Here is a 144,179-nt window from a genome sequence, read left to right on the forward strand (position 1 = left end):
TATAAATCAGTGCTGAAGTGGTTGTGTAGCATGCATGAGGCCCTGGGTTTAATCCCCAGCAGCATTGAAAAAACAAAAAAGTAAGGAGTGCTTATTATATAATGCAAAAATTCAATGCTTTTTAATTATTTTTTCTTCATTGTCTTTAATGTGTTGCTGAGTCCACCCCAGGGGCAGATTTTTTTTTTCATGTGGTGCTAGGGATTGAACCCAGGGCCTTATGCATGTAAGGAAACACTCTACCAACTGAGCTATGTCTCCAGCCCCTACATTCTTGGTCACTTAACCCAGAGAACTGAAAACTCATGAGCACATAAAAATATGTACCAAAAGATTTTCAGCGTATTTATTTGTAACAGTCAAAAACTAGAAACAACAGCCAGATGTTCTTAACTAGATGGATGATTTAAATGATGTGGTAGATCCATACTAGGAAATACTACTAAGTCACAAAAAAGTCATACACTATTGACACACTCATCAACTTAGGCCTCAAAAACAAACTAAGTGCAAAGAGCCATTCTCAAAAAGTTCACATAATATATGGTGCCATTTCCACACAATTCTTGAAATTACAGAACAATAGAGACAGAAAAGACATCAGTGGTTGACAGGAGTTAGTGATGGAGTAGAAGGGTATGAATGTGAATATAAATGTTGAACACAAGGGAAATATTTATGGTGATGGAACAGCTGTACATGTTGATGGTGGTGGATATTAATATGGATCTACACCTCTGACATAATTGCATAAAATCACACACACACACACACACACACACGAATGTATATAAAACTGGTGAAAACTAAATAAGTTCTTTGGGTGGCATCAATGTGAATATCTTGCTTTTGATATTGTACCAAAATTAGATGTTAACATTGGGAGAGTCTAGGGGTAAGGTATATAAGACACTGATGTATCAATTTTTCAATTTCCTGAGAATTTGTAATCATTTCAAAATTAGAATGAAAAATAAGTGCATGGGACCTTTATATGCTTCTCAAGCGGAGGTGCTTCCAAGATGAAACATCTAGAGAACAAAAAGCATACAATAGCATGCCACGGTGGGTAGAAGGACTGAACCAAGAATAACTCTGAATCATTATTTCACCTGTAGTTTAGCATCTTTCCTTCTTCAGTTGCAGACCATGCTCCCCTGAACATATAGGTGCCTATTTGGCATAGGCCAAGCCAATGACAGTGCTGGATCCCCTTTGGCACATCATCCAAGCCATGCCACTAAGAATCCAGTGTTCCAAGCTAGTTTCAGAAAGACGGGGAGGATTTTCTTCCCCTCACTGAGTTTCAAAAGAGAAAGGATGTTGACCCTTATGCCTCCAGCGACCCTGTCCTCAACTCTATGGAGGACTATGAGAGAAAAAAGGCCAACATGAAAAAAGAAGCTGTGTTAGGAACTAGGGGAAAAGGAAGAAAGAGATCAAGGAGCAAAGAAAGTTTAATTATTGCATGAGCCCTAGATCCACTAAATCCTACTCTTTCCATCCTTCCCAGATACGTAAGCCAATAAATTCCTTTTCAGAATACATGAGGTTTTGTTGGATTTGCAACTAAAAGTTTTCTGAACAGTGTTATTTCTCTGAGTCTTGACTTTCTTATCTAAAACAGAATTAGAATATCTACTGCAGTTGTCTTTTGCCTTAAATTTTTGCAGTAATAATCAAGGGACATGGTGCACATTAATTTTTTTATAGCACTATACAAATGTAAGGGACTGGTATCTATTATTTCAAACAAAAGGAAATAAAAAATATCAGCTCATTCCTTGGGTATTTTTCATAACAACTGTATTCCAATGATTCCAAAAGCAACATTGAGAGTAAGAAACAAACATAAAATGCCACCATAAATAGAAAAGAAACAGATTATTATGATTCATGTTCAATGAGTCATTAACAACTCAGAAAACAACCATCTTCAAAGATATACAAAAATATTCTCTAAAATTTAAAAATTGAAGAAAAGTTTAGAAATGTGTATGGGAAAAAGTTTCTCTGTCTGAATTTTTTAAATTGAGCTATACTCCCACTTTGATCAAAAACATCTTGATCTTTATATGATGTCACTTTTACATAATACACATCATTACCAGACAGATTCTAGAACTAAGTGGACTGAAAACCTCAATAAATCACCTGATTCTTTTTTTTTTTTCATTTTCAATCTGTCAAACTTCAACTGAATTTAAGACAACTCCATTTTTTCTAAGTTATAAAAAGCCCAATTAGAATTATGTGCTAATATTAATTACATCTTATTTAAAGCTGAACATTACTTGTAATCAGTAAGCCCATGTCACATGCAGGAACTAGGAGGGCTGCACCCAGCAGTGACAACGTGAAACCCTCTGCAAGATGCAGCAGGTGAGTAAATCATCACGTCAGCAATCAAGAGTCTAACTGCATCCCAGAAGCTAAAGGCAGCACAGACAAGTAGCTGGTTGCTCCTTTGGATCATATCTCATTTCTGCTAAGGGATATTTGTAGTGGGGAAGATGAGAAATCAAGAGCAGCAAAGCCAAGAAAGGAAAAGAAAGAAAATGGCTGCCAACCACCCTGCAAGCCTCTGATGTATCTGCAATCATAAAACTTTTAGCACCCACGAAGAGGCTAAGAAGTATTTCAAAGTGTAAAAGGAAAAGGACCCAGCGAAAAGGGTGGCTGCTCTATATAAAAGCTCATGGTAGATTTATTCTTACCAAATAGTTGATTTCCCTTCTAGCAATTACCACTCTGCAACATATAAAGTCTTTGCTACCAAGGTACATTTTGACACTTCCTGGAATAGAAAAGAGTGGGCCTATGTTTTCTCTACTATCAAGCATTCACACTGAGCCAAGGCAATTCCCTTGTTTCACTGAAAAGCCGAAGCAATGGTCATAATGCTGACCACAATACTGCATTCTCATTCTATCACAAGGAAGTATAAATTGTGGAAAAACACACCTACTGAGACTGAAGTGGAAAATACTTTTGTTCTAGCCCTAATTCTATCATCTTCTAGCTGGGTAACCCATTGACATACCACTTACCTTCTGTGTCCACCTACTTGCAGCAAGGCACAGGAACTCTGCCTGTTTTCCCTTCCAATTCAGAGTTGCTATCACCTACCTGGCCCAGTGATTTTTCTCTTCCCTAGGACAGGATGACAAGCAGAGCCAGCTCTTCCCACAGTTTCTTTAAATTTCCTGCAAGTGAATCCTTGTGTCTTTTCATTCTGAAAGGTATACTTACTCTTACAGTAGATCTTCTGGAATAACAGAGCATAAGTGTACAAGAAACACTGAGAAAAGGTAATTATAAATAAGACACAGTAGACTCGATTTTCTGGTACCAGACATCTGAAGGAGTTATGGTTACAAAACAACATGAAACTGATAAAATCTTCAGCAACATAAAACTATTAAAAGCTTTGACAACATAAATATAAAGTCACCGGGGGCTATCTTAAAGGTCACATACCAAAAGATGTAGTTGAAGAAATAAGAATTCCATTCTCTAATGGTTTTTTGGTAACATTTATCTTAAAATAGCTATTGCCAGATATAATATTTCTTTTGGATAAACAAATTTTATTTGACGTTTAAGGATTACTTCTTTTACACTGTTTCTCTTTTTTTGTTAAATAAAGTAGAATTTAAAGTAATACCCATTAGTAAAAATGGCCATTGTAGTATGATCTCAATTTATGCAATTATATCTCATCTATTTAACCTGGCTATACAAATACACAGATCAATATATGCAATAGGTATTAATAAGTGTGTCAAAATAAATGAGATAATTGCTTTTCTCAAGAATGCAAGACAAAGACACCTGAAAAAAATATTCAGGAAAGGAAAATCTTCACCAAGGAGGCATTTCAACCTTGAGAGAAATTTCATTTACTAATGTTTAAAAAGACAGTCGTTGGCACTGTGTTAGTTTTACAGATTAAGTTTACTGGGTGGGGGCTGTACCTCAGTGGCAGAGCACTTACTTAGCATGTGCTAGGTACTGGACTGGATCTTTAGCACCACATATAAATAAAATAAAGGCATTCTGTCCATCTACAACTACGAAATTTTTTTTTAAGTTTACTAATATACAACCTTTTCCTCTTTGCTGAAATAAAGAGGAACTAATTGATAGCTAGGCATTTCCAATAAACAGTCAAACCAAGGATCCAGAGCCTTTAAGATAGTAATAAATACTGGACTATGAATGGAAGGTATCTGAGTTCTACTTATATTTCTACCACTAAACTTCAGTGATCTTGGGAAATTCTAGATTCCTCTGTACAGAATGAGGATCTTAGAAAACAATCATGCACAGAACTCTGGATGCTCAATGTAATCCAGAAAAGTATAGTACCACAGTCAAGGGATTTGGGGGAAATACTGAATACTATATTACTCTTTTGAAGTGGTTCCAGAGAAAATTATTGTATTATTACATATCATATTGGATTTTTTCATTATTTTTATTGGTTTAGTTACACATAACATTAGGATTCATTTTCACATAATTATAAATGCACTGAATATAATTTGCTCCAATTCAGTCCCCAGCACTTAACCCTAACCTTCTCCCTTCTTCTTTCCTCTCCTCCCTCCCTATCTTCCCTTTCTTCTACTATACTGACTGATCTAATTATTTACATTTTTAAAATTAGTGTCTTGTGGATATATGATGGTGAAATTCACTGTGATTTATATATATACTCACACACACACACACACACACACACACTGAAAAGTTAGTTCATGTTCATTCCAAGGTTTTTCCCTTATCCTGTCCCTCCTCCCTCCTTTCCAATCCTCTTCTTATATTAAGTATATAAGTATTCCTGAAGTAAAGAAGTATGTAACATTAATCATGTTACAAAGCTTTTAATGTCATATATGCTGTCTTTAATATGTCTATAATGCTATGAAGAAAGCATTGGTACTTTACAGATGAGAAAAATTTTACTATCAACAAGATTGCTTTAAGTAAACTGGTGCAATTATCATACCAAATTCAGATTGTTTTTGATTTTCGAAAAGATGTAACTCACATTTAAGTTCTAACTCTACCAACACAAACATGCAGTAATCATATATCAAAATATATGACTGAAAAGTAGAACATCACTGTTTACCAATAATAAACTGACCACATTCTGCAAAACAGAGTATGAACCAACTCTTACATGAAACCATGGTAAGAAATCAAATCATGCTTTGTTCAAGTGCTTTGTTTCTTGTTCTTCCGCTGAATCCTTCCACTGCTCATAAAGTCATTTCCAGAAGCAATTCTATTTTAAATCATTTAATTTTCAACAGAATGCTTTATTCAAAAAGTGATAACATTTTTTCATCTGTTGCTTCATGAATTCTGTTATTTTTTATGTTGCAAATAAAGGTGAAAGAATTAAAGTTTGAAACTGCCCATAGACTTAACAAAGATAACTTATCAAATAATTGCAAAATGCAATCACAAAGGGAGCTTTATTATGCTATGAGCAAAGAGTAAAATGTCGACATTATTTTAAGAGAGGGAACATTTTTGGTTTAACCTCCAATAATCTGAGAAACAAGTAATAACAACAATATATGTAAATATGGTTACAAGAGTAACCATTTACTGAATGCTTTTGTGTCAGCCACTGAACTGAATATTTTATATATTTTATATCATCTTCACTACTACCAATATTTTAGTACTGTTATGATTCAAATTTAACAACGAAAAAAATAACTAATGTTCAGAGAAGCAAAGTGGCTTGGCCAAGATCACACAACTAGCAACTAATGGAGGGATAAAACCAAACATTCTTCTCTTAACTACTATAATGTGCTTATATTCAAGCTATCTGCTTGTGTGTGTGTGTGTGTGTGTGTGTGTGTGTGTTGCTGGAGATTAAAGCCAGGGACACTTTACTACTGAGGGAAGTCCCCAGTTGTGTGTATGTGTGTGTGTGAGAGAGAGAGAGAGATACACTTAATTTTGAGAGTGGGTCTCACTAAGATGCTTAGGGCCTCACTAAGTTCCTGAGGCTGGCCTCCAACTTGCAATTTTCCCATGGGAATATTTTTAAAACATAACTCTATACTAAAAAATTCAGATATAACATGAGGAAATATAAATGCTTCTTGTTAAAAAAAAAGCTGAAAATCCAAAGTGATGTGAATATTTGTGTTTGCATGGACAATATCTCAAAATATAGTGAGGCATTCTGACACTAGGTCAGTTCTTACCATCTTTAACTGAAACCTTAAAGCCAAATGGTCTTGTCACAGAGCTGGGGCCTTCGGAGAACCTGGTTCAGTGAGAAAACCCCTCTTCAAAGCCCAATTCTTGCAATCAAATCAGGAAGATTTCAGACATGTTGTTCATAGTAACAGGCAAGAGTTTATTGAAAGAATACGAAAACAGAAAGGGGACACTCTCAAAAGAGAGTGTGGGTCCTTTCAGAGACAGCATGCCTCCCCTCACTCCAGTTTTACTGGGATCCCAGAGAGTTTCCAGAGAGTCTCACTTAGGTTCATCTGTTAACTTTTGACAGACAACACAGACTTTCAAGACCCAACTGCCATGACCACTGTAGGTTACTGTGGTCTATGCAGTCTGGTTCTAATTAGATTTGTGTGTGTGTGTGTGTGTGTGTATGGTGCTGGGAATTGAACCTTAGTACATGCAACGCAAGCACTCTACCAACTGAGCTATATTCCCAGGCCCTCTAATTACATTCTTAACCATACATTCTTACAGACTTTATGGTTAGGAAGAACTCTCCTTATCTACAAGAGTTTTAGGACATGGTCACAAAAGTCTCCCTCTTCGGGGTAACTTGAGTTACTCTCACCAACATTATCTTGGGCCTGCATTTCTCCTACAAATCAGTAGTTTGCTGAGTAATGTGAAATAACCTGTGCACTTAGGCCAGGCAGGGCTGCAGATAAATTGTTTCTTGACAAAGAAAGCATGTGGAAGTGAGCACACTGGGCCCATTTTATGAAATTATTCTCTTAACCTCAGGTTCCCACCATCCTCATCTGTCTGTCCCCTAACAGTCTTAACTTCCTATCAGATATTTTCAATTGCCTTTTAAAATATCATAAGACCATATGTCACCTGCCCATAATGACATGAAATTCATTGTTCACAAGGCAATTTTTTTTTTTTTACTTTTGGAAGTCTTCACATATATTAGACTATAAAGTATTATTTTGAGCTAAAATGTTCCTTTTTAAAATCTTGTATCCATTGATGTTGCCAATTGATTTAGCCTAAGATTTGGCCATTCTTCTAAGGTGATAAACCCATCTGATAGTCACCTCTCATCCAGTTTAATATGTATGCTATTTCAACCTTTCCTACCTGAAACTGTCTTCCTTACTCAGGTTACTCTCCTTTGGAGACATCCTAAGTTGGCATTGCTACCTTTCAGTTTGAATACAATATTCCTGACATGTTTGCATCAATACAATGTAATTTTGGCTTTTTATTCTGTGATCTGAACATTATAGTTCTGGAAGTATAAAAATTACATCCCCTTTTTAATAGCCACATTAAATTCTTGGCTTACAAAATATTTTCACATACACCACTTCTAAGCCAGCTCTCCTCTATCTTGTTATATATTTAAAATTGAATTCACAAAGATATTCTTCAGCTAGGTGGATGAACAAACATTGTGGCTAAGATCCTCCAGTAAGCATCTTCCCAGACATCAAGTTGAACAGATATTCACACAACAGATTCTCTTCACAAAAGATGAGGAATCCAGAAGAGAGACCATAGTGCCTGGTTCTAGCATAAAATTAGGAAAGGATTCATTAAAGAAGAAAAGAAGGATAGAATTGCTTGGGTCAGCTCTAACTTTAAGCAATGCAGTATGAAGAGAGAAACATCCTGTAATGGTAGTCTACTTCACCCTTTCAATATAGCTCTGATGCTTATTTTTAAAAAGGACCTGTTTACCTTTTCCTCTTCTCCCTCTCCCCCTCCCTAACCTGGGGGCAGGGGAACAAGATTACATTGAGTTATCTGTGCTCCCACAAAGGAGGAATCTGTGCAAGAGGATCTAGGAAGTGAATATCTCCCAAATTAACAAGTGAATGCTAACACACCCTCAGGAACTCTGGGACCCCCTATCAGGGCAAACCTGGAATGTAAATTTGAAGAGCTCCTTTAAAATCCCCCAGTTCCTCCTGTTGGAAGAATCACAGCCTCTGGGGCAGGAGTCCCTGTGTTTCTTTTTCCTTTTCTCAAAACAGTGTTCTCATTATTAAATTGGCATTAATTTTCATTGGAGACAAGGGCCAAGCTTTTGGTTATACTCCCACTTGGTAGAGGACATTAAGTCCAGGTGTGAAACCCTCTAGCAAGGCCACCAGAGTGAAACCCAGTGCTAGACAGAGCCCCACAACCACTACTTCCAGGACAATACCATGTCCTGAGATATTGGATCTGCATTAGTCAAGAAAAAGAGAGACTGTCTTAATTCATCGCCAAACTTGAGCAACAAAGCAGAAAACAAGTCTCCAGACACTGGGTAGCAAGACATGAAAACTAGAATAGAATTTGCTTTGCAGGCCAGAGCCAAGCCTATCATGGTGAGCCTCAACACCAGGAAAAACCCAGAGGCCCCTATTTAGCCAGATCTCAAAGATGGAGCTTCTAGATCTGCTCCAGCATCACATAGAGACCTGTGTGCCTGTGGAACAGATTAGAATTTGGACCAGCCATGCAGTAGGTATCCTTCTCCCAAGACTGTAGATCCCAGTGGTTTTGACATTCAGGTATGACAAAGCTTAGCATCACTCTTTGTGGCCAGCTGTCTCTACAACCCATCCCAGAACCTTGGGCAATACAGCTATCTCCAGACCAGTGTATGTATGTGGAGTCTCTAGTGTTGCCCAACTATCAAGTGGAAATGTGTACCCCAGTGGGACATAATCGTGTTTTGGCCTGCATCACTACCAGCCTTGGAATGGGCTAGGAGTACCACCTCCAAGATTGTTCAGGTCCTTATATCTGTGAGACTCAAGTATAATCTAATTTAGCATTAACCTTTGTGGTCAAGAAGCTACCTGAATCAACATTACCCCAACCATGGGCAGCACAGTGTAGAGAAAAACACCATTAAATTAAAGTTGGATAGAATAGCTAACTCAGGACTTTGCCCTGGAACTAAATGACAAGCTGGAAAAAAATCTAAAACTAAGTAGGTCCTAATGAACCCATTCCCAGTCCTGCCTATGTATACTGACTCTAGAAGAGGCAAAGACAAATAAAACCAGTCTATTGGACATTAAGTCCAGCCAGCATGGCCTGTAGATGGTCTTAGGCCATAAGTCCACCTCAGTAATAGGCAGCCCACAGAAGTTTAGGCCTTGGTTCTACCAAAGTACTTGTCCTTCCAGGCACTGGATTCAGGGTGTGATTTGTATTGGTGGATGCAGGTGGGACATAATTACCTGAGGCTGCTCCCTTTGGTGATTCTGCCCAGAGCCACGAAGCATCCCCTAGTAACTGACCATAAGCCAGTGACTATGAATGAAGTCTCTGGGCTTAACTTATCTACAAGGAGAGGATTGTGGGGATGCACTACATTTTGAAGTACACCTCCAGTTTATATTAAACAATATACCAATTGTGGGTTAAAGACAAACTTTGGCTTGAATCATCCTTTACTGCTGGAACAGTGACAACAGAGATCTCAAGGCAAATCAGGCCTTAGGTCACCATCTAGTGCTCAAATGGTGGAAGTGACTATGGGCTAGAGAAAACAAACACCCTGCTTTAAAATTTCTTAAAAGACACACACAAACTAAGGCCATTAGTGGAATGAACACCTAACCATTCACTGTCCAGATAATGCAGTACATTAAGCATTAAGAGTTTTCAGGAAACCATGACCTCACTTAATGGTCAAAATAAGGTGCCAGAAACCAAGTAAATATTAACCAGAATGAGTGAACTCTGAGATGAAGAATTAAAAACAACTGTTTAACTCAACTAAGTCTATCCCAAGTCATCTTGTAATCAAAGTTTCACAGCAGAAAGATAGAGAATATTCTTGAGACAAAAATAGAAAATAAATAAATAATATATGAGGGTGTCCCAATTTATCTAATATCACACTTCTCAGCAGAAACTTTGTAAGTTAGGAGAGTGGCTGAGATTTTTCACAGTACAGAGGTAAAGAAAAGACTGTCAACCAAAAATGCTGTACCCAGAAAAGCTATCTTTTAGAAATAAATAACTGGTAAAGATATTTAAAGCTGAACCCTTTATTAAAGATAAAGAAAAACAAAGGATGAGAGGATATATCTCCACTAGACCTACAAGAAATTTAAAAGGAAATTCTTGAAATGAAAAGAAAAAAATGATAATGAGTATAAAGAAAACATAGGAAGGTATAAAACTCACTGGTTAGCATATGTAGACAAACTCAGAATACTAAAATATTGTAAACAAAGTGTATAAAACCATTCATATCTTTAATAAGAAAAATAAAAGCAAAACAATTAAAAATAGTGATATTAATATTCTAAGAAACAGGCAATAAAAATATAAAATGGGATGTCAAAAATTCAAAATGAGGTGGAAATAGAGGTAAGTGTACAATTTTCTTATATTTTCTATCTTTTTTGTTTCTGTTCTTCAGATCATGTTAATTTGATATCAATTCAAAATAGCTTGGTAATAATCAAACAGTATTTTTTAAGCTTTACAGTCACCACAAAGCAAAGATCTACAATAAACAAACCAGAATAATATGTGAGGAATTGATACACACTACTATCCATGGTTACCTTGAAAATAAATGGATTAATGAGATTTTCACAATACTACAGGAAACGGAAAATACTGTCAACTAGCCTTTAAAATGTAGTCTAATTAAAAGACTTGGAGGGGGTGGAGTTGTAGCTTAGCGTAGAGCGCTTGGTTTGCACCTGTGAGGCACTGGGTTCAATTCTCAGCACCATATATAAATAGGTAAATAAAATAAAGGTCCATCAACAACTAAAATTTTTTTTAGAAAGACATGGATTGATTAAATGGGTAAATGTTACTTATAAGAAACTTCATCTCTAAGGACACATGGACTGAAAGTGAAGAGCTAGACTAAGATATTGTATGCAAATGACATCCAAAAGAAAGCAGGACTAGCCATACTTATTTCAGATAAAATATGTATATTTTTATGCTGTTTTTTGCATCAGTAAAAAATAAATTTAAAGAAAAATTAAATTTAAGTTTAAAGATTTATTTTTGTAAGTTTAGTCTTGTTTACTTCAGCCCAGAATTCCCTTTTGTGTCCATAGTAGAGGATTTTTTATAATATTTTTCTTAATGGACATAATACCTTTTATTTTATTTGTTTATTTTTATGTGGTCCCGAGGATTGAACCCAGTGCCTCACATGTGCTGGGCAAGTGTGCTACCACTGAGCCACAACCCCAGCCCCCATAATAGAAGATTTTGACCTTTGTCATTTATTTACCAGGTTGAAACCTCTAAATTCTACTCAAGTTGTTCCTGTAATTCCACAAAATTATTAAACGTGTGCTACATTTGATCTCTTAACTCATGCTAAATCCAGCACTGAGGAGTATGGCTTAAGTCTGGCATTTGCCTTCCCTGAGAAAAATATGAATACCCATGCTCCTTATAAGTAAAATAAAGTTTAACACCTCATTAAACTACCTGTTCAATTTTTTTTTTCTCCACAGCAATGCTAAAAATCCAAAACCATATTCTATACAGAAAGACACTTTAATCTTAGTGTTTCATATGGGACACACTGGAGACACAAGGAACTATACTGGGGCAGGCACTACAATTTGTACTAAAGAGCAAGCATAAAAGCTTACACTCCCTACCTCCATGAAGCTCATGATACTCAGAAAAAATGACAAATCATGAGGCATGAAATGGGGAAGGGAAGATCATTTTCAAGACTATAAAGGATGTGAGAGAATATTTATGTTTAGAAACTAATATGGCTAGAGACAAGAGTATATATGAAGAGAATATCAGTGGAAGAAAACAGGAAAGAGAAAGGTTGTATAAATGGCTTTAAAAGCAACCTATAAAGTATTGCCATATTTTTTTAAGCAAGGGAATGGGAAAAGGATATCAATGTTTTTAAATCATAGGACAATAGTATCATATCTGTTTTAGGAAGAATCTATGGTAGTCATATGAAGAAAAACAGAAAAGAAATGAGTGGACCTGATGACATAGAATCCTGGGAGGAGGCTACTATAGTATAGTATAGATTGGATGATCATGGCTGATTAGGGAAATACCAGTGAGAACTAGATAGAAGGAAGCTTTCAATGATTAGGCTGATGGAGATGACTGCAAGATTTTTAGTGCAGGAAACTGAGTTGATAGAGTAAGAAGAGCAGATTGGGTAGGAGGAATATGGTGGAAATAGTGAATACATTTCATTTGTGGCTATATTGAATTTGAGTTGCCTATGAGCACTGAGGCAGAAATAGCCACTAAAGAGTTTAAAGTAGGCTCTGGATCCCAGAAAAGAATCATATCTGAAAATTAGAATAACTATGTCACTTGACCACAGATGCAGGATAAGTAAATTTGCTACTCAGATTGTAATAATATATGAGTAAAAATTGGGTTTCTTGTGACGAAAACTCTGAGACAGAAGTTAGCAAGCAGGAGGTTTGTTAGGGAGGGATCTTAGGATCAATACTTGGATTAAAAAAAGAGAGAGAGAGAGAGAGAGAGAGAGAAAGCAAGCAATCAGGGGTAAGCAGCAGGAGAGATTAAAATGTGATACAATCCCAAAAAAGATCCAGTTTATCCCCCATAGGGAGTATAGGACCCAAGATAGCCCTGAAAAGTGGTTCCAAATTGGGGTTAGGGGTGGGGCAAAGGGTGGACTTTATGTCTCAGAGTTGACCATTCAGTAGATGGAGCCTGCCATTTAAAGTAAATATGACCTTACCAAGATAGTTTTCTTTACCTGAAACAATCCCCAAAGATTGCTCACTTTAGAGGATTACCAGCAGCATTCTCAGTAGCAGGAAAATAACAAGTTCAGTTTAGAAAAGGCATTTGGTGATACACCACAGTATCTACAACATGCCCCAAGGATATCAACATGAAATTTAACATGGGTTGCCATGAAGTCCCGCACCTGGTCACACAAATAAATATAACTATACCAATGCAGGAGAAACATTACTTAACACTTGTAAAAAAAAGACAATAGGCTTTTACTGAACTTGCAAGATCAATGTGGGTATTGGTGTGTTTCTGCGTTTAAAAAAAACTGAAGTAATCTTAGGTTCTATCAATAAAGTTGTAGAATCCAAAATCCAAGAAGAATCCTGATCCAGTCTATTTGTAATCAGATCGAACTTGGATTGTTTCAGTTTGGGCTACTTATTACCTCCAGTGGACTATTGACAAACAAGTGTATGTCCAGATGAAGATGACCAAGGTAGGACCGTGAGGAGACTTGAAAATCTGCCATAGATAAATTAACTGGATATCAACACAGAAGACTCTAGTAAAAAAGGAACTATATTTTCAAAATTTGGAGGAGTGCTACATGGAAAAAGAATTGCACGTGCTTTGTTATAACAGAAGTAAAAACTAGAGCCCAAAACAGATTTTGTCACACCATAAGTAGTGAGGATTTTCTAAGGATGTAAGTCACCCAAGAGTGAAATTAGTAGCCTGGGGAAATGTAGAGGAGTTCCTGTCACTGAAACTCCTGCAAGAAGCTGGGTAGCCAATTGTGGAAAAAGAAATGAGGAAGACAGGTAGCAAGAAAAAAGCAGCATTTTATTGGAGTTGTTAATGATGTTTCCATAAACCATTGAAAGTCTCTGATTTGCTGATTCATCTCATGTGCTGATTTTTTTCCAGTGCTGGGGATTAAACCCAGGGCTTTGTATATGCTAGGCAAGAGCTCTACCACCAAATATTCCCTCAACATGGCAAGTGATTTCTTAAAGAAAGTAATAATTGAGATACTGATAGTCAGAACTTGGAAAATTAAAAATATCTTTCTACCTCCTCCCCTCTGTTTACATCTCTTCCCCAAGTCTGCATTCTCAGTGATATGAAAATTACTTGTTCACACCAAATGAGTTGCTTAGTAGGAGGAAATTAAATTTGTTTAATCAAATCTATGTAAATGTCATTCTGAATAAAAGTTGCATATCTTCAGAAATAGCACATGTCACAGTACCCTATGTATTAGAACAGATTTGTTGAACAAATATGGTAACTAGGCATAGACAAGAAATAAAGGGAATAGATTAATAAACCCAGAAGCTTTAGCAGTGGGGGAGGCTGGTTATGCCAAAGATCCCCAGCCTCATGAAGTATGTGCATGCAGAGTATGGGAAGCTTAACATTGCAATGAAAGAGTCACTCATTCTGGAATCCAATCTTCAAATACTTAGCTATCAATATCACAGCCACTAGCCACATGTGGCCATTTAAACTGAAATGAATTAAAATCAGAGTTGAGTTCCTCTGCCACAGTAACCACATTTTAATTGAGTAGTAGCAAATGCAGCTATTGACTTTCATGTTTCACAGCAGAGATATAAAATATTTGTTTGCATCATTACAGAAATTTCCATTGGATACCATTGTCCCCAAGCCTTTCCTCTGGAGTTAGCATAATCACATAAATACTACATATGAGGTTTCACCTCTCCTTCCTTTTTCTTCTTATTTGTGGGGTGGGGAGGGAATGAAATCATCATGGTTCAGGAATAAACTGAATGTATTGGCAAAATATTCCTACAGACCAATTTTTCTGATAAAGACACCTCCCTTTCTTTAGGTGCCATCTAAGGATCACTCTCAAGTATTCTTGTGGATCTGAGCAAAATCAGGCTCAGTGTATAGTAGATGGCTCAATTCAACATTCAATTGTGACTCTCCAGCCTATGTATTACTTACATACAACTGATTTATACATTTATTTAAAATAGCATAAATAGTATCAGAAAGGGCTTAAGAATATTGTTAGCCAGCAGCAGATTTCCTCCTTCCCCAGCTACTCATTCTTGCTGTGAGTTTATAAAGAAAAAATAGCTTTAGCAAGAAAGGGATAAAAATAAAATAGTCATAACATTGCATGTTTTCCTTATATAACCACCTAAAAGCCAAAGGCAATTTTGGTATTTTGATAAAATATAAATGCACATAAAAACATATATTACAACCTATAGGTCTTATGAGGAAAACACAGCTTAAAAATGAAAGTCACATGGAACAAGGGAAAAGAATAACTGAGGAGAATTTTATATCTTTTCATGCATAATATCAGCACTTCCAAAATCAAAACCCAGGAAAACAGACTGATTTGGTCATGATTGGTAGTGGTCAAGAGCAAAACAAGTTACATTTTATCTGTAAAGTACTAGTCTAACATTTTATTTTCCAGGCTTATAGGTACTACAAGTAATGAGAAATTGAGATGAGAGCCTTTCTTGGAACTTAAAATTTATTCAAAGTTCTAATCCAAACAGCAAATCAAAGTTCTACTAGGAATTAGACCAGAAATACTGCAACTGCTAGAAGAAAACATAGGGCCAACACTCCAATATATTGGCACAGGCACCAACTTCTTTAATAAAATTCCTAAAGTTCAAGAAATAAAACCAAGAATCAATAAGTAGGACAGTTTCAAATTAAAAAGTTTCTCTATAGCAAAGGAAATAATTAAGAGCATGAAGAGAGATCTAGAGAATGTAGAAAATCTGTGCCAGTTACACTTTTGACAGGGGATTCATATTCATAATATATAAAGAACTCAAAATACTTAACACCAATAACATGAATAATCCACTCAATAAATGGGTCTTATGGTTTATATGTAAGATATTCCCCAAACGCTCATGTGTGAGAAAATGCATGAGAGTTTATAGGTGAAATGATTGAGTTATGAAAGCCGTAAACCCATCAGTGCATTAATCCTGTGAAAAGAATGATCTGAATGGTAACTGAAGGCTGGTAGGGTGTGGCTAGAGGATATAGGTCATTAGGGACTTGCCTTTGGGTTTATATTTTGTTCATGATGAGAGTAGTCTCTTTCTCTTCTTCCTGGTGTCATGTCCTGAGCTGCTTTCCTCCATCACACTCTTCTGCCATGATGTCATGTCTAACACCAAGTCTCAAGGAATGGAGCCAACCATGTATGTATTGAGACCTCTGAAACTGTGTTCCCCATGTAAACTTTTTCTGCTACAATTTTCTTGTTAGGTCTTTTGATTGAAGCAATGAAAAAGCTAACTAAAACAATGGGCAAATGAAATATATAGATTTTTCTCAAAAGAAGAAATACAGATGGCCAATAAATATATGAAAAAACATTTGACATCATTAGCAATCAGGAAAATGCAAATCAAAACTATACTGAGATTCTATCTCACTCCAGTCAGAATGGCAGACATCAAGAATATGAGTAACAATGAATACTACAGATGATGTAGGGGAAAATGTCAACTTATATGTTGTTGGTGCAACTACAAATTTGTACAACCATTTTGGAAAGCAGTATGGAGATTCCTGAAAAGTCTAGGCATGCAACCACCATATGGCTCAGCTCTCCCATTCCTTGGTATTTATCCAAAAGAACTAAAGTCAGCCTACTGTAGTGATACATGCATACCAATGTTTACTGTGGCACAATTTCCAATAGCCACGTTATGTGATCAGCCATGCACACTGGAGTTTTACTCTGCCACAAAGAAGAATGTCATTTGCTGATCAATGAATAGAACTTTAGAATATCATACTAAGTGAAATAAGTCAGACTTAGAAAGTCAAGAGAAAGACAATTTTTTTTCTCAAGTGTGGAAGGTAGAGAAAAAAAGAAAGGAATAAATAAATAAAGGAATAAAGGGCATCTCACAAAAACAGAAGGGAGATCCACAGAGTAGAAGGAGGGGATTAAGTGGGAAGGAAGGAGGGGCATAGGGAAGTGCTGGGGAATGAAATAAAAATCTACCAAATTAGGCTATATAACAATGAATATAGACTTATATGTATATAATTATACTAATTGAAATAATCAGAATAATAATAGGAGGTAAATCAGTAGAATAGAACAAGCAGATTGGAGTTAAGGATAGAAAGGGGAAAGTACTAGGAAATGAGTTTAATCAAATTATTTTATGCTTGTGGGCAAATACGGCATAATTATAATGTACCAATAAAATATTTGTAAGAAAAAAAAAACAAAGGTCTAAAATGTTCAAACTTGCTAATATAGCTTTCCAGGAATCCAAATTAGTATAAGAAATTCAAGGTGTATGCTTGAGCTTCTGGATAACGTAAGTTATCCCAAGTAAGCTAGTGCTTCCCCAGGATCATGCACATAGCTTAGAAAAGCTAAATAGCACCAACACAGCTAATGAAATGAGGAAAGTCAGGCAACAGATTAAGATAACGTGAGTGAAGAGTCAGTGTGCATGTCTTGCAGCAGGCTCTGTCATAATGCTGAAATTAGCCAATTCTACACTTTCCATTCTTATGAAGAATAGAGACTAAAGTAGGAAATTCATGGAATAGTCTATGCTCACACATCCCCCAGTAAGAGATCTGACTTATAACAACATGCAGTTTCCCAGCCAGAAGGCCTGGATGAGAAAGGTGGATAAGTTCCCCAGGAAAGGGATTGCCAAAAAAACCTTAAGCATGACCAAGACATGGAAGGTAAGGTGTTTGATTCAGAGCTTTCATAACCCAATTGTGCTTAGCAGTAAAGACAAACAGGGGAGTTAGAGGAAGACCTGAAAATAGACTTTTTACTGCATCTCTAAGGCTACTTTTTTAAGGAAAACTACCTTTATCAGAAGGCTTCAGAAATGGACAAGATAGGAGGTAAAAGATACTGAAGTGTAGAATCTCCTTTCTTGTCAGGACTTATTGGGAATTCTGATGGGTCTAATGGTAGTGGGGAAGCCACAGAACATATATGTGTATATGTGTGTGTTGTGTCAATGGTAATGAAGGAGCTCATGAATACAAAGGAAACAAGCCCAGGTGGACACCTCACAACTGCAAAAACATATCCTGATTAAAAAGTCTGTTTGGTTTATTCTGCTGTTTATAGCACATGGCCATAACCTATCATCTCTTTTTCTTGAGTACTCAAAATTTCTAATTAAAAGAAAGTTTGATTGGTATTCCTATTAGACATTTCCTGGACACAAAATAGTGAAGACCGAGCAAAAGAACACAGACTAGGTTTTCATGACCTTTCCTGGGCCTCACTGTCCTCATGGATTAAGATAGAAAACAGCTAGACATGTGGCGTCAGCCTGTCATCCCAGCGGCTCAGAAGGCTGAGGCAGGAGGATTGAGAGTTCAAAGCCAGCTTCAGCCAAAATAAGGTACTAAGTAGCTACCCTCTCTTGAAATAAAATACAAAACAGGGCTGGGGATGTGACTCATGGTCAAGTGCCTCTGGGTTTATCCCCAGGTACTCCCCCCACCCCCAACAAAAAAAGATAGAAGACAAAGCCAATCCTTGGCTAAATAGTTTTTAAGAAAATATTTGAACAAGAAGGTACAATACTATGATAGACTAAGGTTTTATCATAATGCCTTCAGACATCTGCAGGTAGTTTCATTCTCAAACTCAAGTCATCCAAGCAACAGCAGGCCACCATGTTCAATTTCACAACTCCTTTTTTATTTCCCTGAGTTTTTTTTTCCATGCAATCCTTACCTGATAATTTCTTATGTATTTGGAATATAAAGCCATAAAAATGAAGAGGCTCAGCTAGGACTCATTAAGATCACAGCTGAGTTTAGGCAGACATTAATGGAACTACAGTAACTTCAGGGAATTTCCCTGTTGAGACCTGCATCCTGTTCTTGTTACCCAATCATGTAACCCACGGAAACTAGTCCACTGATGTAGCCCATTGAAAATTCAGACTGCTCAGTCTAGCCCACAGGATCTCCATCCTACCTACAAACAAGAATTATCTGTAATAATTTATTAGAATGATTTCTTTTTCCCTATCCTCCAAACAATTAAATCAGAACTTCAGGCAGTGAAGTCCAGCCATCAGTACAAAAGGAGAAATAATGGAAGGAAATAAGGGAAGGATGGAGGAAGGGAAGAAAAGAAGCTGAGAAGACAACAAAAGAAAAAGGAAGGGCCGAACCATGGACAAAGACTCTATTCTGTTTTTCATTTGCCCTAATCATAGATGAGTTTCTTGATCTTTGATGAATTTCCTGACTTTAATATGACAGGAACTCATGCTGTGTGCTACTCTTTTTAAGATCTATTGTAATTATCTGAAAGTATCTCATGTGGAATAAAGGAAGAATGCTAACTGTAAGTGAACATTTTTTTATAGCTCAAATAGATGCTTATATTTTTTCAGATCTTAAATCCATTCTTCTGTTATTGCTATGCTTGGGAGATAAGAAAAGATTAGAATTCATTGGTTAATCCCTAATTTATACTTAAGAACTTTGCTCAAGTAAGTTAAGAGATTTACATAAGATCACAAAACTGGCCTTTAATATTAAACTTTGGCATAGCACCATCCTGCCCTGCAACATTAAGATAAATAATTTTTCTTAGTGTTCTTTATTTGGGATTTTTTTCATCCATCAGTGACAATCTCGTCAGGTACTCCTTCACAGTATAGGTAGCAAGTCCATCCTTATTGAAGACCACATTTTTTTCTTGTACATATATGGATAGTCATAATCACATTACAATGCAATTGTTTGACACAAAAACCATCTTTTAACTCCACAGCAAATTCTAAATTATTGGGGTCTTAAAAATCTTTTAAACTTTTGTATAGGGTCATACGGAACTATAATAAGAATCCTACTTCTTCCCTTCTAATCCTACTTCTCTTCTGTACATAGTTCCCCTTACTGTGATAATGAATAATAAACCATTATTGATACTGAAAATGAAATACTTAGATATTTTCCTAATAAAATATGTATAACATCTAGATGAGGAAAACTGGAAAATTCTGATGAAAGAAATTTAAAAGCTAAATATATGGAGATATAATCTACATTCATGGAAATTTATAGAGTATTAAATGCATATTGCTAAGTGGAAAAATTTAGTATGAAAAGGGAATAATAAATCTATAGATGGTTACTATGTGTATGTAGTCTCCTTAAGACACTGTGCCTGTGCCTGCTTGTTGTATTCCCCACAATGAGCCTAACAGTGTGTTGCCATTTACCATCACCATTGTCCTCCTTTTTGTAGAGATAATGATCCATAGACAAATCTATAAAATAAAACCAAAAGCATGATAACTAAATTTTGCAGGTTTAAATAGTCTATGGTACCATATATTATTAATTTACATATCTATGCTTTTAATCAGCAAAATTTTTTTAAAGTTTGATTTAGCTTTCTGGAACTGTTTTTGTTTCCTTTGTTTTAAAGAAAAAAAGTTTACTTCACTCACTTATCTGCCTGGCCTGGACAAGCAGGTGAGTTTGCAACACTTAATATAAGCCAAAGGAAAATGGGGGGAAAGTCTGGAATGATTTTCAAACAACACTGGCTGTTAAGTGGAGGGTGAATAATAGTGAAGCAATAGTGGCAGCAGGGAAAGCAGAGACTAGGCTAAAAGGAGTTGGGATAGAAAGAAGTAGATAGATACATGTTTTCAATATATAGGATTGTAATCAATTTGGTGATGAAATAATATTTCAAGAGTAAAGACTAGGTAAATAGCAACTATGAAACCAGGGATCAGAGTTCCATTTTGAACATATTAAGATTGACATAAAATTGAAACATGCAAGTACATATATAAAGTGTTTCATTATATGCAGTATTCATCACATTTGCTGACACAAATATTGGTCGTGACAAGAGTATACATTTTCACAAAAATCAAATAATGGTAAGATGAGTAAATTGGAGATGAGAAAATAGTATCTCATAAATTATCCTACTTTTTTAAAGCATTTTTTGCCACATAAAACATTTTAAATCATTTTATTGAAGTATGATTGACATAAAAACCTCTACATAATGTATACACTTTGATGAGTTTGGAAATAAATATACACAGTAATCTATGTCACTAACATATCCATCACTTCTAAAAGTTTTCTCTCTTCTTTGTTGTTGTTATTGTTTTGTGTGTGTGTGTGTGTCAAGAACACTTAAGATCTACACACTTAGCAACTTTTTGGTATGCAGTAGTACAATATTGTTAACTGAAGACACGATGTTTTAAATTTATAGGACTTCTTTGTCCTAAATAACTGAAACTTTGTGCCCTTTGATTAATACCTCCTCACCTCCTCTTGCCCCTGACAGATTGCACTCTTTGTTTCTATGAAGCATGACTACATTAGAAGTGAAGTCAAGTCATATAGTGTTAGTCTTCCTATGACTCGCTTATTTCATTTATCATAATGTCCTCCAGGTTCATCCAAGTTGCTTCTAGTAGCAGGATTTCCATCCTTTTAAAAAATTCCATTGCAGATATATACCACATTTTCTTAAACTATTTGTTTGTGGGAGGAGATAAGGTTGCTTACATGTCTTGGTTATTGTCAATACTGTTGCAATAAACATGAGAATGTGGATATTTCTTCAAGATGCCTATTTCAATCTCTTTAGATATATATACTTGAATGTAGAGATACTGAATCACATGGGTGTTGTATTCTTAATTTTTTGAAGAACATCCATACTGGTTAACTTAGAAGCCAGACATTTTCTTTTCCAAGTAACAGTGACAAAGAGGCCAATTTCTCCAAAATCCCATCAACGGATTCTAATCTCTTGTCTTTGATAATAGTCATTCTAACAGACATGTGATGATATATCATTGTGTATTTGTTTGTTCCTGAAAATTAGTGATATTGAGATTCTTTTTTGTTTTACCTATTATCCATTTGTATATCTTATTTTGAGAAATGCCTATTCAAGTCCTTCACCTGTTTTTAATTGGGTTATTTGGTATTGCTATTTGTTTTTTGCTTAATATGTTATTGAGTTGGAGAAGTCCCTTATGTATTTTGGATATTAACCCATTACCAGATATATGGTATGTCAAATATTTTCTCCTATTCTAGAGGTTATCTTTGCATTTTGATGGTTATTTCCTTGGGAGTGCAAAAGCTTTTTAGTTTGATATTGGGAAGACTACATCAAGACATCTTGAGGTGAAGTAGAGTCTAAAAATCAGGCAGCAACTGTAAGAGTATATGTAACCATGGTAGGTTTTTGTTGTTTACTTATTTTAAAACAGAAAATACTACAACATATTTGTACGCTCATGGGATGATGCAGTAGAAAGTGGTGATACAAGAAACGAGAAACAATTGATGAAGTCCTTACTAGGCAAAATAATAGTAGATCCAGGGCATAAGAAAAGTGTTTCATCTTTGATAAGAACAAGGACACTCCTTTCATTCAAATGGGTGGAAAAGCAGAGAATATAGGTACAGATGTAGGAAGGTTTTAAAACATGGTAGAAGAAAGATGGGCACTTTCAAGCTAGACTTCTATCTCTCTTTAATGAAGATGAAGTAAGGTCATCAGCTAAGTGTTAGTGAAAAGAAGAGGTTTGATGAGCAAAGAGATATAAATGAAGAAAAAAGTAGTGATAGTTAACTTAATGAATAGGATATCTCAATTATAGAAGGGATTTGAAATTGAAATTTCAGAGGTACTATAAAAATTAAGGGCAATTATATAGCAGCGAGTACATTTTAACTGAAGTGCAAGTAGTTTTATGGAGACAAAATCCACATTTTTCTCACTGTTGTATCTCTGACTGATTAATTTCTCAATTAAAATTTATTAAATGAATAAAGTATATACATATGGATATAAAATATAATGGATAAACAGAAAAAAGATCAGAACTGAATAAAGAAGGTAAAGGGTATATTGAAGGTATTAGATCAAGTATTGCAGTAAGGAAGCAAAATAGGAAAAGAGGAAGTGACTAAAGGGATGAATTGACAGTAGAATTTCAGAATTATGACAAGGTATTGTGTGGCTGCTTGGGCTTAAGAAAAATGAGTATTGAAAAGAAACAGTTTACCCAACAGGAAGGCCAGTGTGTTAGACAGGCCATGTCATTAAAAATAATAGTAGAGAGGAACAAAGTGAACCAGGTAGTATAATCTTAAGGAGTGATGATAATCAGGATGTGGGTAGATAATATCAACAAGGATATATAGTGGATAGTATGAGCTTATGACATACGTTTCAAAGAAGTAGGTCATTTGGAAATAAAAATGACAAGTCAGAGCAAATATTTGGAAGTCCTTGCCAGTGGTTTTGCTTCAGTTGGTTGGTGAGCTGAAGCAAGATTGGCATAGCATCATATTCTCTTTGTGCTGTTTCTGTATGTATCTACTTGTCTCACTGCCCTCGTCCCTGTGGTAGACAGAATAATGGTCCCCCAAAGATGCCCACATTACGACCTATGGAATCTGGATATAACCTTATAAGGCAAAGGGGATTTTGCAGATACAATTAAATTAAGGACCTTGAGATGAAGATATTTGCCTGGATTTCCAGGTGAACCCAGTATAGTCAATAAGGTTTCTCATCAGTGGGAGGCAAGAAAATCACAGTAGTAGGAGATGCGATGACAGAATCAGGAGGTCGGAGCGATGTAAAGAATGGGTTACTAGCCAAGGAATGTAGGCAGTCTCCAGAAGCTGAAAAGGGCAAGAAAATAAATTCTTCCCTGAAGTGTTTAGAAAGAACATAGCAGTACTGATTCCTTGATTTTAGATTTCTGACTTCTAGAACTCCAAGGTGATAAAGGTGTGCTCTTTCAAACCACCGTTTGTGGTAATCAGTTACTATAGCTATAGGTAACTAACACAGTCCCTGAACACCATGATGAAGTATAGGAAATAGCAATCAATTTAAGGTGACATGACAGGCTTCAGACAACTGCTGTTTCTTTCAGTTCAGGACAACATGGTGCCCTACCTCTCACTGGTCACTACCATGATTTATTATAGCACATGTATACATTATGGAAGGAAATCCATAGGGGAAGTAGCTCCTTCCTGTACCCTTCCTTCTTTGAATCTTTTAAGTACATGAAATGTTATGCTAGTCACAATAGTTTAAAGGAATTATTTAATGGTCTATCCAGATTTCATATTAGCTGTTAACTTTGCTGTTATTTTCTTATAAATTGCAAACCTTGTTCATCTCAGTGCTTAGGAAAAGACTTGTCATTGTGCTCAACAAATATCAGTTAAACAAAATTGCATTAATAGAACACCCTAATGGGGTCTAACAGAGTAAAATATACACCACAATGTACCCACCTTTAGATGCCAGGAGGAAATCTTAGCAAGTAAGGCATGGCATGGTTCCGGAAATGAATAAAACAGATAACCAGAGCCATAGATCAGGGCTAGATAGGAGTAAACAAGCTTTATTGCTGACGTCAGGTGTGCTGATAGGGCCAGATGTTACTTTTTGTGAAAAAATTGCAACCCAAAGCATGAGATAATTTAGTGACATGGATACTATTTCAACCTTTCCTTGGCTTTTTCACAAATTAAGTCAACAAGTCTGAGTTGTATAGTGGCTTCAAAAATAGGCAAAATAAATGTCCATGACTTTCATTAAAGATGTTACTTTTGAAATTGCTTCCTGAGTCAGTTTATGAGTCACACAGAAAATTGACCCTATTATTTACTAGTTACACCTTATTTCAGAGAAGAAATGGAATTTGTTGAATCAATGAATGAATTCAATTCAATGTTCCTAAATAACTTTCAACAATTTCCAAAACAGAAAACTTTCACTCAGGGGCAAAATTTGTCCCAGTATCTAAAGATTTTCTCAAAGAGACAATTTGAAGAAAACATCAGGTATTTGTATGGGTACATTTTGACCGGTGATAAAAATTAGTGGCATTCTTTATGCTATTTCAGGAGGCACTCAGTATCACCCTGCAAGCTCCAGAGGAGGGCTTGTCTCAAAAAAGGCTTTTGGGCCTAAATAAACAAACAAACAAAAACAACTTGATTTTATATTGGCAAAGCTGCCTGTAATTCATTCACTCACTAATGTAGCAAAAATTTAAGTAATCACGCTGAGCTAGACACTATAAATGCGTGGTAAACAAAACATATTCCTGCCATCATTGAACATATAGTGTAACCTAAGAGACACAGAATAAGCAATCTCAATTATCATAAATTTCATGTGGTGAGCCCAAAGGATGCTATGAAATTTTCATGTAGTCTGGAATTTAGGGAAAATGTCTTTGAGGAAGTGATCTTCATCTCGAATACAATGATAAATAGGAATTAGTTGTCAACACAGAGGGAGACAATCTTTCCCTGGATTTCAGGTGAAGGAGTCACCATATTTCAAGACCCCTAAACAAACAAAAAAAGAGCATGACTGAGGAATTAAAATAATTTCAGCATAGCTAGAGAAGAGAAAGATGGAAAAGGTGGGTGAGTTCTATGAATTTAATTATATCACCCTCAAAATTCATCTGTTGAATCTGTGATAACCAATGATTTAGTATCTGGAGGTAGGGCCTTTGGAAGTGATTAGATTTTGAGGCAGTCTTAAGAGTGCAGCCTTCATGATGTGACTACTGTCTGGTTTCTATTACCTTCTTTCTATTCCCTTCTTCTTTTGTGGTAATCATGCCAGACAGGGCACTGGTAAACTGGTTCTGTATCTAAACACCACCTAGGGGCAGCTATACTGAACTGTACACACTGCTCCTCACAAGAGTGGTTGCTCCCCCCAAACCATGTCCCAGCAGGACAATGTATATTAATAACAAAAGATTATCCTTTCTCAGATGCTAAACCAGAGATAAAGCAATTGGCCTAGAAGAGTTTTTTGCCATAAACTTATTGTTTCATTTTCTGATGCATATTTATATTAGAATATGAAACATGATATCTTGGTGTTGTTCCATAGGTTCTCAGTGTACAAATACATGTGGTTGTCACACAACCAACCACTTCTACACGTTTCCAGCAGCATCAGTATCTAGACTGGCATTACCTACAAATGTTTCTCCCATGCTGATCGGGCCTAACAGGTGAGTGATTCTGTATAAAGATTAAAAAACGCAAAAACCAAAATCCCTAATTCTTTTCATCATGAACACCTTAATTATTGGTATAGTCAAGTGCTGCATTCATTCTAAATATGGACCACCTTGACACTCAGTTTTGTGGTTTTTTTTAAGATTAAATAGCTTCAGAGTGAGAAATTATTGCTATAGTAACATATTATCCACGCTTCTTTTAAAAATAAACTTCCATGTCAAAGCAAGAATCCATTCAAACTGTATTATTAATAAGCAAGCAAACTGAGAAAGAGAAGGGTGGTATTTAAAAGCTCTGAATGTTTTCCATTTTTATTCCCTAAAAATAACATGCAACAATACCTAGAATAGAAAGTTTGAACTGAATCAAAGGATTCCCATTTGCTCAACATGAAGGAGGAGCTTTGTCTTTTCAGCATTAACATTTCTTTGTATACCTAGGATTTTAATAAATGACACAACATTTAGAAATATATTTTATCCTTTTTAGAAGAACAAAATTTCCACATTTTAAGGGATTGGCTATTAACTAAACAGGAGGTTTTGATACCAATATGGACAGAAGTGAGTGTGCCTTCATTCTTTCCTCAATTTTCTGTTTATGCAGTTCTTTGTGACCTTAGATAATTAGTTTTTCCTTTCTCTGTCATATAGGTCAAATGCTTGAAAATATGTAAATGTTGCAAGACACTGTATACAGTTAACCCCAATAGATATCATTAGTCAGGTAAGTCCCCAGTGTCATGGCATTTCCTGATACCGGAGCTTGTGTCCCTGCTCCCCCACCAATAAACTTCCTGACCTTGAGCTAGGCCCTTTAGCTTTACAAAGCTCACAAACTTCATCTGTCAAACCTGAATTGTAATGGCTGTATGCCTTATTTCATGCCAGATTTAGGGAGGATAAAATGAGTTAGGAATAAGGAACACACTTTGGAAACTCTTCAAAGCTAAGACGTTATAATTGCATAGATCTCTTCTTTTTACAAAGAAGAGTGTGTGGAGGGGGGGAATATGAATGTGGGAGAGAATTTTATACACATTGTATACTTTAGAATGTTGTTTTTTCTCAAAACAAAGACTAGACTCTGTTTCTCAAACATAGAAGATGAGGTCCCTGTAGAGTTACTTCAGGTTTACAGTTGGGTCTTAAAGAAAATAAAACAAAAACATAAAATAAAAACTGAAAGATATTAACAGCTTAAGTTCTGTTTGGATGGGAATGAGCAGAGTACACTTGCTAATATTTTATAAGTATTCTCTCACTTTATGGGTGAGGAAAGTTAGACTCAAATAAATATTGTTTCAAGTCCAAAGACACACAATTTGTGCATATAATGAATCATCACATTGTGTGACTTGAAAATATATATATATATAATTTTTGTTAATTAAATATAAACAAAATAACCCCTTCGCAAATCTGGATGAGGCAAAATGACGAGGAAGTTATCCCTCCAGATTGGGTAAGAAATTTTGTGGTTAAACTTTGAAATACAAACAGTGAAAAGAAAATGCATTTCTACAGCAAGAATCACTTGCAATTGTCTATTTTAACTAGAGAAGGCTAATACAGGTAGAATTAAATATGAAGGAGAAAGAATGCCCGAGGCTTATAATTTATTAAGAAAGGAATGACCATCCCTGAAAACCAAAAAGATGAATGTTAGCTAAAGCAATGGAATCATGGTTTGGTTTCCTAGCTTTAAAAGATATTTAATCAAGCATATGTTTAACTATGTGAAAGCAGGTAGCTAGCTACCTTAAGGTCACAGAGCTGACCTAAGTGGGGGGATAATAAAAGATACTTGCATTGCAGACAAGGCATGGATCTCCCATCTCATTGTCAAAAGGGAGAGTGAGGATGGTTTCTGCTTCACCCTCCTGCTGGGAGGCATCAGTAGAATATAAACTATAGCTCCTTTTGGCCTAAACTGCATTAAGAATTTGCCTCCGAATCACTACACTGGGCATGTATGATTTGACACTGCACACAAAAGTAGTCATAATAGAATTGATTGTTTGGCCAGAACTGGGTATTGATGGATTTCTCAGAGATCTTTGTGCTCAAGAATTAACTAGTGCTTGGTAGCAACAAATCCTGGGAGCAAGCCAGCTTCAGGGGGAAATGGCTTGAGCGCCATCTAGTGTAAATACTTTTGGAGTAACTGTTCTTCAAATGAGAGGTATTCACAAATGCCATCTAGTGGCAAAGGGGAAAAGTGCTCAGGGCCAGGGGATTCAATTAAAGTCCCTGGTAAACGAAAGCTTACCTGAGGATGATAAAACGAAATCACATTCCAAATTGTGAGTATATTATAATGTATTCCCTTTGGGTTTAGTTGTGAGAAAACTGGGTCTTCTGTGGCCCTCCCTCCAATCCCCATCCCCTGAACTATAGCATTCTCCTCTGAGCTTCCCTAGCACTTTCCCCACACCTCCCACTCTATAATTTCAACATAGACAAAACCAGACTCCTTTTACTGTTTTTAAAAATAAGCCAGGACATGTTATTTTTCTTCTCTAAAACTTCACATATTTACTACTTTCGCTACTATGTAAGTCAATGTCCTTGGAAATCCCTATATGATCTGGTCCTCAATCACCTCACCACACATATCTTCTGTATTGCCCACTCAGTTCTAGCCACAATGAATTTATTAGAGTATCTCAATTTTTTAGTTGTAGATGGACACAATATCTTTATTTATTTTTATGTGGTGCTGAGGATCAAACCCAGTACTTCATGCATGTGAGGCAAGCATTCTACCACTGAGCTACAATCCCAGCCCCACTATCTCAAATTTTGATTAACCATGATACAGCAAAGATTAAATTATCTTTTCACGATTTGACTATTTTTAGAGAAGTTTTGTGTTTACATAAAATTTGAACATAAATCACAGAAAACACCCATATTCTCTCTAGCCCCCTCTTTGTCCTTAATTTTCCTTATTCATAACACCTTATATTGATGTGGTATATCTGTTCCAATTGCTAAACCAACAGTAGCACATTAACTAAAGCCCACAGTTTATACTTGAATTCCCTTTCTTTTATATATCCTATAGATTTTTAAAAATGCATAATGTCATGAATCTACCACTATAGTAACATAAAAATAGTTTCACTGCTATAAAAATCCCCTGTGCTTAACTCAAATCTAAGTGGATCAAGGACTTAGGCATTAGACCAGAGATGCTGCACCTACTAGAAGAAAATGTAGGCACAACTCTCCATCATGTCAGCTTAGAAATTAAATTCCTTATTGAGACCCCTAAAGCATAAGAAGTAAAATCAAGAATCAATAAATGGGATGGTATCAAACTGAAAAGCTTCTTCATAGCAAAGGAAATGATCAAGAATGGGTACAGAGATCCTACAGATTGGGACAAAATCTTCACAACCAGTAACTTAGATAAGATAATAATTTCCAGAAAAATAAATAACCCAATCAATAAATGGGCAAACAAACTGAACAGGCACTTCACAGAAGAAATACCAATTGCCAACAAATATATGAAAAAATGTTTAACTTCCCTAGCAATTAGAGTAATGCAGATTAAAACTACACTGACATTCCATCTCACTCCATTCAGAATGGCAGTTATAAAGAATATAAGTAACAATAAATATTGGCAAGAATGGGGGGGGAAACACTCATACATTGCTGGTGGGATTGCAAATTGGTGCAGCCAATCTGGAAAGCAATATGGAGATTCCTTACAAAACTTGGAATGGAATCACCATTTAACCCAGCTATCCCATGCCTTGATTTGTACCCAAGGGACTTAAAGTCAACATACTACAGTGACACAGCAACATCAATGTTTATGGCAGCTCAATTCACAACAGCTAAACTATGAAACCAACCTAAGTGTTCTTCAATGGATGAATGGATAAAGAAAATGTGGTATATATACATAATGGAATATTACTCAGCCATATAGAAGAATGAAATTATGACATTTGCTGGTAAGTGGATGGAACTAAAGAATATCACACTAAGTGAAATAAACAAATTCCAAAAAATCAAAGGCCAAATGTTCTTTCTGATTTATGGATGCTAACCCAGGTTGGGGAGGTGAATAACAGAAATCGATTTGACTAAACAAAGGGTAATGAAGGGAAGGGAATGGGGAGGGGAATAGGGAAGACAATAGAATTAATTGTTTATAACTTTTCTAGCCTTGCATTTGTATACACAACCAGGGTAATTCCACATCATGTATGACCACAGAGTGGGAACCTAATAGAATAAGTTATACTTTATGTATGTATATTCTGCCAAAATACTTTCTACTGTCATGTATAACTAAAAAAAATCCCCTATGCTTCACCTGTTCTCCCCTCTCTTCCCCTTTGTCCCAACCCTTTGGAACCAGTGATCTTTTTACTATCTGAACAGTTTGGCCTTTTCCATATTTTGGAATCATATGGTATGTAATCTCTTCAGTCCAGCTTCTTTCACTATGAATTCAATCTTCCTTCATGTCTTTTTGAGGCTTTATGAATCACTTTTTTATCATGAACAATATTACATTATCTAGATATAAGATATAATGCTTATCCATATATAAACATTTATCCATTTATAAACATTTATATAATGTTTATACATTCACATATGAAAGGTTGTTTCCAAGCTTTGGCAATTACAAATAATGCTCCCATAACCATTCATGGGAAAATTTTGTATGGACATAAGTTTGCCACACATTTGAGTAAATACTAAAGGAAATAATTGCTGGATGATATGATAAGAGTATGCAAGTTTTGTAAGAAACTGTCAACCTATCTTCCAAAGTAACTGTGCCATTTTGCATTTCCACCAGCAGTGAACAAGAATTCCTGTTGTATCACATCCTTACCAACATTTGGTATTATCAGTGCTTTGGATATTAATCATTTTAATAGGTACAGTGGTGTCAGATGGTTGTTTTAATTTGTAATTCCCTAAAGATATGTAACACTGAACACCTGTTTGTATGTTTATTTGTCATCTGTGTTTATTTCCTCATGAGATTTCTATCCAGATCTTTTGCCCACTTTTTATATAAGTTTTCTGATGTTGAAATGTTAAGGGTTCTTTAACTATTTTAGATATAAGCCTTTTATCAAATATTTATTTCATAATATTTCCTTCATGTGTCTTTTAAAATAAGTCTTTATGGTAATAAAATTCCTCTTTATTTTTTTCTTCTTACTTTCATGGCTAGTGTTCTTGGTATCATATGTAAAATCTCACTGCTAAACCTGCAGTCATCCTGATATCATCTTTCCATGGATGATGATATTATAAAATCAAAGTATATTCAGTGAAAAAGTAGGGAAATATTTTGCAAAAGATAATTCACTAAAATTAATAATTAAGCAATTCTGTAATAAATGGTTTTATTTGTATGGACTTGTCTGTACTTTTTAAAAATAATTTTTAGTTGTAGATGGATACAATACCTTTATTTTATTTATTTATTTTTATGTGGTGCTGAGGATTGAACCCAGTGCCTCACACATGCAAGGCAGGTGCTCTACCACTGAGCCACAACCCCAGCCCCTGTCTGCACTTTTAAATATGTAATTTGGTGTGATTTATCTTTTAATTGTAAATCAGCATATATAGTCATTTATAATTTTGCAAGCTTACCATTAAGGAGAGTCCCCCAAATTATATAAACTTTAGGTTCCACAGAAAGCTAGCTCTGGCCTTGAATCCAGCCTTGGGGTAGCCAAGGGGCATGGGCTCCAGAGATCATCTGCAGCCATTGAACAGAGAGTAGAGAGCAGAGTAGATTTTCTGACTGGCCCACATAGGTATCCATATAGTTACAAAGTCAAGCCTAAGGGTGATAGTATTATCAAAGGCCAGGTCTCAGACCAAGCACATCACCCTCTAGAAATCCAGCCATTATCTGAATTTCCTCCCTACAAGCTTGGTCCACAACTGAACAATTTATCCTAAAATCAGTTTCTTTGTTCATCTTATCCTACTGTTCAGGACAAATAAGCATCCTCATGGAACTCCATTTTTTCCTTTATTCTCTCATGTCTAATCCATCAACAAGTTCTGTCAATTATGTACTACTATAAATGTCTCTTGATTTCAAGCTCTGTCTCCCTCAGCCTCCATACATGCTGTTTCATGAGCCATAGAACACCCTGTACCTCACCCCTCTAGCTAACTCCCACTCAACCTTCAGGAGTAACTCAGATGTCATATCCCCCAGAAAATCTCTCTCAATGAAGTATAACCAGGTTAGGTGCCTCCTCCTGTGAGTCCCCAAGGTACCCAATGGCCGCTAGCATACCATGTCATATGTTGTGCTACAATTGCTGAGCTTTACAATTACTGCTTTTTTACTTCATTTTTTTAATTGCAAAGATATTTGCTCATTATAACAAGTCAAACAGTACAGAGATGTATAAGGAAAAATTAATAAGCTTCCCCTAGTCCCCCAGCTCTATATAGACTTAATGCCTTGCTATTAATAGCTCCATTATATCATAACAAAGATCTCCTATAATTTATTCAGTCATCCACCCTATTGATGGACATTTAGGGTACTTATGTAGTTTTGTTTGTTTAATTTTGCTTTAATGTGCATCCTTCTATGTGCTATTCTGGGACTTTGATTTGTGTGGATTATCTTCCCATAAAACCAAATGTTATTTGGCTATTAACTTGTTACAGACATCGGCAGATTATTTTCCTACAAAAGGTAGCAATTCATCCTCTACCAACAATGCATGAGAAATGCCTGTGCCCCACAGTCTTATCAGGATTAATGCTGTGACTGCTTTTACATGGTAGGAAAACATAGCCTTTTATTGTTTTAATAGGCATTTTCCTCCGTAGTTGAAAATATTTTTATGTTTGTTGATGATATATATCCTCTTCTCTGTGAATTCACAGTCCTTATACTGGGTCCATTTTTTTCTACTATGATCTTTATCTTTCTTAGTAATTGGCATAAATTCTTAACCCATTTGAGTTATTAACCATTTATTATGTCAGAAATATTTTTCTATAGGGTTTTTTATTTTATTTATGGTGTGTTAGACTTTGCAAGTCATTTAAAATATTATCAAATATGTGTATGGTTTTCCTTCATGGTTTGAGGAAGTCACAGATTTGTGAGGGAAGTAAACATGTGAGATGGGCTCACATTTAGAATAGGAAATGTTAGTATTAAACCAAATTTTGCATACAGTAGCAGTGCCTAAAGCATATGTTATTGAAATTGTGACTAATCTGTGTGGCTTAAAAAGTAGCAAATGTCTCCTATTGTGACTTCCCATGATGGTAGAGGTTTGCAGATCATGGTTTAAAATTTGGCAAGTGTCTAACCTTGTTCATTGATATGCTGGCAAGGCCCACTTTTTATCCAGGAGACGCTGGAAGGTCAAAACATTATGGGCTCTGAAATTATTAATTGATCTTATGAGCTAAATATTATTTTTAATATTTAACCATTTAGCATTGTGTGGCTTGCCGGGTGTATTGGTGTATGCCTTTAATAATAGTGGCTTGGGAGGCTGAGGAAGGAGGATCACAAGTTCTAAGCCAGACTTAGCAACTTAGTGAGGTCCTAAGTAACTTATCAAAACCTGGTCTTAATCACAAAAATAAATAAACAAACAAACAAACATACAAAACAGAAAACAGCTGGAGATTTGGCTCAGTGGATAAGTGCCCTGTCTCTGTCTCTGCATTCAATCCTCAACACAAAAAAGGGGGGGGGGGGTTGTATAGCTTATTTCCTTTGTTAGATCTGATTAACATCCATACATTTTCTCAAGAAGTATTAGATAACAATGTTGTACTTCTTAATGTTATATGTTAAATAAGACTAGAGATAGAATTTCATTATTTTCACTTAGCCTCATTAAATAAAGTCATGTGACAGGGAGATATACAAATGTGAACTTCGACATGCATTAGGACTCAGTCATCACTTTCCAGTGAGACTTTCCAGTCCCAGAGCATCCATCAGACAAGTGTTGTTTGAGCTCTGCATATAGCCAAGCAGCCAGCTCAGGCACTCTTCCTCTATTGGACCTATTTTCCTCGGTCTCATCAAACCACCAACTCCTTTTTTATTTCTGATCAGTGTGGGTGAGAACACCCCAGGCACAAAGCTAAGTGCTTGAGACACATGGGAATGCTGCCCTACTTTGAAAAAAATAAGTATCATATGAATGAAACCAAGCTACCCACTCAAAATACATAAATTTGTTTTTAAAGACTTCATTAATTTTTTAAAAATATTCAAAACAAGGTGTTTGTATCTAAATTTTGGCCCTTTCTATAAATATTTGCCAATTGTACGCAAATAAATTTATTCCATAAAAGGAGGTACACCTGCAGAGAGCTATTAAACAGTTGCAGCAGAAAAGAAAATGGGAGTACCCATTCTTGTTAGCTCTGTTTTCAAAGTGGATCCACTTGCAAATGAAAAGCCACTAGATCACAGAGCATCATGGACAGAATTTTGGATACATAATACAAGTTTATAAATCATCTTCTATATGACATTTTGAATAATGAGCAAGAAAAATTGTATTTACATATGCACATGAACATTTCACTAGGTGCCTCATGTTGTTCTTCAGAAAGTTAACAAATCTCAGACATTGAATTGTTAAGCTCTCATCTCATTTCAAATTCAACACTCTTTGCTATAAGACACTGTTAAGTGTTATGTGGGATAAAGAGATAAGACGACAAAATCATGGCTACTGTAGCACTCACAACATTGAAAAAATATGAATATCAACAACATTTATTACATAAATCAGAATGGAATCACACTGAAAAATAACCAGGATATGTTGTGGTATACATTATATTACTGAGTCTTCTCAATAAACATTGGTAGATATCACTATCCTCACTATTACAGATGGGAACAGAGAAGTTCAGGGATGATGTCCCCGAATTTACCAAAAGCCACATGGTTGATAAATAACAATAATAGCCTAGGTCCAAAATCATGCAAGATTTATGACTCCTAATTTTTTGTGCCACCCACTGTACTTAGCCACCTCACCTACTGCTGGAGTACAGAGCATGGGGGAAGAAAATAAGGAATTACAACCCCAAGGGTGGGTCAGAGCCAGACTGTAGATGTTTGGAATGTTTTACACAATAGGGAAGTATTGGAATCCTTTAAGCAGAGAGGCAGTGATATCCAATTTTCAGTTTAGAAAGAATACTCTGTATAACAGGCTGTAGGAATAGCTCAAAACTGGGAACAAGGAAACATCAGAAAGCTGTGGTGGTAGTCCAAAGAAATGATAATGGTGGTCTGAGCCAGTACAGTGACAGTGAAGGTGGAAAGTAAGGAACAATACTAACATCGTGCATACATAAAATCAACATGACCTCGAAGACAATGCAGAAGGCAAGTGTGCGTGAGACGTGAAAAAGCTCTCTCAGCTTAGCATTAGAGCTCGTGAGCGAATGAGTCGACTGTCAACAGACATCTAAACAGAGAAAGCAGCACAAGTTTAGGATCTAGCAGAAGGTGATGAAAAGCTCTTGAATTTTCCTATGCACTTTTTCTGTATGGGACATATATTTATTACAATCTGAATTGTTCTGGTATTAAGCAATCTGTTTTTTCAATCAACTGGTTAGTTTGGTAGAAATGGGTCAGCAGGGAAAGTTACTTGAAATATGCAGAGCAGCTCATGAATGAGTCTTAAAGATGATTATCTCTGATAAAGTGGATATTCTTTTGGTCAATGTCCTCTGACATTTATAAGTCCAAGAATTGGGCCCTAGATAAAGAGATCAGTAAATGAAAAGATTGGGTCAATAGTCACTTTTCAGAGCCACAAGAGAAAATACTAATAGAAGAATCTGAGACTTTCAATGCACAAATGCAAATGATGTCTTTTGACAGCAGCTGAAGTACTTTACCTTTTCACACAGAAAATTAGGAGAGTAAATGAGGGCAGAATCTCTAAAAACTTGGCATTTCCCAAACAGCATAGGAAAAGGAAAAGCTTTTGAATATTGGATCATCAAAAATGCTCCTCCTCAACGTTTTAGGTCTCTATTTCCTCAGAAAGGCCACTAAAGGCCACAAAATATTTGAATGAAGACTGCATTCTGAAGTAATTTGCCTGAAAAATTCTGATTGTTCAGTTGTTTTATGCTGATATCAGTTCAGAGATTTGAATTTATGGGTAAAGTTTTCAGGAAGTGAAAACTAGGAAGTTTAGAAACAGCAGAGTGATCTATCTAATAGGAACCTTTAAATTCATTCCTGCATTCATCTGGGAAAGCAATATACCCCAGTGATTATCGACTGTGGAGTCAAGCACACACCACAGGTTTGAGCCTCATCTATATCCTAACTTTGTGGCATCAGAAAAGTCACTTAATCCTACCTCAATTTTCTCATCTGTCAAACGGGAGTGCTACAATTCCATTGATTACATGAGATAATATAAGTGAAATGTTTAGCACAGCACCTGGCGTAGACAGCTGAAGGATAATGGGTTTAATCCTCATTCAACGAGTATCTATGGAGCACCTAGCATATGCAGAGCAATTCACCACAAGCTGCAGAGAAACAGAATACTCTGCTTTCCAAAAGCCTAATTCTGGAAACTTGATTTAGGATAAGGAATTCCTATGAAATGTTTTCATTAGTAATTTCATTAATAATTTGTGCTAACTCTGCTTTTGTCTCCTTGTCCCCCATCAACACTGCTAAACATATTATCATTTTTCAGGACAGAAATTCTTGAATTTTCCACCCTCACCCCTACAATGTGATTTGGGGGAGGATAGGTCTTAGAGGAAAATAGTATTCATCTTTTATTCTGCCCCCAAGAAATAGCATGCTACATTGCTATGCTCGCAAAGGTAAGACTCATCAATATCAAGTGCATTTTGAGAAACACTGTTTCATGAGCAATTACTGCAACACTTGTAGAATGACTTTAATGCCTAATTTGTTAAAATAATTATGCATGTTTCTAAATGAGCCAACTGGGTACAAGCAATCTCCAAATGCAGTTACAAAACTGAGGTTTAATTCTTCAAGAAAATATTTTAAAGTGCAAGTTTAAATTTTGTCTTTCAGCCTCCATACCAAATATTCCAAAAAGGCCTTCTCACACTTACAAAATACAGATACATCCAGAGGAGTGAGAACTCTCCATTTCCAGACACTCCAGTCCTGTGCAAAAAAAAGTCATTTGCTGAAACCTAATGTTTTCCAATAAATGGTTTTTTTCAGTATTTCAAAATTTTGGAATAAAATAAATTTGATGCAAATACCATAATAACCCACAATCTCCAAATCTAATGTCCAGGTAGTATTTCTCCAAAACATTAGACAAGAACAGTAACTTAGCACTAAGAAGCATTCTACTATATGTTATCTTGTATTCTTACAGATGAAAGGGTTTGCTGGTGATGGTGGTCAGGGTTTAGTTTTTTTTATTATTATTATGTAGTGAAATATTATTTGTATTTTCCAATTGAGCTATATTGCAGTCAGATGCTTCTGGGGCAACTCCCCTAGGACCCCTCATAAAATAAATTATCTCCCTTCTAAGACTATCCCAGCATATGTAATATTAAATACAATTTATAATTAATAGTTTTTTAGTTACTGGCTAATGCTAGCTCCCATCAGAGGGTATATCCAAATTGATATGACAGAATCATTTGCAAAACAGAGTAGACTTGTAATGATAGAAACTGATTCCTCACAACAGATGATGAAAACCAGCAGAAATGTTCACAGCCTCCAGAGCAACTCCTCAACTTCTAAGGGATTGAAAATAATAACACTGAACCTGAACCTTTCCACTCCACTAGATTAACAAAAAAAAAGGCTTATTTCATACATTAAACCATTTTTTCCTCAATTGTATAATATATTTTAAGCCAGGCTCCAATTAGCCCATTTTAGAACTCATTACTAGAATTATACATTCCACAGTGAGATTGACCATAGATTAATTTCTCTATGCTGTTTTCAGAACACCATTTCCGTTTGCACTTTCAAACATGTTTTAGCCATAAATGTAACAGTAATCTCTAATGACTCATTCACTGATTTCTGCTCTCTTTTCCAAAACCGTATTTTTTTCTAAGATGCTGGTTTTAATTCACTCTACAAAATTAAAAGAGCAGCAAGATCCCCTTTAAGGCAGCACTTGAAGAGTTTACTTTACTCCTAATCTTTACTATTTTCTTTTACCACATATGCTATGACAAGAGGTCATGAGGGCTCTGGTCTAAAATGTGTTCCACTGAAATTTGAATTTAGGTAATGAATTCTTACTATTGAATCAATCTCTTTCCTCCAACACACTCTTCTGCTCATCATTTCATGCAAGTTAAATAGAAGGCATACAGCCAGGTATGGTGGCTCAGGAGGCTGAGGCAGGAGGATCATGAGTTCAAAGCCAGCCTCCACAAAAGTGAGGCGCTAAGCAACTCAGTGAGACCCTGTCTATAAATAAAATACAAAATAGGGCTGGGGATGTGGCTCGGTGGTCAAGTGCCCATGAGTTCAATCCCCAGTACAAATAAATAAATAAATAAATAAATAAATAAATAAATAAATAAAAATAAATAAATAGAAGGCATACAAATAAGGATCATGTTCAGCACTTAGATGAGGGCAAGGTCTCAAACCCACGGCTTCTTCCAGCTTGGTTTGAACTGGTTACCCTCACCTTGTCTTCAGACGGCCTCTTAAGAAATAGAACTTTGGGATATTAAAAGCAGTTTACAAAAACTGAACACAAATTTGTTATCATCTGTCCCTATGACTATCTACACTCTCTTAATCTTCAGTACTCCTGCTTATTAGCATCACCACCCATAGGAGACTAACTCTAATCCCCAAATGTGTGTCTAAGGTCATAATTTTACAAACACTCACACACATACACACATGAATATTTAGAGAGAAAATGATTGAAAGTTGAAAAGTTTCATATCTGTGTTTCCTGATAACTCATACTAGAGTAAGCAAAAAAAAAAAGTGACTTACCTTTCATTGCTAGTAAAGTATTTCGTGATGCCATTTAAATTGCTCTAGTTTAGTTATTTGAACACCATATTATACTGAGTTTTGAGGAGTTGTAAAAGACATAATTGGTTCTTCACTAAAGAAAAGTACGATAAAATCCATGATGAAGATGCATGAAAAAGTTCCAAAAACACAATTTATATGCATTTACCTAACTAAATAAATGTAAGCATATATATTCAAAAGGGGTAAAGTTTCCTGGAAGGGTTAGTATCAAAATGAAACATGGAATTGTGAAACCATCAAAGGATAGTTTAGTACAAGGAGGCAGCATAGCATTTAAACTTGGTTTAATTACACATGATCATTATTATCCAAAGTACAGGTATGAAGACATGAATTGGTGTGAATATACTATGTATACAACCAGAGATATGAAAAATTGTGCTCTATATATGTAATAAAAATTGTAATGCATTCTGCTGTCATATATAAATAAAAATTAAAAATACAAAGAGGGGCTTGGGCTATAGTTTAGTGGTAGAGTGCTGATCTTGCACATGTGAGGCACTGGGCTCAATTCTTAGCACGACATAAAAATAATAAGTAGAGATATTTTAAAGATACAAAGTAAGAAACAACCCTAGAGAAGAGTAAGCACCCCAGTTTGCTCTTAACTAGAGGGTATAAGCCGAGATGTCATACACACACACACACACACACACACACACAACATAAATGATGAGTTTCTGTAGTTTACAAAGAATTTTACAAATATTGCTTCATTTCAACCTCACAATGACTCTACTTGGTAGGAGAAGTAATAGGTTGTCATATAGGTCCCAGAGTAAAGATCTATGCAAACTACTCAGTCTGAATTTAGGTGTATCCAAGAAGTCCTGAAAGATATGCAAACCAGAAACTGTTTACCTGATTAACTCATGGGCACATTGAAGAGATCTTGATTGACCACGTTAGGGGAAAAGGGTTGCCTTCCAAGCAGTCAAAAAAAGACAACTTTCTCAAACTCCCAAGTAGTAAAAAAATATGTGTGTGAGAGAGAAGGTCCAGTGCAAAACAAGCACACTGTTGGCAGGTCAGCAGGTATCAGAGGAAAGAAATCATTTTTAGTATACCATGGTGTTGGATCATTCAGAGAAACTGAGCCAAGCTTTTGGGATAGGGAACTGTAATAATGAATAAATACAAAGAGTCAGTCAGGATGACATGGAGTTATAAGACTATGAGAGCCTGAGGAAGAAGTATCTATGGACAGACTAAGGAGACAGACAACAGCAACACATGGGACCCACCATCCTATTCTCCTACCTTTCACTTCAAAGAGATAGTGATTGTAAATGAAAACAGAAGAGAGTGATACTCAGGGAATAATGTATCATGTATCCAGATCCTTGATTCTCTCTTACTGGGGACTCTGTGGGGACTACCTAAACAGCTAAAGTTAACCCTGATGATGTGTTGGAACCCAGACAAGATCCATGATGACATATGAAATATAGACTCCCTTGAGAATAAATTTCAGAAAATCTTCATTGTTTTTGTTTATTTATTGCTGAGAAGTTGTTTGATTAGAAGCTAGAACTTTGTAAGCAGGCTTGTCTCTCCAGTGGAAAATGGAACAAAGGCTCCTCCACAGTTGCCTCAGAGGTGGGAAAATGAGGGTAGTAGGGGGAGATTAGTTCACATATTGGATTCATTCACTGTTGAGAGCCACAGCCGAAGGGGCCCCAGCAAACTTCCAGCTGCCAGCAATGTAATGTTACATAATTTTTTCTTTAGCCATTATTGCCAGAATTCCTATCTTCATCCCAGTGCCGGTGAAGACAATGTAAATTGTTAAGAAAATTGTTTTCTTTTAGTGCCTTCTGGAATGTTACATAATTTTTTCTTTAGCCATTATTGCCAGAATTCCTATCTTCATCCCAGTGCTGGTGAAGTCAAAGATAAAACCAATCTACAGCTTCTACAATAGCCATCACTGAACTGCTTGCAGAACTTGCCTGGACACATTGTGAGCTCACCTGTATGCATTGTGAACTATCTGTTGGTGCAGCGACTTGTGGTAGTGTTGGGGTATTTTTGCTGATGATGTCACCGGTGGTACAATTTTTCAAAGGAGCCCTCAATTGGCTTAATGTCATGGCATTTTGCATCCTCCTCTACTAGTGATGGTCTAAAATTTGGGGGCCAACAGAGGTGAGGCAAAGAACCTCACCCCCCCACTGGTGCAAAGGCCTATCCACAAGTATAGCTGTATGCTGGACCGGTAGTCAGTGACGGGTATGATCCAATTGCAGTGGTACCAACCTAAGACAGGAGGCTGACGCCTAGAGGTCAGTTCATCCGATGACGGGTAAGGACCATATGTTGAACTGGACTGCCTAACAGACACGGTCCCTAAGCCACATGCTTGTTGTTTAAACAGAGAGGGGGAGATGTTGAGAGCCACAGCCAAAGGGGCCCCAGCAAACTTCCAGCTGCCAGCAAACTTCCAGCTGCCGGCTGATGATTGGCTCACAGCGGCCCCAGCAACATCTAGCTGATTGGCTCCTCTGCGGTGATGCTCATTGGGCTGTTTCCCTGCCCTTTCAGACCACGGAGCTGCTCATTGGGGGACTTTTTTGGCTCCACCCACGTGACCCAGCCAATCGGCCTCAAGAGCAGGAGGATTGTGGGAGGTGGAGAGAAGCTGGTGGGGGAGAGAGAGGCTTGTGGAAAGCCGGTGGTGGCAGTTGAGGCTCTGAGGGTTTTTCCTGAGAGGCTGTTTTGTTTGGCGTGTGTGGTTCTAAAAATAAAGTTAGTTTCTTTTGACAAGTGGCTCCTGATTGTGCCCAGCCAGACTGCGGCAATTCACTACAGGAAGAAGATAGTTATATGCAGCAGCTCTTAGGGAGTCTGGTTATTCCTTCAATGACAACAGACTGAATATGATCTTCCCTTACTAATGGCTATATTTTTCAGAAATTGAAAAATAATTTTAAAGTTTCTATAGAGCCACAAAAGTCCCCCAATAGCCAAATCAATTTTGAGCAAGAAGGAAAAAAGCTGAAGGCATCACAATTCGTGATTTCAAAGTATATAACAAGGTAATAATAATTAAAGGAGTATGATACTTGCATAAAGACAGACTTATAAATCAATACAACAGAATAGTGTATACAGAAATACAACCATACAAAAAGGCTAAATGGTCTTCAACAAGGATCCCAAAAACAAACATGGGGTAAACATAGTGTCTTCAAGAGAAGGTGCTGGGAAAACTGGATATTCACATGCAGAAAAATGAAATTAGATTCTTATTTTTCTACCATACACAAAAGTTAATTCAAAATAAATTAAATATTAAAATGTAAGTCCTAGCACTGTAAAACTCCTGGAAGAATCAAAAGTAAAAAATTCATGCAATTGACCTAATAAATTATTTCTTGGGTATGACAGAAAAAGTACAAATCACAAAAGCAAACACAAGTAGGACTATATCAACCTCAAGAGTTTCTGCACAGCAAAGGAAACAACAAAATGAAAACACAACCTACAGAATGGAAGGATATATTTGCAAACCATGCATTTGATAAGTAATTCCTACTATTCAATGGCAGAAAAAGCAAATAAGCTGATTAAAAATGGACAAAATACTTGAATAGATATTTTTCCAAAGAGGACAACCAAATGGCCAATTGTACATGAAAAGATGTTTAACATCTGAAAAACGCAAAGCAAAATCACAGTGAACTATCACCTCACAATTGTCAGGATGGCTATAATAACAAGAAAAGACAAGTGTTGATGAAGATGTACAGAAAGAGGAACTCTTGGATACTGTTCAGAGGAGAATAAAATGTCATAGCTGCTATGGTAAACAGTATGGAGATCCTCAAACAGTTAAAAATAGGACAGCCATATGATTCAGCATTTCTACATCTGGGTATATATCTAAAGGGATTGAAAACAGGATCTCAAAGAGACATCTATACTCCCATGCTTGATGCAACACTATTCACAATAGCCAAGATATGGAAGAAGCAAAATGTTAATCAATGGATGAACTGATAAATAAAATGTGGTATAAACATATATTGAAAATATATTCCATCTTAAAAAACTAGACTCTTGTCATCTGGTACATCATGAATGAAGCTGAGAGATGGGCTAAGTGAAAGAAGTCTATTGTAGAAAAAGATATGCTGTAGGATACTACTTACATGAGGTATCTAGAGTGGCTAAATTCATAGGAGGAGAGAATACAAGGTTTTGTCAGGGGCTAGAGAAGGGGGAAAGGGGATTTGCTTTAACTGACAAAGTTTTACCTATGCAACATGAATTAAGTTCTGCATATCTGTACAACATAATGCATATATTTAACAGTATTGTATTGCACACTTAGAAATTTGTTGAGAGTACATCCATGTCAACTCTTGTGAACACAGAAGAAAAAAAAGGGAGGGCATAAGAAAATTTTGAAAGGCAATACATGTTTAGTACCTTAATTGTAGTGAAGGTTTCACAGATGTATTCATATGTCCAAACTTGCCAGATTGTATATATTCAATATGTACAAATTTTTGAGCATCAACTGTACCTCAATAAAGCTGTTTAAATTAAAAAATAAAAGCATATTTTGAAAAATAGATCATATTGGTTTACCCAAAGATAAAAAGAGTACAAAGTAAAAATACAAAGAAATTAATTTAATGAATAAAAATATAAGACACTGAGGAACAATCCAGGAAACCTAGGACATGATTACTAGGAGCTTTGAGAATAAAATGAGGAATAGCTAGAAAAAAAATGAAACAACAGCAATATAATAGCAACAACTTTCTTGAGCTAAAGAATGACTTGAATATTGAGACCCTAAGAGCTTGCTGAGGCCCAGGAATGTCTAATGAAATAAAGAAAAGTCGATCTATCCTGATTAAATTTCTGAACTCCAAGGATTGTAAAAACACTCTTAAAAGCTTCAATGAAGAAGGAGCAGGTTTCTTGGTAAGGGAAGATAAACATACTAGCATCAAGCATCTCAGGAGCAACAATAGAGGCTAGACTACAATGCAGCAATATCAAAAGTGTATCAACAGAAAAGAATTGTAATCTAAGAAGCCTATATTACCCAAGGTCTCTTATAAAAAGAACAAAGAAAAGATATTTTAAAACTTTCAAGTGTTAAGAAGGAATTTTCTTCATTCAAAAAAGTTTTTTTTTCATTCAAATGAAAATTAAATTAGAGCAAAAATCTCCTGAAGAAAGTATAAGAATCTATACTGAACAATGAATCATATAATATTTATAATTATACCAAAATGAATGAGGACAATGACTCTGGAAACTAATAAAAGACTCTTGTAAAAGATTCTTGAAACAGAAGAGGCATTTTCTAATCGAAAATATGTAGAACCTGGGACTACAATTCCAAAGTATTTCAGAAAAACAAGGAAATAGAGGGTGAGAGTGGTGGTAGGGGAGTTGGAGTGTGTTCATTAGCGGGAAAGTGGAAGGCTTCTAAAGGTATTGATGGAAATTGAAGTGTGGACAAGTAGAACACTTGGGAGAAGGAGGGAGCATAGATCTATTTAGATTCAATACATCAATAGTTAAACAGACATAAATGTGCATTTTATTACACAAAATCATGATTTCATTTTTAAGAAAGACTGCTAAAATTCAACTCCATATAAATCAAAACATTACACATGGAAGAAAATCACTTAAAGAAAAATTTTTAAAAACTGTTCCTTATATCACCAAAACTTAATTTTCTTCATATATTTTTTTAATCCATAGGAAAATATTGATTAAATTTAATAACAAAACAGATAAGGGAATATGAACAATTTCTTAAAATATAAACAAGAAAACTTTGACTGTGGCTATCCAGAAGAAGGGAAATCATTGCCCAGGAGACTACAGGGGAAAGATAAATTGTATTTCATTGTATATACTATATATCTTTTGAACTGGGAGCATTTTATATGTATTTCTATATTAAAGTAGATTAACAATTGTAACGAATACTTAAGTCCAATCCAATTGGATGTTCTGCTTGATGCTTTCAACACAAGTGTCAGACTCTCCATCTTTATCTCTGCCTTCCACTAGGGCCTCAAAGTCTTCAGTAGGATCCTGTGTGTTTTGTCAGCCCATGAGCAAAACAAGAGAGTGAGAACATAGAAGACCATGGAGGAACATTTAGGAATAGGGCTTTTAATAAATATTACTTCTATTCACATTTTATTGACAAGATCTGTCTAATGGCCCCATCTTGATGCAAAAGTCCTGGAAAAATGACAATTGGCCACTGACCTGGACAGATAAACCAGATTGGGTAAGAATCTAGGGGATTCTGTTCCAGTTGCCTATTTCCAAACAATGTGTTCAAAGAAGAAATAAAATAAAGGATATGTTAAATTATGTCAGGCAAATGCAAATAAAAGACTAACATGTCAGTAAAAAGATACACCAAAACCTAAAGTATTATTTGGTAAGAAAGAAATTTTGTGATGGTGAAAGCTGTAATCTAGAAAGACTGATGAAACCAGTCTAAACCATTATTCAATAAACAAAAAGCATAGCACTGAAATACATTAAGCAAAACATTCTAGTAAGATAGCAAAAATTTAAGAAAAATCTTGTATTTCTGGTAAGGGTAGGGGTAGAAAGAGGCCATACCAAAAAATGTATGTAGTATTTGAAGAATATAACTGATATGCTCAATTTGACAGAAACAAAACCAAACACATACATACATACACACACAGACACACACACACACATATCTTTGTACCTTACCAACAACAATAACACATTTTACTGAAACATTAATAAAAATTGATCTTTTCCCTGGCTGCAGTAAAACCTAATTTGAAGATGATTTAATTAACATACTCTGACAACAATCAATATAAATAAAAATAGAAATTAATAATTCAAAGATGACTCCAGAATTTTACAACTCAGAAATTAAGAAACACTCTAATACAGGCCAAGTTGAAGAAAAAAATTAAAGTTATAAATTTTCTAAAACCAAAAAGTAAAAATATCTCATATAGAAATCTATAATATAAAGTTAAAGCTCTATACAGGATAATTTAAAGAGTTAAAACGTTTTATTTAAACAAATCTTGAATAAAAAGTAAATTATTCAACTAAGAAATTAGAAAAATAACCACAAACAACAAAGTAGACCCAAAAGTAGGTTAAGATTAAAGCTAATTTATGTTCAAATTATACTAGACAATACACGGAAGAAAGTTATGGATGCCAGTTACACCTAGGTATTTATTGAATGAGAGGAAAATTAGAGGGGTGAGGGGAAGAGGAGTCCATGTTTACTGAGATTTTTCTGTGGACACAGAGTTTAAAAAAACACTGTTTTATAGTATTTCTTATGTTTAATCATGAATTTGGGGTATAGGATTTATCAAAATAATACTTCAGTTCTCAAAGGTCATATTTTCACTAGATGAGCTACAATCATCAGTCACCATGTCATTCAAAAATTTCACATAATATGTTATAATGAACATGAGCCAAACCCTCTCATCCGCTGTAGGGACTGTTGGCAATTTGAGGGATGATTCCCTTTGTGCTACTACAGCTATTTGTACATATCTGTGTTGCACTATCATATCATCTCTTGAGTTATCTGCTTGTGTGTGGCTTTTCTTTGAATCCCTTAAACACAGGGACTATGCCTTTTTTTTTATTTGCTACCAATAAGCCCAGGGCTCTTTTGCTCTATTAGAGACATGAATCACAAAGAGGAAGCACTGAAAAAATAAAGTTTATTGGGGCTTACAATAGGGAGACAACACACTAGATACAGTTCCCAGACTAGATCGACAAGGAAAACTTTAGGCATTTTTCTTTATGGTGGACTGGGTACTGAACACAGGGAGAAAATATTTTATAGTCCTGCCACTGCCTTGCACAGGCACACCTGGTTGTTGTACACAACTTGGGATTCCTTCACATGTTCTGTGTATCTTCTGCTAGTGGCACCAATGTTACCACCACCACCCCAGGAACATTATATAGAAGTCAAACAGAGTCCAACATTCTATACTTTTTAGGGGAGCTACTCAGGGATTTGCAGAGAAAGTCTCTCAGAAGCTTTGGAAGAAATCAGTAGCTCCTGAACCTGGTCATTGGGGGAAACATTGACAAGTTTGTCTAGGGGCAGAGAGAGGAATCAGGGCTTCCATGTTCTATCTCAGATCCCCCTAGCTTCTCTCAAGGGCCTTATTAAGATGCATTTGTTGAACAACCGAATAGACAATAAATGCAAATTTTAAGAGCCAGAGTAGGCAGAGACTCAGAAATCTCTTTTTGTGCAAAAAAGTGACCTATATAATGAAGACACCACAGGCCCATTAAACTACAGATGACTAGTACTCAACTGACAGAACAGAAGGGAAAAGAACACATAGATCACATACGAAATCTAACTACCAGTTTGTCGCATTCCCAGTGACAAAAACACTCAGGGTCACTCCAGGGGAACTGGGCCATGTGAAATAACCACACAAGATACAGAGATATCTTTTTCTTTGGGGGTGCTGTGATGGCTCCTCTTACCTTAAGGGTCCACAGAAAGAGAGAGCGAGCAAGCACATGCTTGTCCTTTTATTGAGGAGAAGCCATTCAAATGAGGCAAGGGGTCACGTTTCAAGGGGCTGAGTCTAGCTTCATGATGTCTGCTTTCAGCAGGTTGACTGACATCTAGGATGACCACACCCAAATGCAGAGAAAGAGAAGGGGACACAAATGGCATTTCCATGGAACATTGTATCACAAACAGGGCAAAGGGATAATATCACAAATGAACAGGTGAGCGTAGCTCCATCCCTGGGGCTGCAGGAAGGCACACCTATGCATGAAGACACATTTTGTGACATTTTGCGACTTCCAAGATTGGGGTAGCCACCTCGGGCCACATTGATGTGGGCAGATCACTTGGAAGTGACTGACAGAGCCTCAACCAATCAGGGAAAGAAAATGCTGGTCACGTGATGAGACGTCCTCCCACACCAGTTTAACCAACAAAGACATTTTTTCAAGAGTACTGAAAGATTTCATAAATAATGTGTTATTTTAAAAATCATTGTCACCCCCAACACCATATAGTAAGTGTTATTTTAAGCTTCTGGAAAATCACCAACAAGTCAGAAGTTTGTTGACTAGGATACCCTTAACTAGTAATCATTAGTTTTATTTTTAATTTTTCATTATTATTATTATTATTATTATTATTATTATTTGCTCTTGGCACATAAAATCTGAAGAAGGAAGGAAGGCAGGCAAGCAAAGAAACAGAGAAGCAAAAAGGAAGTGTGAATATCAGGGTAAATGAATGCTAGATTGCAGAAGACAGGTTAAAAAAAAATCTATTCAGTCATCACCCACAGTGCACATTCACACAGATTGAGAACTTCAGGAGAAAAGTTGCAATGTTTAGTAAAAGTTCTACTGTTACCCCACCTCTTCCATCCTATCCACAGTTCCCACTGAATTTGTTGCAGTCTTTAAACATCCAAAAGGGATGTTGATGGCTTTAACATTACAGGAGAACCAAATAAACATTACAAGTTTTGGAACATTACAAGTTTTGAAATGGATGTAGCCAAAGGTGAAATATTTCTCAATAAATTAGGAAAGGACCTTCTTCCTGCAGGGCCACTGATCCTTACTCCTGCTTTCCTATGGTCAGATACACCACCAGGAATTTATAGGATTGGATGATGATGTGAGGCTTCATGCCTGGAAAGAAAGTTTGACTATTGTAACTTGCTAAAGTTGGGATTAGATAAGTGGGGAAGAAAGAGTTGAGGACAGCAGTTTTTTGTGACCATTCATAATTCTGCACAAATATCCAGTACCATGTTCAACCCACCCCTATATGCTACTCTTTTTGTCTAATAATATCCATTCTCCTTTAGTTCACAGCTAACTTACATATTACTTCTCCTAGGGTGTGATCTTTCTGGGTTCCATACATTAGTCCTATAGCATCATCTATTTCCTATCATAACCACTGACATATCTCACTATAATTATTTCATTCATACTTATCCTTTAAAGACTACAAATCTACAAGTCTATAAGGGCTGGTGTTGTGTCTCATTCACAGCTGAATCCCTCATACCAAGCACATTGTCTGACATAATGTAATGCTTAGTAAATGTGACTGAAAGAATCAATCAGTATACAAACAACTCAGTACGTAGCCTAAATTTAGGTAAGGCCAATGATCAACTCATGACATATAAAGAAACTGGAAGACTGAATACTCATAGTACTCATGTGACATGTGTGATTTTGCCAAACCTATTATAGAAATAAGAATAAAAGCAAGCATAGAGATATTAAGTAACTCATTCCAAGATAACAAATCTAAGTAGATTAGCTATAGTATTCTGTAGATCCAGAGTCTCAGGTCTGATTTGCAGGACTAGATTATTGGGCTACTTTGTATTAAGACAAGAATGGTTCAGGAATACTGAAGCTATAGCCTGGTCAATGTTTGTGGAGACTTCCCAGTTCTGGGAGTAGTTGAACAGCCAGAAGGAAGAGTTTTTTTTTTTTTTTTTAAGTTTCATTGATTTTATTTTTTTAAATACATGACAGTGGAATGCATTACAATTTTTATTACACATATATACCACAATTTTTCATATCTGTTTATATATAAAGTATGTTTACACCAATTCTTGTCTTCATACATGTACTTTGGATAATGATGTCCATCACATTCCACCAGCCTTTCTTACCCCCCACCCCCTCCCTTTCCCTCCCACCCCTCTTTCCTATCTAGAACTCATCTATTCCTCCCATGCTCCCCCTCCCTTCCCTACTATGAGTCAGCCTCCTTATATCAGAGAAAACATTTGGCATTTGGTTTTTTGGGATTGGCTAACTTCACTTGGCATTGTCTTCTCCAATGCCATCCATTTACCTGCAAATGCCATGATTTTATTCTCTTTTATTGTGTATATATGCCACTTTTTTTTTTACCCATTCATCTACTGAAGGGCATCTAGGTTGGTTCCACAGTCTTGCTATTGTGAATTGTGCTGCTATGAACATCTATGTAGCAGTGTCCCTGTAGCATGCTCTTTTTAGGTCTTTAGGGAATAGACCGAGAAGGGGAATAGCTGGGTCAAATGGTGGTTCCATTCCCAGTTTTCCAAGGAATCTCCATACTGCTTTCCATATTGGCTGTACCAATTTGCAGTCCCACCAGCAATGTATGAGTGTACCTTTTTCTCCACATCCTCACCGACACTTATTGTTGTTTGTCTTCATAATAGCTGCCATTCTGACTAGAGTGAGGTGAAATCTTAGAATAGTTTTGATTTGCATTTCTCTGATTGCTAGAGATGAGAAAAGAGCTTCTTTTTAATTGCATCCAAGCAATAGTGCTTTGTTACAGAGCATTGTGTTGTGGTAGAGAAAATATGGAGTTTGGAGACAAATGACTTATATTTTATCCATGTCCTACAAGTTACTATTTGTAGGATCACCTTGGTTAAACTTATAAGCTTTGACAATCCACAAAATTAATCAATAAAACAGGTAAATAAAACATCATTGTTTAATGTTATTTTGAAGAGTAATCAACATTCAGTGCTGAGCTCAATATACATTCAATAAATTTCTATTCATTGTAATAGAATAAAATAGAATTGAAATAAAATATTCCTCTCACAATTTCACGAACTCCTTCATCATTCCTAATACAGAGTAGAAGCCCTGTAGTCAATGCCTTGAAACTGAATGGTGGGGCTTAAACAAAGAGGTTAGGATTCAATCCTGACCTTGATAGCAATGCTCCTTTTTAACTTATTTACTGACTGTTGGTCAAACTGAGGAGACATTCCTCTGAAGAAAGAAGGTCTACCTTAATAGAAGTCAAGTAAACAAATCTTCAATTAGCACCTACTATGCGCAAGGCCTTGTTGCAGGCTTGTTGCAACATCATGGAGGAATGGTGAGCAGAGATGGAAAAACACTGATATAATAATATCTGCGATCTCCCTAAGCACCTGGTACTCTTCTATGCAACCACCAGAAAATCCAGCTCATTGACAAATTGCTTTCTTTTTAAAAAATACATTCACTTTCTTAGTGTAGCCCTCCGTCAGTATCACTGAAAGTGTAATCTGAATTGACACTCATTTTCTGTACATTTGCTGGAACTCAGAAATGAAAGTCAATTGATCTATATAACTGAACACATTAGGATTTTCTTTATAATGTCTCAAAAATCTAAGAGCAAAGAGCATAGAAACCTAATTACACTCTATCTTCCTATTTGTTGAATTTTTTCATTTTTATGTATTATAGAAATACTTTTCATTGGTCCCTTTGACAAAGTATTGCATAGTCTATTTAAATCGTTCTGTCTCCAAGCTATTAAACAGGTAGATTGGCCAAGAAGTCTGTATCTTTACAGATGAATTCTCATCAAGACTACTCACTCTTTCCTGGGTTTTATTCAGCTCTTCCAATGAACTACAGGCTTTATGTTCTTGTTTCTAAAATTAATCTATAAATCTAGGACCAAATCTAAACCTATTAAAATAAATTTTTATACTTCAATTGACAATCTATGGGGAAAAATCAGCACCATAGGATTTATAAACACCTAAAAATCGTATTGCTATAATAGATTACTTGACAAACCTTCAATATATAATGCAACCAACACTTTTAGAATATTATTACTGATTCTGGATAGATTTTGTAATTCTTTTCTGAAGACAGTGCAGTTACTAACTATTCTTGGGAGTTCATCTGTGAAGTTAACAAAGAAAACTGGCTTTTTACAAACTACAGTATTGAAAACTAAAACACTGATTGATATATGAATCTACTAACCTAGAAAATTTACATAGAAATAATAATTCAAGACAGCATTCATATATAACAACTTGAGCTACTCTCTTTATATGGCGGGGAGGGGAGTGAGTCCATGTCTAAAACTGAATAATAGCAAGACATTTGAGATAACAGACTATTTGAGTTATAATAGCATTTAAAATCACTTGGTACAACTCTCATTGCATAAAGGAAGAAAGTTAAGCATGAAAAAGGGATAACAGAATCTGGTTTCCCTAATACCCATTTCAGTGTCCATCTTACCATAAGGGCACATGCCAGAAATCATGACAATATAAAGGTCCTATGACAGCAGACTAAACTAAAACATAAAAGAAACGAAGGAAGCACGTAGAAAGAGAAAAGGCCTTAGAAGTATTTCTATAATTTATTGAATACTGGCATGTTGATTTCTGTGGCAGGGGATGCTTTTTTCACATATTCTTTACAAAACAGATCACAATTATAAAGTGTATATAAAATATACTCGTGTGCAATTTGGAGGGGTTAGTCAATTACAAGTCATACATTAAATCTAGCCTGATGCTTGCTCTTTTACTTTTTAATTAATTAATTAATTTTTGGTACTTGGGATTGAACCCAGGGGTGTTTAACTAGTGAGTTACATCCCCAGTCTTTCATTTATTTTCAGACCCTTGCTGAGTTACTGAGGCTGGCCTTGATCCTCCTGCCACAGCCTCCCAAGTTGCTAGGATTACAGGCATGTGCCACCATGCCAAAATTCTTCTTTTAAACAAAGTAACTTTTGAATAAAACCACATCCAATTGTTTATTTGGTATAGTTGCTTTTGTGTCACAGTGATAGAAGTGAGTAGTTTCATTGGAGATTGTATGGACTACAAAGCCAGAAATATTAGCTACCTGGCAACTTCACACTTGTTGACCCTTAATATAAATACCAATAAATAAGTTAAATAAATACTAATAAAATATAATCCTTTTAAGAATACTAGTAAGATGAACTCCCAATACCCAGCACCCAGATAAAAACATAGCCCCTTACCAATACTTTGAAAGATCTGTGAACCCTTCCCCTGCTCCATTCTTCTCTTTCCACCTATATATTGCTTCGCTTTAAAATAAAATCGTATTTCAAGCACAACCCTAGCTCTAAAAAAATAAGCAGTGTGGTCATTGTCAAATGAAGAAATTTAAGAAATAAGTCTGGTGAAAGCAGTGTAACTTTTATTTTAGTGATAGTTTATAAGTGTTAAGAAAGTTTACGTCGAGAAAAATTGAGAATGGGTATGTGGGAACTGGGAGGTAAAAGTTTTAGAGACCTAGAATTTCTGAAATATTTATAATCTGCCCCATATTTGATCAATGATTTGGTTGATATAAAATTTTGGTTGGAATCTAGGCTGGAATCTACTGAAACCACACACACACACACACACACACACGTTATTAATTTGCCCCATTTATTTGGCCAGAGATACAAACTTAATGGAAGCAAATATTTCACATTGAACAAAAACAGATATAGCATATCTTGGCACAGCATCTCTCCCTAGTCCACTCAGGACAGAAACTGATGACACTCTCCACACAAGTAAAATTGGTGTAATACTCCACGGTAGCAGTATAACTTATAAAATAAGAGATCTACTCTTAGAGTAATTGCAAACCAAGTTCTCTTGCTTCTTGAACAAAATTTTAGCAGTCCGAATGTCATTTGCTAGTAATGGGATTTTATGAAGTTAAGTGACAAACTATTTGTATATATGATTGTAAAGTAAAAATTTGCTAAGACTGCTATAACAAAGTACTACAGGTTGAGTGGCTCAAATGGCTAGAATTTACCATCTCACAATTCTGGAGGTCAGCAGGGTTTATTTTCTCAATGCCTCTCTTCAGCTTGCAAATGGCTGCTTCAGGTGGTCTTCCTTCCATGTATATCTTTGTTCTAAACTCTACTTCTTATAAGGACACGAGACATATTAAATTATGATCTACCCTGAATACTCAGGTTTAATTTAAATACCTCTCTAAAGATGCTGTCTCCAAATTCAGTCCTATGCTGAAGTACTAGATGTTAAGACTTCAGCATATTAATTTTTTTTTGGGGGGGACGTCAGCCTATAATATTAACTGAACTTGATTCTGTTTTATTTCATAAAGGATTTTCATTAAGGAAATAAAGTATGTGAGTTTTTACTTTATATAATACACCATGAACTGTTCATTTATAGCCTCATCTATGTTTTCTGGAATTTTTTGAATATATTCACATGGTCATATTTTCTTCCACAAATTACTTTTATTATTGTCTTGTACCTATGTCGTACGATGATAACCAAAGGTAGCAAATAAATAAACTTTGCAGCAATTCCACTCAGTTATCTGTATAGGCACGTATTCTGAATACATCTAAGTTAATTTTAGCATTACTTAGCATAATGCCTGTTAAATAATATCTGAGAGTCAGTGTAAACATGAAAAGATAAAGAAGTGATATAATCACTGTATATATTAAACTATTTTTAAATTGGGATTTAGAGCATTATGAATTTCAAATTACTTTCTCATAATTATAATAAAAATATAATTTGAAGAATCTAATATTCTAAAATGACATTTAAGTTGTTCATGCCCCTAAAACTAAGGTCATGTTAATTCTGTATTGTTCTTGTGTAGTTTCTAACAAACTTTTCAATGCAGCTTATAATAACAGTTCAATCATCAATAATATATCACTTGCACATATACTTTCATAACTGACAAGTTTACATTCATATGTTTAGGGTCTCCAGTTAGCTTGATTATGTTCTTATGGAAAATAGTAGTCAGTTTTAAAAATGTTATTCTATGAAAATTTCATTTTTATCACTACTCCAGAGCTATCTTTACATCAAACTGATTGAACAGCATTGTCCCTCGACAGTGCAAATTCAAAGAATATATATTAGAAGCATACACATCTTGATACATTTTGGTCTTCTGGGAAAACAGAGAGTCTCATTTCAAAGTGTTCAATGGATGATGGTACAGCAAAGGAACTTTCAAAATATACATATAATCAACTGAAGCTCATAACTTATACCAGGTTCTTAGTGGTAAAATGTCATTTCAGAACTGTGACATGGTAACAGCACCACTAATTACATAAGTAGACTATATAAACCCAGGGGCATGAAATTAAAGTAGATATCATCTACAACAAATATAGGCTCACCCAGAGCAAGCAATTGAGTTCTTAATAAATTTTTAACTCCATCACTATATCAGGCAAGTCCCTTGGTGTTCCATTCTGCCTCAAATTCTTTAATTGAAAGAATTATCCATATCTCTAAATGTTCAAGGGAATGGGTGATGACTCACTAAAATCTGGCAATATGAACAGAAAAACATTCTCAATAGGTAAGTAATATCAATTAAAATGTGGTAACAAGTAATGTGGATTGTTTTTCTGGATATGGCTGCTTCATGTGATGCCTACTCAGTGTGACCAACAGATCTCAATGCCACATAGGATTTGAATACAAGAAATAGATCACATTCTCTGCTTCAAGTGAAAAGGTAAAATGCTAATTTCTTGGATGAACACTAGTAAATAAGAACATCACAGGGAAGGCAATTTACTATTTGATTCTACTTTCAAATTTAATGTATTCTGACACATAGAACAAGCTTAGCAATTTATGGAGAAAAATAGAAATATGAACTAATGACAAATAAAATATAAATATAAATATGTCTTTAAAAATTCTGGTCTAATGGAGAGCAGAATTTTTTAAATGGGGAGCAAGTATCTCAGCATCTATAAACCACATTTCAGTGCACATTTCAGGAATTTAATTTTGATGAAGTGAATTCCCTAAAGGGGCCAAAAAGCAACCAATGTACCTATTTTATTTGATATGAAATGAATTTGAAAAAAAATGACCACAGTTACAGAAGAAATACTTATTTCCTAATAATAAAATGAGACAATATTGTTTATATTATTTTTATCCGATGATGAATATATATCCAAATCTCCACTGGCTTCTCTATTGGGAGTGCTAGACATCTCTTGTCTTTGTCTTATCATTTCTCATCCGTCTAGTCTAGGTCTTAGAACTAATAGATTATTATTGCTCACCTTAGATAGGGCTCAATGGTCCTTTCTATTCACTAATCCTCATTTCAGTTCTCATTGACATGGGGAGTTACATGTCTCATTGTATTTCAGGCTCAGTCAGTCTACCCTTAGTCTTCAAGTACAAGATCACATTCTGTCATTCTTGTGATGTCCCTCATAGGTTCACCATCAAGCACTATCAGTTATATTCCACATTCTTCCTCAGGACATGTGGGAAACACTGAAAGATTTCTCTGCCACATACAAGACTGTAAAATTCTGAGGTGTTAACCATACTATAATATTCATTTTACTCTGATGTTGGCTCCACATAGCCATGGGGTTACCTTGTAACATCTCCCAGATTTGAAAAGCAGAGCAAATTAATTTTTTTATTTAGACTTTCTTTTCAAATCCAAGCTAATGACATGAATCTGAAACAGGTGTCTCACCAGCTGATTCTAATACCTTTAGTCCCTTTTTTTCCCTCTCAATTTATAAGAGCCTAAGAGTGAGTGTATGTGTTAAGGGTCTTAACCATGAGCAATAGGAAACATTTTTGCAAAATTTAAACAGAAAATCTATTTATTTATAGATTCTGGTTGGCACACAAATTCTATAAGGGCTCTAGAATCAAGCAGAGAGGCTGCATGGTTAATAGCATCACCACAAAAATGTTGGAAGATACCACTACCACTGCTGCTCGATCCAGATATAACTGGTGCTGGACAAGACATTTAGCTGCCACCAAACCAATACTAAACCTGGAAGAATGTATTATTCACACTTCTTTATATAATTAATTTGCCATTTAGGGCTTAGCACAGGGCTATCTGACTGAACATCCCTATTTTCAAATGGGACTGCAGAGGCAAGTATCAAGCATTTTCATATTTTCTAATGGGAATAAATCTCATATAGTAGGCATTGCCCCCAATATAGGAGAAGTATTCAGATGCTAAGTAGCAGAAAACAAGACAACTATCCAGTACAGTGTGTGCTTTCTACTCCATTTATTATAAGAACCATTTTCTTTCCCATGTGGTATTATGGCTAGGTGGTGTAGTGGGGGAAAGATCCTTCTCCACTTTCCCTGGGTATTATAATGGTATAATGACTACTTAGAAATAGAGGGAGACATGACAGATTTATGTTTATAGTTTCAAAATATAAATAAAGTGCAAAATTAGGAAATTAAAATCACTGTTACATAAAGATTTAATGTCAACCATTTAATATCCTGAGTGCAGCATATTATACATAATAAACTATTCTGAGTTTCAGAGTTTCAGAAATCCTAATTCAAGTGCTTAATATAAAAAATATACTACTCAACAATGCAGACTTAAATTCTTTAAAATTAGCAATGATGCTTCCAATAGGTTAATAAAATAGATAAGCATTTCTAGTTTCAGGGGTTGGATTCCATCTTTAGAAACAGCAATGCCTGACTATATTTTGTGTTGTTTTTTTTTTTTTGCACATGATAATTCATCTTTCCTTAAATCCCAATAAAAACTTGTATGTAATTATTAAGAGCATTAAAATTTTCTATATTTATGCAAGATTTCACTAGCATTAATTCAAATGAATAAACATGAGAGCACAGATGACGCCTCTGCAGAATGCATTTGGGGGAAAATCAAGACACAGGTAATTTCCCTACGCAAATCAACTCTTTGGTCAATCTTCTTTTTGCATGAGAACAGTAGGAAACTCTCATTAGAAAACAGGAATTCTTATAAAGTGTCATCCATAAAGAAGATAGATATGCTCCTGAACCTCAGGAGAACATTGATATATGTAATAAATTACAAGATTTAATTTAAATTTAATTTTAATTTAAAGCACAGAGTATCCTTATGGATCCAAAGAACCAGGAGTGAATTATGAAAAATTTATGAGCATATGTGAATATTTTTTAATCCATATCCAAGCATGAGTTGTCAAACAATACATGAGTTAGCCTGAAGGACATTATGTTAAGTGAAATAAACCCAAAACAGAAAGATTAATATTACATGTTCTCATTCATACACACAAGTTAAAAAGTTGATCTCACATAGAGCAGAAGTAGTACATTAAAAATTGAGAAAGTAGAGCATATTGGATACATAGAGGATGGATTACAGGAACCAAAATGCAGTTAGGAGGAATAAGTTCTACTATACACACACGCACAGTAGGGTGAATATAGTTTACAATTTACCATATATTTCAAAATAAGAGAGATATTGGATGGTCCCAACAGAAAGAAAAAATGAATGTTTTAGGTGATGAAAATGCTGATTTCCCTGATTTGATCAGTAGATTCTATCTACATGTATTGAATTATCACACTGTACTACATACATGTGTATATACCTATACACATATATACATACACGCATTGTATGTCAACTAAAATTAAGCTTTTTCTAAAAATCTTTTGACTAATACTATCAACCTCATCCAACAATTTTTCAAAATAATGCTTCTCAAAAACTAGATTCACTACTTATGTCATGCCATTCAACTGACTCCAAGCAACAATGAAATTTAAGATAACAAAACTAATACCACAATTCTAATTGTAAATATTAGTTGTAAAAATTCAATTATTAAGAATAAAGAGAAGGGCAGATGATTTCAAAACTTATTACAAAGCTTTAATAATAAAAGCAATATGGTATAAAATATAAAATCGTTGAGGGCCACAACCAAGTTAAGATGGCACCTGGCAGTATGCCAGGAGGAGTGGTTTGTGAGCCAACGCCAGCGAGCCATTAAGATGATGAGGATTCCTTAATGACTGACTGCTGTGTCTAGATGATGTCAATTAAGTTAAGCTGTGTGTAATTAGTTGGGTATATGTACCTCTGCGGTCCAGCAGAGAAGCGGTTCCTGCTACCTTAGGTGCCCACTACTTTGAGTTCTCAGTTCCTGCTGAGTTCACTCGCAATAAAGTAGTTCCTGCTTCAACCTTCAAGTTGCTTGTCACCTCTCGGTTATTTTGCCCAGCCGGACTTAGGCAGCCCAGCTGGATTACGGCATAAAATATACATATACACTGATGAATCAAGGAGAATTTATTTTTATTACTGAAAATAAATTCAAACATATATAAATAAATCATCTTTTTAAAATATTTTTTAATTTCTTACATACATGACAGTAATGGAATGCATTACAATCATAATTACCCATTCACAACATTTTTTGTAAATCTGTATATAAAGTATGTTCACTCCAAATTATGCCATTATACATGAGCTTATTATTATTATTATTTTGCATTACAATTCTTAATACACCTTTATAACACAATTTATCATATCTCTGATTGTATATAAGGTATGTTGACACCAAATTCACATCTTCATACATGTATTTTGTATAATGATGACCGTCTCCTTCCACCATCCATGCTATTTACCTTCTCCCTCCGTTTCCCTCCCACCCCTATTCCCTATCTAGAGGAAATCTTCCCCCCTTGCTCTCCCTCCCAACCCCATTTTGAGTCACCCCCTTATATCAGCGAAGACATTTGGCATTTGTTTTTTGGGATTGGCTAACTTCACTTACCATAATCTGCTCTAATACTATCCATTTCCCTGCAAATGCCATGATCTTATTCTTTTTATTGCTGAGTAATATTCCATTGTGTATAAATGCCACATTTTTATCCATTCATCCACTGAAGGACATCTAGATTGGCTCCACAGTTTAGCTATTGTGAGTTGTGCTGCTATAAACATTGATGTGGCTGTGTCCCTGTAGTATGCTGTTTTTAGGTCTTTTGAGTATAGTCCGAGAAGAGGAATAGCTGGGTCAAATGGTGGTTCCATTCCCACCTTTCCAAGGAATCTCCATACTGCTTTCCAAATTGGCTGCACCAATTTGCAGTCCCAGCAGTGTATGAGTGTACCTTTTTCCCCACATCCTCACCAACATTTGTTGTTTGTCTTCATAATAGCTGACATTCTGACTGGAGTGAGATGATATCAGAGTAGTTTTGATTTGCATTTCTCTGATTGCTAGAGATGATGAACATTTTTTTCATATATTAGTTGATTGACTATATATCCTCTTCTGAGAAGTGTCTATTCAGGTTCTTGGACCATTTATTGATTGGATTCCTTGTTTTCTGGGTGCTTATCTTGTTGAGATCTTTGTATACCCTAGAGATTAGAGCTCTATCTGATGTGTGAGGGGTAAACATTTGTTCCCAGGATGTAGGCTCCCTATTTACCTCACTTATTATTTCTCTTGCTGAGAAAAAACTTTTTAGCTTGAAACCATCCCATTTGTTGATTCTTGGTTTTAATTCTTGTGCTATAGGAGTCTTATTAGGGAAGTTGGGGCCTAATCCCACATGACAGAGATTAGGGCCTACTTTTTCTTCTATTAGATGCAGAGTCTCTGGTTTAATCCCTAGATCCTTGATCCATTTTGAGTTGACTTTTGTGCATGATTAGAGATAGGGATTCAATTTTCAGTTTAGCTATTGTGAATTGTGGATTTCCAGTTTTCCCAGCACCATTTGTTGAAGATGCTATCCTTTCTGCAGTGAATATTTCTGGCATCTTTGTTTAATATAAGATAATTGTAATTTTGTGGGTTAGTCTCTGTGTCCTCTATTCTGTACCATTGGTCTACCAGCCTGTTTTGGTACCAGTACCATGCTGTTTTTGTTACTATTGCTCTGTAGTATAGTTTCACTCTTCCTGCTTAGAATTGCTTTAGCTATTCTGGGTCTCTTATTTTTCCAGATGAATTTCATGATTGCTTTTTCTATTTCTATGAAGAATGCCATTTGGATTTTGATTGGAATTGCATTGAACCTGTATAGTGCTTTTGGTAGTATGGTCAATGAATAAATCATCTTTGACAGAACATTACTAATTTACACAAATGGAAAGGCAGGAAATAGTGCTAGTAAATTGGTTATAAATTTTCAAAATAATGAATTTGCATCTTTATCTTATACTACATAAAATATTTACTCAAAATGTATTAAAGACTTAAATGTATATGAATAGATAAAGAAAATGTGGTATAGATTTAATGGACTATTATTCAGATTAAAGAAGGATATCTTGTAATTTACAATATAATGAAACTGGAAGACATTATGCCAAATGAAGTAAGCTAGGCATAAATACTACATGATTCCATTTATGAGGCATCTAAATTAATCAAACACTTAGAATAGATAATAGTGATTTCCCATTTCCAATAGTGGGAAAAATGGGAAATGAACAGTTATTGTTCAGTGGATATAGTGTGTTAGTTTTGCAAGATGAAAAACTTGTACAGATCCATTTTGGTACCAGTTGCACACATTTATTATTTAGGATTTTACTATATCCTAAAAATGGTTAAGGTGCTTAGAATAAAGGTTATATAGCAAGGAAGAGAATAAATAATCAACAGGAATGGTAAAAATTAGGAAAGACTTAGCCTATAAAAGCACAAATAATAAAAATCAGAGTATAAGTCAATGAAACTGAAAATAAGAATAAGTGATTGGATAAACAGTGGTATATTCATTCAGTGAAATATTATTTAGCAATAAAAATGAACTATCGAATTATATAGATGCATGGGTAGACTTTAAAATGCATATAGTTAGGTGGAAAGAAGTCAATCTGAAAAGAATTCATACTATGGGGTTGAAATATATGACATTTTTAGAAAAAGAAAAACTATGAAGACAGTAAGAGAGATAATGAATTACCAGTATGTGAGGGGAAGAAGGAGAATTTAATCGTTGAGGCGCAGGGGAATTTTTAAGGCCATGAAGCTATTCTATATGATACTGTAATTGTGGACATATGACTATGTATTAACAGAACCCATAGACCTTTGCAGTACCAAAGGTCCACCTTAATGTATACAATTTAAAAATGATTTAGGAGATAGGAGTATAACAGGAAAGAATGTAGACTTTGACAAGAAAATTTAATTGTATTACAAATGAATGAAACAAGTCCATTGATTGAGATGAGAGAAAAAGTGCTGATATGAGAAAAGTGACTTTGTAAATGAATACAATCAGTAAAAATAAAGGGAAAGGGAGCTATGCATATATTCAGATAAAGTTGTTTCCCATGATAGCCTAGATCAATGGATTAACAATTCTGATACTTCTCCACATGGATATTGGAAATGAATGATTAAGTAAATAGATAGCAGACAGTGGGAGCCAGATTTCTTTTTTTTTTTTTTTTTTTTGTACCAGGGATTGAACTCAGGGGAACTTGACCACTGAGCCACACCTCTAGTCTTATTTTGTATTTTATTTAGAAACAGGATCTCACTGATTTGCTTACTGTGTCACTTTTGCTGAGGCTGGCTTTGAACTCATGATCCTCCTGTCTCAGCCTCCCAAGCTGTTGAGATTACAGGCATGTGCCACCACGCCCAGCCAGATTTCTGAGTGGGAGTTTTCATATAATAAAAGAGCCAAAAAATGATGCATGTGTAATGGATTATAGTTGAAGACATCATTATGAATCCATGTTTAGCTCTAAGTAGATAGCTTGATGGTTACACATACGGACATTTATAGCTATGGGTTTATATGTGAATTAGTATGAACATATGTATATGCATGTTCTGTCAGCTGAGTAGGCATAAAATCAAAGATGACCACAATAGCAATGGGCATACCTAGCACAGAGATCTTGGTTTCTAAAAACAGTCTCCAATGAAAGGTACCAGGAATTCTTGAAGATACTCTGCTTGGAACTGAATTCTAAAACTAAGGGAGAGGAGCATTCTAGAATGAATTGGAAGTATTTTATAATAGCAAAAAGTAGAGAAATATTCATTTTAAAAACAGCTGCATTAATAGAAGTGTATCAAGGGACAGTAGAACCAACTGAAAGAGTTCCCAGTGGCCAAACTAGAAAACCTTAAGAAACAAAATAAATAAAATAGTATTATAGCACGAAGAATAAATAAATAGTTTTGTATCCATAGTGATATACATAAAAGATTGGATGAGTAAATAAGTGGAGAAGAGAAAAATTTTCCATATAGAAAAATGCCAAATAATTTATATAGATAGATACTCGGCCCTCAAGGTGTGGAATATAACATCCTTTTCTGTCCCTGTGAACCATGTATAGTGACTTCCTTTTTAATAGCACAGTATGGAGAAAGTTTAAAAAACTAAAAATGAGTAACATTATAGTGAATAAACCTGACAAATATTACTTCATCCAAGTGATCAAGTCAATATCAATAATGATAAATCATATCAATATTATATGCCTTTGACATATGGTGAGACTGAAAATTTCTGTGGCCTTTCTACCCAAAATCCACAATCCAGTCTAATCATAAAAAAAACATCACACAGTAAACACCAGTTGAGGGATATATGAAAAAATATACCTGAGCAGTATGCCCCAGAACTGTCAAGGTAATCAAAATTAAGGAAAGTCTGAGAAACTGTGACAGCAAAGAGAAGCCTAAGGAAGCATGACAACTAGATGTTATGTGGTATCCTGGAGGAGATCCGGAGACAGAATAAAGTACTAGTACACTAGGAAATGGGAATAAAGTATAGATTTAATAATAATGTATCCATATTGTTCATCAGTTATAACAAATGTACCATACTATTTCTAAATGTTAATAATAAGGTAAACTGGGAAGAGGTAATGTGGGAATTCAATGACATCTTTTCAAGTTTTCTATAAATCTCAAACAGTTTTATAACAACAAATTTTAGGTGGGCTTGGATGTAGCTCAGAAGTAAATTATGTTCTCTGGATGCATGAAGCCCTGGATTCAATCTATAGTACTGCAAAACAGAAAATCAAAATGAAATAATAATAGAGCATAATTTTAAAATAAAGGAATGCCTCACATCATACACAAAAATTAATTCAATGTGGATCTGTCATCTAAATCTAAGAACTAAAATAATAAAACATCTAGGTTATAAAATTATGAAAACCTTGGATATGACATTAAAATAACAAACCAAGTAAAAATTAATGTATTAGACTTCATTAAAATCAAAATAGTTTGTTCTTCAAAGAACATGATCAAAAAAATGAAAATGGAGAGAATAATTTCAAATCACATACCTATGATGATCTAGTATCCAGGAAATAGATATATATATTTACAACTTAACAATAAAATACAGGAAAATCCAGTTAAAATTAGGCAAATCATTTAAATAGATATTTCTGCAAAGATATGACCAAATGACCATTAAGCCTATAAAAAGATGTTGATAATTATTAGACATGAAGAAAATCCATTTGGCATTTTTTGGGGGGGTGGGGATTGGCTAACTTCACTTAGCATTATCTTCTCCAACGCCATCCATTTACCTGCAAATGCCATGATTTTATTCTATTTTATTGCTGAGTAATATTCCATTGTTTATATATGCCACTTTCTTCATCCATTCATCTGCTGAAGGGCATCTAGGTTGATTCCACAATTTAGTTGTTGTGAATTTTTCTGCTATAAACATTGATGTGGCTGTGTCCCTGTAGTATGCTGTTTTTAAGTCCTCTGGGTATAGACTGAGGAGAGGGATAGCTGGGTCAAATGATGTCTCTGATATAAGGAGGCTGACTCATAGTGGGGTAGGGACGGGGAGCATGGGAGGAATAGATGAATTCTAGATAGGGCAGAGGGGTGGGAGGGAAAGGGAGGGGGCAGGGGATTAGCAAGGATGGTGGAATGTGATGGACATCATTATCCAAAGTACATGTATGAAGACATGAATTGGTGTGAACATACTTTATATACAACCAGAGAAATGAAATATTGTGCTGTATACATGTAATAAGAATTGTAATGCATTCTGTTGTCATTTATTTTAAAAAAAACAATTTAAAAATTTGAAAAAAGAAAATGCTAATAAAAATAATCTTGAGATATTACTTTGTACCTAGTAGCATGCTTATAATCAAAAGATAAGAAGTAACAAGTGTTACTAAAAATATGCAGAAATTGGCATCTTCACAGATTACTAGTAAGAATGAAACTTCTGAAGCTTCTTTGGAAAACAGTTTGATGATTTTGCACAAGTTAACTATAGAGTTACCATGTGACCCAGCCATTCTACTCCCAGGTATATATCCAAAAGAATTTAAAATAGGTACTTAAATTTTGGGGGGGGCAAATATTCAAAGTGACAAAATTTACAATAGTCAAAATGTAGAAACAATCCAAATATCTATCCACAGGTAAATGGGAAAAAATGTGGTATAGTCATACAATAGAATATTATTTAGCCATTAAACCAATAAAGTACTTTATTTATTTTATGCGGTGCTGAGGATTGAACCCAGGGCCTCGCACATGCTAGGCAAGTGCTATACAACTGAGCTACAACCCCAGCCCCAATAAAGTACTATTAAATACTACAACACATATAAAACTTGAAAACATGATACTATGTTAAAGAAGCTAGGCACAATAGGCCATATGTTATATGATTTTACTTAGAAATGTTGAGAATGAATAAGAATATAAAGGATTATATTTTTCACATTATGAGAGAAAAACAGTATGAATTTTATGGTATGTGTTATATATTGATGTTTTAAAAAAGAATAAATAGAAATGAAAAGGGTAAGAAGGTTTTTGAAGACAGCAAAGGAAAAAGTCTATACTCAAGCAAAAGCAAGTTCTGGTTAATCAATCCTCTGCCCCTATTTTATTTGTGGGACAATTCCTAATAAAAAATTAACCTTTAGTTCAGATTTCAGGCCACTTCAGCAGAACTGAAATTTCAATGCTTCTTTAAAGAAGCATACTGTCCTTTCAGGTATATGCTGTAAAATTTACCTTAGTGACAATTAGAGCAATTTATGAGAAAGGACATAGAGATGGTATGAGGAAGAGAGTTGCAGAAAGACAAAGAATGGTACTATATCAGGGAATGATAGTTATGCAAAAAACATTTTTTTGCCTAACACTAGGCTTAAGTTCAGCCTTGCTCAGTGTTTCAGTAGTGGTGGTTCCCCTAAGGTCTTTTCCCAGTCCAGGCAGCTAGAGCATCACATACTTTTGGCCCCAAGGCAGGTTGTTAGAACAGAAATACAAAACAAAAAACTGTCCTCATACTGAGCTTCTGAAATTCCTGGTAGAATTTCTGATTTCAAGACAAAGATAATTATCTTTAGTGAAATACTTCATATAAATTGCAAAATTCTAAGTCGTTTGAACCTTAGAAGGTAAGGCATTGGGTAAACAATGAAAAAATAATGATATTCATCTCTCAGAACAATCATAAAACTTCAATTTCAATTCTCTCATCCAGATTTAATGTATGAGTGATGATATGTGCATAAAGTAGGGGATAGTACAAGACAAACACAAGATAGGCACTAGAGAAGTCTCATAGGCCAGTTCAGGAGCACAGGGTCATTAGCTCCCAAATAAATTTTGGAATCAAGACAGTGAAGACTTGTAAAAGGAATGATGGATTCATAGGTCACCCAGGCAGATGGACCTCACAGAATCTTCAGAGATTCCTATGAGGTTTGGGAAGCAATTCGGTATCTCCTCTGTAGCCCACAGTGTCATGGATCTGGAAAGAACTCAAATTAAATAAAAGGTCAAGCCCTGCAGACATGATGGAACTTTAAGTCTAGAATTAGTTGGGAGTAAAATACATCAGCAGGAACAACACAGAGGAGTGAAGGTGACTAAAAACAGGACAAGAACATTTCAGGACAGAACAGCAAGGGCAGACACCTTCCTAAAACCTGATAATCCACCCTACCAAGTGTTTTTGCCCAAACACCCAGGAAGGATAGTCTAACACAAAAACTTGCACAATCCCAGGGATCAAGGATACAGGGGAATGAAGCAGGGAAGGGAAAAGAACTAAAATAAAAATATATTATTGACTAAACCACTACAGAAGACAAGTGGCTGCTCAGCCTCATCAAGTGCCCAAGAAACCATATGAAATGTTATTTTCCATAGAAGAAAGGAGGAAGTAATTATCAACTAACCTCCATGCCCCATGGGTCAAAAGTTTGCCCCATGGGCAGTGTTTCTCCCCATTTCAATGCTGTACAAGCACAGATTGAGTGATTTCTGACATGTCCATACTTTGGCATAAATAAGATGAGAGATGTTATTGAGTTTCACATAAAAAGCTAGTATAGAACTGATCTCTTTAGTGGTGACTAAAATAGCAAAAGGATATAAAGAGATTCATAAAAGATGTTAGATACACTTAAGTGAGCACATTAGACTTAGGGGCCATTCTGAAGAGAAAGCAGGACAGAGAACCCAACTTTCTGTGGATTCATTCCCAATCAGAAGCAAGTCCAAGTTTACAAAATTGTCCTGGAATGGGAAAGATTAAGTTATCTCTTTGGACTTCAGAGGACATTACTTAGGAGAGACTAAATTGAACTATGCAAGAATCATTATATCGTTCAGTATCTGAGTATAAAATTCATCTCTACTAGGTTTATTTTAATTATATGCATTCAATGGATATTGGAATCTGCATGCCAGGCCACACATAAGTGGTGATAAGGATTGAAAAAATAAATAAACTGTAGTCTCTATTGTCAAATTGCTACAAGTCTGCCAGGCAGGGTGGTACACAAGTGTAATCCCAGCGGCTTGGGAGGTTGAGACAGTAGGATCACAAAGAGTTGACCCTCACCACATCTGAGCCTCAGGTCCTCATTAGTTAATTGAAGGGTTAAAATAGCCAAGTCTAAGCTAGCTTTACTCACTGATATCTTTTCATGATGCTTCCAGTTGAATAATGGACTCAAAAATAACTAGGTAGAAAACCTGATTCCACCACTTATTTGTGTCACCATAGGAAAGTTTTCTAAACTCTCTTAATTTGTTTTCCTCTTCCATAAAGTGGAAATAGCTATTATCAAATGTTTTATATTTAATTGACATATAATGTTGGTATACATTTATGGGATACTAGATGATAATTCAGTCTATGTATACAATGTATAGTAACCAAATTAAGGTAACTAACATTTCTATCTTAAGATTTTTATCATTTATATTCATTGGGAACCTTCAGACATCCCCTCCCATATCTCTCACTATATATGTATATGTGTGTGTGTGTGTGTGTGTGTGTATATAATATATAAATATATAGTATGCATATGTATGTTATGTGCATAGGTATACAAATCATATGTATTTATATGCATATATAAAATTATATATATTAAATTTTATGTTTTATAAATAAAATTTTATACATAAATAATTGTAGACTATAGTTACCTTTCTATGCCATTCACCTCAAAGAACAGTTGTAAATCAACAAATATATGAAAAAAGTGTTCAACATCTCTACAAATTAGAGGAATGCAAATCAAAACTACTCTAAGATTTCATCTCACTCCAGTCAGAATGGCAGCTATTATGAAGACAACAATAATTGTTGGTGAGGATGTGGGGAAAAGGCACACTCATACATTGCTGGTGGGACTGCAAATTGGTGCAGCCAATATGGAAAGCAGCATGGAGATTCCTTGGAAAACTGGGAATGGAACCACCATTTGATCCAGCTATAACTCCTTGGTCTATATCCAAAGGACTTAAAAACAGCATACTACAGGGACACAGCCACATCAATGTTTATAGCAGCACAATTCACAATAGCTAAATTGTGGAACCAACCTAGATGCCCTTCAGTAAATGAATGGATAAAAAAATGTGGCATATATACGCAATGGAATATTACTCAGCATTAAAAGGGAATGAAATTATGGCATTTGCAGGTAAATGGATGGAGTTGGAGAACATAGTGCTAAGTGAAGATAGCCAATCCCAAAAAAACAAATGCTGAACATTTTCTCTGACTTAAGGATGCTGATTCATAATGGGGTTGGGGGGAACACGGGAAGACTAGATGAACTTTAGATAGGGCAAAGGGGAGGGTGGGGAAGGGAGGGGGCATGGGGGGTAGGAAAGATGATGGAATGAGACGGACATCATTACCCTAAGTACATGTATAAAGACACAAATGGTGTGAATATGTGTACAACCAAAGATATGAAAAATTATGCTGTATATGTGTAATATGAATTAAAATGCATTCTGCTGTCATATATAACAAATTTAAATAAAAAAGAACAGTTGTGAGACTTAGAATTCATATGGCAAATGTCTAAAAATATTTTTTAACTTATAGTAATAGTTCAATGTGATTTCAAACTGACTTTGGTTACAGTCATACACTGAATATGACGAAAACAACAGATCATTGACCTTGAAAATTTTTTCCAATACAATAATGAGACATTCTCATCTTTTACTTCCATCCACTATTTTCTACTTTAAATTTATGGAGTGGGCTGAAAGACAAAAGAGGTTTTCTTCATCTCTAGCTTCATGCTTCCAGACTTTAATGTGCCAAGAATTACCCAGGGATCTTGTAAAAATGTAGATTCAGTAGGTGTGGGATTAAGACTGACATTCTGTATTTCTAACAAGATCCCAGGTGATACTGATGTTGCTGGTCTATGGTCCACACCTGGAGGAGCAAAGATCTGGACAATTTAGCCAGAAACAGGGTATAGTGAGTTGAAGGCAATATCTCTTCTTAAAACACACTAGGCCTTTATAAATCTAAATATGGCATTTGGGCTCAATTCAGACACAAACTAAAATCTAAAGGTATTTTTTTTCTCTTGTTAAATTGTGAAATTGGAAGAATTCCCTTATGCCAGGTATAAACAAGTATATTGCATGGGCTGGAATTTGGTTGAATAAAATGAGGAAATATTTTTCCCCTATAACTTTCCTGAAACTCACCCTGAAATATCTACCTTCCTCACTTGTAGAACAACATCTTGGACACACCTCACAGGTTTTCAGCCATTTGCAGGTATTAGCGAAGTACTCTAATTTACCTGTATTTACAAATCCAATCCAATCTAAATCAAAACTTTCATCTCATAACTGATTTCGAATTCCTCCTCTTCTTTCCCAGGTCAGACAGAATCCAGGCTACATAACATACAGTGGACTTGGGAGTTATTTGTTCACTTTCTTTAATATCCTTTGAGACATGATCTACATTTTTTGGTAACTCCAGAGCTAATAAGAAGAGGAAGAAAGAGAATAAAGAGACAAAACTGTCTGCTTACTTCTCTGTTACTGATAGAAATTTCTTCTTGGCTATCAAATATCCTCTATCAAGGGACATATGCAAATGCTGGCTTTCTTGTGTAGATTATTAGTAGATTCTTTCTAAATCCCTCCCCAAAGTGTCAGCACAATTCCTTGTTACTGCTGATGTACTCTCTGACTCCCTCTGCTGCTTCACAGCTCCTTTCCTGACATTATACTTCATAAAACCTTCTTCTCCTAGAACTATCTCTGCAGCAGACAGTCCCCTTAGTCAGAGGTCATTTCCAGTGGAATATATTCAAGCTACCCACTATAGTATCTGCTTAGCTCCAGGGGAATCATGAAATATGCCGTGATTGTGGAATAGAACTTTGTCCCCACTGAGTCCCTCTCTTTGCTTTGGTATCAGAGGCAAATGTAGCCTTCTTCTTGCCCTTATATTCTTCTGGGTCAGAGTCAGGCACCTATCCTTGACTCCTAATTTTAGAGGATAAAAGTCAAATTCTCCTAAGAACTCACTGTAAGTAAATACTAAATGATTTGAACCATAAAAAATAAATATTAAGCCTAACTCATTAGTAAAGACAGGCAAGATATAACTATTCAATACTACTTTTTCCTATCAGATTAGAAGATATCAAAGGCTTCATTATGTATTGTGTTTTCTGGAGTATAGACAAATAGTCTCAAATTATTGGTCTGAATGCAAATTGGTATAACTTATATGAAAAGAATTTGTCAGTATTAATCAATATTGAAATTGCCACCAACCATTTAACCCAGAAATTCAACTGCTGAGAATTTTCCAGATATAGTCACATACATATACAAAGAGGTTTTACAAGGTTATTCAGTAAACATTGTTTGTAATAAAATGACTTGAAATAACATGAATGTCCATCAGGGCACTGGTTCAAAAAGTGGACAAATAAGTAGCATCTTCAAAGAACTCATATAGACAGACATATATGCATTAAAATTGTTGATCTCCAGAGAATATTGTTTTGTTTGTTTTAATTTTGGGGACTGGGGATTGAATTCAGGGCACTCGACCACTGAGCCATGTCCTCAGCTCTATTTTGTATTTTATTTAGAGACAGGGTCTCATTGACTTTCTTAGCACTTCACTTTTAGCTTTGAATTCTCAATCTTCCTGTCTCAGTCTCCCTAGCCACTGGGATTACAGCTGTTTGCTACCATGCCCAGCAGAATATTATTTATTGAAATACATCTGTTTATAGATTCATGTGTACCTGCTGCATACAAAAAGGCAATGAAGAATACCAATGAGATTATTGAAGTAAGTGGAAGTTGGTGTGCCAATGGATAACCAAATTTAAAGTTACTATATAATGATGACTCAAATTTTACCAAAATATCTTCAGCAATACTAGTTATTTTCAAGCACAAATTTATAATATGAAATTCTGGATCTGGGTAAAATTGCTGATATATATACTTACATTTTGAGGGTTAATCAGACTAAATACTTTGAAATGCATCAACTTAAATAGTCAACCAAACTTCTACTAATACAGTTTAAATGAATGTCCTGAATTCTCTCTCATATAAGATGAAACTTATCTACATGTAAGGTATACATTCAGTTCCTTCAGTAAAGCCATCTTTTTTTTTCTTTTTTTATTTATATATGACAGTGGAATGCATTACAATTCTTATTACATATATAGAGCACAACCTTTCATATCTCTGGTTGTATATAAAGTATGTTCACACCAATTCGTGTCTTCATACTTGTACTTTGGATAATAATGATCATCACATTCTACCATCATTTCTAACCCCATGCCTCCTCCCTTCCCCTCTAACCCCTCTGCCCTATCTAGAGTTCATCTATTCCTCCCATTCTCCCTCTCCCTACCCCACTATGAATCAGCCTTGTTATATATCAGAGAAAACATTTGGCATTTGGTTTTTTGGGATTGGCTAACTTCACTTAGCATTATATTCTCCAACTCCCTCCATTTACTTGCAAATGCCATGATTTTATTCTCTTTTAATGCTGAGTAATATTCCATTGTGTATATATGCCACATTTTTTTATCCATTCATCCACTGAAAGGCATCTAGGTTGGTTCCACAGTTTAGTTATTGTGAATTGTGCTGCTATAAACATTGATGTGGCTGTGTCCCTGTAGTATGCTGGTTTTAAGTCCTTTGGGTATAGACCAAGGAGAGAGATAGCTGGGTCAAATGATGGTTCCAATTCCAGATTTCCAAGGAATATCCATACTGCTTTCCATATTGGCTGCATCAATTTGCAGTCCCACCAACAGTATATGAGTGTCTAGTCACTTTTTAATTGTATGGGTTAAAAACCAAACTACTGGTTTGAGATAGTTGTGTTGAAAATTTGAAAGGGCATTGTAATGGAAATCATATTATGAGATTTGTTCACCTTAGAAAAACATCCTATGATTGATGTTGAGTGACTATTTCCTTATATAAATTATTAAACTTAATTTTTCAGTGGACAAAGAATACTGATTTCTCTGTAAAGGATGCTGTATTTAACATCCAGTTCTAGTGAAGACCTAATGGAATCTCATGTTAGGAACCCAACAAAAAAGCAAGGAGCTACCAACCTTTTTCACCAAATCGGTAGTTTAATTTTTGAAGAGTTAGGTACCCTTAAGTGAGGAAAATCAAGACTAGCAGTTTAAATCTAATATGTACAATGCTACACCAATTTTGGTATTTAGCCAATTAATCGAAAATGCAGTAAAAAAGCTGAAAGATGTGTTTTTTATAAATGTGTTAAAATATTACTTTACCACTTAGTTTTAGATTTGAATTACGTATGGTCATGTATACATGTGCATTCACTTATACAAGTAAAGACAATATTAATACTTTAGGATGATATTGAAGAAATCTCTGGGATTACATATTGTTTCAGAAAAAAAAATGTATTTCCCCAGTACTCATCAGAACTCTTAGCAGAGTTATTTATCTCATCCCTGGCAGTGGCCAAGTGTGAAGCTATACCCAAATTAAAGCTTGGGACCTTCATGGCAAAGAGAAGGAGGAGCTGCTCAAACAGCTGGACCACTTGAAAGTGAGGTAGTTCCAGGCAAAGAATCGTTCAAGCTCTCCAAGATCTCATTTGTCACAAATCCATTGTCTGTGTTCTTACTGTCATTAACCAGACTCAGAAAGAAAACCTCAGGAAATTCTACAAGGGCAAGAAGTAGGAGTCCCTGAACCTGTGGCCCAATAAGACATGAGCCATGTTCTGCTGTCTCACCAAGCATTAGGAGAACCTGAGGACCCAGAAGCATCAGCAGAAGGAGTGGCTATACCCTCTACTCAAATACACCTTCAAGACAGAATGTCACAGTGCAACGAAACACAAAACTGGGGAAAGAAAACTCTCACAGATTATTGTGAAATCACCCGGATGCTTAATAAAATTCTAAACCCATGTAATGAACTATAATTAACATGGAACAAAACCATGCTTCTTTATTAATAGTGAATCTCTCATAAAATGTCAATGCAAACTTACCAGGAATCAGTTGTGGAAGTTGTGTGTAATACTCATCTAGAGTATTTTAATTAAAATAGCTACTTTTTTTTTCAAATTACTACCTCCTGTAATAAGATGACAAATTCATATTTTTGAGATAAGTTACTCAGTGATTGGATCCAATTGTCACATTGAAGCCTGACAGCTGAGGAAAAGTAGAATTTAACAAGGTCACTATAAAAAGACTGCTTCTTAACTTTTCAAAATGATTTATGTTTAAAAAGATATTGTACTTAAAATGCATTAAATCATCAGCAGCAGACTGTTTGATTGTTTTAACAGAAGCTGAAGAATTTGGTAAGCATAACGTGTAATAAGAAAACCGTGCAGGAACTCAGGCAGAGGCGGTGAAGGGGACCAGAGAACAGGGGTAAGGATTGACAGAATAGCTGCAGAGCAGAGACAGGAGGGATGTTGTGGGCTGAATGCAGACCAGTAATTACACATTTCCACCTCCCCATCAGGCTCTTTTGCCAATGCAGAGAAACACAGGGTGGGCATTTGGACCATTGCCACTTTTCCCCTCTTAAATTTAGTCTAAACTGATTCAGGTAGAGAGAGGGCACAGGAAGTATTCATGACGGCTGTAAACAGGAATAATCAGCGTTCAAATAAAAAGAAGTCAGTCAGTGAAATGAAAAGATAGCTGTGGTTCCTGAAAGACAGCTCAATAGCTCAGGGAAGGGGATGGGGCAGAGTGGGCAGGTCAAAGGAATTTTGGAAAGCTTCTCATTAGAAGAGATTTAAAAGTGAAAAGTACTATAAGTCAGGACATTTTCTCAGAGTTCAGAGATGAGAAAATGCATATATGTATAGTTAGGAGTCACTTATCTTTGATTTAAAACCTAATAGCATAACTTTTTTATATCTTTTATTGATTGTCGTTAGTTTCTCCTTGACTTAGTGGGTTTTCTTGCCAAAATATAGTAGTTATTTTTCACAAAATATCTCCCAAAACAGTATCAGTTTCATATAATGTTTAGATACAAGATAAATATACCACATGAATACTTTCCCATGAACTAGAAATAACAAATTAGAAGACCTGAGTAAACTGTTAATTGTATAACAGGAAATATAAGATAGTCATATAAAAAAACTATAAAATATTTCTGAGAAATACAAACAATTTGAACATGGAGAAATGAACAATGTCTCTGAATGGAATGAGCGACTATAAGGAAGGTGGCAATACTTACTCAAATAATGTGCAGATTTAAATTATTTCTAATAATAATACCATCAAGATTCTTTGGAAATTTACAACAATATTCCAAATGTGATCTGGAAGAAAATTGAAACAAGAGTAAGTATTACATATTTGATAGAAAACAAAAAAAAGGGAATCTTGCTTTTCAAAATGTTAAAATCTGAACCATTGGACTACATGTCTATTTTGGTGCCAATACCATGCCATTTCTGATATGATACCTTTGTAGTATACAAGACAGAGACAAAGCCACATAAGTACAGTCATCTCATACTAGACAAAGGCACCAAAAACATACAGTGAAGATAGCCTCTTCAACAAATGGTGCTGGGAAAACTGGAAATCCATATGCAGCAAAATGGAATTAAGTCCCTATCTCATACTCTGCACAACACTCAACTTAAAGTGGATCAAGGACCTAGGAGTTATATCAGATACCCTGCACCTACTAGAAGAAAAAGTAGGCCCAAATCTTCCTCCTGTTGGCTTAGGACCTGACTTCCTTAACAAGACTCCAAAAGCACAAGAAACAAAATCAAGAATCAATAAATGGGATGGATTCAAGCTAAATATAGGAGAACATCTTTACAACATGCACATCAGATAGAGCATAAATCTCCAGGACATATAAAGAACCCAAAAAACTTAACAGAAAAAAATAACCACAGATAACCCAATCAATAAATGGCCTATGGAACTGAACAGATACTTCATAGAAGATATACAATCCATCATCAAATATATGAAAAAATGTTCAACATCTCTAGCAATTAGAGGAATGCAAATCAAAAGTACTCTAACATATTATCTCAATCCAGTCAGAATGGCAGTTATCAGGAATACAAGCAACAATAAATGTTGGCAATTATGTGGGAGAAAAGGTATACTCATACCTTGTTGGGGGACTGCAAATTGGTGCAACCACTCTGGAAAGCAGTATGGAGATTTCTTACAAAACTTGGAATGGAACCACCATTTGACCCAGCTATCCCACACATTGGTCTATACCCAAAGGACTTAAAATAAGAATACTACAATGATACACCCACACAAGGTTTAAAGGAGCTCAACTCACAATAACTAAACTATGAACCAACCTAGATGCCCTTCAACAGATAAATGGATAAAGAAAATGTGGCATATAAACACAAGCCTTAAAGAAGAATGAAATTATGGCATCTGCCGGTAAATGGATGGAGCTGGAAAATAGCATGCTAAGTGAAATAAACCAATCCCAAAACACCAAAGGCCAAATGTTTTCTCTGATATGCAGATGTTAATTCACAATACGGGAACTAGGGAAGAATAGAGATACTTTGGATTAGACAGAGAAGAGTGAAGGGAGGGGAGAGAGCTTGGGGTAGGAAAGATATTAGAATGAATCAGATGTTATTGCCCTGTGTACATATATGACTACATGATGGATATGATTGTACATGTACCAGAAGAATGAGAAGTTATACTCCATTTATGTGTGATGTATCAAAATGCATTCTACTGTCATGTATAACTAACTAGAACAAATTTAAAAATGGACATATAAAATCAAATAAATAGAAAAAATAACATTCCAATATTAACATTCAAAACTGAGCATCCTGTAATAGTGATCTTGCTCTTGGATGGAAAAAGGTCACTCCACAACTCAGGGTTGACTCACTCATTAATGTTAAAAGTCTTGAAGACTCTTCCTATCCTAGAACCTTTTACCCTGATACTTCCAAGCTGATTATTTTTGAAACTTATAGTGAGATGACAAGACTAGACAGTATCTGATTCCCTTCACCTTATCTCACACAGAGAAAAGTGAGTTGTGTCCAGAAGAGATGCAGACTGTACATCACTTCCTGAGGTTCAGTTTCCTCACCTCTTCAACTCTGAAATCCCTGGTTCACACTCCATTAGAATATAGTCTTGGAAAATTAGAATAGTACTATTTCTGAAAATTTCTTGTAATAGTAAATCATATAGATAACATGTACTATGTAATCACATTCACAAATTAAATGTGGCTATTAATGAAAACTCTCTTACCTGGAATTGTCTGTAGCTCTTTTTCTTACCACTGTGTCCCCCACAATTACTACATAATTAACTATTGGATATCTAATTATAGTCTTCAGATTTTCTTTACCTCTGAAACAATTTTTCTTTTGTGTGTGGTGCTGGAGATTGAACCCAGGGCCTTGTACATGCGAGGCAAGCACTCTTTCAACTGAGCTAGATCCCCATCCCCTCAAGCTAATTAAAAAAAATTTAGATGTTGATGGACTTTTATTTTATTCATTTATTTATATGTGGTGCTGAGAATCAAATACAGTATCTCACACATGCTAGTCAAGTGCTCTCCCACTGAGCACAACCCCAGTCCTCCTCAAGCCATTTTTAATGACCATCTCACTGAAAAACTTACACTAATTCTGAGCAGTGAAAATGCACATCATATATGTCAGGTCAGAGTAAACCTAGCACAGAGCAGACCTCTTAGATTTGACCAGATTCCCTTTACAGAAAAATCAGTGTTCTTTGTCCACTGAAAAATTAAGTTTAATAATTTACATAAGGAAATAGTCACTCAACATCAATCATAGGATGTTTTTCCAAGGTGAACAAATCTCATAATATGATTTCCATTACAATGTCCTTACTTTCAAATTTTCAACACAACTATCTCAAACCAGTAGTTTGGTTTTTAACCCATACAATTAAAAAGTGACTAGACACTCATACACTGTTGGTGGGACTGAAAATTGATGCAGCCAATATGGAAAGCAGTATGGAGATTCCTTGGAAAATTGGGAATGGAACTACCATTTGACCCAGCTATCCCACTCCTTGGTCTATACCCAAAGGACTTAAAACCAGCATACTACAGGGACACAGCCACATCAATGTTTATAGCAGCACAATTCACAATAACTAAACTGTGGAACCAACCTAGATGCCCTTCAGTAGATGAATGGATAAAAAATGTGGCACAAATACACAATGGAATATTACTCAGCAGTAAAAGGGAATATAATTATGGCATATGTGTAATATGAATTGTAATACATTCCACTATAATATATAATAAAATAAAAATAAATAAATAAAAAGTGATCAGAGTTAAATTGTTCATGTAAGCAAGTAGCCTTGTTTGTACAATTCATTTTATCATTCAGATTTTGTGTGTATATGTGAAATTGACAAGCTGATTCTAAAAGTTATATGGAAATCTGCCAAACTAATAAAAGCCAAGACACCTTGAATAAAAACAAGGTGAAAGGTCTTGCTCCACTAAATATAAAGTGTTATTTAAATATTAGTAATGAAAATAAGTGGTGTTTATATAGATAAGGAGAACAATGGGAAGGAGAAAATGGAGTCCATGAATAAACACACATACACACACAGAAAAACACTAACAATTTGCTGCAAAGGTGGGGAAAGGATAATCTCCAGTAAATATCACTGAAACAACTGAGTATCCCTATGAAAAAATAAAAGTGAAGCTGAACTTCTACCTTACCCTGTATAATGACCTCCAAGCAGCTATAGATCTAAGTGTAAAAAGGCAAACAAATATTTCCAAGAATAATATAAAAGAACAACACATATGGAAAGGTCTTTAAATCAGACACAAAAGGCATCAAGAATAAATGATCATTCTTTCAGGTTTAACTTACATCAAAGTTCCATGACTTTTATAAAAATAAAATAAAACCTACCTTGAATTTTAAAACTCCAACAAAATACACATTAGACAAGTTATAAAATGTATAAAGATATTTTCAACACATATAGCCAGCAAGGTATTCATATCTAAAATATATAATGTTTCCAAATATAAGTGAGTAAAAATGGGCAAAAGATATGTGCAGGCATTTTGCAAAGTCAAAATAGTGGGTACAAAGACAAAAGAGGAACATGACTAGAATGGTCTCTTAGGGGCTTCACAGTGCTGATGGTGTTCTTTTTAAATTTTGCAATTGCTGGTTACACAGGTGGTCTATTTATAATTATCCATGACTCAGTGTACTCAGATATGTTTCTGCATGAACTATATTTCATATAACATTAAAAATTAACCAAAAACATATTTAGCCAATTATTTCTATAGCATTTTTCTAGCAAAAATAGGTAAAATAGTAAATTGTTCTTGGTTTTATTTATAAGAGATATTTACTTTTGTTAGTGACAGAAATTTGAATTGCTTGAAATAAGATCACTTGTGCAATAGAAAAATCGACTTGATATTATTAAACAAATTTTCCTCCTCTTGAAGTTCAAATCATCTCTGTCCTCACCCATACTAAATTTGGGGGGTAAGAATCTTCGAGTTTGAAAATGAGCTCAACTGCTTCCTTAGTTGTGTGATCTTGGCTGAACAATTTACATTGTTTCTTTGAACCTTCATTTGTGCTTTGTTAAGGGGCTGACAGTAATAGCCATATCCTCTGCATCAGGTGAGGATAACATGAGATGCCATACATAAAATGCTCAGCATAATGCCTAGTATGTAATAAGCACTCAACACTTGATAATTACAATAGCTGTTATTATGAATTCACCTTATTCTCCAGCCAGTCCTAGGTTGCATTCCAGATTTTGCTGGTTTTCAGTAACTCTAACTACTCAGATCCTCAATTTCATCACATATAAAATGGGGTAAGTATACCTCTTTAGTAAAAGGACTCAAATGAGAAAACATAAGCAAAATTTGTGTCTGAAATACAGAAGATATCCATAAGTATGCAATTATGTCACTGCAGAGGAACCCTCTATGGGATAACACTATAGAAGAAGAGAATAAGTTGTCAGCTTAGATTTCCTAAATGGTTTCCTATTGAATCTCTGCTCCCTGAGAATTCACAAGATGTTACAGTTACAGCTGTACCTCAAATGTGGTGTCTCTAGTCCCCAGTCCCAAGCTTTCATTTTGTTGATGGATGTTGGTATGCTAAGACATTTCATAAAACTGTTCACATTCTCAAAAATGAACTAATCATAATTTTTATAGTATCATCTTTAACTTGAGTCAGATATTGATATAAATTTTATGACCTTGATAAATTACTAGCTATGTGACATTCAGGGAGGAGATTTCTCTGGATCAGTTTTGACATCTGCAAGGAGAAATGGTGATATTGAAAACTTACTGAAGCTTATCAGTAATTAATTTTAATATGCATAAACTATGAAAAAGAACTCTTATTATTGTTGTTATTTCCATTTTACTGATGAGAAAACTGAAACAGGGAGAGGTTATGTAAATCATCTAATATTAATTTGCAGAAAAATCAATATTCAAATCCAGGTCTCTCAATTGCAAAAATGAAAATTCTACTGCACTCCATAGCCTCTTAATGCAACACCTATTATGTAGTAGGTAATCTATATTCATCATCCTTATAAGCTTGCAAGATTAAATAAGATATTACTTACACAGCGCCTGACATGGGCCCTGACATGAACGAGACATACAGAAATTGTAGTGCGTGTCATCACACTCCATCTTTTTTTCAGTGTTATTTACCAAAAAATAAAAAAAATAAAATAAAACATTCATCTTAACAGAATCTTTAAGTTTTGTACATTTCACATGGAAAGGAAGCCAAAATGACTTATTTTAAAACTGGTCAAATAATGATATTCAGCATTTTTATGTTGCAAAAAAGTTCATAAAATCATCTCTATCATTAAGAGGATCCCTTGAATCCCCTGAAATTGCATCCAAAATGTGTGTGTTTGGACAGCAGCTTCTTTTTTCTGGAAGTATATATTTTCTAACTTTTCTAACATTTGTGTAGGACTCATGATCCCAAATGCTTCAAAACAACCATAAAATAAACCAAATTTTTCTCAAGACTTGTTGTTTCAAATGCCTCCTCTTCACCCACTGATGAGAAACAGATACTCACTCTAGGGTATGGAGATGGGCAAATGCATGATACATGAAATTGCACAGATGGGATCACCAGTAATTTATTAGTCATATACTAACAGCTCAGTGGAGGACACTGCATACCATGCTGGGTCACACATGCTAGTCACTGTGGGAAGGAGGATTTATATTATCAAGAGGGAAGAATGCTCCCTGGTTACTATGGGAGAGTGTGATTGGTTTGTCTAGATAATTCTGTGAACTTCCAGGGAATTGCAACAAATTAATAAGAGATAGGCAGAAACTGATTGGCTTGGTTGATAAAGAAGATTGTTTGGATGGAAAAACTCACCTACAGGAACACAGTGGGGAAGGGAACTTGTGGTTATTCTATATGAAGCCATCCTGAATATGTCCAAAGGTCACGGCAGCATAAAATTTTGGTCTTTGATTTTAAGTCTTATTCCAGTTATAGGTTGGCAAGATGTTTTAACAGCATTTAAATCACACTTGATTTTTAAATGTGGAGCTCTTCTTTCAAAAGTTTACCCTGATTAAAATAATGAGATATTTGCACAGCACATGATTATTTTTCATAGGGGAAAAAATCAAAACAAGGTAATGTCTATCCTTGGGGAAATAAATTCTTATGCATTCTAATAATAGAATGATATACAGCTATGCACTTATAATGCAGAGGAATATGTAATGACATGTGTTAGTCAGCTTTTTGTCACTGTGACCAAAACAACCGACAAGAACAACTTGGAGGAGGAAAAGTTTATTTTGGACTCATGGTTTCAGAGGTTCAGTCAATGGTTGGCCAACTCCATAATTCTGGACCTGAGGTGAGGCAGAACATTGTGGCAGAAGGGCATGGTAGAGGAAGGCTGCTCAGTTCGTGGCAAGCAGGAAGTAGAGAGCATAAGGAGCCAGAGATAGGATCTATACCTCCCAAAGGCATGTCCCCAGTGACCTAGTTCCTCTAGCCATATCCTACCTGCCTACAGTTACCACACAATACAGTAATCCTCTCAAATTACTGATCCATAAATTGGATTAATCCACTAATTATGTTACATCTCTCATAATCTAATCATTTCAATTCTGAACATTCGTGCATTTCTGCATAAGCTTTTATAAAGGATATCTCATTTCCAAACCATAAAAATGTGAAACAATTCCCAGGTTTTAAACAGGTTTGGACAGTTTTTGAAGTAGGACATAAAAATTATTCCCATGTATAGAAAAATGTTACCAGTAATTATTTCTCCATGTTGGGTTAATGATGATTTTTAACTTTTTCATTTTGCTTGTGTACATTTCCCAAACACTTCTATAATAAATGTGTTACTTTTGTAATGATGAAAAAAATTCACCCATTCTACAAATGCATGTTTGACGTAACACAAAAACAACCATCAATTTTATGGTGGTAAACAAGTTGTGGGAGAGATAATATTATTTAAAAGGAATGTTAAACTGGTCATTAACTTTTGAAATGGGCCTGAAATATATGTTTTGCTGAGCTTAATAAATGTATGATCTTAGCACTAGAGTTCATTTAAACATATTAAATTCTATTCTGTCCTTACTTGACGCTAATTATATACTTAAATAATGCCCTGTCAGAGAGGCAGAATTCCTAGCTTTGAAAATGGAGGAATGGACCACAAGCCAAGGAAATGTGGGTGGCCTCTGAAAGCTGGAAAAGACAAGGAAACACTATTTTAAATCCATTAGAAAATTTAGAGGCTAGAGTTTCCAAAAAAGAATTTAGCACTGTAGACACCTTAAATTTAGCCCAGTAAGACCCATTTCAGCTTTCTAACCTATGGAACTGTAATGAAAATCTGTGTTACATAAGACACTAAGCTCATCGTAATTTGTTACAGCACCAGTCAACAAAGACTTCTATCATTTTTCTGATATCTTCCTTCCTACAACCCCCTTTCTCTTCCCAAATGATTCATAATCTCTATTAAAGGCTGGTAACTTGGGGAGAAAGATAGGGGAATGGCAGACATCACAGATCCCACTTTAATAGATTTCCTCTATGAAGATGCAAGGACTAAGAAAACATATTTTTAATCTTTTGCTTACTTAAATTAACTAGAAAAATATTGTGACAGATGGTGTCCCTCATGCTGCCTTAGCATCTTGGCATGTTCCATTTAATACTGCTCTATGTTTCCAACTCAGAGCAGAAAATTCAGTTACTGTAAGGGCACTGTGGTGTTTTCAACAACTTCAATTTTGTACTCTTTAACCGAAGAGGTAAGAAGATATAGTAGCAAGTTACAGGTGAGAAGCAGATGCACTTAAAAGTAATGTACTTTGAACAAATATAATGGACTCTTCATATCTAGGCCTTGAATCATTGCTTGGGGAAAGAATGAGGAGGAGAGGGCAGTATTGTGTATACTTTAGTTCCTATGCTTGCTCAGACATTTCTCTAGAGCCCATTCTACAAATTGTAGCAAATATATGAATTCTGCACATGGTTAATGTTCCTAAAACTGGTCAAATAACCAATTGTCCTCATTGCTATCACATTTTCTAATGTCTATCTTCTAATGTCAGTCTTGCTTTAGAAGCAAGATTGGAGATATGGTATGCATGTTTGTACCCTCTACAATTCACATGTTGAAATCCTAATCTCAAGGATTGATATTAGGAGGTAGGGCTTTGGGAGGTAATCAGATAGTATGGGTAGAGTCCTCATGGGTGGAATCAGTATTCCTATAAAAGAAACCCAAGACATCTCCTTTGCTATTTCCATAATATCAAGACACAGTGAATTATGAACCAGGAAGCAGGATATCACCAGACTCCAAATCTTTTGGTACCTTGATTTTAGATTTTACAGCCTCTAAAACGGTGAGAAGTATATTTGTATTTTTCATAAGTATGATGATAAATTTTGTGTATCAACATGATAAGACTAAGAAATGCCTGATACCTAGTAAAACATGATTTTGGGGTGTCTCAAAGGTGTTTCTTGGAAAGATTACCATCTCAATCAGTACACTAAGAAGATCCACCCTGACCAATGTGGGTGGGCATTATCCAATCTGTTGAGTTCCCAAATAAAATACAACTATAGAGGAAGGGGAAATTCTCTGCCCCTTTTCCTGATATGTAACATTCATCTGCTCCTCCTTTTGGATGTCAGAGCTGCTGCTGCTCAGGCCTTTCAACTCTGACATATCAGTTTACCCCAGATGACAGTTCTCAGGCCTTTGGAATCATATTGGAAATTACATAATAAGATACTCTGGTTCTGAAGCTTTTGAACTCAGACCAAATTGCACCATTAGCTTTCCTGGGTCCCTGGCTTGCAGACAGAAGATAGTAAGACATCTCAGTCTCTATAATAATACCAACCAATTCCTGTAACAAATCTCTCTCGCTCTCTCTCTCTCTCTCTCTCTCTCTCTCTCTCTCTCTCTCCACACACACACATACACACACATATACACCATTGGTTCTATTTATTTGGAGAACCCTGACTAATAAAATAAGCCACTCAATCTCAGTCTATGGTATTTTGTTATAGCAGCTTGTATAAAGACAACAAGAGATATCAGTTCCTTGTCAAAATATTCAAAAGATATTTTAAAAATCCACATATAACTACTACAAAATGATTTTTGTTTTGACCTGAATTGACAAGGTATTAACATGGTTCAGTCAAATTGTACAATTTAAGAATATTGGAGCTATCAGAGACTTTAGAAATCATTTGGCCAAATGCCTTCAACTCCCTGGGTAAGGAGATTGAGAGGAGACTTTCCATAGGTTATGCAGAAAGGAAAGGGAAAAACTGGAACTTGAGCCTGGACCTACTACATTCCTATGTTTTTCTCCTTCCTTAGGAAAAACACAGCACATTGTGAAAGTATTTTAATAAATATGAAATCTTCCCATAATCCCAACACCTACCACAACTACAGTACTTTTATTTTCCATGTATAGGCAAATTTTACATAATCATGACTGAAATATGCAGAGAATTCAATATCAGTTATGAAACATATTCAAAATAAGTATTTTTCCTCAAATGTAAAAACTGAAGTCAGTAAAAGTACTAAATGTAAATATGAGTGAATTTTTATATAATGTTGGGATGAAAGGATTCTAAATATGACAGCAAGGCTACAATAATGAAGGAAAATGGCATTATATTTTACAATATAAAATAGAATTTATTTAACATTAAAATAAAAATAATGCCTTTTCAACAGAAATGGAAAAGTAAAATTATGATTGAATGCCAGCTATATAAATCTTAACATCCAGTTTATTTTGTTGTAAATTTTGAGAAACCATACACATCAGGTAGAGCACTAATCTCCAGGATATACAAAGAACTCAAAAAAAACTTAACACTGAAAACAAACAACCCAATCAATAAATGGGCTAAGGAACTGAACAGATACTCGTCAAAAAGATATACAATCTATCAACAAATATATAAAAAGGTCAACATCTCTAGTAACTAGAGAAATACAAATCAAAACTAATATTCCATCTTACTCCAGTCAAAATGGCAATTATCAAGAAAACAAGCAACAAATAAATGTTGGCAAGGATGTGGGGGAAAAGGCTCACTCATACATTGCTGGTGAGACTACAAATTGGTGCAACCACTCTGGAAAGCAGTATGGAGATTCCTTAGAAAACTTGAAATGGAACCACTATTTGACCCAGCTATCCCATGCCTCAGTCTATACCCAAAAGGCTTAAAATCAGCATACTATAGTAAAGCAGCCACATCAATGTTCATAGAAACTCAATTCACAATAGTTAAACTGTGGAACCAACCTAGATGCCCTTCAATAGATGAATGGATAAAGAACCTGTGATTGATTATATATATATATATATACACACACACACACACACACACACACACACACACACAATGGTATATTATTCAGCATTAAAAGAGAATAAAATTATGGCATTTGCAGGTAAATTAATGGAGTTGGAGAGTATCATGCTAAGCCAAATAAACCAATCCCCCAAATCCAAAGGCCAAATGTTTTCTCTGATATGTGAATGCTGATCCATGAGGGGGAGGGCAAGGGAAGGGAGGAATGGAGGAAATTTGGATTGGGTGGAGGGGAGTGAGGGGAGGGGATGGGAAAGATGGTGGAATGAGATGGACATCATTACCCTAGGTACATATATGATTACCCTACATCATGTATAGCCAGAGAAATGAAAAGTTGTGCTCCATTTGTGTACAATGAATTGAAATGCATTCTGCTGTCATGTATAACTGATTAGAACAAATTAAAAAAAGAAAGTCTTAATTTGTAAAGATGAATAGTTGTATAAGTTAACAATTTTGTTTGTTTTTTTTTATTTGCTGTTTTAAAAGCCTGCTTTGCCAATCTAGAATATTTTTTAATTGATCCAGAAACTAGAAAAAAACAATAGTAGATAATTACTGTTTTGAAGTTAACTTATAAATAATATTTAACAAGAACTCAGACTCCCTACTTGCAGAAAGTTTACTTTGCTGAAAGTCAATGAATGGGTCCTCAGGCGATATAAATGTTCATTTTTTAATAGAAAAAATCATTTTTAAAAACCATACTCAATACTCTTGCATGTTTAGTCAGATTGTGCTGAAAATTCACATTCCTCTGTGGTTATCAAATTGTGGTTATCAATCCTTATCAAATGGTTCTTCAAAAAGAGCCAAATTTATTATTTTGATTTTGTATATTGAATATAATTCAACATCAGTTTCCATTTTGACACTTCATTTGCAGTCATAGACAGTAATTATTCAAATCCAGATTGTTAAATTGAGGGTTGTTCTGCTTATTATAAGTTTCACAAAAACATAAGTTAAAGCAACCATTTTGTATTTTTGTATTTGAGAGAGATTCATGTAATAGAGTTGTTTGTCAAAATGGTAGGGTTCATTTGTTTGGGGCCCAATATGATACATTCATACCTTTTACTCAGTACACTTCAGTGTGAAAAATAAATTCTGGAATCTAGTGTCCATATCATTATAAATGTCTGACAAATATCAAATTAAACTCAATGACTCATGAAAATAAAAAATGATATGCCATAATTTTACATAGTTTTGAAAGAAGTTCACAACTTGTTTGACAGTGGAAACACCTGTAAGGGAATAGAAAGAAAGAGCTGGAAGAAGTAGGGAAAGCCTCAGATCCTGATGCAGCTCTGATCTCTACGAAAAGGGAAATGAAGGCGAGTGAAATAAGAGGACTCAGAGACAGCACACTGTGCTAGGAAAGTTCTGACCAGACCCATGGGGAGTCTTGAGCCTCTTATCAGAGTAATCCTGAATCTTCCAGGCATAGGCCTGCCTTATTATTATGGCCATGCATAGTCATTGGTTGGGGAGATCCAGGGGAAGCATGGCTTTGGCATAAACTCAGTGATAGATTTCCAAGCACAACAGAAGGAGGTTTCAGTTCTTCTATCGGCAGAAACTCAGAAGCACATTTTTGTGACTGACAAGGTGATAGCATTTAAGAATACAGAGAAAATGGGGCCAGATCACATAGGTTCATGTAGCCCATTTTTATGACTTTGACTTTTATTTTTTGATGTGATTATACCATTGGAGAGTTTCAAGCAGAGGAACTATATGATTTGAATCAAATATTAATAGGAATATTATGTGATGTTAAGAATGGATTGAGGACCTGAAGGGGGAAAAGCTGGGAGATGAGTCAAAGGCTATTTAATTAATTCAAGAGATGACAATTGTTTGGTGCCTAAAGACATTTTGTATTGTTGTAACAGAATACTAGAGACTTAGTACTATATCAAGAAAATAAATTTATTTCACTCATGATTCTTGAAGATGGAAAGTCCAAGATCAAGGGTTAATATCTATCAAGGGCCTTCTTACTGTATCATGACAAAGAGAAAGGCATCAAATGGTTGAGAGGAAGAGGACTGTTTGCTTTTATACTAAACTCACTCGCAAGATAATGAACCCATTTCTACAAAAATGACTTAATTCCCTTCTGATATAATCACTTATTAAAGTTTCTACCTCTCAACACTGTGACACTGGGGATTAAGTTTTCCCAACACATGAACTTTGGGGACACATGGCAACCACAACACTTGAATTACAACTTTGGCAAAAGAGGTGATAAGAATGGATGGACTCTAGACATAATTTTAAATAAATCCAACACAATTTTAATGGATTTGATATTAAGTGTGAAAAACATATTAAGGATAATTCAAAATTTTTAGCCTTAGCAAATGAAAAAGTCAAGTTTCCACTAACAGAGATGGGGATGACCACAGGAGGAACAGGGACGAGGAGGAATTATCAGGCTTTCTGTTGGGAGAAGTTAAATTGAAAATGTTCAAATATTGTTAAATAAATTCCAAATTGGACATATGGGTCAGAGGAGAGATCTGGGCTGGATAGAGAATTTGGAAATTATGATTTAATAATCATTTAATAATCCAGCCCCCAGGCCATATAAACCTAGATGGCATCACCAAGGAGATTTAGATAGATAGGAGAAGGCTAAGAACTAAACCTGGGGTACCCAGCATCAAGAAGTTAGGAAGATGAGGAGGGACTAGCAAGGTACTGAAAAGAAGCAACCATTGAAGCTAAAAAAATGTAGTGAGGCAGAAGAGAATACCAGGAAAGGTTTTAAGTATGCCCAACCAAACCATGTCACATACTGCTATGCAATCAAATAATGAGCCTAAAATATTGACCATAGATTTAACAACCCTGGTGATCATAGAAAGAGCAATTTCAATGTGGATAGAAGCTTGAGTGAATAGAATTTAAAAGAAAATACTAGTAGAGGAATTGCAGAGAATGCAGAAAATTTTCTGAGGATTTTTTCTTCAAACAGGAGTTATAAAATTTGCTGGTAGCTGAAGGGAAATTTCTTCTCAAAAAAAAAAAGTGGGGAATCCTTTTCCATTTTCAATTAGGTAGCTTTATTTGAATGATGCTTCACATCAAGGGTCAGAAACCTTTTTCTATAAAGAGCTAAAATGTAAATATTTTCAGCTTTGTTGGCCATATAATCTCTGTCACAACTACTCAGCTCTGCCATTGCAGTACAAAAGTAGTCACAGACAATACAGAAATGAATAAGCATGGCTGTGTGTCAGTAAAATGGTATTCACAAAAACAGGTGGTAATATGGATTTGGCCCATGAGTTGTGGTTTGTTGACACCTGCTTCATACAATCTAGCACCAGTAACTATAATATCCAGTCTAAAAATATGTATTAAGTGCCTATAACAGGGCAGGTGACTATCTAATTGTTGTTAATTTATTATCAATGAGAAAGGCAGATGCTGTTCTTTCAAGAGCTCCCATCCTAGATTTAGTTGCATGATACATCCTTCTCTCCCTAAGCCTGGTACTTATTCCTACCACATCCATCCCCCAGGCCACATCCCACATTAGGCACATGGGCCCATGCTAGGGCAGCTTTTACCTTTACCAAGTGTAAGTGAAAAAAGCTTCTATTCCTACCCAGGTTTTCTTTTTCCTAAAAGAAGTTATTCTGTACTTTCACAAGGCAGCAACTTTTAAATGATAATTCTGCAACATGCTTTGCATTTTTAAGAAAATTATGAAAATGTGGCATTTTCTACCTCTTCTAGCCCCAGAGATTTTCACATTATATGAACACAGGCATCTGTCACTATATAAATGTGACAGCCCAGTTCATCGTCTTTTCTGGCTGACCTAACAGAGCATCTCATTTATCTCCTGTGGCAGCAGGTCCAGCTGTGTCTATGAAAACCACATTCATTGTATGCTTCTGGAGCAGCCTTCCTGTACTGACATGATCTCTGGGAGGTCACTCCATGTAGACATGGAGGAGAAAGGTAAGGCTATCTCTAATGTCCATTTAAACAGATATTACAGGTTTCAGTGTTGGTTATCACTGACCACTTCCCATGAGAATGGTCTCGCCTCCCTTCCCCCATCTTTCATAATTTCCAAAGGTTCCCAGTTATATCTTCTGATATCAAAAGAATATGTGGATGAGAAAGCTCTTTTAAAATAGCTAAGTTTTATAAAAGTTCAAGGTCAGAATCCAGAATGTAGCTATAAATTACAAATGTTTAAAAACTGATTCTAATCTTTTTTAGATTTAGAGGAAGAGGGGATGAGGAAAAAGAGGCTGTCATACAAAGGGGAGAATTTTGAAGTTGATTCTCCACTCTTATTACAGTATGGCCATAATAATCCCCTTAATGAATGATTTTTCTTTTCTTCAGATGTCAGAATGATAGTCCCACTTCCATTAAATAAGGTAACCATTGAAAATTGCCAGGACTATATAAGATATTCAGTGGATGATTTCTCTATCTTAAAAGCAATCAAGAAGTATTTGATGTATTGGTTGAAGTTACAGCTACCTGGTAAATCAAGAAGTCACTACTACATCTGTTGGTTCTAGAACTATGCCTGCATTTCTCCAATTCTTGCCAGTCAAAAGAATGTCTCACATACTGCCTCTCTCCTTCTTACTTCAGTTAAGTTCCATGTAAGTACATCTGATCAGCAAGATCTGAATTACATCCAGAACTTAAGCTTCAATAGAGGTTCCAGCTTTTACAGAACAGGAGAGGATACTTCAAAGAGACTGGATTAGCTGGTAAATTAGCCAGAACATGGTTTTCTGAGAACTTTATATGTGGTAAGCAGAATTTTGGCCTCCATGATATTCACCCACTGATGTCACATTTGTGTATATGTTATATTATATAGAAAAGGGGATCTTTCAGATGAACTCAAGATAGGGAGATTACGCTGGATTATCTGGGTGGGCCCAATGTAATATCATAAACCCTTAAAAGCAAAACAAGAAGCAGAACACTGTAGCAGAAGAATTCATTTAGATATTCAAAGCCTTAAGAGGACTCAATCACCTATTGCTTTCTGGAAGATGTGGGGAGTCACATGGAAACCATAATACAGAACTGAATTCTGCCAACAACATGAATGAGAGAGGAGGCTATCTCCACCCAAAAGCCTCAAGAGGGGCAAAATGTCTCAGACCAACCACAACCTTGATTTTGCCTGTAATACCCTGAGCAGGATGCTTACTTGAGACTACTTAAACTTCTGAAACCAATAGTGATAACAAAAAATTGATAATTTTTTAAGCTACTAAATACATTGCAACTGATTTTGACAATAGAAAATTGATGAATTCTTCATACCATTACTGAACTCAACCCCTTAGAATCATCTTTTACTCTTTTTTTCCAACCTCACACAATAAATTCACCATCAAGGACTTTTAATGCTCCCTAGGGGATTTGCCTCATATCCAGCCTTTATTACATCCATTCCTACTGGTCTGGCTTAAATATTATTTTATTTAGATTATTGGAACAGCCTTTTTATATGACCAGTAACTGGCAATACTTGTCAAACGGTTCCACAACCATCAATTATCTTAAATGTTGTCTTTGCACATTTCTGAATTTTTATATCCTTACATAAAGAATGGTTCACTTATAATTAAGAATAAGATCATCCAACTACTCTTCCAGGAAAACAAAAGAAAACTTATTCATTTATTTACTCATTAAATATTTCTCAAGTGTCTATAATGTACTAGACCCTAGAAACACAATGAGAGAGTTGTAGAGTCTGGCTAGTTATCCATTAAATCCATCTGCTCTTCTGGACACATGGACTCCATTTCCTACTCTCCTTGTAATTAAGTATGGCCTTATGACTGAATTCTCATTAATAGAATATGAGCAGAAATGCTATATGTCATTTCCAGGCCAGATCCTAAACAACTTTCCACAAGTTATTTTTCTTCCTTTTCTCCCTTCTGCCAACAGAAAAGCACAACATTAGAAATGTTGTGTTAAAGATTATGGAACATCAAGAAGACAGAAATTGGGATGCCCAAATCAACACTTGGAAAAATGACACCTGTCAATCAGAACTATGACTTTGGAAAGTAAGCAAATAATAAATTCCTACCATATTTAATTTGGATCAGTGTACATTATGGAACTTGTTGGTCATAGCAACTAGTTTTATGGTGTCAGCACTCAAGGAACATAAAATTCTAATTTTAAATAAGTATATGTGCTCCTTCACAATCTTACTCCAGGCTACTTTTCAGCTTTATCTCTTACCATTATTATGTACTCTCTATTCCTATCTCAATTGATACAACTGGCCCTTTTTAAACTTTATGTGTATTTGTACATATTGTTATTCCACCTAAAAAATGTAACCCCTTCCTTATATATTCCCAACTTCTGCTCCTTTATTCAAAATATGATTCAAACATTATCTCTTAAATTGTCACCTTTCTTTACCACCCCAGGCTAGGTTGTTTGGAATTTATATATATTTCAAAAGCTTATATGTATTGCCTTGTTGTTCATGGTATGTAGCAGATACAGTGATCTCAGAACAGTGATTCCTTCCTCACTGAATATTCAGTACCTGGTACATATTAGATAATCAATAAATATGGATGGATTGAATTTGCTATAAATCCTCATGAATGGATGTACCATCATGCTATTAATCACCATGCTTAACTTCATATAAACAACTTATATTCAATGTTATGTAAAATGCATAATGACCTTTATAGTACCCTGACTCCATAACCTTCTGACTCTGCAACCTGAACACATTCAATCACCACATGTCAATTCAACCAGACCTTTGACTCTGGGGCAAAACCTAATACCAGAGATACATATGCTAGGGTGCTTGCTCATTCTCCTGTGAGTTTCACAGTCACATTAATGCCCCAACATTTCTCTAAGTAGTCTACCTCATAACCATGAATTTGTATGACTTGGCATCCTGATGTTTACCTTGAATCTCAGTATATATTATAAGACAACTGGATTATAAGGAAAAATACTAAGTTTCTGATATTTTCCATATCTATCCAACAAATATATATATATACACATATATACACACACATATACATATATATACACACATATACACATATATACACACATATACACACACATATATATACACACACATATATACACACACATATACACACACACACATATGTGCTTATATTTCAGCCCTGTCAAACAATCATAGTGGTTCATTTGTATTTTTCCGCATAGAATTGTCTTCCAGGTTTAAGGTCTGTTATGTAGATGTTTGCAAGGTACATGCAGATAAATAGATTAGACCAGCACATTATGAGACAATACGTAATTGGTAAGAATTAGATTTAATAATTCCACTGTTTGACTAGTCATTGAAATTGAATTGCGTGTCCCATACACTGAATACATGATTAGTGATCCATAACATCCTTCAAGGAAGACCAATGTTAGATAGTATTAATGTTCCTAATAGTGTAGTATTTTTCTATGGTAATCATATATTAGTAATATTTATGATGCTCTCCATTAGCAGATTTTTTTAAGTAATACAATTATTGTCTGTTGTATTTTTTTATGAGAAAAGGAATTCTTTTCTTTTCTTTCTTTTTTTTTTTTTTTTTTTTTTTTGTACCAGGGATTGAACCCAGTGGCGCTTAACCACTGAGTCACATCCCCAGCCAATTTTTATATTTTATTTAGAGAAAGTTTTACTACATTCCTGAGGCTACCTTTGAACTCATGTTTTTCCTACCTCAGCCTCCAGAGCTGCTGGGAATACAGGTGTGTGCCACTGTGCCCGGCAATTCTCAGCTCTTAATGCTCCATAAATATTTGATATGTTAAAAATGACAAGTGAATAAAGAAGAACAAATGTTAGAAATCACCCAGAGTCTTTTGGCTTCCTAAAATAGTCTCTTGGTTTCTTAGTGATCTCTAAGAAATATAAAGCATTATCATTGATTATCAAGTAATTTATTTCTTATCTTCAAATGACACTTAATATTAAGATATTTACACTTAATTTGCAAGATGTATAGATACAGGAATAAGTAGTTCTCAATTGACTACTGCTTGTTTTGTTCATTCATTGGAAGGTTTGAGGTGTTAATGCTAGCCTAGGAACCATTATAAAGTTGTGGAATATTAACCCTGGAGGCTCAAAAAATTTGTTCATGAAATAAATAAATACTAAAGGAAAAATACTTTGTTCCAGGCCTGACTTGTGCCCTGGAGTTGCCCACAGCCTAAAGGAGGTGTAGACTAGGAGAAATTCAATAATAGAGACATAAACAGAGACCAGAGAAATGAAGGGAAGTGAAGAAAAGGGAGATCAGAGAAATCTTCAAAAAATACAGGAGAGAAAAAAAATAAACCATACAGAGCCTTAAACACTAAGAATAGAGCAAAGGGTATAAAAGACATATTTGCAAGCCCAAACTAGAAAATATGGATTTTAAAGTCTCTATGTAGGTCACTATTTTAATATATAGTTGCTATGATCATCACTAAACACCACTGAATCATATATGTAATAGCTAGTAAGCACCTTAGAGATTACCTAAAATCACAACCCTCTCCTCTTTTCATGTTTGCAAGCACTCCCAAAATTTCTCACTTAGCTATTTTTCCTCTTAGAATTTGTATCAAACTATAAATGTCTTCTTATTATTATGATAACTGTTTGTTGTTTGCCCTCACATGCCCAATTAGAATGTAAACCACATTGCCTGTTCTGTTTACTAACATATGCCAATTACCTACAATAGTGGCTGAGACATAGTTGCTACTCAGAATATATATATGTATACACACACATATATTATATTTTAGTTGTAGTTGGACACATACCTTTATTTTATTTATTTTGATGTGGTGCTGAGGATCGAACCCAGGGCCTCGCACATGCTACGCTAGTGCTCTACCACTGAACCACAACACCAGCCCCCTGAATATATTTTTTGAATGAATAAAAACCAACTAAAAGTCCCTGTTTTTATAATTAAGAAAGCTAAGGTTCTAAGAAGTTCATTGTTTTTTGGAAAGTCGCACAGCTTCTTGTCAGCACTCTGGCTAGAATTCAAGTTTAATCCACTTTGATACCATCATTCTAAGTAAAGGAATGAAAAAAATATACCTCTCTCCCTTTCTCCCCACACCCCACACTTTACATTTGAAAAGTAATAAGACTCAAAAAGTTCTTCCTTCCTAGAGAGCCCCTACACATCATTAATGCCTAGGTTAGGCAACTCTGCCTCAAACAAGAAACAGTCATTCATATGGTATAAAATGAAAAGCTTTCTAAGCATAGTAGTTATGGTTTGAATGGGTCTCCTAAACTTCATGTATTGGAAACTTAATGACAATGCAACAGTGTAGAGAGGTGGGACCTTTAAAAGAGGATAAGGTCATGAAGGATCTACATTCATGAATGGATTGATGTTAATATCATGGAAATGGAGTCAGGAATCAGTTAGGTGTGGTGGCCTCAGTCCCATGTGTGTGATTCTAATTCTTCAAAGACATTCACAAGAAAAGTTTTAAAGGATGGTGGACCTAATATCACATCTAGGAATTTTGAGAAAAGTGCTGTAAAACCTGGGGAAAGGGTGTGAATCAGTTCAAGAACAAGAAACAAGGAGACCAAGGACTGAGGAACAAATTCCACAGGCAAGTAAATTCAACAAGAAAATTCTAGCCTGATAGTGAAAATGATGAATCAGCAGCCAAGAAACCAAAAATAGGATGACTTCAAAAAGAAGAAGAAAGAACAAGCAGAGCAAGCAATTCAGTGACAAAACCAACACCATATCATTGTTTGAGCAAAGAAGATTTGTGAGATCTTATATAGAAAAGATTATGACAAAGGAAAAAAAAAGAGTGAAGTTGATGATTAACTTGCATAAGTTGATTCAAGGGAAAATTAAAACTATTGCATTTGTGCATGATTCAACTTGTGTGATCCAATGTTCCTTTCAGTATAATAGAAAGCAGGTCTTTGAAGAATTGTGAGATGATTTGGTTGAATTAAGTAAAGCCAAATATTCCAGAAATATTGTTAAGAAATTTCACATGTATGTGGGTAAACCACACATTGCATAGTAATCAGATGCTTTAAAAGCCACATGAGGAAAATGCTGTGGCATGCAGAAGCCTCTGCCATCCTGGAGTACACATACAATGACAAAGCCATTTCGAAGCAGAGGAACATGATGATGGAGGAGCTCTACAGGAACACATTTCAGCTTTATAAGACAGCAGATCTCCCAACTCTGGACAAAATATTAGATGTATAGTCAGAAAAAGTAGAGTTCATTATGGATGAAGTGAAACAGATTCTAACTCCAAAGGCTCAAAAGGACACTGTGATTAAGCACTTATTGTTCCATAAAGTATTCTTGGACATTTTTTTTTTAATTTATGCACCCCCAAAACTCAGATCAGAACTGATTGAAGTCATCTGTGAAGTGTGGCATACAAGGCACACATGACGGCATAGGAGTGGTCATACACACCCAAGGACAGGAAAATAATGAAGACTTATGTAGAAAAGGTGGCTGATGGCCAATACTCTCATTAGGTTTTACTGGCAGCATTTGATTGATCTGCTTCACAAACTTAATATCATCAATACAATCATCTCAGAAACATCAATTCCTTCCTGAACATAGAAAATGACAGATTTGGAGGAAGGTCCTGATGCATTTACTGAGTCCCAGAGATCCTGCATATACATTTTGAGAAATCATTGAAGTTCTGCAAAAAGGAGTCAGAAATGCTCATAGTAAGAAAGACACAGAGATCCACTATTATTAGCTCTTAGAATCCATTTCTCCAGCTTTGTTAAGCTACCTGCAAGAACACGCTGAAGAGGTGGTGCTAGATAAGTCTGCCTATATGTCAATGTCCAACTTTCTGGGATCTGCTACTGGAGACATTCAACCTGCCATGAATACCATCACCAGTTTCTCAGCAGCAGAACTACACCTTGGTGGCTACAATGGAGAGTTTCATGTTGCAGGACATTTACTCCTGAAGTGGTTAATAGAGCAATATAAAAAAAGATGAAAGAAAATGGAATGATGTTTTACAAAATACTAGTAGAACACGTTGGTATAAAGAACCTGAGGTCCTGGTCTATTGTAAACTGAGGTGCCATTATTGTTTCCAGCTTTCTGACATTTCTGACCAAGGACTTGTAAACAAAGTCACATTTGGAATGAAAAGTCTGAATTCCACATTGGAAGAAAAGCAAAAACATCAGCAAAGGAATAGAAACTCTACTTGAAAAACTGACTGCATAAGTGGAAACAGTGGAGAGAATGATAAAATCATTTTTTCCCATTCTCTGTTCTCTTCCCAGCCCAGAAAAGAGGGGCAAGGGTCCACCATTGGTAATTTGAGAGTTCTGTACATGTGTTTCTTGTTTGTACAAGGATCTGTTTATATAAAATTGTTTCTAAAAAATACTGGGGGTGCTGGGGTTGTGGCTCATCAGTAGAGTGCTCACCTAGCATGTTCGAAGCACTGGGTTCAATCCTCAGCACCACATAAAAATAAATAAAATAAAGGTATTGTGTCCAACTACAACTAAAAAATATTTTAAAAAATATCATGGGAATAGGTTCATTATCTCAAGAATGAGTTTATTATAAAATTAGCTTGACTGGGGCTGGGGTTGTGGCTCAGTGGTAGAGCGCTTGCCTTGCATGTGCGAGACCCTGGGTTTGATCCTCACCATCACATAAAAATAAATAAGTGAAATAAAGGTATTGTGTCCAACTACAACTAAAAAATAAATATTTTAAAAAAATTAGTTTGACTACCTCATGCCCTCACTCTTTTGCTCATGTGATACAACCTATCATTTTAAGACCCCCAAATTAAGTCCTTATCAGATGCTATTCCTCATTCTTGAATTTCCCAGCCTCTAGGACTATGAGCTAAATAAATTTCTATTACCTAGCCTCTCTTATTCTGTTACAGGTTTGCCAAAGACACTAAGAAAGCAGTCAATACCATTTTCAGAAAAAAGAAATGTATGCTTAGAAGCAGTTCAAGTAGTGTGTAGTAAAATCTGCCTTCTCCAGCTCCAGTTAGCTACTGTGTCATGGGTCAGGTGGCTAAGCAACGTGTTATCCAGGCAACTTGAAAAATACATTTCCCTGATTTGGTGCACTGAACTCAGATCCCCCAAAGAATCTGTGGCTTTCTTTCAAGGTTAAGAACAAGAATTTGTTTGACATTTTTGCTAATGATTTGTAGAAAAACACTCTATAAATCAGAGCTAGAAACATCTCCTAATCCAATTGTCACAGGGATAATGTCACAAATTCTCTTCGTTAAACCAATTTCCTGACTCTTCCTGGTATAATTAGCTCTGGGTCTTCTATGGAGAGTTAGCTTTCTAATTGTGGCAATTCTAAGTACATCAAAATGCATTCACACCTGGGGTTTACTGCTTTACCTGAGTTGCTTTTGCATCTGTTACACAGAAATAAAGCCACCTATTTCCTGTACACATTAGGTAAAAAGGAAGTGATATTTTTAGAATAGAAGCAGTAGAGATAATTCAGTTAAGATTTCTCCTTTACATGTGAGTTAGCAATATAATCTCTGGCCCCCAAAAGGGATTACATCTTCCCAAATACTGCTGCGTGTGCTGATGGAGGATTGGTTTGGATAATTGGGGCAAAACAAAGGAAAAACAACAGAAACACTAAGACATCAGAAATTAGGGCAAACACAGCCCATTCCTTTCTGAGGACCTCAACCCAAAAGCCGATTTCAGAATGCATATGACCTCAATCCATGTTTTTTAGCGGTACTAAGTGACGGAAAACATCCACACCAGAGGCAAGTGGTCACACACCAACACTATGATGTTTAGAGTCAGTAAAGGCACAATCAACCCTATCCCAGTATGCAGACACAGTTTTAGGGGATTTAACAATTATTCCAGCCCTCCCTCCTTTGAGAATGAAGAGAAAAAAGGGAATTTTCCACCATGCTGGTGTGCCCAGCCTGGAAGAATAGACCTAACCATGGAGAGACTGTCTGAGGCAACAGCCCTGTTCAATCCTGTGTGTCACTTGCTAAATGGCCTCAGAAAGGCCCTTCTGCAGCATGGGCAATGGGAACATTATTTTTTCATCAGGATTCTCAGATTTTATTAATTCCCCAGGCCAAAACAATATTCTAAGTCCAGTTAATAATCATTTATTTATGTATGGTCCCACAAACACAGATAACTACAATCTTTTACACACACCAATATTACACTTGATACATAAAAACCATTTTGAAAAGTCTAAAATCTGACTACTTTTTACCACCTCCACTGATATTACCTGGTTTAGGTCATCATCATTTTTCATCTGGATTATCATAATAATCTCCTAATGGGTTCCCCCACTTCTGCACTTGCCCCCATTACTGTTCATTCTCAAAACAGTAACCCCAGTGATCCTTTCAAAACTGAAGTTAGATTTAACTACTCTCTTCTATTCAAAATCCTCCTGTGGCTCCCCATCTCACTATGGCCTACAAAGCTCTTCATCATGTGGATACTCCAATACTCCTTTATCTCATTTTCTGTTGCTCTCCCCCTGTGTCCTTTATTCCACAAATATTGGCTTTCTTGCTGTTGCTTGATCATACAAGGTTATGTTCCTGCTTTTAAGCCTTTGTTCTAGCTGTTTGTAGTAATAATTTTGAATGTCCTCTCTGTGTCAGGGGTCTATACCATCTGAAGTTCACAGATTCACTAGTAGGAATTGTAACTTAATAGCAGTTTATAGTCACCACTAAGATTTTTTTTTACAATAAAAGATACAGACCAAAACTAGCAGAAAAAGAATATGGCATTGATGGAGTCTGGTGAAGTCCAGTACAGATCTCTGATGTCCTTCCTTTCCAAGACAACACAGGACAGGCTTTTCCTCTGGCTGAAAACTACAGAAACAAATGTGGGAGGACCAAGCCAAGGGAAACCCACTTGAGCCCCAGGGTCTGAGGTTTTCATGGGGGTAGATTGGTCACAGACACATTTTGCTAGCAATAAAAAATGGTGACTGAAATTCAGGACCCCAACAATTAAACCAGGTGCACATCATCAATTTTGATGCTTTGCAAAGCAATAATCGTGACAAGCTGGCATGATATGATTCATTTCTCTGGCATGATATGATTCATTTCTCTAGGTGTACACCACAAAACAGCCAATACATCAGTGATATAAAGAACATGCTGAGGGCTATCTTCCCAGGGATTCACTAAAAGTAAATTGAAGATACTTGAAGACATTCAAGGAATGAACAAGATCTACTGTGTTAACTCTTCATACTCTCTAATCTCACCATGTTTTCCTACAGTAGAATATATTTCCCTGCTGCTGGTAACCATTAGTACTTATTTACGTTTCAAGAGAGAAAATACCTGAAAGAATTGTGGGAGTGGCTATTGGCTATATAAACAAAAGTAGGTATGTTTGTCAGAACCTCATAAATTAGGATTGTTTCTTGCTATAGCAGAAGCTGACTAATATATCATTCTTCCCCAGATACCTCTTAGTTTATTTTCTCACCTCCTCCAATTTTTACTCAAATCTCACATACTCCATAAGATCTACACTGATCACTTTTTAATATTATAACTAATCCCAATAACCTTCCTTCAAATTTCTAATCTCTTCAGATGTTTTACTTTTTCCTTAGCAAGTATCACCTCCTGATATTTAATTCGTTCATTCATTTCGTTTCCTTCTCTGCTGCTTGCCCCCTGATACCCCAACTCTGTCTAGAATTTAAACTCCAAGAAGGCTGGAATATCTGTTTGCCTTGTTCACTAATGTATTCAAAGCACCTTCAATAGTGCCTAGGACACAGTGAGTGCCCAAGAAATATGTAATATTTATTGAATGAAGTATATAGGACTGTCAGGTATTATTATCCTTATTTTCAAATAAGGAAAGTGAGGAACAGAGAAAATGATTCAAGCAAGTCATTTATTAAGTGCATAGAGTTGTGCCTAAAACCAGTCAGTAGAATGACTTCAGCTGCAACTACATAAGAAACAAATATTAATATACAAAATTAAATTGAAAATAATTGTAATATCTAAGATATGACCCTATCTGTATTAAAGACTGCAAGAGTCTACCAAGTTAAAGGTCTTTAACATTAAAAGGAAGGACATTTCCTGTCTTATCCCTCCAATTCAAACGTCTTTAGAATTAGAAGGAAAATACACATCATGGTAACAATACTTAACACCCATATAGCCCATACTATGAGCCAGAGACTATTCATACATAGTTACAAACTTAATTCTCATAACAAACATATGAAATGTTTTCTAGTATTATTCACATTTTTCACATTAGGAAACTGAGACATGGGAATTTAAGCTTCTTGTCCAAGATCACCCAGTTAATGAGTAGTCAACCCAAGATTTGAACCTAGGAAATCTGATTCCAGAGTACATGAATGGGCACTGAGCATTACAAAATATCTTAAAGAAGCAGAGAATTAAAAGTGATCAACTTGGATTTGCATTGGTGAACCTCTTTGAGAAACAAAAATATTGGGTGATATGCTTTGGGGGACTCATTCCCTTTAAAGCAGAATTAGGTGAAATACAGTGACTATACCATAAGGTCTCACACTGATAGCATGGATGGTACAAAGACCTGGCCAACATCTCCTATAATAAGTAACCAGAGGATCTGGAACAGTAAGCTCTTTTCTTTAGTAACTACAGACTTTTAAATATAGGAAGATTTATAATTAAGAAAATAGAAGTTTGAATCATACCATATTATATTTTTGTACATATTTGATAGATATGTACTTAAGAGAATTTGACCTTTTAGAATGGCAACTGTATAACTCCACTTTAAAAATTGGAACTAAATAATTATATTTATCATTTTAAGTGGAATTTTACTGCATCTTTTAACACTATTAGAATATGTTAAAAAAAACTTTTGTTCATTGTATATATATAAATTTAATTTATTATATGAATTATTTAATACTCTGGAGGCTTTGTTTATTATCAGACAATTAAAAGACTTAAGAAAGGAATATTAGTACTATAAATTAAATGTCCAAGGGCAGTTTAAAATATCTGAAGGTATGTAATTAACTAAGTTGGTAAATAGGACCATATATTAAAGTCCTTTGAATGATTGTTAAAAATATATTTTGGTTTAAAATAGAATAGTGAGATCTGTACACAGAACACAAAAGTGAAGGAAAACCACGTTTGGGGTTTGCTAACTATAATAATTTGAATATCAATACTTAAAACCTTCAAAATTTCTGAAAAAAGTCTTTCTTAAGAAGATAAAAAAATCACTGTCAACATATCTAGGTCCTGTGACCTGGGCCCAAGGTCTTTCTCCAGCTACTGCCACATTTTCAGAAATCACATATCACAACTGCATGGTTTTTTTAATTGTTTTTAGTTGTACATGGACACAATATCTTTATTTATATATTTTATGTGGTGCTGAGGATCAAACCCAAGGCCTTGCATGTGCTAGGAGAGTGCTCTACCACTGAGCTATGTTTTCTATGAGATGGGGAAGGAAAAACTTTCTTTACACTCCAGTACATCTCTCTACAAAATTATAATGCACTGATTTTTTTCCTCCATCAGGAAAACTGCATATAACTAGTCACTCCTTCAGTACCAGGCCTGATTGTGCAGATCTAACTTACAGAGCAAGGTGACATTATTATGAAAACATCTGAGAAGTTTTGAGAAATTTCCTTCCATGACATTTAGGAGCCCTCAAGGCTAAGAAAGGTATTTATGTTTCTCTGTTTCCTTTTTCAGCTTACAGTCTACTCTGCCAATAAATTGTCTTCATTATTTAGCTAAAAGAAAGATTCGCAAATGGTCTAACACAGCCTATTTTATTTGCACTTTTTTTCCTTTGAGGATACAATTACTCAAATAATGTTCCCTGGCTCTGGTAATTCATAACCTCAACAATCAACACTTTGGAACTCAGTTTTGATTTACTTGAATCTTTGAATTGTTTTTAATGTTGAAACATTGTAGAGGTGGTTTGTGGTGGAAAAAAATCTATTCTCATTAATACTCTAGTTGTCATTCACTAAAATAATTTTCTTCAAGATTGACACTGAATTGAAGGAAAAGTTTTTCTTTATAATTGAATCATAAATCTGAAACAAATAACCTCCTAGAAGTCATGAAGAGGGCGCCATAAGAATATGCCATGCTTCAACCATGAATCTTGTAAATCAGAATATCCACTGATATCTAAGGTACAACGAATGTGGAACTTAAATTCAGAAAGTTGCAGCTATTTTGCACAGATCATAAGACAAATTTAATTATGAATCTGTATGTAAGAGTATATTATATGAATTGGGCATGGTAGAACATGCCTGTAATCCCAGTTTCTCAGGAGGCTGAGGCAGGAGGATTGCAAGTTCAAAGTCAGCCTCAGCAAATTAGCAATGCCCTAAGCAACTCAGCAAGACTGTCTCAAAATAAAATAAATAAATAAATAAATAAAAAGGGCTGGGGATATGGTTCAGTGGTTAAGCACCCCTGGGTTCAATCCTTGCTACCCTGCTACAAAAAAAAAAAAAAAGAGTATATTATCTGATGTTTTTTAGAATTTGTAACTCAGTTTGAAGCCAGAAGTATATACTTGGTGTCAGATGATATTTGGCAATTAAAGAAAATTGAAAGGTGTAGACTGGGAAGTCCTGAACCATTAACTTCACTTCAGCAAGATGCTTCACCTCTTTAAGTTTCAGAATTAATGGAGCAAAAGGCTATCCAGGCAAAGTTGTTATGAAGATCATATGTTCAACACTTTAATGATTAAATCAATTATGGCTTTCCCTTCTTCATAAAATGTTGTGCACTATGAAGTAGTTGTTCATATTAAACCAAAACAGGGTAACTGGCCAAGTGCATGACATAATATACACATCATTAATGTTTCCAATAATAATGTCTGAATCTTTCAGGAACTTATTGGCCCTCATCAAACCTCCTGCTGTGATTCTGGTTGTGAGGAACATTAAGCCCATTATGATGGATGAAATCTTCTATTGACTAATCTGGTGTTAGATCACAGAATGACACCATGAAAAACAATAGATACATGCTGAATTGCTTTATCAATTTTTGGGACAATGTAAATGACTCTTCTCAGCTTTCAATTATCTCCATTTTTGCCTCCCCGTTTCTTTTTTCTTTTCTTTTTAAAGATTTCTTTCCCAATCTCTCTTTATATGAAATAGAGACATCAATAATATTTAGATATTATATAGCCCATAATTTTTCAGGACTCAGAGAGATTTGCTAGCACACAAAAACTAATTACAGAGAGTTTATAAAGGGTCTCAGTCTTCATTAAAGGCACAAATATTATTTCCTCAGTTACTATTTAATTGCACTCTTTATTATTGTTGACAAATTCATAAGCTTAAGACTCAATTATGGAGACCACTTATTGACTGCAACTTTGTCCCTATCAACTGTTCCTATTATAAAGAATTAGCGAAAGTGTCAGTTCTATCTCTAATTCATGACGAATAGTTCTCTAGATGAATTAGAACATGAACATCTGATTAGTGGCCTCTTGGAAATACATTCTCTTAAAATGATTTTCAAGTCATAAGCTGGCAATCTTCCTGTATTGTGAACTACAAGAAAAATGTCTTTTATTTTTGTATCTTCTGTCACTGTGATTGAATTCAAGATTGTTTATGAGTTTCTGCATGAAGTATAAGATATTATGCTGAAACAAAATCCAGAAAGTAAATAAAAGTTGGTTACATTGTATATTCTTAAATTATCATCTCTGTATGTGAAGAAAATTACTCTTAAGTGAAAAGATAGAAAAATAATATTAAGAGAGATATTTCAGATGTCCTAGAGTGCCATGTGTTGGGGCAGCAGACAAAGCCTTATCTCCTCAACCTCAGATGCATTATCTCATCCAACTTTTACCTTGCACTGCCACTTGGACATCCTAACTGATTTCTTCTACTGAAAAAGAAGTTTGGATTAGATGATTACAAAAGTACCTCCAGTTCTACAAGTTTATGATTCTACATGTTTTAATAAAACCAAAGGTTACATTGCTATAAGAATATTTCATTCCTATTCTTTACTTTCCAACTTTTCAATCTGTGGCTTTTTCCTGGAATAGATCTAACTCAAAAAAATTTTCTTCTTTAATAATTTCTCATTGTCTCCCAAAGTCAACAACAGATCTTTATCACAAGGTGAGGAAAAATTAACTAAGTTAATAATAGTCAAAAATAAGAACAAGGGCTGTGGATATGGCTCAGTTGGTAGAGTGTTTGCCTCACATGCACAAGGCCCTGGGTTTAATCCTCAGCACCACACAAAAAATAAAATAAGAACGACTTTAAATTAATGTCCCCCACTAACTGTTCAGTTTTTCCCCTCTGTATCTCTCCTTATTAATACTGACATATATAAATCACATGAAAAGCAGGTCTAACTCAAAAGAGAAAATGGGGATAGTTATGTACATAATTGAAGTTCCCTTATACACATATACACACACTTACATCTCTTGTTCCAATTACCCAGAATAGTCTCAATGGTATGTTAAACTTGCTTTTACAGATTTGAAAAATGGTGACAAAGACATTCAAATCCTTTGGTAGGAATAGGACTAAACTTCAATGTCTCAGATAGCTCCAGAGTAGGGGACATCAATATTCTGTGACCTTATATGGTAAAGGGATTTTGTAGGTAAATGAACTACAGATCTTTTAGTTCAACTCCAAAGTCTACTCCTTACAAGGTATGCAAAGGTATTCTACACCGAGTCTGAGCTTATAAAAAGACATTGATTCAGTCACTCTCATAATTTTCTCAAGGATTAAAAAGGGATAAATGTGAGATCACTAGGAGCTATAGAAGTGCTATGCAGTATGATTCTACCCTGGGAAACAGAGATCCTATGGAAAATACTTTGCCTCTTCACTGTGTTTAACAGCTACACTTTCCTATTCTTAATGCTGAACAACAGGGTTGAGGGAGAAAACTCTGAACTCATGGTAAAAAATTCCAGACTCTGTGTCCCACTTGGCTCTTCACTACATTTCCTTACATCTCCTAAATCAGATGCCAAAAGTTGGGCTACCCTCCCATTCAACATCTCCCTTTATCTTCACGAGAAATTCATATCCAAAAAATAACAGAAAACTTAGTGAAAAAAAAACTTAAATAATGGTTGGATTACAAGCTACCATATTAATTTAAAGGCCTATGAAGCACATTTCTGGAATCATAAGTGAGCCATCTGTTTAGATATGCTCACAGGCTGATGATGCAGGGATTGAGCTTTAGCTTTAGATCAGGAAATGGGTAAGAAAAGATGACTGGGTTTGATAAGATAAATCTCTCTACTGGAGAGGGAAACTGAAGATAGGTTTAGAGATTATGGGAGGGTGAATAATGACCCCTGGAGCTATCTATATCCTGATCTCTGGAAGCTGCAAATGTGACCTTGTAAGGTAAAGGGATTTTATGGATGGGACTTGGTTGAATTAAGAGCTTTGAGATGGGAAATTATCCTGAATTTTATGCAAATTGGCCCTAAATATAATCACATGTGTTTTATGAAAGGAAGGCAGAGGTGCTCAGAAGCAAGATGACAGAGGGATGTAAGGCAGGGCTAAAGAATTCAGGGCAACTCCAGGACCTAAAAAAGGCAAAGGAAATGGATACATCTAGAATTTCCAAAGGGAGTATGGCCCTCATAACACCTTCATTTAGTCCACTGAAACCCATCTCAGACTTCTGGCCTCCCAAACTAAAATATAATAAATCTGTATTGCTTTAAGCTTCTAAATTTGTAGTAATTTGTTACATTTGGCCATAGGAAACTAACACAGTGATGCTAAGTTCACTCTGGCTATTTCCTTTAAATACTCTTGGCTTGAAGGCTGACTTTTCATGACCACCTACAGCCTCTCTCAGAAAAGTTGGTCAGTGTTGGGCCTCAGATTCATGTGTCCATAACCTGCCCAAATCGCAGATGTAAAGAAAGCCAGCTCTAGAATATAAATACTTCCTTGAAGCTAGGTCTGTTAACAGTGGATCCTACTCAGTTATCTGTGCTTATATCATGGCTTGGGAGATGAGAAACAAGACATCCTTTATTTTTCAGACATTATGGGAATAATTTTATTTAAAATAGTTTAAAATATAATATGATCAACTATTATGTAAATAATTGTAATACCTTAGTACATCAATGTGAATAATGTTGCAATAAACATAGACATATAGATATCTGACATACTGATTTCATTTACTTTGGATATATACCCAGGAATGTGATTATTAGATAATATGATAGTTCTATTTTTAACCATGAAATTCCTTTTCTATAAATCTTCACCAACCCTTGTCTTCTCTTGTCTTTTTGTTAATAACCATCCTAACAGATGTGAGGAGACATCTCACTGTGGTTTTAACTCACATTATTTTGATGATTAGTGATATTGAGCATTTATTTGTATATCTGTTGACCATTTGTATGTGTTCTTTTGAGAAACTTTTATTCAGGTCCTTTTTAACATTTTAATTAGGTTATTTGTTCTCTTTCTATTGGGATGAGTCCCTTAACAAATTGCAGATATTAGCCACTTATCAGACATATAGCTTGCAAATATCTTCTCTTTTCTTAGGTTGTCTCTTCTACAGTATTTTTTCCTTTGTTGTGTTCCTTAATGTAATCCCATTTGGCTATTTTTTGCTTTTGTTGCCTGTGCTTTGGGGGCCTTTTCCAAAATAAACTTTGTCCAGATCATATTGTGAAGTTCCCTACCCCTGTGGTTTTCTCTAGTGGTTTTAGTTTCAGGTCTATGTTTAAGTCTTTTTATTCATTCTTAGTTTCTTTTTTTTTCTTGGTATATTGTATGAGGTAAGAATCCAATTTCATTCTTCTGCAGGGGATATCTAGCTTTTCCAGAACCATTTATTGAAAAGATTATCCTTTCCCCAACTGTGTTTTTGGCACCTTTTTAAAGGCTAGTTGATCATAAATGTGTGGATTTATTTGTGAGATCTCCATTCTGTTCCACTGGTTTATATCAGCTACCACTACCATGGTTTTGAATCCCATAGCATTGTAGTATATTTTTGTATCAGGTATTATGATGCCTCCAGCTATATTTTTTTTGCGCAAGATTGCCTTGGCTATTTGTGTTCTTTTGTGGTTCCATATGAATTTCAGTATTACTTTTCTATTCCTTTAAAATTATCACTGAGATTTTTTATAGGGATTGCATTGAATCAGTAGATAACTTTGAGTAGCACAAACATTTTATAATATTAATTCCTCAAATCACAAGCATGAGACATCTTTCCTTTTATCCGTGTCTTTGATTTCTTTTATCAATGTCTTATGGATCCTTCACTTAAAATCAAGTCTTTTGAATTCATTTATTTACTTACTGAACAAGGAGTTATTAAGTGTATATATCAGGCTAGGCCTTAGCAAAATAGAGAAAAATATATGCATATGTGTATACATATATTTAAATATATAGAGATATTATAGTCTGATGAGAAGACACATGTAGTAAAAGTATGTAGACAATTATAATGGAGTATAATAAGTGATACCATGAAGTTGCTACAAAAGCTTATGACAGGGTTTCTCAGAATATATGACATATAGAGGTGTAAATAATAATTAGGAGTTTGCCAGGCAAAGCAGAATGTGAAGAATGAAATTTTCCTGACAGATATATGTGTACTTGAATATAAAGTCTCAACACACTGTACTATACATACACATGTCTATTACCACTGTAATTTCTGGCCATTAAGTTAAACAAATGGTTCCACTCAAAGTTATGTATGGTCCCAGGATAGTCCCATAGGCTCATGATTTTTGTTGTTTTTGTTTTCTTAATGGCTATGTTTGTATAGCATAAAGAGAATCCATTGATTGGCTCTAAATTCTCATCTTAAATATTGTTTGGCGAATTGGGGTATGATCTGGGGATATTTTAAAGGAATACCACATTTAAAATGCATCACTGAGGATTTCTGACATCAAAGCAGGCTGTGACACACACATTCAGAGTTCATACCAAGAAAGAGCAGCCCCCACCCTCCTCAACAGTAAAGGCAATTGAGACTTCGATTCAAGAGTGAGTAAAATACCAGAGCTATTTTATACTAAACAAGGTGCAATATATAAAGATAAAGGCTTCTGGATAAGTTAAAGATAGAACTCAATTATTCCTTTTTTTTTTTTTTTTTTTTTTTTTTTTTTTACATGAAGAACACATTTCTCTACTTTAGACACCTTCTCATCAGATCCAAGACAAAGAATAAATCAACTAAACTACTTTTTGGAAAGGTTTAATGTATCATTCTAGTGGATGCCTTTTCTCACTGTAAAAAGATTATTCCATTTTCAGATGGTACATATTCTCTGAAATTTATACAATATATCCTGAGTTATAAAAAGGCTTTTGCCACTCATGTGACTGATGTAATTGGAAAGCAGAAATTTTTATATTCCATAGTAAGAACAATAACATTACAAAAAAAAAAAAAGTAGTAGAGCACGGATGTGTACACTTCACTATTGAATGCAATTCTTAAAAATGAAATGAGTTTTTGGTAACAACATCCCTTTCCTTGTTTGAATCTTTTAATAGGTTATGTTTGACTTTAGAACATATGCAATCTGAACTGAATATTGATCGTGTCTTCAATCTTAGAACAACTGGGAATCAATGAAAGCAACTCGTGTTTCTCTACTTATACTGAAAAGGAAATGAATAGTCTTTTTATGACTTTAGTATTAAATAAAATGATTTTCCCCAGACTCCTTCCTGCATTTTTCTTGGGGGGAAATGTGAACAGGCCAACAGCACAATCTAACATTTACCAATGACAGAACAATGGTCTCTCTCCAAATTCTAAAATTAGAAAAATAAAAATTTGTGTGCCTACATAATTCTGACTAAAATATTCATATTTTTCCATTCTCTAAGGGGAAAATAATTATGTTTGCTTTCAAATTTTATAGATCCAGCTAAAAACATGCCTTGTCAGACTACAGACTGTCAAGACCATGTTCCAACAGCTTGAGAAAGCTGAGGAGAAGGCATATGGTATTTAGAAGTAGATATCTTATACCAGACTTTTTTTTGGACTTCTGCTCTTCTGCTTTATTGTATCAATTTTAATGTCTAGGGCAAATCATTAAACTTTTAGCTTTAAAAAACAAATCACTAGAGGCAGGGGTTGTGGCTCAGTGGTAGAGTGTTTGCTTAGCATGTGTGAAGCACTGGGTTCGATCCTCAGCACCACATTAAAAAAAAACAAATAAACAAAAAGGTATTGTGTCCATCTACAACTAAAAAAGAAGTTCTTTTTAAAAAGCCAAATATCCAGCAACCTTGTTGGTCACTTATTAATTCTAAAAGAGTTTTTAGATTTTCTTTATATAATCATGATGTCTATCTTCCTTTTCCAATCCTTAAATTTTTCATTCTGCCTTACTGTACTTGCTAAGACTGCCAGTAAAATGAACAGAATGGTGATACTGGGCATCCTTGTCTCAATTTTAGTCTATGGAGAAAACTGTTTACTATTTCATCATTAAATCTGATATTTGCTCCAACCAGGCAATAAAATCCTACATGAAAAAAAAAGCCAAATAACTAAATGTGTGAAGCAGATATTTTCACTGATAACTTTCCTTCTCCTCCTTACCCACCTAGAGAGTCAATATCATAGAGTGGAGAATGAGGAGTGAATGCAGGATGGGTTGAGTTTTAGAGATAGGGTGAAGAAAAGTGAGTAGCCATGGGATGGGGGAAATGTGGATGAAGGTCAGTAATAGAGCACTTGCCTAACAAGGAAAAGGCCCTGGGTTCAATTTCCAACACTGCAAAATAATTGTAAAAAGAAAAAAGAAAGGAAGGGAAGAAAAAAGAAAAAATAACAAAAAAAATGCAATGGGAATTATTCATCATCTGGTAGATAGCCTGTGTACAACCAAAAGTCACATACGTCCCATACTTGAATTAACTGATTCTCATATTCTCAGATTTCACCTTTTAAGTTACATTGGTCATATGAAGTTACCATCTAGGTAAACAGGTATAGATGCAGGTGAGAGACAAATTCAAAGAGATAGAATCTGGTTGCTTAAGGCAAGCATTTACTTGAAAGATCTTTCTGGAATGTTATTGACAGATCATATATTACACATTAGAATGGGGCAAAGGTGAAAGCAATGAAGAAATAGGGAAAGCTATTTGGAACACAAGTCCCTTATTCTGTTCTCCTAAGGGCATACATAGGTAATTCAAAAATTAAGTGTTTAACATTTCTTGTGTTATGTAAATCTCATCTACAACTCTGGGAGAAGAGAAATACCACTTTACTTTTCTGTAATGTAAGTCGATTTCTACTTTGAAGCATCCTTCTATTTTGAAACATCTTTCTTTTCAGTTGGTAGGAATTTAATCTCAGCTTATTCACAGACACATCTTTTTATCCACTCAAGCAACCCTCCTGTGATATCTATGCTGTGTATAGACCTCCACTTTCCCTCTTCCATAGTGGAAACCCCATTATATTTACAAACATCTCTCAAATTTCCATTGGCACCAGAAATCCTGTTTCCCTAAGGTACAGGCTTTTGGAAACCAATGCTATTTTGTGGCGCATCATTTTAAATCCCTCTTCTGAGGCAAATTTGTTCCTATATTCAACAAATATTTGCTAAGGGATCCCCACATGACAGGAACCATTCTCACAGTGAAAAAGACATTCAAAAATCCTTACTTTCATACAGAAAGCACAATATGCACATGACTACATCAAATGCTTGGTGTTTCAGTTGCAGATGAGTGCTAGGGAGGAAAATGAAGCAGAGAAAAGAGGTTGCAATTTTATAATTCCAGATTAGCGGAAAGGTCTCACCCTGAAAGTGACATTTCAATGAAAAGTGGAAAATAAGGAGGGAGTATGCTATATAAATATCTTGTAGGAATGCATTCCAGGCTCAGTGACTGGCAAATGCAAAGCCTTAAGTCAGAATAAGCTAGGAGTCTGCTGACTGGAGCTCAGTGGGCAAGAACAACACATGAGGTCAGAAGTGGCAGCGGAAGGCCAGCTGTGAGAGGCAATCAGCACTGAATGGTCTTGCAAAGCTTTGTCCAGCATAGGCATAATGCAAGCTACCATGAAATTATAAATATTCTTAGTCATATTTTTAAATAAATTGGAAAAAAAAACAGGTGAACATAATTTAAATAATATCTTCATCCAATAGATATAAAATATTTCAACATAGAGACAATAGAAAAAGTAGTAGTGAGCTTGTACATTTTTTATACTAAGTCTTTAATATCTATTACTTATTTGACACTATGTTTACTTATTTGACACTATGGCACATAGTGTCAAATAAGTAATAGATATTCAGTTCAGACTAACCACATTTGGAGTGTTACCTTATTGGAGATTGGATTGAAAGTCTAACTACTTGAATGAAGAGAAGGGCAAGAAAGAAAAATACCAGGAAAACTCCTGCCACACATACTACATTCTATTCCATATAATAATATTCCTTTATAATGCTGATGTTGAGATGGTGTTTTTATTTTTTGTTTTCTGATTACAAAAGTCCTTATGTAACTGCAAAGTTTCAAGCAATACAGAACAGTGGAAGTGATTTTTATTTCACCTAATCTAGGTGAGGGTTAGGGATAGCATGAGAGTGATATTGTGTCCTCAGTACCTGTGGTTTGATATGTTGATGTGCTGTTTTGGTGTGGTGTGGTTGCTTCAGTGCACTTTTTTTGTGAAGTGAGATTTAAGAAGTCCAGAATCTATGCATAAAAAATTGTTAATGAGATTTTAGAAATTAACATTTTGAAAATATACCTATGTAACTCCAAATCCACATAAGCAGAGTATTTCCTGCAGGCTGAAACTATACTTTTTTCTCCTCTTCTGCATATCCACTATCCTCAAGGCATGGTAAGTGCAGCAAACATGGAGCTGCATTGCCCAAGAGAGGGTCCTAAATCTACAACTGACATATATTTAGATGTGATTCAACTCTTGTTCCATAGCAGGCTTGTTTCAAGCCCTCCTTTTTCTCCTCAAACCTTCTACCCACTCCCACATTCAATATTAGACTCGCTAGGGTTTTGGCTCCATGGGGATTTTTGTCTGTTTTGCTCCCTGCTATATCACCAGAGCCCACCATAAATGGTGCTCAGAAAATCATCTTGCATGAACAAAGGGAGTAGCTTTAGGTTTGAACACCATCACATCCACTAACCTTGTCCTCCTCACCCCTTCTAATTACAGTGGAGGCCATCTCCTCTGTCTCTTTTCCTGTGAGGCAAGCTTTCTACTGGGTTCTGGGTCCCAACCCCCTCCTGGCCTTCACTCCATTCCTAACCTCTCTCTTTCTGGCATTAATGTCCTGTAAGTTAAAGAAAAGCCCTCTGTGATGATACTTTCCTTTCTATCTTCTACTGACCATTTCGCACCTTTGTTTTATACCTAAATGCTCCAAAATATTTATCTATACTGTCTCTAATTCTTCTTCCAGTCTCTCTTAAATCCACTCCAAACTATCTTCTGCCTGAACTTTTGACATCTGAGCTACCAAACATCACTGATGACATCTATACTCACTAAGCAAAAGGATACTCCTCTCTACTCATCTCAAGTATCCTGAGATACATGGATACAATAATGGGAGATATGGGGGAAAGAGAAAGAGATTGGGGTATGCACAAAGTTGGAGATGATGGCACAGTCCTATTACAATAATACACCATTCAGTAAGATCATATGATCAGTGACTAAAAATATTCATAAGCATCCACATTCCAAAAATGTTATGCCTAGAGATCAGGTACCAGCTTTTTTGTGGCTTAAAGTCCTCCAATCACGTCAGACAAACTTAAAATACTTATGACATTACCACACCAGAGTTCACACACATTTTTTAACTCTTTTCTTCTTAAGAAAACGGTATGATGTTAGACTGGGAGCCAACAAATGACATCAATAATCTATTGCAAAGTTATTTTTTTTAAATCAGATCTTGAATAAAAAAATTTAGCACACAACAGAGGAAATTCCTTTAGAATAAAAAATAATGAAATTTGTAGATTAATCTCATAGTGATAATCTGTGCTGTTTCTATTTCCTGAAGGTACACGCTACAACTAAGTGTTACTCGCTGACCCTAGTATTCTCAACCTAGAGTTAATGATAACAATACCTATCAAAGTTATTGTGAATATTAGGTGTGATGATTCATGCAAAATAAATATCATATTTTTTGTTGGTTCATAATAAGTACTCAATAAAAACTTATAATTTTGATTATTAGTAGTCATAATAGACTCATCAAAAGGGACATTTCTTACAGGATGAAGATGTGAATAGATGTTGAATGAAAATAATACAATACCTAGCAATAAGTAAGTGCTCAATAGATGGTAATAATCACTAATGTTATTTTATTCATGTATTTTATTATTTTTTTTCTCAGCACATTATGTGGAGTATGTAGAGACAGATAATGTTATTCTACAGATGTGGAAAATGAGACTTAAAAAGATGAATTAACCTGCTAAAATTAACACAGCTAGTAGATTAGAGCCCAGATCTCAAGACTCTTGGTCAATGTCATTATGATTATCTATTGTGTGATAATTTCACAGGTCAGGTGCCTGTTTTTGTAAATGTTGCTTTTATACTATGCTATGGTTTTGATAAGTGTCCCACAAAGGCCTATGAGTTAGAGGCTTGGTCCCCAGCCTGTGATACTACTGTGATGCTTTAGGATATACATCCTAGTAAGGAAATTCAGTCATTTGGTATATGTCCATGAAGGGTATATCGGGGCCTAAATACTTTCTCTCTCTATGCCTCCTGTCTGCCATGAGGTGAGAAACTTCCTTTGCTATATACTCTCATTATAATGTACTGCCCTCACCACAGGCCCAAAGGCAATGGGGGTAAATAAGCATGGATTAAAACCATGAATCAAAATAAACCTTTCCTCTTTTAAGTTGTTTATTTCAAGTATTTTGTCACAGAGATGGAAAGCTAATATGCACTACAACAGCAGATTTGAGGTGTGGCAGACACCTTATATCCCAGATTCCTAGAAGAAATTTTACTACCTTGGACTTCTCAAGCATTCTACTACCAGAAGATTATTGTTGCATGTTGATTCCAGATATCTGTGCCACCTTCAGAATAAAAACCACATCACTTCTCTTGTCTATTACTTCACATTAGTAACAGTAGTAGTAGTCATCCTAATTTGCCTGATCCCTATAACCTAAGATGGTTAATTTGGGACTGAAATCCCAGTTGGCAACGATAATCACAAGGGCCCCAGAAAAGAGCATAAAACAAATGGTACTGTAATTTGTCATAATCACTCCAACAGGTTCAGTCCTAGATATGTAGAGATGGCTTTTGATTACCACCCAGGCTCTGTTCCATTTTGAGGTCAAGCTACCACCATTCCATTAAACAATGTTTTAAAAATGCAAAACACCCTACTGTTCTTCTAAAATAAGTTTTTCTTAATTAGTATATATTGGAGTTGGTCTTTCTTTTGGAACAGGTGTTTTGGAGAAAGTGTCATATCAATCAGCTCTTTTTGTCTGACAATTTTATCAGGGTCCCTAGAGAGAAACATGTTATGAGTGATCAGCTATAAAAGTTACTGAGAACAATTTTAACAAATGTTATTATGGTAAACTCTCTGATTTCAACCATACAACTTTGAGTGTTCAAAGATGAAATATGAATCATCAAATCTTTCTCCTCTGGTAGTAGAAATAATTGAATAGTATATCCTTATCACTGTTATCAAACTTAGTTTAGGTCACTTCCTGTGACTGTGATTTACATATGATTATCTTCATAACTCTAAGGTTTATTAAATTGACTGCACATGGAGTAATATGGGGGATCCTTCCTAAAAATTCTATGTTAATTGATCAGCAATGGGGACAGTGGGTGAAAGAACATACATTCATATAAAAACTCACCGAAGTTGGAATGTTTTACATTGGCTTACACTTTATGCAAGGAATTAGTGCACTTGGTTGGAGAAATACAGACTACATTCTGTAGAAAAGCTATTTCTGAAAACATAAAAAAAAAAATAAATTAAGCTCCAAGTAAAAGAAGATCTCAGATCCTCCAAGGAGTCATCTTTAAAGAATATAATACTCAAAGGTATTTTAATTCCTAAATATCATTCATAATCCAGACACGGCAATACTGAGGAAACAACTAAAGTGTATTTTTATGCTAATCATTCTAGCAGTATTCAAGCCTTTATCATATTTGTGTTATCATTTTTCTTGAGGGTTAAATTCTGGTTCAGCTTCTTTGTACCAAAATGAGATCAGAACCAAAGCAGCATTCAAGAGCTCATCCACAGTCTCTTTAATCACCAATCAGGTCACCACCCCCCCTTTTTTCTTGTGTATACAAAGATGATGATTAACTCAAGAAGCAATGACAGTATGGTTCTCTTGAAAAGGATGCATTTTCAGGTCTCACACAGAGACTTAATATTTTAATCACAATTAATGTGTCTGGGAAATGTCTACCATCCATACAAATAAATGTATCTATAGTGAACCCGTGTGGAAATGTAATGGTGATTGGTCATTTATTCTATCAGCCTAGGATATAAACACCCTTCCAATATATATGGAAATCTTACTTCTTGAGTTTTGATAGGAGGCAGGGGCCAATTCTTCCCTAGAAGAGATGAAAATGCAAGACACTTGCTTTTCTAGCCTTGTTTGTTGCCGGAGCATAGGCCCATTTGATTCTTATAATCAAAGTATCCTGGTAACCAAACATCAGTCTAGAATATACTCAATATTCTTACCATGGGCAAATATTAGATACCTTTGTAGAGTTTTTGAAACTTAGAATTCCTGGAACCTATCCTAGAATAATTAAATCAGAATCATCTCCAGGGTAGAGTGAGTGAGTGAGTGAGTGTGTGAGTGTGTGTGTGTGTGTGTGTGTGTGTGTGTGTGTGTTCACATGTTATTCCATTGCATAGTGAAGTTTTTAAACTTCTAGTTTAGGCCAAGACTTCACCCAACAATGCTAGGAAAGTGATGTAGGAGTGATGCAAGGAGAAGACAACTATGAGTCCTTGGTAATAGTAGCACAGTCAAGTTCCTGAGGTAGTAGGGATAGCAGTATTAGTGAGAGCATCCATTCTCTAGTGGCCCATCATCAGTAAGTAGTCCACACAATAACAGTAAAGTGAATCCTTCGTCCATTCTTCAGTCTGATTTGGGGCATTACTTAATGTTTCATGGTCATAAGATTAATTTTTAAACATTCCTGGTGATTCTGTAAGCTAGTCAGCTCTCTTAAATTTGGTCCTTTCTGCACATAAATCATCCAGAACTCTTTTCTGTTGTTGGCAAATAATAAAAAGGATTATTAATATAGAATAGTAGCAGGAAACACTGACTGCAACAATGAGACCTAAATATGAATCCTATATAACATCTCTATCAGTAAAATGAGAATGCCACCTAGTTTATAAGATTATTGTGATGAATTAAATATTAACTCAAAATATGTTTGGTAGGTTCAATTCTAAAAAAGCAGGATTCCAGATCTTATTGGCAGCTATTCTTCATAAGTTAACTAGAATATTGAATAACAAAATTTGAGTTAGCAAAATCCAAGTATACATGAAGAAAATAATCTAAATACATCACATATTTTTCTCTAGTTTGCTTGACTATAAGCTCACTTCCTATTTATAGATTTTATTTGTGTGATTAGGAATCTAGTAGTGTCCAATGGCCAATATCTTCCCATCACAATGCTGAATTTTGTGGTATCATCCAATGTTAACTCATTCAATAAACTCCTGCCATTAGCTGGTTGTTGCTATGGCAAAATGGAAATTAAAACTTGAGAATTCTAAATCTGATATCTGCCAGACGGGTAGGATGCAGACAAAATGTATTTCCATTATCATGAGGATTTTTTTTTTGTAACCTGACTCTCCACTTCCCCTTTCTCTGTCCCTCACTTCCCCTTCTACCCTTCCCCCACTCATATGATCCTCAACTCTACCCTGTAAGACACACAAGCCATTTTAACCAACTAGAATCCAATTGTCTGTTTTTTCATACTTACAACTCTATAAAGACACACACACACACACACACAAACACACACTCACACACATATATTCATGCACATGGTGGTGTGTATTAATTTTTGAAAAGAGTTGTTCAATGTGTGATGCTTTTAGGTGCAAGTAACAGAACTCTAAGAATCAATAGTTTAAACTAGGTAGATATTGTTTAGTGAACAAGACATCTAGTGGAAAATAGTCCCAAGGTTTGTTCGAGTGCTCAAAAAGACATAATCCACAAGCCATGCTCTTTATATTCTATTCCTCTATCCACAGGCATGTTGCCTTTTACTTAAGCTGTTTCCTGCAGCTCCAGACATTCACACATTATTCAAAGACCAATGGGAGGGAAACAGGAAAACAAACTCATTTTTATACAGCTGTCTGTAAGAAAGAAGAATTTTCACTTATGATACAAGCACATCTTATCTTACTTCTAGATGGCAAAAATTTGGTGTCACACATACCTATCTTTAGAGTAGTCATTGGTGAATGGAAATGCTATTCTACGATTTATTTTTTATGGTTCAGACTGAGCACACTGTCCCAAGACAAGACTGGGGTCCTTTCATCAAGGAAAAAGTCATGGAAGAATTGACTACTGAAAAGGCTACCAAGAGAGTCTGTCATGATAAGATATAGAATTGAAACATCTTAGAGGGTCTCAGTAAAATATGTAACCAGTGTATTACTGAAAGAAAGCAATGATTCCATTGCACAAAAAAAGACAAATAGGAATATTTGTTCTACAGGAAAAATTGTATGTTTAAAAGTCATTTACTAAATAATACATAAGGCTATAAAGTTACCAAGTTTCTAATACATAATAAGGGTATATAGTTACTAGTTAACTAAGTAACTATATAGGAGCATGTTTGAATCATTTGAAAAGCCTGAAACATGTTTATTCCAGGGCCAAATCCCTAAACAAACTAAATCAAATCTCCTTTGGAAAAGTTGGGTAAAATGTCCAAACTTTCAGGGCAATTCTAATATGTAGCTAAGAGAGACCAAAAGTCTTTAAGAAAACAATTAACAATGAAAACATGCTTTCTCATTTTCAATCCCTTCCTCCTCTTGTCCTATCTCTCCAGGAGTGGTCCACACACAATTGAGATGCCCCATTCTCCAAGACACTCCAAGGTTTGTCCACTTTCTATTTTCCAGATACTCCACCTCTTTCAGCAAAATGACCTACCCAGTGACCATGTCCTGTCACTTTCACAGGAACTGATCTGTTCTACAAACTCACATTACCTTATATGGACTTCTGTACGGATTCTTCTAGAGTCTTTAGCCTAATACAATGGTAAGGCATGGGGCTGCTGAGATAAAGGGTTATGGAACTTGATTTACCAGTTTTCAGTGTGAATATAATTCGTGTGGTCTCTCCAGATATGTCTGACTTCTGCTACTTTGCTCCACCTAGCAAGATTTTGCCCCTCCTCCATGGTACAGCTTAGATAAACCCTGTGATGCTTTCTTGACTCCTAAATGTAACTTCCTATGCCTTCCTCTCTTCTCATATCATGAAACCCCTGCTACTCACAGTGCTCAGTATACTACCACATTATTGCAGACTGATTTTTTTCTGTCCACAGTGGGCTTCCTTGGTGTAAGGATACCCTCCTATTGCTCTTTCCCCAATCTAGTACCTTTGACCAGATCTCATTTGAATCTTTGCTTAATTTTAAATTCTGATTCCCCACAAATTAAGAGATCCAATAACAGCTTTCCAACTTGTCTAAATACTGTTGTAGAATTCACCACAGCAAAAATAAACCTTCCTTTGCCCAAATTTCCTTTGAAATTCTCTTATTTCTTTTCTATTTCTTTTCAACTTCTCATATTTTAATATTCCAGCTAACTTCAGCACCATATAGGTAATGGAAAGAATTAATGAGAAATATATATTATCGCCTTGATGTTTTAATCTGAATAATGGGTATATAGAGGTTCAATATAAATAATATTTACAAATTTACATATATTTTACATATAACATGCTCATGTGTAATTTAATGAGATATACGTAATTCATATATCATGTATTATTATACATAGTATTTATTATATATAATAGATATTTTAATATGATTATATATTTGTACTATACATAATAAATGTATGAGTATATATTTATTATAAACATAGTTATATGTTATATAGAATATACAAATAATATACAAGTATATAATATATAATAAATATATGTATAAATATATAACTTATTATAAACTTATATATTTATTATAAACTTCTAAAAATATAAGTATATAGCAAATGTAAGTAGATAAATATATTTCCTATGTAAGTAATTATATATTAATTTCATTATTTAAAAAACACATATAATATTATAATAGTGAATATACATAAACATAGGTAATTATACCAATAAAAATAAATTATATGAATAATATGCACTAATTATATTATTCTAAATTAATACAATGAGAGATAACTATAAATGCCTAATATTTCATATATAGCATATAATATTGTTTATAACACACAAATAATATATTTATTATGTATTTACTGGTGTATATTGTAGAGAGTAAGTATATCTTGAGATTAATTTCACAATTAAGTTATATATAATACTCTTAATTAAATAAGCACATAAAAATGATATGAACATATTCAAATACATGTATATATAACTTTATATATATAATGTTTTAATAGTAAGATGGCTTTTAAGATTTAAAAAATTGTTTCTGGATGCTTAAAACTTCTTTCAGTGTGTTAAAAATATCTTATGTTATCAAGATTTACCCTGTCTTATGACTTTATTTTAATAGTTATATTATTTAGGGGCTTTTTTTTTTGGCCACTAAGGCTCTAAGGAGTTCCTGTCATTTAACTAGATATTAGGGATTTTTCTTTGTTTATGATTGTTAAATTGTTAATCTCTTAAAATATTACCAACCAATGGGCTGGGGTTGTGGCTCAGTGGTAGAGCACTCACCTACCACATGCGAGGCCCTGGGTTCGATCCTCAGCACCACATAAAAATAAAAAAATAAAATAAAGGTGTTGTGTCCAACTACAACTAAAAAATACACATGTTTAAAAAATTACCAACCCATATTTCTTTCATTGATTTTAGTAATATTGAGTATATACAAAAGTTGTATGAAACTGACTTATAATACCTAACTATCCAACAAACTTGTCTACTACCGTATTAATGACTGTTCACACTGCTGCTCCCTCCCTGACCTTCCCTGTTCTCATTTTCCTCTCCTTCCCCCAAATAACCACTGTCTTCAATGTTGTGTTCTTCATCTTCAGGAGTGTTTTTCACTGGTTAGACACATAATTGTATTCTAAACATCATGTTATTTAATTTTTCAGTTTTGAAATTTTCTATAAATACACCCATATTCTAGGCTTCTCTGTGCTCTGTTTCCAAATATGTGCTTTAATCTTATTCAGGGATAATGCACAGGCTCTATACTAATATTCTTGTATTTCAAACACACACACATCAAGTATGCTGTTATACTTACTTTTAAGTATTCATTTAGATTTTTCTGTTTTTCACTTCACCATTCTGTTCTTACCTACATCTCTACATTTCCAGTAGGCGTTACTTTCCTTCTGTGTGAGTAGCTAATAGAGAACACTCTGATTTTGTTACTGTGAAATATTTTTGTTTTTATTCTATTTGTATATCTTGAAAAAATTCTCAGCTATTATCTCTTCAAATATTGCTTTGTTCTATTTTCATTCCCCCTCTTGTTCTGCCACAATTTAAATATATATGTTTGATCTCCTCTCTGCATCCTCTATGTCCTTTTCTTTGTTCCATATTTTCCATTCTTTCTGTTTCCTTTTGGGTAATTTCATCTGAATTACTAATTAACCCAGTAATTATTTCTTCAGCTGTTAAATCTGACAATTACAGAACTTGATAATTTATTCTATTCTAGAATTTATATTTCTCTTTCATATCAATATCACTTTTTACACTTTCTAGTCCTCTGCAGAGACTTTTTTTTCATTTTTAAAAAAGATGGCCTCATCTAAAGGAACATACCATTTTAAGTACATTCTTCTGCACAGTGGAAAAAAATCTATCTAGAAATGTAAGAAAATAGAAACTGTTACTCTTTGTACCTTTGTACTGCTGCTTGTTCATATTGTCTTGTTTTCTCCTGAGTCTCATTATGCTTGTGTCCTAAATATTGTATTTGAAAAACTGTATGTAGATCTCAATTTCTCTGGGGTCTTTAAAAAAAAAAACAGTTTCTTGCAGGTGCCTTCAGTTATTTGAACCTGGGGTCATCTTAATCTAATTTTAGAGATTGAAGTTTTTTGGCTGCCCAGGTGACAATAAGCTGGTCATAGTTTATGCAAGTGGCATTTTTCTTTAAGTTCACTATTACTCCTAGGATGCTTCCTTATAAATTCTCATTTTAAAGAATGGGTTGGCAAGTTAAGATCCATAGGCCAAATTATGGCCAGCAAGCCAATGTGATTTTCACATAATTCATGAACTAAGAATGCCTTTTTATATTTTTAAATGTTTATAAAATTCAAGATGAAATAGAAACCATGTGTGGCCCATAATGATATTTCCCTCTGACCCTTTACAGATTGGTTTGGCAACCCTGGCCTAAAGCATGGAATGGTTTATCAGATCCCCATTTTGTTAGATCCTATACCCCAAGTTTTATCTCACATATCTTCAAGGCTTTTAAAAAGAGACTCAGAATATCAGTTACCTATTCCAAATCACAAAACTATCACTGGGGCTATGAGGCCTCAAATTCCAGACACAGTCTTCTCCCATACCTTTGTCCAATAAGTCTTTAATGTACTATCTTTATACATCTTTTATGCTTTTAAGAACATAGTTTTTAAAAAGTTAATTAAACATAAAATATTCTCTTTTTTTTTTTGGTACCAGAGATTGAACCCAGGGATGCTTAACCACTGAGTCATATTTGCAGTCCTTTTTACGTTTTATTTAGAGACAGGTTTTTGCTAAGTTGCTTAGGGCCTCACTAAATTGTTGAGGCTGGCTTTGAACTCTTGGTCCTCCTGCCTCAGCCTTCCAAGCTGCTGGGATTATAGGAGTAAAATAATCTTGAAAAAGAAGGTATTATGAATTACCTATTTATTACCCAAGGTCAATAATTTCTTCAGATCTCCTAATTTATTAAGTATATTAATTTAATTTATATGTATTAAAATATTGACTTTTAAATTTCAATTATATTTCTATTATAAATAATTTTATTTTCAAAGCTGCTTTGATAAATTTTATAGACCTACTATATGCTAATATTTTTAATCTCTCATACTTTTAAAAATGATAAGTATACTTTAAAAATTCATGTCTGATAATTTCAGTATCTGAAGATTTTTGTTTCTGAATCTTTTGTCATTTCATATGGCTTTTGCTTATGTTACCTTAATTTTTCTTACATTCTGTGCTTTACTCAGTGAACTCACATTTCTTTGAATTGTAATCAAGGCAAATTCTTTCAGGAGTAGCAATATGGTAGATTAGATAGTCATTGAAAATAACCAATAATGCTAAATGGATAAAATATGAAATATATATTTTAAAATGTATCAATGAGCTGACAAGTAAGTAAAAATACACAGAAGTTAAAAAATTAATAATGGTAACTGTATGAAAATTAATCCCTGGATACCTTGTAATTCATTGTTCAATCCACACAAATGTGGCATCCCTACATTCTTTAGAAAAATAAGATGTACTTTCTAGTCTTATTTGTAAAATACTGAAATATAACTTCATCTCTGTATATTAAGCAAGTCTTCATTAACAGTTACAATAGTAATCAAATTAATTCACACATTTTACAAGAGACTACATATGGTCATGTGTTATAAGTGTGATATTTTGATCCGTGAAGGACCACATTTACAACAGTGGTCCCATAGATTATATCCCGTGGTTAAATTATAACTGTCATAGGTTGTATAAGTAATTTCTATGGTATTTTCACAACAGAAAAATCATCTAATCATGCATTTCTCAGAATGTATCCTTGTTGTTAAAAATATAGCATTACTGGCCAGGTATAGTAGCACACACCTATAATCCCAACTTCTTGGAAGCCTGAGGCAGGATGATGGCAAGTTTGAGGCCAGCCTCAGAAACAGCCAGACCTCATCTCAAAACAAAGAATAAAAAGAACTGGTAATATAGCTAAGTAGTAAAGTACCCCTGAGTTGAATCCCCAGTATCTAAAATTAAAAATAAAAACCCATAGTATTACTACTGTATAATCATTAATCGTTACTTAGCAAGTGAACAATTGATGACTGTTCCATAATAGCATTGCCTGTTTGGAAAAGACTAATGAAGTGCACTCAAAGCCAGTTTTCCCTCCCAGGCTCAGAAGAATGCATTCCCTATCACGGTTACATTAAGGGAGGAGCATGTGAACTAGTTTTAGTGAATGAAATATGAGCAGAAATGGTTGTGTCACTTCCATTCCATCGTTTCAAAGCTCCTACACGATCCTCTAGCTCTTTTCCCTTTCCTGTTTATAGAGGGTATATGTTGAAATGATGTTATTAACCAGAAAGTGGACAGACTCATTAGTAAGTCACTTCATGGTGTCCAGCTGCCCAGGAATTTCATCTGATTTGCACTATACTCACATATACAAGAAATTGGAATGAAATGGACATCATTACCCTAAGTACATGTATGAAGACACAAATGGTGTGAGTCTACTTTCTGTACAACCAGAGATATGAAAAGTTGTGCTCTATACGTATAATGTGAATTTTAATGTATTCTTTGACATATATAACAAATTAGAATAAAAATAATAAAGAAAAATAAAGAAATAAAGGATTTCATATTACATCATTTAGATTTCAAAGCTAATTCACTACTGATGTATAACCTAGCATTTTCTCAATGGATTCTATCCTACAAGATCCAAAGCTACAGATGTTTACCCTAAACCATTACAGACATGGTGCTAATAATAGCAGCAGTAGTTAAAGCAGAAGTTACAACTAGTTTTTACTGATTCCTTGTTTTTGCCAGATATACTAAGCACCTGGCATATTTCAAATCTTCCATCTCAACCACAACCCCATGAGGTAGGTACTATTAGTATCCCTATTAACTTATGAGAAACCCAGATCTTTTCTATATTAGGTAATTTCTCTAAAGGTCCCCCAAACTAGTCCTAGCTGACAAAAATTCTCAAATCTGTCACTTTTCAACACTGCCTTTAACATTTCTTTAATTCATTTTTTTTTATTCAGGACCTAACAGGTGTCAGACACTTAATTACTGTACACATAGAGTCCAGGAAACAAAATGGCTCACTTTTCCTTACACAAACTAACATTTAATTTTGTACCACACATTAAAATCACACACAAATGTGCTCATGCACAATATCATGTTTTCATACATAGTAACATGAAGATCACTTGCTGGACCAGTTCACATACTCACAGACCCAAGATACAATTATTTGTTCTTTTGCAGTCATCAAACAAATGTCAGACACTGGAAATATCAAGTAAAAAGATATGGTCCTAATTCCTAAAATAGATTACCTTTTAGGGGCAGAATCAAATAATCTTTCTCCTGGAAGAATGGTTAAGTAGAGGCTATGAAAAAAGTCACAAGATAAACTGAAATTTTATTACACTTATAAGTCATATCGCTGACATTTTCAGCATATTTTTTAAAAGTCACATACCTTATGCAAACTATTGGAACTCTGGATGTTAATAAATCCTAATAAACCCATAAGTTACAGCTCATTTGTTTTAGAATGGAGGTATTCTGTTAGAGAAACTTTTTGTTATTTACTAGAAACCCTCATCCCAAGAGATAAAGCACTTTAATATTTTTAGCATCAATAGTGTTATGTTCATATTTTAATGTCATTTAACCTATTTAAATATAATAAATATACTTTTAAATTTGTATTCAATAATGTGTCATGGCTGTTTTGGTACTAGTTATTTTGAGTGCCACTGTACTTTTCTAATGCTGTTTACATCTGTGTAATATCATTTCTCTTCAACTTTTCAGCCATGAAAAATAAATTTTAGTTGATGAAAATTTTATGCCTGGATTTTGATTGATGATTAATTTCCTATTTATTTTGGTGTTTGTGATAGTAATTTTATACAAACACAGAACTCTGTCTTAGGTACACCTATAGTTTCTGATATCATTCATGCAACTCTTCAATGGTTGTCATGTAAATTCACAGTGGATAAACAGCAAGTTTAGCAGAAAAATTGGCTACCAACAAAGGGAAAATGATTGATTATGACCAAGGATTAATGGGATTTTTCAGCCAACAGAGACATGTTTTGCATTCCCTCTGTGAGCCAGATAGTTGAAACTTAACATTTTGAAGCATACAAAACCATATTGTTAAATATAGGTACCATGTTCTATCCAGTTTCCCTTAAACTTTTTTCTTACATGGCTGAAACTATATTCACTGAGTAACAATTCCCCGTTTCCCCCACATCCTGAAAACTGCCCTTCTTTTTTTGTTTAGGTAAGTTTGCTTTTTTAAAAATATCTCATGTAAATGGAATCATGCACTATTCATCATTCTGTAACTCATTTATATGTTAAAATGTTCTGACCACACACATACACACACACACACACACACACACACACATTACAAGGAAATTTTTAGTGGTGATAGATTTATTTAGTACCTTGACTATAGTGATGGCATCACTGGTCCAAACTCATTCAAATATATATATTAAATATGCAATATTTTGTGTGCCAAATATACCTCAAAAGCCTTTATGTTGAAAAATATCCAACTGTTTCATAAAATCCTGTCCCCAAGGAGTTAGACATCATTTTCACTCCAATTCCATCTCAAGAATTAGTCAATGATTATAACTGGAAGTGATGGGGATCTGGAAAAGTTTCTGAATGACCAGCCAGCCATCATCCAGTAATACCTGACGGTACAAAAATTATGTTGCTCAGTTTGGTAATTAGTCTCCAGAGATAGTCCCCAAAACCATGCTTCAGAATATCCATGCCCTTTGGTAGCTTCCTTTCACATTGAATCTGATTCCCCTGTCTCTTAAGAGAATACAAAAGAAGTCATTCTATAACTACTCTAGAATAAAAGCTTTTGTTTTTGTGCTCTTTATTTTGCTGATCCACCAAGTCAGAAGCTCAGCAACCCTGATGTAAACCTTGTAAAAAGCCCACATGCAGAAGAGGTGACCCAGCTGTCCCCTCATCCCAGCCAACTTCAGCCTTCAGCCATCTCCAACAATGTGCCAGACTACATAAGTGAAGATATCTTCTATGTTTTATCACCAACCAACTTCTGAGTGCAGCTGCCTGAGAGACTCCTGAGCAAGTTCATCAGAAGAATTACCACATTGAGCCAAATAAGCAGAATCATGAAGAATGATATAATGGTTGTTGTACTAATCTGCTAAGTTGTGGACCACTTCATTATGCAGAAATAGATAAAGGAAACACATAGCTAGACATCTTTGTCACACTTTTCAAAACCTTTACTTTAAGCTTTTTCCAGGCAAAGACCAGAGGATTATATTTTTCATAGGAGGGAAATAAAAACAACCTTTTAATTTTTCAAAATAAAGCTGCAGTATCACACAAGGTAACAAAATATTCACAGCACCCAATGTTCTGCTTTGCACGGTCAGGTAGTTTTCTTTGGGATCAGAAGGACCTATTGGTATTTTTCTAATATGAATTCATAAGTGAGTATACTGCTTGCTTATAATCTCAGCTAAGTTCAAGTTGCAGGCAGCAAGAAAGATAAAGAGAAAACTGGAAGGAAGATAGGAGGAAGAAGAAAGGAAAGAGATATCATGAGCTGCCAAGAAAATCTCATGAGGAGTAAAACATTGAAATTCCATAGAACCAGGTTGAAATTTCTGTAAAGAGTCCTATTAAAGTAATATTATCTTAATAAATCACCAAGGTAGAACAAACATCTGAGTGTTAATTGTGTAGACTCTAAAATCTGATTTAATATCTCATTATCCCATATGAAATGGAGTGGATTTGTCTCTCAAGAGAAAAGTCACATTAAACAATACCACAGATGTTAACTTATAAAACTAAAGGCTAGTATACTGATTTACAATGAGTAATATGGCTATCACTAGGACATATTTTGCAAAGCTTCTACCACTAACAACCCCATCATCTTTTGTAAGAACACATTCTTTCTTTGAATGTGTTACTGTCAGGCTACATTCATTTCCAGCTGATCCATAAGTCTATTACTTTAAGGTGACATTGTGTGCCATATCTCCTATACTCAAAGACACTACTGATACAAACTCACTACTGATTTAATAATAACGGTTCATAGAAAATCTAAAAAACACTAACATGGAATGTAAACATTGATTTTTAAATGGCATGGGGACATTAAGGGCATATTACTCATACCTTACACTAGATAAAGGGTAATTGGTTACATTTTCTGAGTACATATGATGCACCCAAATATTTCACTAGGTTCTTAGCATACAGTAGTAAGCAAGAGCATACATGACCTCTGACATCAAAGAGCTTATGTTCTAGTGGGGCAGTTACACATTATATCAATCACAAACTGCAGTAAGTGCCATGAAGGAAGCCAACAAGATGCTATGAAAGATAAAGTGAATGAATCAAAGAATAGGCATGGAACTATGGCCTTGAAGATAAGTAGGAGTCAGTGCATAATATACCTTTCCAAAAGATCGACCCCGCAATACCTGTGAGGCAGGAATTTTTCATGTTGAAAGAATGAAGCAGCAGCCAGTTTAGACAGAGCAAAATGAGCAAGGGTGAGAGGAATAGGAGATAAAATGGTGGAAGGGGAACTCTGTAGACATTTTGTGGGACTTTGGCTTTCAAGAACACTGAGTAAGATCAGGAGCCACTGCAGAATTTTGAAAAGAGGAGTAACATTATCTGACTGAAGCTGTTAAAAGGATCCTTTTGCTCAAAATGAAGGACAGCCTCAAGGGGAATGAATTTGAAAATGGAGTTCAGTGTAGTGGCAATTGCAATAACATGCAGGCAATGGTAATTTCAACTAGAAAGCTGAAAAGGTTAAAATATATATTTATACATACATGCATATATATTTATATACATATATTTAGTTGTAGATGGACACAATATCTTTATTTACCTATTTTTATGTGGTGCTGAGGATTGAACCCAGTGCTTCACATATGCTAGGCAAGCACTCTACCACTGAGCCACAACTCCAGTCCATCTTTCTCAATCTTATCAGCTACATACTTGGAAGCCTTGCAATGAGTACGGATTTAAGAAATATTTACTGAGTAGGATGTCTTTAACATTAGAACTTTGAATATTAGGGTCTGCTTCTGCATCAGCTCCACATGTAGAGCAAAAGAAGTAGACCTAGGCTTTGTGGCTTGTTTACAACAGTGGAGGATGTGCACAGATAAGACAGGAAACTCTTCCTCCTTTGCACATTGCTGAACTGTAAACAAGGGCTTGTCCAAATGTCCCCCAAAGTAACTAATGTCCCAAAGAAACAAAAACATGCTTTAAAACACAGGCCATGTTTCTCAAACCAAAAGACATTACGTTGGGAATCCAAGCAATTTTTTTTAAGTGTCCCCAATTGTCACACATTGGTCAAGACTTAACTATGCTCTGACTCATCACACTAAATATGCTGTCCCCATTGCTTTAGGCTCCCTCTGATTTGATATTCATTCAGGAAGCATTTATGGCATCCCTTTTTTATGTCAGATCCTGTGTTGCAAGATGAACAAGGCACAGTCCTTGCCCTCACAAAACCTGGAATCTAATAGGGATAGAAAATGCTAACAGGGATGGAAAATATGCTATCCTTATCAATATTAATTGAAGTTTCATTACAGATTTTATTGAAGTGCTCTAATCTTTTTCTTATACTTGCTCTCAAAGATTTCCAGGGGTCTGGCATTGAACCATACACTGGTATTTTACCATGTTATACAATAAAATGAAAAACATATAACCTAACATGTAAAGTATGATTTTAGGTTCATTTCTAACTGACATTTCCTCATCAGGGGGTTTTACTTTCTCACTGTGTTGAGTATTTAATGATTTGTAAACAAATACTTGAGAGGTGACTATTTTAAAGAACCAGTCACCCTTTTTGTAATGAAAGAAATTCTTTTGTCTGACATCCTCATAGGGCATTTGTTTGCAACCATCAATTAGCAAGACTTATATTTACACACACACACACACACACACACACACACACACACACACACACTCCTCTATGTTTCCTAGGGAGCCCACATAAAAAGTAATTAATTGTGTTAATCCAGCCATTCCTCCACATAGCCCAGAAAAAGCTAGAAACCCTGATACTCAATTGTCAGTGCTTGTGTGTGGTCAGGGAAATTTCGGGAGGATACCTGTGGCAACCATCTGTTTGCCTTCCTTGGGCTCAAAACACAAATCTCTTCCCTTAATGTTTGAAATTCATGTTTTCCTGCTATTTTATACTTTTCCTCACAAACCAATTATATTTCTTACAGTGTTTAGATTCAGAATTTGTACATTTTTCTACCTCTTCAAGTTTTCCTTTTAATTTTTCAAAGAAATGTCTCCAGTAAGTAGATGTGAGAAGAAAATAACACATCTTTTCTAAAAGTCTAAAGATCTCTCAACAATATCAGAGATAAGTAGTAGATTTAAAAGCACATTGGAAAACTATTAAGCCCTAAAATAATATCTGTGGTTAATCCAGAGATGATGATGATGACAATCATGATCACGATGATAACATGATCCTGACATTAATTCAACCTATTAGATTTATTACCATAACTGACTGCAAAACCTCAGCTTTCCTATTTACAATGCTCATCACTTCCTTACTACAGCTTTGAGAATAAACAAAGCAATACAGCCATTGAATCAACATTACTTTAAATAAGTCAATGGAAATAACAGTGATAGATTAAACTCAAGCTGTTTCTAATCACATATTGTATTATACAGTCTGTCATCTGCATTCAATTTTGAGTGCTAAGGATGCTTGACTATTGCAATTGAGTTCCACACACTCTTGAGAACATAGTTCTGCACAAAGCACAACCAATGAATAGAATAATCGGGCAGAACTATTAAATCCTATCTCTATATCTAAGAAGATTGAGAGGGCATTTATTTGTTTCACAACATGCTTCCCTGTTTCAGCTTAGAAGGACTGTCTTGACAGTCCTCTGTGAGAGGTGTTATCAAAGTGAAGTCTCTTTTACCATTTCTAGGGGCCACGTCCTACATTTCTGAGTGTATGAAAAATGGAGAATGGTGAGATGCATTGCTCCAGGGTACACCCTTAGATCAACTGCACTTCCTTTCTCATGTGAGTAGCTTAGACAATCAAAGTAGCTCTTATTGAAGATAGAAGACAAAGTATTTTATAATTTATCAGATCACTTCAAAGAATGCAAAATTAGAATAGAATATGTTCTTCATGGTTAAGAATATCTCCTTTGTGGTTTCAATGAATGAAGAGGCAAGTATGAATCAAGAATTATATATGACTGGTGTAGGACTTTGATAAATGTGATGCAAAGATGTAAAGGAATGTCACAGAAATACGTTTATGGTTCCTTCTTTGGAAAACACTGTTGGATAATTCAACTATAATTTGTGGAGTTCTATGAGAGGTGCCATGTACTTAGCTGGGATTGGCATTTTCCATATAATTTGCAGAGTCCAGGAAAAAATGAAAATATGGAGTCTGTTATCTAAAAGTCATTATGAACTTAAGATTGTATCAGAAAAATTATCAAACAAAAAGACAACAAATGCTCTGAGTGAGTGCACATGTTTATATTCCCTGGCTGAGGCTCTGTAATAGTGCAGATAGAAAATGACAGCAACTGACCTGGGGTATCAGGGAAAGTGGAACAGCAGAGGTGGCAACTGAGTAGAACCCTGCAGAGCAAACTTTCTCTGGACAGGGAAAGAAAGATTGTTGGAACATAAAGGCATGAAACAAAGTGTAAACAGCATTGAACCAGGCACTATGATAGATATTAAGGACCCAAAGTTGAAGGAGACACAGCTTCTGTCCTTCAGGAATTTACAATCTAAAAGAAAAGACAAATAGAAAATATGCATTCATCCATTCAACTAATATTAATTGAGTATTTACTGTGTACAAATACTTGGCTAGGTGACTGGGATACAACTATAAATATTGCAACTTGGTTATACAGTCTACTGGGAAGATAGACAATTGAGAAAATAATTATAATGAAGTGTGATATGTGCTATGATTGGAGAACCCAGAAATAATATCTAACCTGGTGATGGTAGAAGAGGGGTGGAAAATTAAGGAAATATTTCTATAAGGATTGGGGTAGGAGAGTTATAATTCATGTTTTTAAATTTAGGATTTACTTAAAGGGCAATGAGAAAGCATTGACGCTTTCAAATAGGGGTGGGATACAATGACTTTAAAGTCACTCTAGTTACTCTTTGGATTAAGGGCAAGAAAAATCATTATGTGGATTAATATTCCAAAAATGAAAACTAGACAATACGTATTTTCCCAATAGCTAACATGTGAAAAATGCCTTACTCAGTTATCTGCTAAGGAAAGAAGAATCACCTACAGTTTTATATATGTTACCATAAGGCAGATTTGCTCCAAAAGAAGGGCAGTCTGCATGTACATACATGAAATGAACCTCACATTAATCATCAAAACCCATAATTCTCTTTTTTTACATATATTTTTAGTTGTAGTTGGACACAATACTTTTCTTTATTTATTTTTATGTGGTGCTGAGGATCGAACCTAGGGCCTCACAGATGCTAGGCGAGCTCTCGACCACTGAGACACAACCCCAGCCCCCATCATTCTCTTTTAAAACACACGTATTTTGCTGGGAGATTAGTAAGGGATTACTATGCACATACTGAAATCAACACAATACCTAAACAGGCCATGGATTAGATCAAGTAATTCTTCATCCAGGAACCAAGTTTCTTGTTTTTGTTTTACTGTTACAGACTTTGACAGATAACAGATGCTAAATAAATACTTGCTAGCAAAGTCATCTGCTTGGTATTTTAGAGCATTGCTCCATATGATTTGATGTAAGATCACATGGTCATGATTGCAAGCTATTTCTCCCTCTTTGTTATCTGATGCAGCAAGAGAAAATCTTCCATTATCTTTGAACACAGCTTTGAAAGAAGTTGTTGATAGGAATCTCCTTTTAAATCAGTGACAGATGTGCTTTAGACTGTATTATTTATTAATAGCCATTCTGAATGAAGAGAGATGTGGTCTGTGATGTGACTGTAGTCAGGACCAGGATGAGATAGGATTACAGTAAAATACCCCCAGGAACTTGGAATGAGGAAAATATGGTTAGCTTCTAAAAGGCAAACCAATATCAGCAATCATCTTTAAGACATAAGAAGTATTCCAAGCCTGCAACACTGAACAATAACCAGACAAATCATATGACTAAAGAAAAATGTGTCAATCAGTAGGGGGCCTGCTTACCTAGGAAAGCAGAGGCAAATATTCCTATGAGCATCCAACCCTTGTCATAGGACAAGGACTTCTAACCCATCATCAAGGCCATATTTATAGTGAAGGTAAATGAGCTAAACCAGTTTATCTTAGAAACATTAAAACTTCCATTCATAGAATGCCTTCAACAGGCTTCAATTCCATTCTTGCTATGGAACCTTGTGGTCATAGTTTTACTTCCTAAGGAGATCAACCTATACCTGCTATTCTTGACCTTGATTGCACAATTGAATCACTTGGGGAAATTTGAAAACCCAGATACCTGGGTTCTACCATGGGAATTTTTAAAAATTGGTCTGGGAAATGGCCTGGGCCTTAGAATTGTAAAAGTTCCTTCAGTGGATCTGACTTATAACCAGGGTTATAAATCATTGGTGTTTTAGAAGAGAATGTATAGTTCTACAGATTTAGACAAACTCACTTACTTGAACTCGCTTTGACTTCCCACTGACTTCCTTTCCCTTTCTTAAGAATCATTGCTTGGAACAGAGAAATTATACTTTCATCACAGCCAAATCTAGTGTTCACTATTATTGCTCTGGTTACTCTGTCCCACCCACCACCTTTCCTAGGGCAAGGCTTTTGAAAGTCAAAGTCAAGAATTGACTTCTCCAATATAGTTCTGTCATCTTTCCCCTGAAGCAAAAAATGATGCAGTTCTAGTAGTTAACATTAAGAAGAAAGGGTTCATTGAAAATGCCACAGAAATAAGTAGAGGCTAATTATTCAAAATATTATCTTGACATGATATTAAACTTTTTATTTTAATTTAAGAAATTAGAGTTTAAATTGCTATTTGGATTTTCATTTTAATATAGTTATGACAGTGATTCTTAAAATTCTTTGCATTATTCACAGTCTTTTTAGGAATATGCTACAAGTATAGACTCCTCCCCAGCCCCTGAGAAAAATTAAATAGGCACATGTTGTACATATAATTTACAGGTACCTCAGGAGCCTCTGAATCCTATGATCCCAGATTTAAAAGTGCTGACCTATAGGAAAATATTGTTTTGGTCATGCCAATGCACATTCTCATCCCTGTGAAAATTATTCATTAGTATGTATTAATAACTGCTCCTTTGGGCTTTTACCATCAATCATATGAACTTGGTCACTATGAATCCTATCTTGAGAACTGAAGCCACTCTCAGTTGCTTAAGCATGTTCCTATACTTCCAAGACCAAAATATGGCCCTAAAGTGAGGCTAAACACTGTTTTGAATAGTAGCCTTGCCTCCAGAACAGAAACTTGTTCTCTCCTTTGAAATTTCAATGTGTACGACAACGTATAGCCACATAACAAAGCAATCTCCAGCAGGACACTGCTCTTTGTCAAAGACTGTGCTAAAGAAAACAATAGCCATGAACATCTAGGAAGTTACAATCTAATATGGTAGGAAAAGTCAAATATGGACTATCTAGGATACAACTCTGTCAACTACCCCAAACTGCCTCATTATAATAGTTTTATTGGAACACAGCCACTTGCATTGTTTGTGACTGCTTTCCTGCTGAAATCACACAATGGAGTAGTTGCACAGACTATATGGTCAGCAAAGCCACATACTTTTACTATCTGACCCTTCACAGAAAAAAGATTGCTGACCCCTGCTCTAGAGCCATGCTTCTCAAAATTACATGTGACTATTAATTACCTAGAGATACTGTTGAATTCAGGTTCTAATTCAGTAGGTCTGAAGTAGGACTAGAGATTCTGTCTTTCTGACGAACTCTCCAGTAATTCTAATGCTGGTAGTCTAGGGACCACTTCTTTAGTAGCAAGAGTGAAGAACTTTGAACTTCTAGGTTATTCAGAGTGCTCTCCTATATCTCATTAACCAATCCTTAAGGAATATTTTCCATCTTTGTGACAGGGCAATAAATATATCTGGCAGAATTGTTGATTATAAGCATTGTATATTTAGAACCTCACTCAGTGCCTTGTATATAGTTATCTCTCCATTAAATGGTACCTAGTGCAACTGAATGCTCTGATTTTTACTTTTACCTTCACTTGTGGAAGAAATGTCACAAACTCTCACATCTGGAATGGAAATGCCTTTCACCACAGAAATATAAAAAACTTCTATTATTTTTATGGACCTAAGCTTTCTTTTTAGGAACAATTACATTCAATTGTCCAATCTCAAAATACCATGTTGTTCACTATACCTCTTTACCTTAACTATATAAAAATTGAAGATATTTGTATTTTAAATTTTTGATTGTTCAGTTTCTAGAATTTTCCAAAGAGCTGATCATCTTATGGTTTCATTTTAAACTTTTCACTATTAAGCCCAACTCAAATCCACTTTGTAGAAAGAGAAAATGTTATTTCTAGGTTATATTTTCCTTTTTAGTCCCTCTTTCCATCCTGTGAGAACATATTAAGAGTTCCATAACCCATATCACACAAGGTATCAATATGCATAGAATCCCAGACTCTGAATAGGCATGCCAAAATGTGCAGTGCACCCTAAGTTCAAACGTCATACACTGCTTCTTCTAAGTCTATGGCAACTGAGGAAAAAGAAAAAAATACTGTCTTCATATGTTCTGAAAAATTTTATCAGCTGAACTGATGCCTTAAGTTAACTCAGTGGCCATTACTCCATTTAAGTAGTTGAAAGAAAGTATCCTTTTCTCCTCTAAACATGATTATTTAGCTAGTTTACCTACATACATACCAAATTATATATACTAATTATGTATGTATGTCCAAACTCACCAAATTTCATACAGTAATGGTGTAACAATTGTACCTCAGTAAAGTTAGGTAATTAGAGAATGAGTAGGGACCAAAAATATTAAAGCAATGACTTATTTCTATGACATACTTTTCAACCAGACCTTAAAGGAAGACAACCCCTTAAGATAGAAGGCTACCTGGGGAAGACATGTCTGAAGTTCCTCTTGATTAATGTCAGTTCCAAAGACTTCAGTAAAACTTATTGGACACACACTTTTCTGGTACATGGTAAGTCATAAACTTCAAAATAATATTGGTCTTATCCTACTAGGTACAGAGAATTGAAGAAATTCCTCAATTCAGTAGATTTTGAAGCATAATTATGACTGATTAATCCAGGCTTGCCATGTTGTTTTATAACTATGTTGATTGTTTACCAATTTTCTCTCAGCTCCAAATCCATATTCTATACTTTGTTCTTTGCTGAGACTCTGTATATCACATTTTCCAGATTCCATGCCAGCTTCCTCACTGTTAGTTTTGCTGATAGGAGGAAGTAACAGGAGATTATAAGGTAAGAAGAGGGAATACCAGGCTCCCTTACTGTTTGTGATTACTGTTGGCACAACTTTAGCAGAAGGGAACAACCTTGGCTCTAGCATTATGCTTCTGGAGGAACTCCAATATCACTGTGAACAATTCCCTGTATTAAGTCTCTGCTATTTAAAATAACCTAGAGTGGATTGGTTTTCTTAACTATAACGAATTCAAAGTTGTAAAGAACGGAACGGTGGAAAAAGCTCAGTAAACTCAACAGGCCAAAACAACCATTTACCTGTCCGAGGACCCTAGTGGCCAGTCGCACAGGAGAAGGTGGGGGAGGAAAGAGAAGAGGAAGAGGAAGAGGGAGAGGGAGAGGGGGAGAGGGGGAGAGGGGGAGAGAGGGAGGGAGGGGGGGAGAGAGAGAGAGAGAGAGAGAGAGAGAGAGAGAGAGAGAGAGAGAGAGAGAGAAAAGAGTGAAGGGAGACGGAGGAGTTAGAAAGAATTAATCCTACATCCCAGGCAGTCGATTCCCAGGGGTGTCCTAGCAGAGCGCCAGGGGTCCATGGCGACCCTGATGGGTCTGGGTGGGGTGCGTTCCCCCCCTAAAACACCCGGAGGTATTGCCGGACAATCCACGGCCAATTCCCTCGTTCTGATGAGCTATGGTTCAGGCGCTCATGGGATGGGGGAATTCACCAATCTGCAGGCTGGTGGTGGATGTCAGGCAGGCAATCAGAGGAGTGGACTATGACAGGAGTTTGGGCTCCGAGTTTGGGAACAGGGTTCTGCCTTGAGTGACGGGGATCCGGGTCCCAGGTTTCAGCACCAATGTACCATCTTTACCAACAAAAGTTATCAGATAAAGACAGGTAAAGTCAATAAAAGATGTCTCCAGAAGAATAAGAGTTTCAGATTCCTCAGCTTCTCTCAATCTTCTTCAAGGTGAGAGAGGGTCTTTGATCAGATATTAAGATAGTGTATGATATTATGTACATAGTTAAGTTTTAGCATTTAAGAGCTCTTCTAAATCCTTCATTATTCATGTAGATACCAAATTTGAAAGCTTCATGGGGTCTTCAGATAAAATCGAAGACATTGAAAGTCAATCACTGTGATAAATACTTCTGTGTGGTATAGAAATGCAATACTATTGTTTTCTACACCTATGAAAACTCCAAACAAAGTAAATTTGATGGCACAATTCCACACTGAGCAGGAAAAAATGTATGATATAATGGGCATAACACTATGATACTGTCATGAATGATACAAAAAAATTACCTTTTATTTCTTCCTATTGATGCTGAAACCTTGGTTCTTGTCCCCAATGCCAATCCAATAACGAGGACAGAGTTTTGAGAAAAAAAAGGAAAAAGAAGGTTATTGCTTTGTTAGCAAAAGAGAAACACAGGGGACTCCTGCCCCAAAGGCCGTGATTCTGCCCATCAGCAGGAAGAGGGGGCTTTTAAAACTACATTCCATGTGTTCTTTGTTAGAGCTGAAATTCACTTGTTAATTTGGGAGATAGTCATTTCTGAGTTCTTCTGAAGGTGTTATCACCAAAGTCTGGATTACTTGGATCCTTTGGTGGGTGTGTACTTGGGACAGATAACTCTGCCTTAGGATGGGGATAACTCTCCCCTGAGACTAGTGAGGAGGAAAGAGGAAGAGAAAGAAACATGTGCATTTTAAAAATCAGTTGCAGTGGCAGAGCAGTAAGGGCTATATTCAAAGCATAAAGTGGACCACTGTTATATGCAGAAGAGATCTGTAAGTGCTACCTGTTAGTTGCAGGGAAAACTGAGTACCCAACCCCCACCCTTGTTAGCCCTTCCTTCTCAGGACGGTTATTTGGCTCCTTTTCCCTTTACTTCCTCCTGTTGTTTTTTGATTTGAAATCCGTGCCTAGTCCATGCCCAATCTGCTTGCAGGCAGAGATGACACCCTTAGTAACTACTGTGTGACCCAATCACTATACGCCAACAAGGCAACTTGTAGACCCAGAGACCCTATTAGATTTAAGCAGCCCAGAAAAGGGCTATAAAAACCTTCTCCTGCTGGGCCCTCTCTCTCTCCTTTTCTTCTCTGGTCAATCAGACACTGCTGCAATAAAAATCTCTTGGTCGCTCTAAGAGTCATGGTCACTTTCTTTTGACTACCAATTTCTGTTTTGGAATAAGTGAGGATGGAGAAAGTCTCACTCAGAATGGAAAAAAAAAACCTTGAGAATTAATTCTAGAAATCATGCTGACCAGCTTCTTGAAGAATACACCTATCCCATCCTAGGAAGACTCAGGAACTTTCCTATGGTTCAAATAGTAAGGAATGAGTTAAAAAAAAAAGAGTAGGCATAGAAATTACTTCATTACCCAGAAAGAACTAGTGGATAAAATTGCCCCTGTATGTGATAGATCAGACAGACAGGGAAGAATCTGGGTATAGCTTCCAGGGCAAAACATGAATGTGTATTTCCTGACTGGGGATTTATAAAAGGAAAGCAAAACTAGTGAGTCAGAGTAAAGAGATTAAGGCAAAGAGACTGCCTGCCCTGATTGTTTTCTTTAAATCACAGAAGGAATGTAGAAGTAGGTTAAGAACCATGTAAATTAAAATTCTGACCCTGAGTGGTAAAGGGAAGCAAGAAAACATCTAGGATCCAAGCTCAGTTACACAGCACTTGGTAAGCCTAGGGAAAATACCACTCACACAAGAGCAGTGCTTTCTGTGTGGGAATTTCCATTTTAAAGTCCTGGATAGAAAAGAAAGCTATGAAGACCTTAGAAAAACACTTCCCACTCACTGAAGACTAAACCAAGAGGAAGATCAATATAAAAAGTTTCTTTTTATTTTCTGCTTTAGTGAGAAGGGTATCAGGAAGGCATCTTAGTCATGTTTTCAACAGATAATCATCTTCAAGCAAGCAATGAAGAAACAAGGTAGAGTAAGAGAGTTCCTTGCTATTCTTTCCCCACCCAAATAGGTTGACAACAGAAGTACCCTAGAGTTTTTGTAAGAAGATTGAATAGGATCCTGAAGGAAGGATTATAGGTGTTGCTCTGGTCAAAGGGATAGATGTCTGAGTCTCTTTGACCTTAGGTTGAAGCCTGGGGAAGAGCTTGGACCTGGAACAGGAGGGAGGGAAACAGGTTTATATTGAGCCCTGAGCAAGTCAATGAGAAGAACTTATCTCAGTACTTCTGCCCAAATTACAGATAACCTAGGCAATGCACCACTCTCTCTGATTCAACATTTTGATAGCTGCAGAAAACAAACTAGAAAACTAATCACCCAAGACACTAGGTCACACCTCTCATTTCTGTATTTTTATGATGTTGTTCATCATTTTCCTGGTTTTCCATGTGCGTTGGGGGCTATAGCTTACACTCAATACTTGAGGGATGGACTAGAATATGCTAATGTACACAAGGAGGGGGAGAGAAAAAAAGAAATAGCCACCTTCATTACACTGTTCTCACAGTACCCCAGCATCATAGAGTAGAAAGCAAAAATTCTGGAGCTATGATGTTCATTATGGTAGTCACTCGCCACACAGAGCTATTTGTAGTTAATTTAATTAAAATTCAAAGCATGATTCTTGAGTTGCACAACATTTCTACTATTTAATAGTCACATGAGGCTAATGAATACCCTATTGGGTAGTGCAAATATTGAACACGTCCATCCTTGCAGAAAGTTCTATCATACAATGCTGCTCTAGAATCTTGGCCCTGCCACTTCCTAATTGTGTGTTTGGGGCAATTTATTATAGCTCCTTGAACCTCAGTTTCCCTGTCAATGAAATGAAATAGTAAAAATTCTATTTCACAGATAGAAGACCCAGCATAATCATGAGAAGTATGTTCAGCAGAATGCACATAATAATAATTATCAGTCATCTCTCCAAGTAAGTGAAAAAAATCCTTGGAAGGAGATACTCAGTGGTCTGATTCACTGGCAAAATCCCCAGAGTCTTGCATGGGGTACACACTTGGCAAATGGTTATGGAATTCCCTACTAGAAACACTGTTGGCTAAGAAATGGAACTGCCCATTTTACATTCTACCCAAGCAGACCAAAATGCCTTTGGTACTTAATGTTTCACAGAGAAAGAATTGTGGAGCCTTCTATTAAGCTGATTTCACTTTGAGAAGTGCCAGTTTATTCTAATTTCATAAAGATGAGCTTTTAAACCATGAGCAAAGCAGAAAACCAGCCATGTTTAAGATAAGCTTGGGAATTTTTAAGTAACAGATAAATTACCTCAGATAAAAACTGGCCAAGGGAAGAAGTAAGCTCCTGGGAATGATGAACTTGGAAGCATTAGTATTCAGACATTGACATTTTCCCAAATGCTTTTAATTGTCATTATTCCCAGTACATTTGCAAGAGAAAGCCTGCAGCACACTTTCTGAGCCAACAGGAATTATTATTGGCAATCCTAGCAGCAGCAGTTGGGCTGCAGTCCATCAGCTATGGCTAGTCACATTTGGTGATATGAGGTCCAGGTTGTACAATTTCACTGCCCTGTTCTTGCTCTGACCAGCTTCCTAATCTTTTCACTACATTCAGATCATTCACATCTCTCTTCAACCACAGTCCCATTTCTCTGCTCCCCTGTGGAACAGCAGAACTGTCTTTCTTCCACCCATTCCAATCAAGCTTCTATCCCTACCTCTCCTCTTCATCTACTTCTGGGGGCAATGATTTCTTCCACATGGCCAAGTCCAATGCCATTTTCTGATTCTTATTTTCCTCAACTCTGTATCAGTTTTCAAAACAGACAGTCACACTTTTCTTTTAAAAATTTTTTGTGGCTTCCTCAATTTCAACTCCTGGTTCTTCTATCACCCTGTTATGGTTTGGATCTGGGATGTCCCCTCAAAAGCTCATGTTTTGAAAGCAATATGGCAAGGTTCAGAAGTGGGGCTTTAAGGCAATTATTAGGGCTCTGACCTCATCAGTGGATTAATCCATTTTCTACATTAACCTACTGAAAGCTAAATGGACTACTTGGTGGGAACTGTAGGCCATTGGGGTGTGGCTGAAAGAAGTAGGTCACTGGGGGTGTGACTTTGGGAACTATATCTTGTCCCTGATTCCTCTTTTTCTCTCTGCTTTACTGCTATCATGTGCTGAGCAGCTTTGCTCTGCCACATCCTTCTGCCATGATATCTCTGCCTTGGAGCCAGCCAACTGTGGACAACTTCTGAAACTGCACACACAGTAAACTTTTCCTTCTCTAAATTATTTTTGTAAGATGTTTTGGTCACAGTGATAAAAAGTTCACACACACACATACACACACACACACACACACACATCTAGGCCTCTTCTTGCTCATCTCCATTCTTCACACATGAGCCAGGAGGAACTTTCTTCCTTATCTTGCTGTGTTTATCAGTTGCTCACTAGGAAGAAGACCCTTAGTCTTTTCTTATGCCACTGCTTTCCTCTTTTCAATTAAAGTTCCAATTTCATCCTTATGAAGTTTCTATTTCTGGGCCCATTATGCCTAGTCCAATAATTAAGAAAGAGAACCATGAGCCAATAACTGCCATCAATGGAGCAACTTAGGAAAAAAAAAATAGTCTTCCCACCAACGGTCACAATCAAAGGCTTTTTAGCAGAGAAAGGATTCAAAAGTACAAAGATAGAGCACAGATGGTTGCCCTGAAATAGTATGAACAACAGAATAAATCATATCATTCTACTGATAATAATAATAGGGCAACTACTATTGATTGAGTATCTACTGGGTGCCTGTCTGGTTCTGTGGTAAGATTTTATATGTATACCAAGTAATTTGACCCTTACTAACACCCCAGGGGTCAGTTAGAGCTTGTCAGGCTAACAGAGCTACTCTATATTTCAAATGGAAAGGGTGACTACAGGCAATTGGAACCACTGAAATCTTTGGAAAGGATAGGGGAAACCAAAAGTGCAAGGATCTTAAGGAGGTGGATGTGATGGTGTCAGCTGTTGCAGCACTTCACACAGGAACAAAATACATTCTATACACTGAAGGACCTTATTCATATGTAGGAAAAAGACTAAATTGGTAACATGGCAGATAGAATGCAAATTCAAAGAAGTAATATATTTTTTGTTAATGTGTGAGTGTTTCTAATTTGAGTTAAACACAGGATAATCATAAGTCTGGGTTGCCCAGGATAGACTGGGTATATGTCTATTATCCCAGAATATCATCTAGTTTAGCCTTTATCTTGACAATATCTTAGTAATAACAATTGAATTAAAATAAGCCAGGATGTGTTTTATACCCTCTACTTTGTAGATCCAGCTCTTGCTGTGGTTTCCTCTAGTAGTATAAAAGAGGCACATACAATACACAGAATTTTCATATCAACACATGGTTAAATCTAAAGATGCTGATCCATGACTAACACTTTCCTTTCAAGGACATCTTGCCACTGTTTACTGCTAAAAAGAAGTGCTCTCTGAGATGGGGTGCTAGAGAAGTTACCTCCTTCTGATTTCAGGTGGTGTGATAGAACTCTTTCTCCAGAAAGCCCCATGATGTACCAGCCAGTTGTACTGTGGGTCATGCCTTCACCTGCAAGCTGTACAAAGGAAAATATGTTAAGTATAGATAAAGGTATGTGAGGAATACAGATAGAAGCTTTATCACAGTGTATGGAAGTAATCTGACTGCTCTTGCTACACTGGATCTGTCCCTCACAGTATAGCGTAAATGTACATTTATTTATTTTATTGTTTGAATTAAAAAATGTAATAGCCCCTATGGGAACTAATGAAATAAAAATAAAATGTATCTAGTGAAAAATTGCCAAATATTTATTTCTTAAGAAAATTAATAGTAAAAAAATGCACCAAATGGTTACTGATATTTACTCTCCACTATGGCAGCCAAAGTGTTATCACTGCCCTCATGACAAACAGAAGACAAAAATTGGCTGGAAAAGGAACTGTATCTACTTGAAAAGTTACTAGTTATTTTAAGAATTTCCCACAAAGAAAATGTTCAGCTGCTGAAGGTAGCCTTACATATCAATCTGTGTGAAGCATGGTTTTCATTTAGATCAAATGATTGTTATTAATTTAACTCATTTCTATTCAAAATTTTTTAGTGATTAAAGGAAAATTAAGCTATAGCTGTTAATATATTAGTTCCATTAGCAGAAAAACCAAAGAATTAAAAGATTCTATTTGTATGTGGGTCGTCAGATGTTCCTGACAGCATATCCAATGGTTATTTCATTTCTTTCATCCAATTCATTGGATAAATATATATTCTGTACCATAATGGGCTGAAACCAAGAAAGTCTATAATTTTACATTATTTAAAATTGGTAAGTCAAAATTTATAAATAGACAACCTATTTGAAGATTTTGTCTTATAAAAATATTTGTTGAAG

General features: G+C 35.3%; 2 pseudogenes; both read left to right on the forward strand.

Moving 5' to 3' along the window:
* The first annotated feature begins 23,621 nt into the window (after positions 1–23,621).
* Positions 23,622–73,608, forward strand: LOC124098964 (large ribosomal subunit protein uL29-like; annotated as a pseudogene).
* Positions 73,609–89,668: 16,060 nt separating this feature from the next.
* On the forward strand, positions 89,669–97,006 carry LOC124098965 (pumilio homolog 3-like; annotated as a pseudogene).
* The last annotated feature ends 47,173 nt before the right edge of the window (positions 97,007–144,179 follow it).

This window comes from Marmota monax, unplaced genomic scaffold (genome assembly GCF_021218885.2).
Source record: "Marmota monax isolate L192 unplaced genomic scaffold, Marmota_monax_Labrador192_F-V1.1 WCK01_AAM20220418_F8-fsc00379, whole genome shotgun sequence".
Lineage (NCBI taxonomy): Eukaryota > Metazoa > Chordata > Mammalia > Rodentia > Sciuridae > Marmota > Marmota monax.